Consider the following 144179-nt stretch of genomic DNA (forward strand, 5'->3'; position numbering starts at 1 on the left):
AATTTCTTATTAAGAGACTGCATAAAAAATAAGTCTTTATGCAAAAGTCCAAGTTAAACAAGGACTAGACACAACTCGGTGAATGCATTATTGTAAAAATGAAATATTTACCAAAAATACAGGAGACAAAAAAGAAGAGCTAATGTTTACTGGGTCCTTACTAAGGATCAGGCATCAAGTAAACACACATGATTAATTAATTTACCTTCACAACAATTCTTTAAGTTAAGCAGCACTGTTACCCCATCTTACAGTCTGGCAGTTGGGGCATGTGTGAATTACGCAGTCCATCCAGCAGTACGGTGCTAGTCAGTGGCGGAGCAGGGATTCAGAACCACATTGTCTGAATCCCACTACTGTTATTTTCTTTAAGGAACCTTGGATCCATCAAGGCTCACTCTTCAGCTAATAGGAAAAGAAGCTTCCATTTCCCCTTTCTCTTAGCTTCTTTTCTCAGCAAAGAAATAAACATTCAGGGATTGGAGAAAACACTTTAGATAGCAAAGTAAGCTACCTGCTTCCTTGTAGCTAGAAAAGTGTTAAAACAGGCATTTCAAAGAGTGAGTGAGATATGAGAGTGGGTGGGACCCTGGACATGCTATTTGGAAGGACAAATAAAAGATAATGAAGTGAAATTTTGGCTACAATAGTAATCCATCTGTGCTTCAGTTAAAGTGACAAGGGATAGTAGAAGACAAAGTTTGGTTGAGGGTACAGTTAGTTTGAAAATGTAAAAAGAAAACTATAAGCAGGAAGGTAGATAAGTGAAGACACCTGCGCATATTGGAGAAGGTGGGAGCAGGGGACTGGTGGGTTTGAGAGTTATATTCCTTTAGGAAAATATTAATGAGGGGAGAATGTTGGTGGTGTATAATCTGCTTGTCCTCATTACAGCCTAGATTTCAATGTACTGTGGCTTAACTTCTACTGTTTGACATAAAAATCCCCCCAGGAGTGGATTCTCTCTACCTGCTTCTAGCAACTTTGTCCCTTGGCAGGTGCATTTGTTTCCAAGGGCTGCCATGATGCCACAAACCTAGTGGCTTAAAACAACTGAAACTTATTGTCTCACTGTTCAGGAAGCTGGAAGTCCAAAATCAAGGTGTAGGCAAGATTGGCTCCTTTTGGAGACTCTTAGGAATAATTTGCTCCATGCCTCTCTTCCAGCCTCTTGTGGCTATGGGCAATCCTTGGCATTACTTGGCTAGTAGCTGTATCACTTCAGTGTCTCCCTCCATCCCTTGCATAGTCGTCTTCCATCTGTGTCTCTCTGTCTTCACATGGTGTTCTCCCTGTGTGTCGGTGTCCAAAATTCCCTCTTCATATAAAATCACCAGTCATACTTGATTAGGTTCACCCTATTGACATCGCTAGATTGATTATATCTACAAAACACCTCTTTACAAATAAGGTCCTCTTTATAGGCACTGGGTGTTAAGACTTCAGCACATATTTTTTTGGGGGGGGGGACATAATTCAAATTACAAAATCAGAATTAGTGGGTATGATGCTCACTGCTTCCTCACATGCTGGTTTTCCAGATTCTACAACTGACAAAACCAAGGCTTAGAATTTTCACTATCAGGTTTTATTTGCGTGAGTGGTTCTCAGAGTTTCATAGCATATGTAGTGAGCCAAAGGCATTTCCAGGAATCTCAATTCCAACAGCCAGTCCTTCCCTACTCACCTGTCTGACCACTCTGGAGGGATGGTCAACACGAGGCCAAATCATTTGCACTGAGGATACTACAACATATTCAAAATATCTACTAATCAAGAACATGTGAGCCCACCTTCTCATAAGGAACCAGAGCTTTTGGGTCTGAACAATGACAAGCTGAGCCAATTATTATTGGGGGAACCTACAGTGAAGGAGGAGAAGAATATGAAATGAACGTTAGTCACAGTACTGCACTGACAGACCCAGTTTCTACTATCCAAACTTCAGGAGTCAGAGCTCTGAGTTTTTTAAATCTAGTTCACTGAAGATTTTAATGGAAGAAGTGATTAAGATGGAAATTTCTGCATGCTTGAGCCTATTAATTTGGAAAGAAGTTGAAATAATTTTATTTAAAATAGATGGATAACTAAATCAAGAAAAAAACTTTGGAAGGGGTTTAATTGATCTGCTCTTTAAGATTAAGGAGTTTAGAGAATCAGATGACTCTGAACAAGGCAAATGTTCAAACTCTCAATTGCATTTTTACACTGCTATGGCAGAGGTATGGACTCACCAGACTCATGCTCTAAAAGGAGAATATACACTTTGACTCTGCTGATTTGTTTGAGGAATTAGAGGCCCTCAGAAGCAAACTGGACATGTGTATTGAGCAGATGGAGACTTGAGATGGCACCTAATTCCCATTCCTACACTACTCTGATGTCAGTGGAATCACAACTGTCAAAGAATTGTAGAGCTATGCAGTAGAAATGAAAACCTAATTTCAGAAACAACTCATAAGTTTGATGGACATGCATCATATCTTATGCTTCCATGTCTGTCTTTAGACTCCCAGCTCTCAGGGTGTATCTCAGTCATTTAGCATCTGCCTCATCTTTGAGGTTGAATTTCCAGAAAATCTCACTGAACCCAAGGCACGATATGGTTGCCAAGAAGATGGCAGAGCACAACAATTTGAGAGACAGGCATAAAAACCCCAGAGATGGCTAATAAATTGTAATTCTGTGAACAGATTTTGGAATGTTGGGTCTATTGGGCTATGTGAGGTTGTATTCTGTTTCATAAAATGACTGAAACTGGAACATTGAATCACCTTCAGTAGGATATAGGCTTGGAGCTGGTGCCTCACAAAACATTCCACTTTTAACAGCTGCGTCCTGATTGACTTGATCAAAATTGGTCATTGACTATCAATAGACTACAGCAGCACACTCTTTTAAGAATAAAATTGATTGGGTTTATTTAGGCTGTTTTTGTATTACCTTACAAATCCATTCATTTACATAGCTAATAGTCTAATACTTTCCATTGCAATTGTTCAACATTCCATGAGGATTTTTGATCAAGAGAGTTACCACTGAGAAAAGAATGTAGATTTGTGGTAAATCCCCATGATTTTCTTGAATTGTCAGGACTTCTGACCATCACTAGTGAGGAACTTACAATGCTGACAGCTCTTTATCTAAGCTTTTTCATTTGTCAACTACTGAGAGCTTTCGGGGTACCTGGATGTTGCAACAGAGCTGTGTTCTAGGATTAATCACTTCCTTCTGAGCTCTGAGCACTGAATCTGTTTTATTCTTTCTGTTGTTGTTTGCTTTTAATATGAGGAAGAGTTCTCTTCCCTACCTATTTCAGTTTCTGTTTCCTTAATCATAGACCTGAGAAAATTTACTTGGTTTCCTAATAACCTGGGAAAGTTCAAAACAGAAACCATTCAGTGGCTGTCATCAGCATCTTAAGTAGTCCCTGTGAAATATGGCCAAGTGTTGCCATGGAAATGTGGTGTCCTGGATGGAAGAACATTCTGGATTTCACAGATTGCTTCATTCTTTTATCAGAAATGTCATTTTAATGATGGCGCCTACAGGGTGAGCTGTGACATCTTATCTAATCTAAACATCTTTCTTCCTCTCCTTCCAAGTTGTGGAAGCCAATGATCTCATTCCATCTCTGGCCCCCAGTGAGGTTTAAATTACACAAGCAAGATATATTTATTATCCAAATGCTGAAGATTGTTGGGGGTAAGGAGTGATTGTTTAGCATCAACATTAATGACAGTTAGAAATCAGATACAGGGATATGAAATTCTAAGCCTCTGATGTGTTCTGAAAAGTTAAATAACTGCTTTGCATTAGTTGGTGCCTTTTTAAGAGGGTCTAGGGTGGATGACTGAGGAATAAATAAATGGATTCTCTTTTTAAATTAACACAAGACAAGACTGGAAAAGAAAGAAAAGAGAAACAAGAGCTGTATTATGATGAATATTGAAAACACGTTAAAAGGTGAATTCAGTATTTATTTTAGGGTTTTCTGCTCATTGTGTCAAAATTGTCACAGATTTTAGTACAGATAAATTTTTTTTTAATGAGGGAGGTGCATAAGACAGGTATATATGTAGAAAATCTCACGTGAAACTCAAGAGCTTCAAACAAACAACTATGTTCTACTTCTCCATGACTGCAGTGTCTTATTTAAAACTCAGTGTCTTATTGGCAGAATGCAGACATGCTTCACAGAGTTATTCAACTGTCAAGCCATAGACATAGTATTGGGCACAGCTAGAATGAGGAAGGACTCTTGTCTCTCAGTAACTCTTCCCTCTCTGCTGCTAATCCAGCACCATGGCTTTTGACAACTCTTGAGTTTCATCTACTTCAAGAGATTACCTGGATTCCCTGTATCAAAAGGCTAAAGTATTGAGTCAGGACTCTGGCTGACCTGGTCTGGGTTAGATACCTACCACTGGATGAATCACTGAAGCCAAAAGTTAGGTATCCTGATAAAGAGAATGCTGGTTTCAATGGCAACCTTGTGGTAAACAATAGTATCACCCAGAAACCTAGGGTGAGAAGCAATCCTTTAGTTAGCCAACACTCCTGTTTGTCACATAATTGAAAATGACTTCCCATCTTCTGTGACTGTTATCAAGACCAGTGCACACATTGCCCCCATCTCTAGAGAAAAATGTAAGACCGTGTGATACGAAGTTTACATGCCCTGTAAAGTTGATGAAGCAGGAACCCTGCCTTTCCATCCATACATCCCTATCTAGATCAAAGCCTGGCACTGTGGCTTCTCAGCAAACATATGCTGAATGAATAAATAGGAAAAAAGATCTGGCTTTATTTTATTTCTTCTTACTATTTTATTCTCTTCTGTTTCCCTGCTTACTAGTGTTTAATCTTGTTGCTTTGTATATAATTTTGAAATCCATCTCAAATCCAAAGGACAAGGAAGGAAATTGTTAGGATTTCAGGTGACCAGAAATAACACTCCCTTTCTCATTCTGAGTTTAGAATTACTGAGAATAAGATGTAGAGAAAGTCTGGGGTAGAATATGACTTTAGGGTTACAGTCAAATAGATTTGCTTGTCTTTCACTTCAGAGTTATACAGACTTGTCAACCTAGCTGTTGCCACAGACAGGCAATTACAGACATGCCCTGGAAAGGGCTGAGCAGAGCCTTCTCCATTTCTTCTCACATATTCGTCACTCAGATAAATCTCTCTGTCTATTGGGAACAGAGGGAGTCAGAAGAGAGATCAACACTCTTTGTCTAGTGCAAGTCCCTTATATGGAAACCCAGGCTTACAAGGGGATAGAAATTATTCCTTAACACATATAAAGAAAGACATGGAGGAAAGAGAAAGGAAGTAGAAAATCTGCCAGGAAAAAAAAAATCAGACAAAACCAAGTTCTTATCTGGATACTCCTTTGACATAGTTAGCATCCATACCAAGCCTCTGTCCCTTCCACACTCCACCCACCTCTGTTTGAGCAACTGCTTTCTTTCTTACCTTGCCTTTGAGTTTTTGTCCCAGGGTTTCAATATCCTTGTTCTCTTCCTGAGACAAGTTTAATAATTATAACAAAACTGGCAAAGATATCAAATCTCTCTATCATTTTCAGCTCAAACATCCATTATCTTAATTAGCTGTAATTATTAAATAGTTTCAAGACCTGTGGGATGAGAGGAAATCTTTGGTCATCACTTAGAATCCATCCCATGGAGTCTAAGACATGGATATGAGAATAACAAACCCTTTTCTCTTTTCTCATGTTTACAAAGTGGAAAGTGGTGAGGAAACTAGAATTATGTCAACTCAGCCAGATATTTATTGGCTTTCTAACATATGTAAGACATTTTACCTCAAAAAGACTAAAATTAAGTTTGATTCATGTACATATTTTTAAAATGATATTTAAGAGAACAAGATAACACCATCAAAAGGTGGCCCAGGACAACAGCCAGATGAGTTATATATAAGGGTAGAAGAAGGAAATTAAAACAAAACAAAAACAAACAATGACGATAATAAAAAATGTTTAAACAAAAACAAACACAAACAAACAAAAAAACTTCCCCCTTGTGCAGACATTTTGCCAGTTGCAAAGTAAGCGTGAACTGGATCACTAGAATGTACAGCATAGTAAAAAGACCCATAAAAGGTCCTGTTATTTTTTAAACTCTAAATAGTTAATTTAAGGCTTTTCATGAAAGGTGAAAGAAAATTTATGTATGAGTCAATCAAGAACATGAACAAACATCTAACAGATAGTCTTCTCTCATAGACTTCAAAATCCATGAAAATAAATCTTTCCTAAGTGGTAGAGAGATAAAGGAATAAAGCAAGGAATGAAAACAGCTGCACATTAGTGATAAAAGTACCAGAGGATACGAGTTGTACTTTAAATTCCGCTTCAATTGTTTTTCTGAAAATATAAATGCAATCTCTTACATTAATTTTTTAAATCACAATTTAAATATATATATATATATATATATATATATATATATATATATATATATATATATAATTTTTTTAAACTGACATTGAATGCTACATTTTCGGAGATTCAGCAGTCCACATCTGGAAATTAGATATTAGCTAAAGCAAGACCTGAGGACCCCTACAAGAAAATGCAGGCAACAATGTTGACTGACCTCTAGAGGGCTCCCTGTAAATCAGATCTGTTTCATGAAATGATACCAGTCATCACAGAGGGAAGCACTTTCCTTTAAAGGTGGTTTACACAGATTTAAAAGATTTTTACTTAGAGATACTCATGCCTAACTTGCTTTTACAGATGACAAATGAATCTTCACTAACCTCCAGGCATAGCTTGGTACATTACAAATCTTAATCTGGGTTATTTGCCTTCTCTGTAGTGCTGAACAAACTGTACACTCCAGGTGTGCCCAGTTACCTTTGTACCCAGCACCTAACACAGTACCCTGCATAGAACTGGGTGACCAAGAATTACGTGTTGATTTGAATCGATCTGCTCTTGTGGTTCAAATGGTGTCTGGAAAATATTATCAACACAAGAGGAAGCGGGAAATACTGAAAACACATTTGACATTTTTGTAGCCTGTAATACTTAACACACACTTTCATGTGTATTACCTTCCTGAAGGCTTAAAATATTAGTGAATCAGGCTTTATTATTGTTTACATAGATGAGATGATTGCATCTAAGGGACCTGATGTAATAAAGCGGAGATTCAAATTTAGTTCTTTTGATTTCAATTTCAGTGACCTTTTCATTGACTCATTGCTGCTTCTGATTATCCAAATAATGAAGTGACAAATTGGTAACCTTTCTTAAAAGTGTCCCTTGGTAAATAGACTCATAAAACCCGAGCAAGGGAGAATGCGTTAGATGTGTTCTCACCTAATTAAAGCTGGTTGACTCATGAAGGAAACCAGGTAGTGGGGCCTTTATGTATCAACTCCTGGGGAGACTGAAGGCCTCAAGCCTAATTGTTCAACTTAACAGGTGCCAGGAGTAGAGATCAGAGCCAGAGAGGAGAGCCATTTTCTTAGTTGAAAAACCAAGAGAGGTAAACAGATCTCCGGGATGGTCCCCAAGTCACAGGATGAACAAGGCCAGAGCTGAGTATCAGGTATGAATGAGAAGTCACGTAGAGGAGCACAAGAGAAAGTCATCAGCGTGGGGTCCGGTGGACCTGAACCTGGCTCCAGGTGACTGGGTCTGACTGCGGAGTCCTAGTTTATTTTGCCCATGCTGTTTCTATCTTACTGATGCAGGGCTCGGGACAGGAGGAGGAAGAAGGGATAGAAATTGTTAATCTAAAAACAAACAAATGATTCATTTTCTTCCTACTCATCAAATGATACCTGGCAGTTAACCTGGGGAATCATAACCAAGAGAAATGCATGCTTTGATAAATAGAACATCTCTATATTTGGAAATAAGAGTAGGTTGATGGGGCTGTTTCTAGACAAAGCACCGAGTGTGATAAAATATATTAAGGGCTGAAATGGACAAAAAGTGACAGAGAAGAGAGGATGAGTTCCCAAAGGTCAGTGGCACCAACCTTGCAGTCTTGCTATGGACTTGTCTTCCATCACATAGAAAGAGCAATAAAGCCCAGAGGCTAAGAGTACAGGCTGCCTGGGTTTGAATTTTTTGCGCCTGTCATTCACTTAGCTGTATGCTTTGAAAATATTTTGTAAAATTAAATTTCTCTTCTGTAGAGTCAGGATACTATAGTATCTATTTCTTGGGTTGTTGTAAGAAAAAGTCTTCATTTAATCTAGGGCTTTTTCAACTTTACAGAAGTCCTAGTTTAAACATTAAAATAATTATATATGTGTCTTATTCAGATCAGTAAACCCCCAATAAGTTTCAGTTATTTTGATGGGAGTGGGACTTTGGTGGATGAGGCATGACTATGCTGCGAAAGTGCAGCAATTTGCACGAGCAGAAAATCAGATCGGATGTCACATCCTTAGGATACAGATACCTCTTCAGGGTCTACAGGAAAAGTCTGGACGTTTTAGCATGAAAGACTTTATCGTATGTTAATGAAGTTCTTACCCATATCCCTCGTTTACCTCTCCAACTTTCCGTCCCAAAGGAAGGCATGCATCTGTTCTAATTTATCCATTAATTCAGCAGATAGTTATTGAACATCTATCCTCCAATGGCATGATCTGTTCCAAGCACTGAGATACAGTGGACAGAATTCCCTGCCCTCTGGGGACTTCTGTTCCATTGGGACTCCCTTAGGTTCTTGCTCATGTTCATCTCTGTGCTTCCTGGCGGTTGTGGAGAATGGTTTCATTTTTGCTCTAAGTGTTGAGGACCCTAAGCCTTTTTACACTGTTATGTCCTTTGGATATTTTTCAGGAAAACTGAGCTTCATTTTGGTGCCTGCTACCCATCCAGCTACCAGAAGGGATAGTTAAGAGGGACTCCAGAGTCCTACGTCCACTGGTGAGCAGAGCACAGGACCCTGCCTTCTCTCAGCTGGGGTCTACTGACACTGGCATGGAATCCTGCTCTTGATTTTTGGTGCCTTGTCATGAAAGCCCCCACCCAGTCATGAAACTGACCGGGATGGCATTTCCTCAGTCTCCGTCAAGCCTGTCTGCGCGTGACCCAGCTGTGCTCTCCCAGAGTGACTGTCCCATGGGACTTCCTGTGGGATGTTGGCAGAATCTTCTGTTCTTTGATAGTCACCTCTTTCTCCAAAGGTTATTCCCTTCCTGAGTTGCCACGCCTGGCCCACCACCAAGACCTAGTAAATGTTTGTCAAATGAATCCAGGTGGTCTGCAAGATGATCTTACAGAGAATGTGGATCAAGAATAACTCACAGAGAAAAAAATGTGACAATGAGTGTGTATATGTCCATGAATGACTGAAAAATTGTGCTGAACACTGGAATTTGACACATTGTAAAATGATTATAAATCAATAAAAAATGTTAAAAAAAAAAGAATTTGTGTTTTAAGAAGTTAATGTTTACTTTAATGCTTTAGGAAAGATCTCACTTGAATGAATAGATGAATAGATTTTTTTTGAAGACCACCAGCTTTAATTGTGGCACAAAACTGATCGAAGTCTGAGTACCCCTGGCCCAGTGGCTGATAATACAAGCTTTATAGTTTTACTAGCTGGGTTTCAATCCTGGTTCAGGCACAAACCAAAAAAGATCAGCTGAGTGACCTTGGGAAAGGGTTCTCTGGACCTCAGTTTCCTTATTAAAAATGAGGCTAAAAAGAGTACTTATTTTGTAGCATTGTGGCCAGTAAAAGAAACATAAAATGTGTAATCTATGTGAAGTGCTAAACTCTGTAGCAGACATGTGAATATTCAGTAAATGACTATTATTAATCATTGCTATGATAACATAACTACCACCTTGTCAACTCCTACTTTGCATCCAAGTACCATTGAATGGAAAGCTCAGGATGCTGCCTGATTCCCAAGAACTTGCACAGGACTTGGAGTAGGGCCAGGGGTGTGCAGCAGACACCAGTAGACATGCTGAGAGGAACACAGGACATAAAGTGAGAACTGTGCAGGGCCAAGGAGAAGCTGAGGCCCAGGCAGACGTTTTGTGACTTAGCTCACAAGCACGTCTCCCAAGCAGTGGAATGGGAAGGCTGCAACCCCTTCTGACAACCCGGAGACTGCTTTGTCTTGCCAAATTTTTTAAATTGATGCACTTTATCCCTTGAAAAAGTGACCTGGCTTTTCTACATTTTAGATATATGGGTGCTGAGTCCATATTCAAAGCTATGAAGCAGAAATTCTGCAGAGCAGTAAGGAGAACACACACATAAATAAGTTTTGTTTAATCATAAAACCTGAAGTTGGTTAGTCATTACATTGTAATCTAACCTGATCAAAACAAGGCAGTGCACATATGCCATATAAGCTTTTTCTCTTCTAAAAATATCTCATTATCATCCACAGGAACAGGTAAATATAGGTATTTTGTTTTTATGGCCTTTATTTCTGAAACATAAAAGGTTTTATGTTTCTAATCCCCAGACAATTTTTCATGGTATTTCTGTTTATCTTGCATTCTACTTTCAAACCATGTTTTTGGGGAAAAGTGCAATGATTTCAGGAAAGTCTAAAGTGTTTTTCAATTATTGTGAGTGAATCTGGGACTAGAGGAGTCATTCAACTCCTCTGATGTTAGACAATTGCTCTGAGTGACAAGAGTTACTCAGGTTGGGTTTTCACCCTCTTGGTTTCTTTTGAATTCTCTGTGGTCCATCTCACTTTCTTTTGCGTTTCTTTGTTGTTTATTGCAGTGAGTTTCAGTGGGGTTTACCAAGACTGGTTTTGTTACAATAAAGAATGGTTTGGTTGAATGTTTTCCAAAATGAGAGTTTCATCATACAGAAAAGTAACAACCTGGAGTCAGTTTCAAAGAACTTGGGGTAGATTTGGACAAAGAAGTCTGAGGACGTGAATTGAGCAGTGGTAAATTTTATGTACATTCCTCCCTAGGCAAGGCAATTTCTGTGGTGTGCAGCCTGTGCAATCACAAAGGTCTCCACACTTAGAAGAGCCTTGACCTTGGTTTAATGCTCTGCTGGCACTATTTGACATTCTCAATTTTTGAACAATTTCTTATAAAGTCATGGACTGCCCCAACTCCAAGCTTGATGCCACAAAATGCTCCAACTGCTTGGAATGCCACCACTTACTTCTTCCCTTCCTGATGAACTCATAGTTTAAGGGTCATTCTCTCTGCATAATTTTCTCTCCCTTCTCCAGGCAGAGTTAGTCCCTCAGTGTCTCCATGTTTCCATGGCAACTCACGCACACCTTTAGATTGTACTTTTCATTCTGTAGCATATGTGAAGGTGTAACTTTCTGTCTTTCTCAGTCATGAACTCCAGGGCAAGGATAAGGTCTGAGTTTTCCCTTTTGTTCCTCTGGAATAGTTCTTGATACTTGGCAGTGCTCCTTCAATGTGCAATAATGAGAAAAGTTGCAGTAAGCATTTGCATTTTGCTGCAGCAGCATGAAGATTTTAATTCATTTCCTTTGTGTATTGCTCTCTCTGCACAAGATACTATTCTCCATTCTTTGAATATGCAGAACTATTATCTTGAAATGTCCAACTGAAGGTCACTTCTTCTGGGTAGACTTCCTTGAATATAAAAGAAAGAGGAAATCACTTTTTCCTCTGTGCTCTTGTAGCACTTACCTCATGGAATTGTGTTTGAAATGTATATTTCCCCCTGACTGAGAGCTCCTAGAACCTTGTGTGTTATTCAACTTCGTATCCCAAGCCCTGGCTTGGTACCAAGAAAAGAAAAATGAAAGAAAGGAAGGAAGGAAGAAAAGAAGAAAGGAAGGAAGGAAGGGAGGGAAGAAAGAAAGAGAAAAGAAAGAAAGAAAGAGAGAAAGAAAGAAAGAAAGAAAGAAAGAAAGAAAGAAAGAAAGAAAGAAAGAAAGAAAGAAAGAAAGAAAGAAGAAAAGGAGGGAGGGAAAAAAGGAAGAAAAAATGAAGTAAATAAGCAAAAAGGAAGAAAGTAAGAAAGGGAAAAGGCAAGGGAACAAATCAAATAGTTGCATGATACCAAAAAGATGATGTGATAGATGAAAATTCCAATTAAGCAATTCAGTTGTATTATCTGACATGCTAAGAGTTGATTCAGTGTAGTTTTCTTTATACCCTAGTGTTTGGAAGAAAAATAGAGGATCCTCTAGGCTAACTGATTTTTTAACACAGACTTGAATTATCTAGTTATCAGTTTTATGGATCCAGCTAAACTAGAACCCATATTATTCTCTAGGAAGGAAAGAAAAGTTTTAAACTTTAAGATTAAAAAAACCAAAAAGGTAGCTCCCTTAAAGTCTTACATATGTACTGATCAATATATTTTATAAAGTAAATTGTGCTTGTGTATTGTGCATTGTATATTCTTGGCGCCCTCACTGAAGATCTGTTGACCATATATGTGTGGGTTTGTTTCTGGGCTCTCTCTATTCTGGTCCATTGGTGAATGTGTCTGTTTTATGCCAGTACCATGCTGTTTAGATTACTGTAGCTTTGTTATACATTTTGAAATCATATTTCCTCTCACTTTGTTCTTGTTGTTCAAAATTCTATTGGCTCTCTTGGGTCTTTTATAGTTCCATATGAAGTTTTTTTGTTTTTTTCCTATTTCTGTAAAAAATACCACTAAAGTCATTTGAAAAAAATTGCTTCACTTACTTCACCCAATACCTCTGCTTAGTAAGCACAACTCTGACCATTTTCCTGGTTAAAAAAAAATGAACTTAGAAAATCTGAAAATCTTATTCATTGTTATTTGGCTGATAAACAGCATTAGAGCCAAACAAATTCAATTTTATCCCAAACACTATTTTGGGGTTTTTGCCAGTGGTGGTGGTGGTGGGGGGTGTTTCTTATCCTAATAGGCTAAACTTGTTTCATTTTAAAGATTCAGAAGGCAAAAACTCATTCTAGTTAATAGGTGCCAACTAATTCCAATAATAATCCTTTGCAAGTCTCTACTTGCTAGAGAGTGTTAACTGTTTAGAAGTAGTCATTTTTAACAAGCCCATAACATTGCCATTACATGAATTATACATGGCTTATAAAATGATTATTTAGTCAGTGGAAAATTAAATCTGTCAGTGTTTTCCAAATTGGAGCTAGGACATTCATCAGAAAAAACTGTTAAATTTTTAATCAACTGTACTGTGGTTGATGTAGCTATCAGCCTAAATTGCTCTTTCTCTGTCATCTCCCTTGTTGAAGAATATAGTGTAGAATTACCAGCTCTACGAAGCTAATTGATTTTTTTCTCTTGCAGAGATTTAAGACACAGTGACATGCCATACAGAATTGAAATAAAAAAGTTGCATGAGAGTCAAAGACACATGTCACATACACTGAACAGTAATTTAACATTTTAGATTTGTTTTTGTTTCTGCTTTTGTTTTTTACTTTTCTCCCACTGACCCAGCTCCTCAAATTGGAGTCCACCTTGAACCAAGATCACATTCTAAATATTCAGACCCCAAAGGTAAATTTAAAAGATAATATAGTGCATTAAAAGATAATAATTGTTATGAAAAAAAGCATAAGAAAAAGGAACTCCCATTTGTATATCAATAACATAACATAATAAAACAGCAGATTCCTCAAATGCACAAAAGTATGACTAAAACTCCATACAGATAGATAACTCATGGGACATTTATCACAGCCATAAAGTGAGTTAGACAGTTTCTCACTTTTTTTTTTTTTTAAAATAAATCTCTCCTTTGTTTTCCAGTGCACTTTAAGTTCTTCTGATGACAATCAAGGGGAATTTTTATATTTTTCTTCAGAGAAATTCATTTATTTATTAGCTGAATCTTCCAAAATTGTCTTTGTATCTATTTAAAGAAATACCTTCATAGGTAAACACAAATAAAGAAGGGCCCTGAGAACACTTCTTTGCCTACAATTCTGTGTCAGAAGCACAGCTTGAACCAGTAATCAGAAGAATTCAGTGCCTACCTGTGCCCTGACACAGCACTGTGCATCCCAGGCCCCGGCTGTGTGTTTCTGTAGTTTCAAGTCCTCTCTGGCTTTCTTAGGCATGACTTATTGTGGGCAATAACATGTTTATCTAGACTAGTATCTCTCAGAATCAAATATTCATGCAACTCACCTGGGAGTCTTGCTGAAATGCAGATTCTGATTTTGCTCATTCATATAGTGAGGGACACCATAAGAGATAAGAATACACTTGCTCAAGGCCCCTATTGTCTGTTCCAAACATTTTCAGTCCCACCGTAGTCTGGATATAAACATTCACTGTTTCCCTAACATAGTCTGTGCTTAGAAACCTCTGTAAATTTGCAATCTCTGTTCCCCCTAACTAGAATATCCTTCCTCCTTTCCTGCTTGATGAGATTTTGTTTATCTTTCAACATAGAACTCAAATGAGAAGCATGCTCTGTCCCCTGCCTGGGCACTCCCCACCCAGGCAGAAGTAACACTCCTTCCGCTGGCCTGATGTTGCTGTTTTAACAGAGAATAACAAACCTGACTCCGTATTGAATCTATTCCTTTAGTTCTAACCTTTGTGATCTGTTGCCTGTGCTTAGTCATGCTAGCTCTGTACCTTTTGTAAAAGGATTTTGCCTATAGCCTGAAATATACACAACAGCCCATTCTCAAGGCTCTGACCTTTAAAGGCATAACACGTTTCCATTCATACAGAAATAAACAGAGAATAATATTTGTCTTGTTGGAGGTTTATAGGAACATTGTGACCAGATCTACAAGGACAAAGGATTCCAGCACCAAGAAATTTGCAGCAACCAACCATACCCTCTTTCCTTTTAGTATGAATGAAGCCTGAATTCTAACTCAGGTAAGGCAGTTTTTTAGGACACTTGTCCACCATCTTCTTGGTTCACTGGCCTTCCAAATAAAGTCACTATTCCTTGTCCCAACAACTCATGTCTCTATTTATTGGCCTGCCATGTAGCCAGCAGTGTGGTCTTGGACTCAATAACACTGTGATAGCATCTTAATGGTTCTTCCTGCTTCTGTTCTCACAAACTCCACCCCACCTTATAATCAATTCCAAATTCTGAAAATGTAAATCAGAGTGTAAAAATCCCCATGAATGGCCACTTAAACACCTTAGTAAAATTCAATCTCCCTACCCTGGTCTACAAGCATGCAAATGACACATCCTTGTTTACCTCTGGGACTCCTTTCCATGCAGAATCTCCTCCTATATAGAGGCTCTGGTTCCATCATGCTTCCATCTGAACCTGTAAGAGGGTGAGTTTGTTCCCACTCAACCATGAGCTGTTCCCTCTTCCTGGAATGTTCTTCCCCAGGAGCTTCACTTGCCTGCCCTCTTCTCATTCTGGTCTCAGCTCACTTCATCAAACCTAAAGTTGAAGTGGCCACAGGGCTCTCTCTGGGTATTGTTCTGTGTTGCTTCCATCACAACCTTTATGATTACCTGATGTTTTCTTCTTCGTTTATTGTCTGTCCTCTTCTACCAGACTTACTAGTCCTCTAAGAGAGGGTACTCGGCCTTTTCTATGGAATGCTGTCTTCCCAGAGTCTAAAGCAATGTTTGATGTTTCAAAGACTTTTAAATAAATATTGCTTGAAAATATTCAACAAAATGAAATCCCCTTTAGAAAAACAGACCTGGGCTTGAATGCCAGCCCTGTTTTTTGTGAGCTACTTACCTCTCCTAAGCCTCACTTTTCTCATCTGTAAGATGGGAATATTAAGAGTCACACCCCTGGAAGCTGTTGTGATAAGTAAAATCAGATAATGCACATAACACGTGTAGCACAGCATGGCATAAGGAGCAAGCTCAGTCAACGCAATTATGATTTTCATTACCATCAACAGTTTCTTAATTTACACAAAAGGAGCAGGAGGTGGGGGGCGGACCAAGGAGAGAGTGAAGGCACATGCCTTAGAAACACATGGGAACCATGGCCTTCTCTCCTAGCTCCAGGAGATATCTCAAGATGGGAAATATTTATTTAGAGAGTCAGCTTGAAAGTTAGTAATTATCTGATTAATGATCATCTCACCAAGGGCTTCTGTTCCAGGATGATGGGTTTAAGTGTATCTGGACTCAAGGGGAAGATTCTAAACTGCTGCTATATGAATAGTGAAATGTTTAGAACTGGATGTATGGAGCAGGAAGGTAATTATGTGTGCAGAAAACATATGGCAGAGGCTATATTTCTCCTGCTGAAAGAAACAAGTCCAAATATGTAACGTACACACATTCTCCTTCCTATAAATACACAGATTGGATGATGCTGTGGCAACATTTTGTTAAGTACCAGAATCCCAGAGAAATCACTCGAAGCACGTTATCCAAAGAACAGATGGTTGGTGTCCCTCCTGATTTGAAGGTATTTCTGGCTGTCATGTGGTTATTCTATAAATAAACCCCACTGTGAGGCAGTGGAAGGTAAACAGTCAGATGCACTCTCCAACTTTACAAAAGAAAGCCCTGGGGAAAAATAATAAAGGCTGGCTATTTTAGAGATGATTCTATCACAGAGACCGAGGGCCATGGGGCCTTGAGAAAACATCAAGACCATCTGCTCTTCCTGGGTGAAACATCACGGAATTAGACTCAGCTGGACTTTGAAGACCTGCAGAGGATGACTCCAAATTTCAATCATGACGTGTGGTATTTTTCCAAAATGCGGGCCGTGTGGACTTTGTCCACCCAGATCCTATTCTCTCAGCTTCTTCTCTCCATAGCCCACACCCCCGGGAACTTGTTCCAGGTCAGGTAGCCCAGAGCCAACTCAGTGTTTCTGCTGGTCTTGCTGTGACCTCGGGTCAGGACCTGTGAAGGGAGGGACTGGTAACCAAATGCTAACTGTCCCTCAGACCATTTGCATTCGACCTGTTTTTTTTTTTTTTCCTCTCTCTCTTTCTCTCTGTCTCACAACTGTATTACAAGACCTGTTTCATTATTTTTATTTTACAGACAAGGCTTTGAAGTCCAAGATATTAACTCTTCAATCAGGTCACAGAGGTTGTAATTATAAATAAGATAGAGACTGTGCCCAGGTTGTCTGCCTCCTCGCCACTTCATCAAACCTGTACAACAAGCTTATCTTTTCTTTCCAAATTCCTTATGCTTAATATCCCTATGGAAAGTCTCTTTCCAGAACTAAGGGACAAGCATTTATCCTCTAAAGTAGAACACAAAACTCACATATGGGTGGGCAATGCATAGCTGTAGAATAAGAATCTCTTAAGTCCATTCATTCATTTATTCATTTTTTTCCCTTGAACATGATCATGAAATGGAAGGACCTATTGCTCAAGCCAGAAACCTTCTGTCATTCTTTAAGTGTCTATTGCTACCTCCATTTAATCTTGATTAGTTACTTGAGCTTTGGAACCATAGTTTCCAGACCTGTAAAACAGAGACATTATGTGCCATAGTGAGTGGTTGTGACTATGACAAAGTGCTCTCTGTGAAGTGCCTGTGCCTTTAGCTGGTATTAGAACCCTTTCTCTCTGTGAGCAGAATTAAGTAGGTTGGAGACTACTGTCACATTTACCATAAACCTTCCTTCAGTATGGAAGAAACATGTGTCTACTTTCCAAATTCCTGGGACTGGATCTGTAAGAATTACTTAGAGTTTAAGCTCTGTTGGTCTAATTCATTGATGTGCGCTCAGAACCAGAGTAAGAGTAGGGCCAGTCCAAAGCCGGTATTTAAAGGGATTTTGTTGAATACACATATTGATAAATGGAATCTGGGAGCAAAATAACTTTTTCTGAAAATTTTCTACTCATTTTAGTTTTTGTAAAATAGACTTGTTCTTCACACATTAATAATCACTATTTTTAAAATGACACCTTTATATTGGATTTTTATCTTGAAGTGGTAATAGTCTCAGCCATTTTTAAAGAAAATGAGTTTTCAAGCTGCTAGGAAAATTTACATTATTCTTCAAATTCTTTGTTTCTGCATTCTAAGAATAACCAAGATTTCCAACTTGAAGACCTCAGTGAAAGAATAGCCTTTTATTTTTCTATTTAATTTTAGAAATTGATATTTAAGATCTTTTTAGAACTTACATTTTAGGGAAAAAAAAAGTCCTATGTTGTAAATAAAGGTATATTGGAGGCTTTTAAAAGACTTTTGCATTCCTGTGTCATTTACAATTACTACTTACTTTATGTAGAAAAAACATCCATCAGTTAGGGAAATGGCATTTTGAACAATACAGCTGTAATTTCATTGGCAGAGGTAGCCTGTTTGCCAACTTTTTTTTTTCTTCAGCAATCGAATTTCTTTCTGAAATATTAACTATATCTCTATTTTTCATTTTGTGAATATTTCTTTGGCTCTGACATTCACATTTCCTCCAGAAATACAGACATACGGAATTTGTGGGGAGACAAGTATTAGAATGACAGACAATCCCAAGAGATGAACAGATGGCAGGGGTCCTGGCTTTGTGCCTACCCTGGGGTCACTGGGGGAACTTGGACCAAGACACTTGATCCCTCTGGGACTCAGGTTCCCCAGCTGTGAATTGTTTAAGTTGGACATTTTTTAAAACATTTTTTTATTGAGTTACAGTCATTTTACAATGTTGTGTCAAATTCCAGTGCAGAGAAATAATTCCTAAATTCTTCTCTAGCATTCTTAAAAATTCTTCTCTTTTTTCTTATTAAAAATAACATATGTTCATGGTAGAAAAATAAGCTACAGGAAAAAATCTCTTTTGAAATTATCATCTTTCTATTTATATCTACTTATGCATATTTGCAAGTGTGTATACACACCCTCAACACACACAGAAGCAAGCATGACTTGTTATAAATAATTTGGAACCCCTTGGACTAATCAGAATGAACATTACAACCTGTCCTTAGAGCACCTTGCTGCCTTTGTCATTTTTATTTTTACTTTTTGGAAATAATTACAGATTCATAGAAAATTACAAAAATAATACAAAGAAGTACCATGTACCCGACCCTTCATTCTATGACTGAAAGAAATCTGGTTCTTATTGTATACAAGATATAATTCTTATAGTCCTATTACACATATAAAGCAGTTTCAAAACTGCTAACCTGTATCCCTGTGAGAAACAAATTTACTAACTAAATTGCAGTATTTGTGTAGAGTTCTTATTGTCTTTCACTTTACTAAGTATATCATCCAAATTTCAGTTTTTCAAAGTTTTTTAGGCTAGTTCTTTGCTTTCTCAAACTCTTCATTTTTTTTTTATTTGTTGTAATGCAATTAAGTTCATTTGATATTGTTTCTATTCCACTTTGGATTCTTTGCATTCTGGTTGATTTTAATTATTTATTTTGGGTGTTTGTTACATATTCCTGTGATTCTAAGAGTTGGAGCTATACCAAGAGCTGTCCCCTTCTCCTTATCCCTACTACCTATTTCTGTTCCATGCTGTTCAGCCTTTTCCTATCTATCCTCTGCATGGAACCAGTCTCTTTAGTTTTTGATTTATCCTTCCTGTATATCTTTTGCAAAATTGTGTTTGTGTGTGTGTATGTGTGCATTTTCTTATGTCCTCTTTTTTCTTACATAAAGGGTAGCTTACTGTAGACAAACTTTTGTACTTTTCACTTGACAGTATATTCTGAAAATCAAATTTGTTGAAAAGATCTTCCTTTATTTTTGTTATAACTACATATTATTCCAGTGTGTAGATGTATATTTTTTGTCAATAATTCTTCTTTGTAAGTATTTAGGTCATTTCTAATATTTTGTAATAACAAACAGTGCTGCAGTGAATACCCTTGCACATCTATGTGCTTCATTCTGTCAATTCCTGGGAGTGGAATTGTGGGGTCAAAAGATGAGTGAATGGTAGTTTTGTTGGGTCTTAATAAACTCCCCTCCAGATGGGTTGTGTTGGTTTCTGTGTCGGCCAGTAATGTTTGAAGAGAATGTGTTACCTCACAGGTATGCTAACAGGATATGCTATCCTACTTTATTTGGTAAATAGAACTTACGTTTTAGGGTAGGTTCACAGAAAAACTGAGTGGCAAGTAGAGAGTTTCCATATATTCCCTGCCCCATATATACACAGCCTCCCTCGCTATCAGCATCCTCCACCAGAGTGGTACACTTGCTACAACTAATGAACCTTCCTTGACACATCGTAATCAACCAAAGTCCGTGGTTTTCACTGGAGTTTACCCTTGGTGTTGTGCTTGTATGGGTTTTGACAAATGCTTAATGACATGTATCTACCATTATACTATCACATAGGATAGATTCACAGCCCTATAAATTCTCCACACTCTGCCTATTCATCCCTCCCTCTTCCCTAAACCCTGGCAACCACTGGTCCTTTTACTGTCTCCATAGTTTGGCCTTTTTCAGAAAGTCATTTAGTTTGAATCACACAGTATGCAGTTTTGTTTTGTTTTTTTCAGATTGGCTTCTTTTACTTAGTAATATGTGTTTAATGTTCCTCCACGTGTTTTCATGGCTTAGTAGCTCATTTCTTTTGAGCCCTGAGTAATAGTGCATTGTCTGGATGTGTTACAGTTTTATTATCCATTCACTTGCTAAAGGACATCTTGGTTGCTTCCAAGTTTTGGCAATTATGAATGAAGCTACTATAAACATCTGTGTCCAGGTTGTTGCGTGGATGTTAGTTTTCAATTCCTTTGGCTAAATACCAAGAGATGTGATTGCTGAATTGTATGTTAAGACTATGTTTAGTTTTGTTAAAAACTGTCTTTCAAAGTGGTCATGTTTTTTTGCATTGCCTCCAGCAATGAATGAGAGTTCCTATTGCCCCACATCCTCATCTGCAAGCATTTGATGTTGTCAGTGTTTCGGATTTTAGCCGTTTTAGTAGGCGTATAGTGGCATCTCATTGTTGCAATTTGAAATCCCCTAATAACATATGATGCTGAACATCTTTCATATACTTATTTACCATCTCTGTGTCTTCTCTGGTATAGTGTCTGTTCAAATCTCTCACCCATTTTTAAATTGAGCTTTTTTGTTTTCCTATTTAAGAGTTCCTTGTATACTCTTTTTATATTTCTTATTTAAGAATTCTCTCTTATTTAAGAATCTAAATATAAAAAGTGAAAGCATACAAGTAGTATATGGGCGATCGCCTCTTTAACTTCAGAGTAGGAAAGACTTTCTAATTTCTATGTGTAAAGGAAAGACAATCCTTTATCAGATGTCTTTTACAAATACTTCCTCCCAGTCTGTGGCTTGTCTTCTCATTCTCTTTATAGTGTCTTTCACAGAGCAGACATTTTTAATTTAATAAAGTTCAGCTTATCAATTATTTCTTTCATGGGTCATGCCTTTGATGTTGTATCCAAAAAGTCATCAGCATATCCAAGGTCATGTAGACTTTCTCCTATATTACCTTCTAAGAGCCTCACAGTTTTGCATTTTACACTTATGTTTATGATCTGTTTGGAGTTAATTTTTTTGAAGGGCATAATGTTTGTGTCTAGATTCATCTTTAGCATGTGGATGTCCAGTTGTCCCAGCACCTTTTGTTTTCCTACTTTTAAATCTTTGTCAATCTGAGAGGTGAGAAATGATACCCCAGTGTTGTTATAACTTGTATTTCTTTAATTATGAGTTAATTTGAATATTTTTATATGTTTGAGGGCTATTATATGTATATGTTTTTGTGAGTTATCTGTTTATATTTTTTTTTCTGTTTTTCCACCATTTTTTGTCTCAGAAGTTTTAAGAATTCCTTATTTATTAGGAATCTTAAGCCTTTGTATATGGCACACATTACAAATATTGTCTCACTATTTTTTAGTTCTCTTGATTTTTATGGTGTTTTGTGTCATGAGTTTTTACAAATTTTTCTGTAGTCAGCTTTATCAGACTTTATTGCCTCTACATTTTAAGTCATAATTACCAAGTCTTTCCTACTCTGAAATTAAAGAGGAATTCACTCATATAGTACATGTATGGTTTTATATTTTATACTTAAATTTTAAGCCATTTAGTGTTGATTCTTGTGTATAGTGTGAGATATGAATCTAATTTTCACTTTTTTTTTCAAATGGCTACCCAACTCTCCTAGCACCATTTATTTAAAAATCCATCTTTGTCCAGAATTTATCTTGATCACTGTGTTTTGGGGCATCTGCTGTTTGCTACAGTCTTTATTATTAATAAAAGTGAGATACTAGACTTTCCTTTCACTAACACTTGAAGAACAGTTTCAGTATATATATATTTATATATTTATAATTTGATTGCCAGTGAACTGTAGCTTCTCCTTAACATGCCGCATAAAGCAGCAGCTTACCTACTGGGCTAGTTGAAGGTGAATGCTGTCAGACACTGTAGCTCTCTCTGTAGCTCAGCCTGGTACTCTGCAACTGCCAGCTGGAGTGTTGGAGATGGCTTAAACATCCTTCCACAGAACAACCTTTGCTGTTCAAAGTGGATGTTAAAATCATCACTCTCGTTTTAGGAAGCCAAGGCCCTTTTTGTATACCATTTACCACTCCTACCCTCACCCCCATATGGTAGCCTATAGGTTGTAGACTATGGGGGACTGATTTATTGTCTGCATTGCTGATTAGTATATATTCAGGGTCTAGTAAAGTACCTCATACACAGTGAGTAATAAATTAAATCTTTATTTAATGCCTATGAGAGTAAAAGAATAAATGAGTGATTGCTGTATTCCTGTTAAATTCTTTCAAGTACAGTGTTGAACCAGTTATGATATCATGTTAGCAGACATTAAATACCTATTTCTTAATCATATTTAAATAAGAAAAATGCTATTTATGAATGTGTGTTTTCACTAGGGATCAGTTATCTGTGGGTGTTTCTACTCTGGATTAGGTATTGCACTTGGACATTCACTTCTGTAAGCTCACTTCATTCTCATTGCCACACTATGAAGTAGACATTACCTGCTTAGCAATGAAGGAAGGGAGCTCAGAAAGTTTCAGTGATTTGCTAAGATGATGCCAGATCTTTGGGCTTTGACTCTACGTATCTTTTTTCAACAGTATATTGAGAAGTGTTAAGATTTTTTTCCTCCAAATGCAGAACCTAGGGAAGTATAATAAAGGTCACAACTCACTCCTTGCCATGGCTGATGTGTGATAATTTACTGATATTTACAATTTCTTGAGAAAGTATCAGAATTTTGCTGCTTCTTACAATATTATTAGCATACCCTAATCTGTAGCAGGTAATAAATAATTCAGACTGAATTTGGCAAGAACAAATGTTTATCTTTTTCTACTTTCTGTTGGCTTGGGAGGAAATTATTTTCCTTTCTTAATTGTTTACTGAACAAAAATGTATTTACATTGTTTTCTAAGCCATGTGTGTGGTCTTGCCTATTTCCCCCCATTGCTTTGATAAATAAATTGTGTAAAATCCACTTGCTTTAGTAGCAGGAGATCCTGCTAAGAAAACGTTCAGTTAGACTCACACAATAAAGCACACCAATCTGACGCCTGGGTCAGATTTAAGAAATCAATTCTCCCCTGCTTCCAAAGAAGTCATTTTATTCTGGAAGACAAACTGTCATGGTACAACTTGGAAAATGAAAATCTTTATTTAGAACCACTCTGGGTTTTAGTGGGTCAATAGTCGTATTTAATATATGTAAAGATAGGTCAAAGGCAGTTTCAAATAATGATGACATTTTCTTAGTCAGGGCCCCTCCTGATAACGACATGATGGGAATATCATGCATTTGTCTAGGGCGTTTTATTGTCAGCACAGTGTGGTTCTGCATCTGGAGTCCAGTCCTGCATCTGGATGGGCAGGAGGATGGAAGCAGAACTGGATTTGGAGTCAGACACTTCAGGTTCAATTTCCAGTTGAATGACTTGTTAGTGACTTGACTGAAACAAGTGAATTACCCTTTCTGAATCAAGTAAAATGTGTAAATTTAAATGAGATTTGCATATGAAACGCTTTGATATAATTTAAAACACTATGCAAATGTAACATTTTTTATTCCTACTATTTTTCTTGTATTTTTTCTTCTCACTGATTTAGTAAGGAAGATAAAGATGGCAACACCCACCGAAATTTGCTTGAGACATGTGCAGAATAAGGTTTCTGGTTATGCCCGTTTTGTAAGGAGGAGAGCTGCCTTTGGAGAGGGAGAAAGCACAGGTCCTCCTGTCCAGGCTTTTACCAGCTTTTTTATCTTTTTTACACATATACCACTCTGTGCTGATTCCTTTTCAGACGCTGGGAAGAGACTGAAGAAGACCACGTTTACCCTGCTTACTCAATTGTTCTGCTGCGTAAGGCTCAGGGACTATTAGAAAACGGTAAACCCTAATTCCTCCCCTCAAGGTGCTCATGAGGTATTAGGAGGGAAAGGCTGACACACCACTAAATAATTGTGACTGATCAGACCCACTTCACAGGTTTCCAGACAAAATATATTATATTTCTCTTGTTCTTCAGGCTCTTGGCTGAAGTCTCCTTTGCTTTAGTTTGCCACAAGTTCAAATTCTCTCCTGAATTCTTCTTCTTCCTCCTACACCAACTGGCCAAGAAGCATGGGATTAACTGTATCTCCATACAACAGAGAGAGAGAATAAAGCAAAATGATCAGTCCTTCTGTGGCCCAGCACATGGTGTTGTGATTCTTTTGCTGCTCCCTGGTGCCTCACTACTCTTTGTGTCCCTGAGGAAGAACCAGCAGCATTTCATGGTTGTGGCTCTCTAGCTTGCACTCACATGCTCGTGGTTCTAAAGCATGGCAGTAGCTGCTTAGACGGCATTTCTTTTCTTTCATGACCTATCCAATGTGGTGGCCACCTGTGAACTAGAGCACTTGAAATGTAGCTAGTCCAAACAGAGGTGCACTTACAGAAAATACATCCCTCCCACACTGTTGGTGAGAATGTAAATTGGTGCAGCCACTATGGAAAACAGTATGGAGTTTCCTTAAAAAACTAAAAATAGAGCTACCATATGATCCAGCAATCCTATTCCTGGGCATATATCTTAAAAGATGAAAATTCTAATTCAAAAAAATGTTCAAATATAGCAGCACTATTTACAAAAGAAAAGACATTGAAACAACCCAAGTGCCCATCAGATGATTGATTTAAGATGTGGTATATACACAATGGAATATTACTCATCCCCCCAAAAAAGAAATATTGCCATTTGCACCACATGGATGGTTCCAGAGAATATCGTACTAAGTGAAATAAATCAGACAGAGAGAAACAAGTATCATATTATATTACTCATTTGTGGACTCTAAAAAATAAAACAAATAAATCTGTATACAAAACAGAAACAGACTCAAAGACATGGAAAACAAACTCATGGTTACTAAAGGGGAAAGGAAGTTGGGGAGGGGTAAATTAGGAGTATGGGATTAACAGATGCAATATACTATACATAAAATAGATAAGCAACAAATATTTATAGTATAGCACAGGAAACTATAGTCAATATGATGTAATAATCCTTAATGGAAAACAATCTGAAAAAATATATATATAACTGAATCACTTTCCTGTACACCTAAAAGTAACACCATATTGTAAATCAACTATACATCAATAAAAAAAGAAAATACAGACTTGATTTCAAGATTTAACAAATAAAAATGAATATAAAAATATCCGATCAATAATTTTTATATTATTTATTTATTGAGATGATAATATTTGTAGTATATTATGTTGAATAAGATATAGTATTAAAATTAAGCACATGTTTCTTCCTACTTTTTTAAAATGTGGCAGCTAGAAAATTAGAATTACATATGTGATTTGCAGTATATTCCTGTCAGGTATTACCAGTTTAGTTGGTGGTGTTTTCAGATTACTTGTTTAACTGCTTCTCTCCATGATAATTTCCCCTTGGTGTTCTTTGGTGTTTTTTATTACTAGCAACTTTGAATTCTGACCATCATCATTCATCAGAGATGCTCTTAGATAGTGGCCCTTAAAAGAGAAAGAGGTCGGAATCTAGACCCTTTTCTTTTCAGGAGGCTCCTTCTCTCGTTCGCAAATGTACTGAGCCCTGTCTCAGTGCCAGCCGCACGTATCAATGAGCATCCACTTGTATTCCACTTAAGAGATTCGAATTGCTCTAGTGATTTCTCTCAGAACAGAAGACAAGTTGGTGCCTCCACCCAGACTGGTGTAAAGCTGGTAATGCTTTAAGCAGCATAATTTATTACGCAACGTGACAAGCCACTTAATCAGTTTCATTCTTACCATCTATAAAATAGGTACAGCACGCTCTACCAACTTGATGAACAAAGTCCATAATGCGGTTGGCAAATTTTATAACACTAGGACCGAAAACAAAAACCCAGGAGGAATTTAAACTGTCAAGTGTGTTTAAATGGTGTTATCTGCACACCAGCTCATCTCGAGAGAAAAACAAAAAGAAGCAGCTGATGGGATTGAATCAGCTAGAGATGTGGCTCCCCTAGAAGCAAGAGAAATGTGTGAGAGCTTCAGGCATAACTCTGTGTGCCAGCATCAAAGCTCTAATAACATGCCTACTACCCCCCGGGGCCAAAACTAATTCTCCAGTGATCCCACAGCCAGACCATCTTCCTCAAATAAAGCATCCCTCACTGTAACAAAGTCCTTAAGTCTTAAGAAAGGACTTAGTGTGGATTATAGCAAACATCTCAGTACATCTTTCACAGCAAGGATCTTCAGGCTCCACTGGGGTGAATTTTAAATATGATCTCATTAACATATCCCTTTCTATAGCTCAGAAAATACAGGGAGGCACTCAGAATGTGAAACCTGGATTCCTTTCACTAAAGGAGTGCAAAATATTTGCAAAGTGGTAATTAATGGGATTCAAAGCCACTAGCCAAGGGAGCATCTGGGATAGCCAAGTGAGCTTCTGAAGCAATTAGCCTCAGGGATACTGTGGGTTTGGTCCCAGACCACCAAAATTAAGCAAATGTCAAAATAAAGTGAGTCATACAAAATTTTTTTTTGGTTTCCAGTGCATACAAAAGTTATTCTTACACTACACTGTAGTCTATTAAGTATATAATAGCATTATGTCTAAAATACGATAATAAAAATACTTTATTGCTAAAATATGCTAACCATCATCTGAGCCTTTGGCACGTTGTAATCTTTTTGCTGGTGGAGGGTCTTGCCTTGAAGTTGATGGTGCTGACTGATCAGGATGGTGGTTTCTGAAAGGCTGGTGTGACTGTGGTGATTTCTTACAATAAGACAACCATGAAGTTTGCCCTATTGATTGACTTTTCCTTTCACAAATGATTTCTCAATGCTGTTTGACAGCATTTTACCCACAGTAGAACTTCTTTTAAAATTGGTGTCAATCCTCTCAAATTCTGGTGCTGCTTTATCAACTAAGTTTATGTGATATTCTAAATCTTTTGTTGTCATTTCAACAATCTTCACAGCATCTTCACCAGAAATAAATTCCACTTAAGAAAGCACTTTCTTTGCATACCCATAAGAAGCAACTCCTCATTCATTCAAATTTTATCGTGATATGGCAGCAATCCAGTCATATCGCTAAGCTCCACTTCTAATTCTAGTTCTCTTGCTGTTTCCATCACACCTACAGTTACTTCCACCACTGAGGTCTTGAAACACTCCAAGTCATTCACGATGGCTGGAATCAATTTTTTTCCAAAATCCTGCCAAAGTTGGTAGTCTGAATTCTTCCTATGAACTATGAATGTTCTTTATGGCAAATAGAATGGTGAATCCTTTCCAGAGGTTTTCAATTTACTTTGCCCAGAGCCATTGGAGGAATCGCTATCTATGGGCACTACAGTCTGACAAAATGTAGTTCTTAAATAATAAGACATGATCCATGGCTGCAGAATGGTGGTTGTGTGAGGAAGCATGAAAACAATATCGATATCTTTGTACGTCTCCATCAGAGCTCTTGTGTGACCAGGTACATTACCTGTGAGCAGTCATATTTTGAAAGGAATCTTTTCTTTCTTTTCTTTTTTTTTTTTTTTGTCTGAGCAGTAGGAATCAACGGCAGGCTTCAAATATTTAGTAAACCATGTTGTAAACAAATGTGTTGTTGTCTGGGCTTTGCTGTTCCATTTATAGAGCACAGGCAGAGAAGATTTAGCATACTTCTTAAGGAGCCTAGGATTTTTGGAATGGAAAATGATTACTGACTTCAACTTAAAATCATCAACTGCATTAGCCCCAGACCGTCCTTTGAAGCACTGAAGCCTGGCACTGGCTTCTCCTCTCTAGCTATGACATTTTAGATGTTATCCTCCTTCAGCATAAGGCTGTTTTGTCTACACTGAACAAAACTGTCTGTTCTTTAGTGTAGCCACCTTCATTGTCTTAACTAGATCTTCTGGATGACCTGCTGCAACTTCTCCATCACCACTTGCTACTTCACCTTGCGCTTTTATGTTATGAAGATGGCTCATTTCCTTAAACCATATGACCCAGCTTCTGCTAGCTTCAGGCTGTTTCTCTGCAGCTTCCTCACCTCTCTCAGCCTTCACAGAATTGAAGAGACTTAGGGCCTTGCTCTGAATTAGGCTTTAGCTTAAGAGAGTGCTGTGGGTGGTTTGATCATCTACCCAGATCACTAAAACTTTCTCCAGATCAGCAATAAGGCAGTTTCATTTTTTTCTTCTTTTTTTTTTTTTTTTTTTTTTTTTTTCAAGAACTCTTCCTGTGCAATCACAGTTTGGCTGTTTGGTGCAGCTTTTGGCCTAGCTCAGCTTTCCACGTGCCTTCTTCACTACACTCAATCCTTTCTAGTTTTTAATTTAAAGTGAGAGATTTGGGACTATTCCATATGGTGAACACTTAAAGGCCATGGTAGGGTTATTAATTGGCATAATTTCAGAATTGTTGTGTCCCAGAGAATAGGGGGGCCCCAGGAGAGGGAGAAAGATGAGGGAATGGTGGGTACATGGAGCAGTAAGAACACACACAACATTTGTAGATTTGGTTAGCTGTCTTTCATGGACTGGTTACAATAATAACATCAAAGATCACTGATCACAGTTCACCATAGCAAAGATAGTAATAATGAAAAAGCTTGAAATATTTTGAGCATTACCAAAATGTGACACAGAAACATGAAATGAGAAAATGTTGTTGGACACTGGACCACTCCAATTTGAAGCAGGGTTGCCACAAACTTTCAGTTAGTTAAAACTGCAACATGTGCAAAACACAATAAAGCAAAGCACAATAAATTGAGTCATGGCTATGCTCAGAAAACCCTAGGCTTCTTTTCAGTCTAGAAAGAGACATTCAGTTTAAAAAGGAGCTATTGTGTACCTCCTCAGTAGCTACAGAGTGTTGAAGTGTTAAAACGAGGTCCTAATTATTTAAACAAGAGTGGGAATGAGGAAGGGGCATTGACTATTACTCTGTCTGGCTGTGGTATCCCAGGAGATATGGATTATGAGGTATACCTTCTGCAGGTATTGAAGGCTGGGGATGGGTGGTGGGAGCTTGGGGGTTTGATTCAAAACGCTGGGCTGAGATGACCTAAGGAACAGAGGTACATAAAAGGCCTTTCTGCTCAGGAAAATCTGCTCTCCCACTCTAACGTCTTCTAAAGAGAGTCATCAAGTCAAATCTGTGACTGGCAATCCTAGAATTAAAGTTAAAATACATGCTCACAAACAGATATGTAAGCACACATTCATAATAACTTTATTCATAGCAGTGAAACACAAAGTAAACATTCACCAACAGGTTAATGGATACAGAAGTGTAGCATCTTCATGCAGTGGAATACTTCTCAGTCACGAAAAACTAACAAACTACTGATAAATAAAAATAGCATGGATGAATCTCAAAAACCTTATACTTGGTACAAAAAGACCATAAAATAAAATGATGTGTTATATTATTTCATCTATATAAAGTTCTAGAAGAGAACTAAATTATTATTTAGAGAAACTAAATTATGGTGACAGGTGTCAGAGCCGTAATTGTCTTTAGGGATGAGAACTGACAGGGATGTGATACTAAGAGGGAACTTTCTGGAATGATAAAAATGCTTGGCATCATTGTTTGGGATAGTGTTTGTACAAATGTATATATTTGTCAGAACCCATCAAAATGTACATAAAATCTGTGCTTCATTCTATATAAATTATATAGAATTATACTCCCATTTTTAAAATGGCAGAAGGATAAAAGCCATTTTTCAAGTTTAAATACAATTTCCTTAAATCACAGCTGTCACAGGTCTATGGGTTCAATCTGACTTCAAGATTCATCCATACATGCAGTCTTCTCTTTTCCATGACTTTTAATAAAACTTTTGTCCTGCACTATTTTCCCGAGAAATTAGGAGAAAAGGAAAAGGAGCCTGAACATGAATGGGCTTTTTTTCCACCAGATAAAGGGTTAGCCCAAGCATTTGCCTTTAAAAGGTGAAAGAATAATTTCCCTTTCATCAAATGTCTTGTTTCAGAGATGGTTTTAATGAAAATTGGCCTATAATGGTTCCCTTAGCAACTAGCAACTAACATCTGAAGTAGAACTTGGAGTTTGAGGAAAAAATCTTGAATTATTCTGGTCACTTTTCCAAAGGGACCAGTATCTAGAAAAAAGCATCTTCCTTTTGAACAGAACGACTGTAAAGATAACATAGACTTTAAAACAGAGAGATGATAAACTAGGTTTTACTGTACCCTTTTCTACTTCCTTGATAGTCGGTCAGCAAAGTTTATTCTGGCCTCAGTCTGTGTCTGTTGATCTGTCAAGTTCAAATGAGTATATGATGATTAAGTGAGCCTGGATGTGGACCACTGAAACTAAATTCTCTACACGTATTTTATAATTTTTCAACTACTCTTGATAAAGTAAGCAATCTTATCTCAGTTGGTGTAAAAATGATCTCATATAAACACCAAAAGAGCATGGGGGGGCCTAATGATAATAATTAATAATCTATCTATGCTCCAGTTTCCTGACTTTGATGGGTTCTCTTTGACTTTCAAGCATAAGATGATAAGAATGATGATGATGGTGGTGGTGGTGGTGGTGGTGGTGATGAAACTGCTTGTGAGAACGCTGGCTGCCAAGGAGAATGTGGGGAGCAAATTTACTGACTGCAATAATTTCACACAAGGAGTTTCATCTTGCGGCTGGACCGCTCTCCATTCCCTTGCTCATACTATCGTGTAACATCAAGACTATGCTCTCTGCCTAATTTACGAGCCCATCCAATCTTCTACAGCTCCTGGACATGCCAGTGACACCTTTTTCCTCACCATCACATGATCAATATATGCTTATTCTTATAATAGGGGGGTTCTATCTGGCATGAAAATAAGCTCCTAATTATAAAGGGACCATTCATTAACTTTATGTATTTTTAAAATTCTTCTTCCACAATGTTAATTGAGTGTGTATGAAGCACAAGCCACTGTATTTGTCAGATATAGGAGCACAAAGCCATTAAATAATTCTGATGCATTTATATATAAGATACAGATAGACATAGGTAAAGATAATCAAGTTATAGAAAAACTATGGAATCATGAGTAACCAGATTTGCTAAAGTGGCTGTATGTTGGGCATTGGTTTTCAAAAGTTCAAACGACTACAGTGAAAGTTTTTATTTTAAGAGCAATCATTGAAAGAATCAACTGACCTTGCTCTTCTCTGTCTCTAGTCAGAAAATAAACAGTGAAAGTGTATATTAGTGGTTTGCAAGTGATTCAGAGCAGGATGCTCAGCTATTAGAAAGACATCGATTGGGCTAGAGGAAATGAGTTGGCTGCAGCATGAGATATAAGCCAATGCCCAGGATTGTGAGGTCAGGGAAGGATGCCAAGGTGCACTGCATTACTTGGCAGGAATTCAAGCTCATTGCTAAAGGCCTTGCTCTTACTCTAAATCCAGGGTTTTCAATCCCTTGCAAAACTCTTACCTTGATATTCAATATTTTTCATTCAATCTTCCCATTTTTCAAGATTCTTGATATTGATTTGAAACATTCCTCTTTGATTATGGTCCTCAAAGCCACCTTTTTAGGTTAAAATTCATTGACTGTTTTTCAACTACTGTTCTTTTAGATTGATAATCAAATTTGTTCACAGACTCTGTTTTCAGAAATATCTCTCACTCTGGAAAATAAACAAGTCTGCCAAGAACATTAGTTGGAAAAAATATTAATGGTTCAAGAATATCAAATCCATTAGCCACCCTCACCAGACTGCTTCAAACAAGGTGTACTGGGAAGGGTCATGGCTGAACGGGAAACCAGCAGACATCAGTTCTATTCTGGGCTTGACTTCTGTGTGACCTTGAGCAATTCACTCAATTTTTCTGCAGTTCAGTTTGCTCAGGTTTCAAAAAATTGAAATGATAATACCAGGATGTTATGGAGAGTCATCAGATTAGCGAGATGCTTTGGACTCTTGAGACACAAGCTAATGTAGAAATAGAAGATATCCAAGACGTGCCTCCCAGCAATGCATCTTGTATCCTATGTACCGTATTCTCCTATTTCCTTTCCTCACTGCTTTAAAGCCCCATGAATTATTCCTTTCAAACACTGTATTGTTCTATTTGAATTGTTGCTTGGTTACAAATGATGGGATAAAGGTACAACCTACCAAAATCAGTTCAGTTCAATTCAACACAGGAAGGACTGATGGAGTACTTATAGAAAGGTTATTAATTTGATGACAGTCCATAATCTCCTAATATTAGAAGAGCCTCCTGGTTTCTGTCTCTTTTTCTGAATCATAAAGCATCTGAAGTTGTTTTACTAACATCACCTCATATTTGATAAGTGATTATTAGCTGCTAAACACTTTGCTTGCCTTATTTCATTTAGTTTTCACAACCCCATGAGGTGTGTTTTATTAATATCCCTATTTTACAGACCAGAAAACTGAGTGAGAATTAGCAAAGACTCAAGTTGTCAGGAGCATAACTGCCATTCAACCTAGGGTCTCTTAGCTTCTAGCCACTAACTTACAGTTTCCCAAAACTAATGATTGTCAAACATGGGCATGACATGCTTTTGAATATGTGACATGCTTGTTAAAGATACAGATTCCCACTCACGCACAGATAGTCTTGATGCTATGGCTGTTAATTGTGCTTTAGAGACATATCCAAGAACTGAAAGTGAGGGGCCCTGTTGTGGACTCGGTGAGGACAGAGGGTCAGAACAAAGACCTTAGAGAAAGCCAGTATGGGACCCGCCTGTTGCTAGGTTGAGATGAGTAGATGGGGACAGCAAACCTTATGACTTTCAGTCATTAAGTGGTTAAGCAAGTGTGACTAGAGATTGACAAAATGCAACTGTTTAAGTACCACTTAGCCACAACTCAACTCTTATTCCCATTAACTTTGGAACTGCTGTGGGAGGTTGCAATAAGATAGTCACTGTAAGTCAGAGTTTCTCAACCTCAGCGCTGTTCATTTTGGGCCATATAATTCTTTTTTGGTGGGGATTGCTCTCTATGCTGTAGGGTAGTTAGCAATATCCATGGCCTCTAACCCCTAGTAGCCTGAAGCATGCCCTCCCTAGCGATAAAATTTTTTTAAAAGCTCCAGATTTGTCAAATGTTCCCTGAAGGGCAATCACCCTTGCTTGAGAACCACTCTTCTCTTTAATATTGGAAACCTTAGGGTATTGAGAAGATCTGGCTGTGGAAGTCTGTGTTCTTTGTACAACTTATTACTTGAAATGGATCTGAAAAGAATCCAGAGTTCAATAAGGCCTGCTTTTTGCAATTAAGACATCTATATTCTACTAGAGGAAATACCATATTTGAATATATAACAGTAATATAAAGTATCAATGAATGTAAGAAATGTTCCAAAACCTGCATGGACCTAATGGCAGGTGCCCACCCCAGACTCCTGAGAAGCTCTAAATCTGGGGACCATGATAAGAAAACCATCCAAGCAAGAAAAGATAGAAGACTAATCAGAAATAAAGGCTGAGAACCACAATTTGGAATAGCTGTGGAAGCCAAGAGGGGAGATTTAGGGACATGGCCCTACTGATGGGGCACATTCTCCACAGAGAGTGGAGGGAGGATGCAGAACAGCCAGGAGCCTGAGGGAGAGACAGCCCTTCTTGACTGAAACTAAAGCACTTTGGCTGAGGAGACAGCAGGCGGATGGCAGCAAGGGAGTGAGAAGTGATGGAAGATGAGGAAGTGGAGGCAGAAGAGGAAACCAGTTTGGGAAAGCTTATTTTGGAAAAGAGTGAAAGCTATGGCCTGAGGGTAAAGCAGAAGAGGGAAATTTAAGCTGGTGTATTCACAGAATGATTCCAGAACCAGACAGGCTGGGTTTATAACAATAAAGGTGTAAAAAGCAATGTTGTTTAGGTAACTAAAGGGCTCTTTTTGTTTTGTTTTGTTTTTGGGTTTTTTTTTTTCATTTTATTTATTTTTGAACGACTTTGAAGATTATGCACCACACAAAGGTGAACAGGAGGTAACTGGCCAGAACTCTTCACAGAAAGGAAGACAGTCGCAGGGATGGATCTCTCTTTCTTGCTGGCACTTCCCTGAGAAATCACAGAAGGAAGATGCTTTTCTCTTCAAGCCTCTAAGAGCCAGGTACCCCTTTAAAGCAGTGACTTTCTCAGGACCGCAGCTGATGCTGTGCCAGAAGCTGCCTCTCTGAAACAAAACAATATGAAACAAAACAAAACACTCCAATTTGTAGCATTTGCTGATTTCTGTGGTGTCAGTATCCAGCCCCTGTGCCATGGCTAAAGTTAAGCTAGCATCGAGAATCTGTTCTCCTAGGGTATGGTTCTTGCTAGCTGGTGTGAGCTGGCTTCCCGCATGGTGAGCCAGTATGAACTGGTTGCAGCTCACCAGCGTGGCCTCAGTCTCCATCCGCTAAGTCATGCTCTCTGGAAGGCTGTCTTCCCAGCATGTATGTCTTGACTAAATGTTTGGGCAGAAGCAAAACTTTCAAGTTAAGGGCTTTTTAAGTGCCCCCTTGTCTCAAGGTAATAGTTTTTATTTTTGTGACTTTCCATCTGTAACTCCACTTAGAATGTACAGGATTGGCTTACACATAGAGCCAAAGGCTAACTTGAAATTTGCAGGGCAAGTGTGGTCCACCAAAGATGTTTAGAACAACTACAAAAAGTAAATTTAAAAAGGGGAAAAAAATGACCAAAGTAAATGGTTCATGGGGGTAGAATTTAAATTGGTAGCTTCTTCTGTTTGGTTATTTTGAGAAGACTTTCACTTTATGCATTTGGACAGACAGAGAAGCAGTTATGTTTTTTTCTGGGTTGGGCTCAAGGAGTAGCTGTGTAATAGAGGACTTCCAGTCCTGAGAGCCATCTGCAATCCTGACAAGGAGAAGTAGTTTGTATATTCTGAGGTAGAAGAAGGGAGTAGGGAAAGACAGGGCATGTGGCTGGATGCACTGTATCTAGAAATTCTCACCTTTAATTCCACTGAATTTACATCATGAGGCTAGGACATTACATAAACTCCCAACTTAAAGGTAAAGATCATTGGTGCCCTTGTCTTTTGTTTCTTGTTCATTATAGGGAGGCCAAGAATAATTCTTCACACATCAGTGTCATCAATTTAGGATCCAAATGGCCAGGTGTGCATGGTTTGGTTGCCTACTGAAAACATTTTTTGGAGATTTTTAAAAAATAATGTATTTTCATGTTACCAAAATATGTAGGAAAAAAACAATGAATGATGGAGAAAAAAAAAACAAACCTATAATCTGAGAGGCACCAATGTACTTTTGTCTTTTCCTCTCTGGTCTTTTTTTCTTATTATTTTTTACTATGTCTTTTATCCCTCAGGTCTTTTGAACAATGAGGTATGTTTCTAGTTCGTATCCTCCTTTAGAAAAGAAGTATCAGTTGGTTGATGCTGATGAGAGAAATAAATTTGTTAACCTACCCCTGTCTTGCCTCTTCTGTCCCTGAGTATGTAAATTAAAGATATGACCAAAGGCTGGTGCAAAAAGTCAGAATATTGAATTCCTTAATTTGAACTCAAGGAAGGTATGTGGGTTGGAGAGCTCTCTGGGGAACAAGAGCAGAGCTTTTGTTTGCTTAATAACTGGAGATGTTGAGTTACCTCATTAGGCCCATGCAGGTTTAATGATGCTTTACTGAGGGTGCACTGGAAGGTCCCTGCAGAGGGCAGAAATTGTTTTCCTTGAAGATTTCTAAGGCATTGTAACTTCTTCTCTATAATTGCCCCATTTGGTTTTGACTTTCTTTTAATAGCACAGGCCTTTTCCTAAACATTTTTATTTTCCATCTATCATCGTTCCTCTCACACAGTTCTCAGCTGATTTTTCTTGCTGCGGAGCCTATAATCACTCAGCTCTCACTGGGCCCTGCACTCGTGGAGAGCTGGGGATCGTGAGATTTTCTCCTGTTGACCCCTTATAGCACCCAATGGCTAATCATGATGACAATCCCTGCCAGTTCCAGGACGTGACAATCTAACTGGCTCTTTTATAAGCATTTTCTCAGTCTATCATCACACACCTGGGATGAATGCAGGAGAGGGTTTTTTTGGGGTAAGTGGTACAAGGGGAAACCCAAGCATTTGGGACAATATTACGTTTGGAGGTAAAGGTACTTCAGCACTTGTCTTAAAACTTTCTTAACTTTGTGCTTTGCCTTTATCTCCTCTTTCATTTATCAGAAAGGATCCATTGCCTAGTTAGACAATACTCTTCTCTCACAGATGGTTTTAAGGTTGGCTTTTGTAGCTGTGTGTTTAGCATGGAAAAGCTGGAATTATTTCTTATGTGTCATCTGTGTAATCTTGGTGCTCCCTTACCTACTGATGCTGGATTTATGCTCCACATAGCATCCCCATTGCCATGGTGATCTAAAGTGGCCTAATCCAGAAAGAGGGAGGCTTTCCAGGACTGAACCATCCAAAAGTTCAGACAAAAAGGTGAGATCATCAGATCAGTCCTTTGGGAACAAATGCCTCTGAATTTAAAGCACAAGTCACATTTCTAGACTTACTCTTGTAATCTCCTGGGATTGCAGCAAGCAAATGTGCTGTTGGGATATCAGAACTGCTGAAATAGAATTGGATTGGCAAAGGTAATTTAATGGGCAATGAGACTGGTAAATTTTTATAAATAAAGCAAACATCTTTTTCCTTTGAATTGAGCTGGACATATTGCAACTTCTGCTTCTATGACCCATCCATGCACCAAGATGTCAACCTTTTCCCTTAATATTCTACAAGGCACTCACTGTCTTATCCTTGACAAGTCCAGGGAGCCTTACTGAAAGCTGTGTATGTCAGAAAGGTGGGGAAGAGGTGTTGAGGGCTTCTGGTAATTGCTATGATGTTATTATCCCACTTCAAATGAGCCTGAGAGCAATTTTCCTGCAGTTCATAATTGGTCAAGAGTAAAAGATGGAATTCAAATCCAATTCTGCTGTGAGGCCTTCTAACTCTGAATCCAATTTTCTGTCCTTTCTATCCTTGTTGCCACTTACATGTAGAGTGTTCACTAAAGGTTTGTTGAACTGGGTTAAATAGAACTGCAGGGCAAAGGGAGTTTTAGATCTGCCTTTCCAATAAAGGACAATTTCCTCTGGACCAGATTCTCAGCTTTCTGTTCTGCCTCTGAGTTCATTTGATAAGAGACTTGATTTGGGCTTGTTTTAGCAGATAAGTTCAGTTAATATTTACTTCAGGAAAGTGGGATTAGTGAAGATAGGTGGAGAATGAATTATACATTCTCTGAGCAACTGAAGGTCATTAGGAAAGCATGCAGCGGTCAGAGATTTCTAAGTGAGACCTGCACAGAGAGGATTGGGGGCAGTTTCCAAATGTTCTGGCTTTTATTTTTCAGAGTCATTTTGGAAGTGGTGAACTGGGACAATTAGGCTGTTAATTCAAATAAAAGGGAACTTTTTAATACAGAAAGTGACACATGCTCATGTAAATACGGAGAAGGCAGCCACAGAAGGCTGGTGGACAGGGCAGGCAGTCGGAGTGGGAGAATCACAGGAGCTGAGTATTTTGCTGAGTCAGTATATTAATAACCCAGGAAAAGGGACATGAGTTAGGGAGAATCAACTCAACTAGCAAAACAGACCCTAGCAAGGGCAGTAATTCTAATGCAGAGTCCAAACAGTGTGTGCAATTCAGGTAGCTTTTTGATAATATTAGCACTGGACATTTGTCTCCAGAGGAAAAGAACATCTCCTGTAGGATGAAACTGGAGGTCAAAACAGGGCGATACCAATAGCTACTAGGTCATCCTTCATCCTCCTGTCCCATAGTCCAGGCACTGAGCTAAGTACTTCGCATAGATTAGCACATTAAATCCCCCAAATAGCCTTAAATGTCAGGGACAGTCATACAAAATTTGCAGATCAGGATAAACTGAAATTTTAATTTTTTGCCCCAATTCATATGCCCAAAGTGGAGGATTATAATGCAAACTCAGATTCAGTTGATGTTGAATTGTTATTGTGTATCATGTATCAGAGTACCTAAAAGTGCATGGCATGCTTCTTTCGAAGGGAAAACATGAGGGCTAGGACGAATGTTGTTTCAAGAGTCCTACAGAGAGATGGACTAGAAGCATTACAATTTGAGGCGGGGAGGTTATGGGTTTCCAGAGTTCATTTCTATCACAGGACAAACTCAACCATTTGGAGAGGAACTATCCAGACCTCATCAGCTGATGGGGTGGAGGTTAAGGATCATCTTCTTTCTCTATTTAGAACTGACTGGCTCAGGAAAAGGGTAAACATGTTCAGGTGGGTAGAGTGGATGCTGCTCCAGTAACAGAAAGCTGGTGAAAACAAAGGCTGAAGAAAAAAGATGATCTGGGTGTCACTCACTATTCATTCAACAAATATTTGTTGAGTGTCTGCCATTTACCAGGTAGTGTCCAGGTGTCAGGACACAGTACATGATGCAGGGAACAAAACCATAATTAAAAGGAGCAGAAGCTTTGGTGGTAGGCAAATCCCAGCATTGTCACTGACCAGCTGAGTGACCTTGGGCATGATACTCGACCTTCTGAGTCTCTGCCTCTTCTTCAACATGGACATAAAGGAGTCCATCTCTGAGAGTTACTGTGAGAAGTAACTAAGATGATTCATGTGAAATGCATGGGTCATGGTGGACACACACTAAATAGTAATGATACTTCCACTCATTACTGAGAACTTAACTCTACTGAGAAAATACATGTCTAGTTTTTTTTTTTTCATAATGTAATAAGATGTCATCTTCCTTGTGCCGCTTTCTAAGTATTCTATAGAATCTAAATGTTTCATCTTGTTTCCTGGAGGACACTAACATATCAATGGATTTCTTGGGTCTTAAATTCTACGTTTCTGGGCTCTACTCATCCTCTACCTCCCTTTTTCCTTCTACATAGCTTGGCTAATATATGGTTAAATTTATGTGTCAACTTGACAGAGCCACACAGTGCCTGGACATTTGGTCAAACCTTATTCCGGTTGTGTCTGTGAGAATGCTTCTGGATGACATTAATATTTGAATAAGTAGTCTGAGTAAAGCAGGTTGTTCTCCCTAATGTGGATGAAGCTCATTCAATCAGTTGAAAGCCTGAGTAGAATAAACAGGCTGACTTCTCCCAGAGTAAGAGGCCACACCTTCTGCCTGACTGCCTTGAGTTGGGACGTCAGCTTTTTCCTTCCTTTGGACTTGAACTAAAACATGGGTTCTTCTTGTTTCCTGAACCTGCTGGCTTTTGTACTGGAACTACACCACTGGCTCTCCTGGTTCTTAGGTCTTCAGACTGGGACTGAAAAAGTGCCTCTCATGGGCCACCAGTGTTCAGCTTGCTGGCTACAGATCTTGGGACTTCTCAGCGTCCTTAATGGCATGAGACAATTCTTTATTTTAGATAGATAGATAGATAGGTAGATAGATAGATAGATAGATAGATAGATAGATAGATAGATAGATAGATATAGTAGATAGATAGAAATAGTAGAATATATCTCTATCTATCTCTATCTATCTATCTATCTATCTATCTATCTATCTATCTATCTATCTATCTATGTATATATCTCTACTGGTTTCTCTGGAGAACCCTAACACAGTTGAGGATGCTGAAGTGTAGAAATGGGATCTTCCTAAGGTCATGCTAGTTCCCAGGGGAGAAAACAGTAATTTCCAGCTGTCTTGGCTTCCAGGCCAGGGAACCTCCTGTATATGTCTTCACTTCATGCTTTCATTCTGCCTCCCAGTAATAAATGCTACTTCAAAATTAAAGAAGAAGGGAATGTAGATCAAAGATCTTCACAAGTTAGATGGGATCTAAATTAGGCAGCAATGATGCTACCTAGACTGAGAGAGAAGACGGGCCCTGCCAATGTCCGAGGGGAGGGGACTGGCTTATTTATTCAGCACACGCTCTGTACAAAGCACACTCACAGCTCTCATCTTTTAATTTTCACGGAAATCTACCTTTGCCTCCATTTTTAGATGAGGTCATTTCTGAATCCAATGCTTACATTCTCACCACGATGACAAACTCACTCCCCGAAGCCCAGCAGAGGAATGGATGGAATGCCCTGGAGATCCCTTTCCAAAACTCTGAGTAGGAGAGATGCTGAGGGGGCCTGAGGATGTGTGAGATGGCCAGGTTCAGCTTTTCACTCTGATTCTAGTCTTGCCTCTTTCCCTCTTTATCACCAGCCCCATATGCCTGTGTGGTGCACATGAGTCTGGGGAGATGCCAGGGCCTGGCAGGCAATGCCTGTTTTACAGCCAAGCACACCTGCTTTCTGCAGCCTGCCAAACCCTTTAGCTGCTGGCTCCTGGGCTGGATGATTATTTCTCTTCAGATCCCATGCCTACTTCCCTTTCCGTGGAAGAAAGAATCCTCTCTCTCTGCCTCTCTCTCCCCTTCCAACCCCTCTCTTCCTCTCTCCCTCTCTCCTCTCCTTTCCTCTTTCTTTTTGGTTCGATTTTGTTATTCTACAAAGATTAAAAAAAAATCCTCTCTCAAACTTTTGTGCTGTAGTTGAAACTTGTAGACAGGACTCATTCTATGTAAAACCTTATGCCTCTGGACTCCCCCTTTTGATCCTTAGTTTGGTAACCATTTCCCTTTGCTGCTTTCTCTTCCTGCGGAGTGTTTACCAAGCCCTAAACACTGATGTTTGTTCTGACTGGTGCTCTGCTGTTGTTCATGCAAATAGGATTTCCGCTTCAAACGTGGTTTTAATTTAATGGATGTTCTGGTTGTTTGTCATGGAAGCAAGATCCTGCCAGTAGAACATTTTCTTAGCCAGCTCTGGTAACTCCCCAAGTTCTCACAGTTACTCCAGTCATTTAGTCTTGTTATATAAGGCCCAGATATTAGTGAATTAAAACCACTTTGATTATATGCATTAAGTTCATAATCTGTAACATTTTTACATACACATATAAATGCATTTTTATCATAGATTTTTAAAAGGTTAAAAATAGAAATAATTTTTCAATGTTTAGTATATAAATACATATATGCACATATGTTCATACACAGATGTATATATGTGCATACTTAATATGTATATATACTTCAAAGCTGTGAGTCTGCAATTACTTTATACTTGTATTCATGAAACTAATGAAGTCTTTTATTTACCAAAAAAAGCCAGAGAGCTAGATCCTGGTGCCCAGTTTCATATGCAGAGAGAAGGATCAACAGTAGAAGTCTGGAATTGTTAGGATACTGTGTGCTTGGATGAAAAGGGGTGTGTGCACAAAGTCCATAAACAATGTAATATACAGTTGGCCCTCCATATCTGCAGGCTCTGAATCCACTGTTTCAACCAACAGTAGATGTAAACTATTCAGAAAAAAAATCCAGAGATGATTTAAAGTACATGGGAGGAAGTGTGTAGGTTATATGCAAATATATACCACTATACATGAGGGACTTGAGCATTCACGGATTTTGTATGAGGGTGAGGGGAATAATTCTCTGCAGATACCAAGGGATGACTGTAGGGGTCAGGAGTGTAGTAGAACTAGAGACATGCAGAGGGTGTCAGGGGTCAGCCCCAGGGGAGCAGAAGAAGAGAGTCTCTCATTAGCTCAGTATAATTTATACTGAGATAAGACCACTTAAAGTTAATCCATAAAAATGGGATCACAGATATTGGAAAACATAAAAGCACGTTTGGCTGGGATAATGTATGATAAATAAAACTAGCAACCATGAAAATAAATTCATTTATCATATTTAGAAGTGCAAGTTACATGCGCAATTATGATTTAATTCTTAGAATGAACAAAGAAAGCATCAAGTGGATTTCATTGTTTTTGAGGTGGATGAATGATTTTTATCAAAAGTATATGAGATCAGAATAAAATATTCTTCACTCCCAACTGCCCTTAATACCATGACCTCAAAGAGAGTACTGTTTATAGAAAGAATATTTAGTACTTTACTCAAGTACCAAGAGCCTTTCTTAATCTTTTGGTAATCAAATTATTTTCTCCTGAAAAACTTTAGGGTTATCTTTGTAGTTTGTCCTTTCTTCAATTGTTAATTGATTTAGCCTGGCACTTTCTTATCTATCAATGATTTTAAAGGAGAAATGGGACCTTCTCCAAAATCACCCATCACTTTCATCAATTTAATGAAATTGTTTGCAAATTTTGCAATTCTTTTGCAATTACTTGGTATTGTATTCCTCAAGTTGGGACTATCATATCAAAAGAACAGAGTAATTTATAACACCTGACAATCCTTAAGAGTCTAACCAAAAAGACATTGATACAATAGATCAGAATGAATGTCAACGTTAAAAGGGAGATACATGTGATTAGTGACTCATGTTATGCATGGTTATTTCATTCATGAGCATTCTTAAAATTATTTTGACTTTTGCTTTCCTAGAAACTGTATAACTGTGGGAACAAGGACAGGGAGAATTGAATAAAATATAACACCTTTGGTCAAGAATTCTGTCTTAAGGGCTGCGTTATAGTTTGGAAGCAAGAGGGAAGGAAGTGTTCAACATCCAGAGATACAGGAAATAGACCAGAAATAGAGAAAGTCAGAAATGGCTTATTCCACAGGCCCTGGGTGAGGCCTTTCCAGAACCTGGTTTCTGCTGGGGACTTATGTACAGGTGATGGACACCTTGGAATTATAATAATGCCATAGATTGTGTTCTCTGGGAAAAAGGCTGAAGTGGAGATTAGCAGGCAGGAGGTTTTATCAGGGAGTGCTCTTAGTATCCACATCTGTGGCAGGGAAAGGAAAGAAGGATTTGGCAGTGGAGAAGTTGCAACACAGTCTTATCAGAAGACTCAGTGAAACTTCTGAGGCTGAGATGACTTCAGAATTATTCTGTGTTGAGAATGAGGGATCCAAGACCAGTTTAAACCTTCACATTAAGCAGTCATATGTGCAGACAGTCCCAGGGAGGTCATGTGAGTTCAGGGCAGGAGCCTTTGTTAGCAGAGGCAATTCCTATAAGATACTGATGGGTGAGGCTGTCTGCCAGGACAGTCCCTGAAGCTTGGGATGATAACAATAATAATAATAACTCATATTTATTGAAAGCTTACTACATGAATGTGTAGTCACTATTCAAAGTCCCTCACTTAAATTCTTTTTTAAAGAAGAATTATTCTAACAAACTTGTAAGAAAGATGCCATTATCATCCCCACTTGAAAGACGGGCAATTGAAAGATGATGCAATTGAAGTTTAATGTGTAGGTGGAAGAACAGTAAGCCTACTGTTTACAGTGCAACACTCTGCCCAAACCATCAGCATTTATCAAACAACTCTGTGTAACGCCTCCCTAACCACCAAAGCAAACTGCATAAGCTATCTTTCTACAAGTCACGTAATCCTCATCTGGCACATTGCTTTTCTATTCTTTCTTTTCATTTGTTAAGGGTGCCTTACAGAGTATACTTCTCCTCTCTTATTTCCTATAAGGGACGGATGCATATGAATCCATATTACAGAGGGGAAAATTGAGGTTCACTTATTCATTTATCTCTGACATTGAAAAGTAGCTAATCAGCATCATTATGTAACAAGAAAGGTGTGAGTTTAGGAGGAATCAGTAATAAATAATTTAGACAAAGTCACTTCCCTTAGCAAGGTTATAGCCCAGGTACTCACAGAGATAGACTTTTCCAGTCATAGATGTGACAATGGGCAAAACCAGGACTGATACTGGGACATGTTGACTCCAGAATCTCTGTGCTTGCCTCTGAATCTTGCGTCTTTACTACAACTTCCTCTCACCTGGACACAAATGGAGGGGCTGCTCCTGGGAAATTTGCTTTGGGCTCTCCAGTCCCCATGTTGAAATCCTACATGGCAAAGTCACCCACTCAGCTGTCCTGACCTAATGCTTGAGTTGTCTTACCTTAACGCTTAATGCTTTTCACTGTCAGCCAACAAAATCAACAAACACAGAAATAAAGCTAACTGGAGAATAAATAGCCTCATTTACAATCAGCCTAGACAGTTTGAATTTTGGATAGATGATTTCAGTGCAACATCCACCCACAGGCAGAAGCATGACCCGAAAAATCTTTAGCACTTCTTTCCCACTCCGTGAGGCTGCCATCTCTCCTTCAGAAGAGAGAGGACTCACTGAAGTGGGGAAGCTGAAGGACAAATGTAGGTGATACAGATTTTTAGAAAGATCTGAACCAGGTTAGTGTAGAATGGATTTCCACAGGAATTGATCCATTTCTGTGCACAGTCATTACCGTACAAAGTGGATGCCCCAGAATGAGGACTTTTCTCCTTTCCTGCTTGAGGTTTTCTTGGCTGATGGAAGTCAAGTGGATTTACAAGTAGTTTCCTTAATCTCTATGAATACATTTCAGTTATGACAATTGTATAAATCTTTCCTCCTCAGCCATCTGAGCTAAAAATATAAAAACTATCAATACTTACCCAGCAAATGCAAGAATATAGACATCCTGGGTCAGGAAGATGGGAAATAGCCACTAATTCTAATACATCGTGTAACTGCAGCTCTGTCATCATTTATGAAAGTTTTGTTTTAATGCATTATTTTTATCCCTTTCACATATATTAAGCAATTAAAAATAATGGTATAAGTTCTACCATTATTGAGGTCCTACTATGCACCAGGAACTTGCAAAACATTTTATATGCACCACTGTATTTATCCTTCTACATCTGAAATCAGATTCTTTACTCAGAACACTTAGATTTTAGAGGTAGAACTAGAATTTGAGCACAGGTGTGTATGTGACTAGAGATTGTGATTTTCCCTGATCACATTGGCTGTCCAGAATTGTTGTCCATGTGCACATAGTTGTATGTGTCTTCATCTCATAGGTTTTCTTGAGCATAAGGAAGGGCTTTCAGAGGCTGAATGGTAACAACTATTTCTTGAGCTCCTACCATTGCCAAGCACAGGAGTTGACATTATAAAGGAAGACATAAAACAGACATTGTTCTCACCTGCAAGCAGCTTACAATTTGTAAGGAAATAGTACATTACCATTTACAAGCACTATGGCAAAATATAACTTATATTTTTGAATTTCGTCATTCCACTCACCTTGTGAAATAGAGAAGAGCAGGTATTATTCACCTACTCTGGAATATCAGTTGCCTCACTTGTGAAGTGGATTCCCACTTCATAGAGTATCTGATACAGGATTGCAAGTGCTTTCATACATGGTACACATTACTTCTGGTTCAACGGAATTTCATGTTTACATGTGCAAAAGTTAATAAAATTAAATTAAAATTAAATTTTAAAATATAGATTCAGTATTGTGGGAGTGGGAGAAAAGATAAGGAAGGAAGAGATGAAGGAACAATATACAATTCTAGTGCAGGTCTTCTTTGTATGAAGTGTTCTGTATATTCCAGTTTTGCAGAGAGAAAGAATAGGTAGAGAGATGTAAAACATTTCGCTCAAGATTTCATAGGTAGTAAGTAATACAGACAGGAATGAAATTCACTCAAACCTCGTACAGCATCACATAACCAGCCACAGGGAAGGGCATTCAGAGGAAGAGGAGGTTTTTCTGGGGCTCAGGGAGTATCGCAGTGTCAGCTCTCAGGACAAAGACTAAATTCCTCTTTTCTCTCTAAGTGCATGTCATCGTTCAGATTGGTAGCAGGCAGCAGTGACAATCAAGGGATTAGCTTTACATAATTATGAAAGCTTTTTTTTTTTTGGTTCTGCTAATATCACTGATAATTGGATCAGACTCTGGATAGAATAGACAATAAAGACAAGTATCCTAGCACAGATGTCTTATATTCTGTTGCTAAATATAAATATTAACAAAGAAAATGCACTTCCTTCCATTTGGGGAAATCAGTGCTTGCCACACAAAAGCTTATTACAAATCAGAGAGTTTATTTATAGGTAAAAAGTGAAGTGTTCACAAAAGTGAAGCCTAGAAGTGGTGATGGTCTCTAGTTCTGATTTCTGGGTATTTTTGGCTCTCTTCTTTCTGGTCACATGGGAACTTCTGGTGCCTTTGAAGTTAGGAAGAGCTATATGAATAGTTTTAGGTCGAGCTATATGAATATTTCTGGCCAATGAATTGTGAGCAAAGGTGCTAAGGAACAAGTATTCAATTACTAGTGTGAGACCCTTCAGTCTCTCATTCTTTCTGATATGTTGACTGGTAATGTGTGAGATGGTGACTGCTTCATCAGGTCGGATTTCTGAGTGATTTTAATGAGAAGAGCCCCCACCCACACCCTTCCCCTAATGACCTGCAGTGGATATGTAGCATGAGTAAGAAATGCATGTTTCTTATTTTCAATATTGAGATTTTGGAATCAATTGTGCTTATTATCTACCTTAGTCTAGCCCGACTGAAATAGGAATAGTCATGGGACACACTCAGTACAAACGTTGATATTTTTTCCCACAGTCTTCTTTATTATAAGCCTTTCTTGTGCATCCTTTTAAGAGTGTTTCTTGAAGTCTTAAATAGCAATCCTTGCAGCTGAAGAGTACCTTCTTTTCTTTTCCTGAGATCATCTCTATGCCTGTTCCTAACATAATAGATTCAGAAATAGAGAGACAAATCTGAAAGTGTTATTTGTAGACACATTTTGGATTGTGGATGATGATAAAATCTGTGTTCCTACTGTGTGTGGAATGCATACTAGTGATAGGTGTCACTTAACACATGGTAAATTTAAGATTTTTTACTTCTGAGAGAATCACGTGGGCCACCCACATCAGTCAGTGGAATTACTACATAATCCTGAATTTCAAATATTATTGAGGAACTTTGTTTATTCTGGATTTTGCCATCCTAGGAAGTATAATAAAGCATAACTTACTGACCTTATATTCACATTTTTATATGAAAGTAGGCTACAAAATCATAGTTTTATATGATTTAAAACCCAATGGCTCAAAATTGAGAATAAAATCCATAGAAAAGAAAAAATCATCTTCAAGCAGTTCAACTATAAAAAAAAAACAATCAACAAACACACAAGAAAACCTTTCATTCTTACACACCTCAGAAACAAAAGGAAAAAAGCTTTTTTTTCCAACAACTTATAAATCTATGCAAAAAAACCTCAAAAATATATATCTGTGTATTAAACACTTAGCTGTTGACAAGCAGAGGTAATAGCCACCAGGAATTGAAAAGCTAAGCAGAGAGCCCTTTTGAGAAATGAAATCCTAAAATAATGACACACAGGAGAAGCAATTTTTAAAAAAGAAACCTTGGCAAACTTCAGAATTTGAAAATAACTTTTCTTAGATCTTGGAGAGAATTATTCAAGACTGACAGAAAACTAAAGTATACATATAGGTAACTGGCTAAGGTTATCTGTTCAGCATCATTTATTTGCAGACAGTTTCAGACAGATAATTCCTTGGTATGCACACTCACATATATAAATGGCTGTTTATACACACACACACTCTCTCTCTCTCTCTCTCTCTCTCTTTCTCCTTCTCTCTCTCTAATCCTTTCTGATTTGACTTTATTTTTATATGTATCATCCTTTGTTCTAAATTTTTTGTGTATTATTTAAAGACATTTATTATATCCATCATTGTAAATTTCTTCATTCTATTTATTTAATACTTTTTGCTTTCCTATTCAATTATATCTTACAGTACCTGAACTCAGTGCCTTTTTGTACATAAAATACCCACAGACACATTTAAAAAAAGATATGTACATGTATATTCAGCCCTAAATAATGTATAATAATTTTCTTTATATCTTGAATGATTCTTGATATTTTTGCATTTCTTTCTTAATCTTTATCCTTTATGCAAAAATCACCTATAAATGACTGGTTATAAAGAAAGATTTGGTTACCAGTGATAAATATTATAAGACCTAGAACATTAACTCCCTTTCCTGACCATCAGCCTCCTGATACCAAAGCAGCTTTTTAAGTAGCCCTGTTGTCCTTTTTGACTCATGCTGAGTTTTCAGTCTTTGAAAATTCACCTTCTCTCTTAATTGCAGTTCTAATACCTAGTTCATAGAATTTTTAAATTTTGAACAAATGGCTAGAAGACATAAGGTGTTGGTTATTATAATTGTTATCTTGCTCCTTCTCCTTTTCCTGGTTCTTCTCCTTATTATCTGCAATCTTTGCATCACCAACTTCTTCACATTATTCATGTCTCAGGAAGAGAGAGGGAGAGAGTTCCTTCTCAGAGAAGCCCTCCCTAATCACCTTAGCAAAGAATTCCTTATGTCTGGGGACTCCTCTCTAGACTAGAACTATGGTTTACTAACATCATAATATTTTTCACGGTCTGAAAGTTTTTTTGTTTTTCATGTACATGACTATTTTACTGACAAGAAATTTGGTTCTATGAAAGCATTTTTTTTTCTATTCTGCTTACTGTCCCAATGCTTAGAAAAGTGCCTAGTCCTAATAAGACTTCAGTAAGTATTTGGTTAATAAATAAAAATAAACTTTAAAGTTAAATCCTTTTAATTCCATAATCCACACTTTCTCTTAGTCAGTAACATTTCATAATTGCATGCTATAATTCTCCAGGCTATCCAAAAACTATAGTAGTGCAGTAGCATTACCAAAGAAAAAAAGAGTGATTCTGACTGGTACATTTTAAGATAATATTTTGACTGGATCTTGGAGAATGAACAGACTTTTAACTTGAGGAAACCAGGCAGATAATAATAAGAGACAATTTATTGCTAACAACTCTCACACAAACATCAGGCAGGAGGTGGAGAAAAAAAAAGGCAGGATTTCTAACATTCCCCTACCCAATCATAGGCTAATGATAGATTTGAAAATATAATAATCAAGAATATAATAAAACCATCAAACTAGTGCAAAATCAGTGACATATATTACAAAATATATCATGATTCAATTCATTCTGCAATAAAATAGAAAAATGAATCTTTTTTTTTTGTTGTTGTTGTTTTTTTTTTTTTTTTTTTTACCAAGATAGGAAATAAAGACAGAATAAAACTATTACCATTGATGATATAGCTTCAGACTTGGCATCCTAGTAAGTTGATTATATCAACACTAGCACAGATTTTATATCCCTGGCTCATGTATTTCTAATTCTATAGTTGCTTTGACAATCCAATAATGATATATTGTTCCTTCCTCAGTAATTTTGGATTTCTTAATAATGATGATCAAATAAAGATCTTTCTTTTTATTTTATTTAACTTTTTCTAATTGATAGAATAAAATAATCAATATTTTGCATTACCAATAACTTCTATCCATTTTATTTGTGATTTGTCTCTCTTCTGCATTCTATTTTTGGTCTCTCATCTTATCTGGTTAAGAAATTTTAGGAAAAACTGAACAGGAGTTACTCATTTCCCAAAGTTTAAAAAGTCAGTACCATGGATAGCACCACAGGCTGCATCACTGCCTTCACATTTAGTTACGTTAGACCAATTTTCCTCACTTGTGTCATTCTTCCTTTCTCTTTGCTCAATCCTATTTTCCTCTAACACAAATTCTAATTGTGTACTGCTACAAGCTTGCCTCATGAATACCACACAAAGTATAGTTTGATACCATGTCTTATCAACCTAGTTGCACTTATTTAGCTTTATTGTTTACATTCTTTAATTTTGGACACTTATTTTGCAGTACCAGGATTTGTCAGGTAAAAAGAAGTACGTACAATTCTTAGCAGGAAAATACCAAGTAAGTGGGCCTTTGTCAAAGTTAATTCAATCAAGAGGTATTATTAATCATTTAAACTGTGGTACGTTCTGGGGAAAGATGCTGAGAGAGAGGGAGAGGGAGAGGGGGATGGGGGTGGAGAGAGAGAGAGAGATGAAGAAGAAGGAGAAGAAGGAGGAGGAGGAGGGAGGGAAGGAGAGAAAAGGGAAGATAAATAAAAGATACAATCTCACTGACAACGGGTACTCTTATTATAAAGAGAAGATTGACATATGCAAAATTATCTATCACATTGGATCATCTGTGATTAGTACCATGTTAAAACAAGCAATGAATTTACTAAATATGAATCCTTTACAATTTTATATAATTTTAAAACTTATAGCTAATGTTCTCATATACTTAAAACTTAATTAAAAAAACAGCTCTGTAAGATCAATATCCTACATAACATACCTTATTTTATAAATAAGAGGAAACAGTGAGATCAAATGACTTGTCTGAGTTCTTAGAACTAACAAATAAGATGTTTGGTCCTAAAATCTAAGTCTTACTATCAATATTTCCCAGTATTTGCCTATTTTTAAGATGTATTCCTTCTATGATGTTTTATTCATATTTTAGCTTCAGTTTTTTTGCTTATCAGCTTATCATTCCAAGTTATCCTTTCAAGAAAAGGAAAATAGTACTGGTCTTGGTTTGTGAACATTTGTGTAATATAACCTGTATAAAGACATAACATTAAAAAGTTATATTTCAAAACCACATAAATTCATTAAAATACTTTTAATTATTGTCTACATGTGCAAGATACTATGATAAGCACTACAAATTCTAAGTTGAACAAAATAGAGCTGCTCATATTTAAGAGCTCAAATGTGAAGAGACAAAGAATATTATTCATCTACTCTTACAGAAAAAAGCACAGGGTATGAGTCAGGAAAGGCACAGCAGGAACCATAATTCAGCACAGATGGTACCCTGTACTTGCAGAACTCTGAGAGTTTGTTAACTTCTTTGTTTTGTGTTCAGGACTCTCATTTGTCTCACCCTAGTCCTAGCTTTGGTGGCAGTGATGCTAATTCTGTGATATTGCCACCTGGAATATACATGTATATAAACCATCGGCCTTAGTTTTCAAGAAAGGTAGTATGAGAGTGGAGTAGAAGAAATAATACAACAACTTAAGTTATGTATTGATAAGCTTCTTGATGATCATGATTTTACTTTCCCACCACTGACTCCAGGTTACTCCTATTCACTGTCAAGCCCTTAGATGCAGCTTATTCCTTGTAGGGTGGCCCAAATATTTATTTCTAAATAGTTTATCTTTGATAGATTGTCATAATTTTTTATTGAGCAAGACTATTGGCAACGGAAATGACTCATTGGGTTCTAATCCGATTTCTCCTTTTTCCCATTGGGTAGAAGCATCTTAATTTCTCTTTAATTAATATAATCAATCCCCTTGTAATAATCACCTTCTCTTTCAGTTCAGTACTATGGGGAACAGAAATAACCAGTGCATTTTCTTGGCTTTTAAGTTAATAGGAACTTGGCTGTTCTCCCTGTGGGAAACATTTTTTGCTTAAAGAATACAATAATTGGGATTCAAAAACTCTCTAAGTGAGTTATGGGGTTCTAAGAATGATTTCTTCTAATTCCAGTACTAGTTCCCTATCTGGCTTTGGGGAAAATGACACCATGGGATGGTTATTGGTTTAAATCACATATTAGATCATGTAAGACAACATTCATACATGTGAGTGTCCTCTTCCAGCTAGTGCTATAAGTAAGCTTTAGATAGCAGTCTTGGCAGCAGGGAAGGAGGCTATGTATGAGCCCTACAATTCTATTGGGCCAGATGTTTATGAACAAAGAATTACATGATAAGATAAGCAAAATTGCATAAGCAAAAGCATTGTTTCATTTAATTTGCCATGTAATGAGATTCTTAGTTGGAAAAGATGTTATATGGGGCACCAAAGTGATGAGATTGGAATTCTGTAAGTCCATAAATCATGGTGCTGTCAGAGCATGGTAGGCAGTAAATCCCTGTCCAGAATAAGATTCTCAAATATCTATTCCCCCAAAACACAAATTATTATCTCCATGGTGGAAGAGGTCCAGTGTAATCAAGTAGCCATTAGACCACTAGTTACAACCTAAAAGCATACCACCTCACAAACACATTTTAAATGTTTCATCTTCTCTTCTGAGGTTTCCCTGTTCCTGCTGAGATGTGACGGATGACTCAGGGTCCACCCAACCATGAAGTGCAATTAAATTAAAACTATGTGAGTGTAACTTTGACCAGTGGAAGTCAATGGAAAATGACAAAGTCAAACATCAACTAAGGAAATGAAAAATTATAGCTTTTCATCCAGTTTCCACCTGATGTTGGTTCACAGACCCAGTCAAATGATTAAAAGCAGAGTCAGAATCCTTTAAGCAAAGACCCTGTAATGCCATCACAGATATATAATAAATATCTCTTTCATAATTTCATAAAAGTTCTTTTAACTTCCAAGGAAACTGTGCTCTGGGAATATTTGAATTTTTAAGACTTTTGGATACAAGGTTTTCATGACTTTGGTGCTGACACAATCTAGAATTGTCCTTATGGTTCTCTGGTTAGACTGGGAGCTTACAGAAGCCAACCAAAAATGGAGTTTGCCCCAAGTCCATTTCCAATTGTGTTTAATACATTTGCAGACCTAGCCTGTGATTATATCCCTGGTCTTTTAGTCTGTAAGTATGAACTATATATATATGTGTGTGTGTATATATATGTGTGTGTATATATATATACACACACATACACACAGACGTATATATGTATATATATGTATGTATATATATGTATGTGTATATATATACATACATATATATATAAAACAGCTAATAAAAACTTTATATTGGTTCTTTGTCCTGTAGAGTAAATGTTATTATGGCATATATGCATATTGATTACTAATATTAAATATGACTTAGCTGGTGAAACAGGAGACTAGAGAAGGTATACAAATGTAATACTGGAAACAAGGAGTTTTAGTAAAGTGATACATATATGAACAAATGGGATTTTAGCATATGGTGTAAGTCAAGATTTTTTTTTTATGGATACACTTTTTTTTCCCCAACACCACTATTCAACAGTCCTTTTATTTTATTTAGCTCCAATGTGGCACATCACTCCTGTTATATACTAAATTTAACATGAATAAGGATCTGTTTCTGGAGTTCAGTCTATTCCATTCTGTCCCCCACCTGCATCAATACAATATATTCTCCTAATTGAAACTTTATAGTAAGCATTTGTATTTTAAGCCCTCATCTCAGTTCCCTCTTCCCATTGTTCCTTTTTTCAAAAAAAATTTGATTATGTGGATCAGTTTGGATTTAATTCACTTTACAGTAAAATTCTTCATTTACGTTAGTATGCTCATGTATCAGTTTGGGTCCAATCAGGAGAGAGAAACCACTTAGTGAGGTGAACACTGTTACAAGTAAGAAAATTAAAGTTTTTATCAAAAGACTCTTGGAAGAAAGTGAATATCCAAGTTATACACTTAGAGAAGACAGGGATATCTTTTACAATAATAAAGGATTGATGTCAATATTATACAGTAAGAACATTGATAACCCAACAGAAAAATGTATAAGAGACACAAAAATGCATTTCATAGAAGAGCAAACACATATTTGGTAAAAATATGAAAAAATAGAAGGGGGATAGCCTCCCTTATTAGCAAATCAATATTACAATGACATCATTTTATAGCTATTGGATTAATGCAACTTAAATGAAATCACAATACAATATGTTGAAAAATATTTTTTGTATAATTTTTATGGACATGTAAGATGATAGAATCACCTTGGAAAATCGCTTGATATTATTTCCTAAAATTGTCATACTTTGACTCAGAAAACCCAGTCCTAGACTAATGCTGAAAATAAAACCCTTACTTATTCATGAGCAGAAGCCATATATAAAAATGTTTATGGCAGTGCTATAATAAATACTATAATGAATACTATAATGAAAACCTAGAACCAGCTTTAAGTCTATCCTCAGTGGAGTAAGTGAATAAACTGATAGAGTCACACAGGAATATTATGCAGGCTCAAACTACAGAAACAGTATAGATGAATGGTTAGTACCATAATATTAAAGAAAAAAGTAACTCTCAAAAATTACTTACTACTTAAATTTTTAAAAATGTGTGTGTTTTGCTTATAACATTTAGCAACTCAAATAGAAGGCAGCATGCTAAAAGGAAATCAAGGGAATGATAAACACAGGATTCTGACTGATATTTACATCATGTTAATGGAAACAGTGATCTGGGTTGATGAGAGAGCCTTGCAGAGGTGTAAGCTATTATCAAGGTCCTAGTTTGTGTTTTCATCTTGGGTAGCCATATGTTCATTATATTATTAAAAATAGCTAAAAAATCTAAATAAAATTGGAGTAAATAAAAAAGAGTAATCACCTAATATAGTGTGGACCCAGGGAAATTCTTAAATCTTAAACATATTCTTAGATCAATTTCAGAGGATTATGATAAAATGTCATATAGTATGGTATTTCGGAACATAGGCTCTGATATATTCAAAGCCTGAAATTAACACTTACTTAGGTAAAATTTCTAATCTCTCTTGGATTCAGTTATCCTACAGCTAGTAGTACTTTCTTTTTAACAACATGAATGATAATTAGTGCCAAACTCAAAGGGTTGTTATAAGGATTATATAAATGAATACTTATCAAGTACTTAGTATGCATCCACAGTAAGAACACAGTAAGTCAACACACATAAGTGCTCAAAAATGATTTTCCATTTGTTATCCCATTTAAACCTCACAATAAACATGCAAGGTTACCCCTGTTTTACTTATGACATTCATATTGGTTACTTTCCAAAGCCTCTTGGTTTAGGATTTGAACTCAGATCTAATGGGCACCAATGTATCTCTTGCGCTTTCTTATACATCTTCCTAACGTATTAATTTGTTATGATCATCAGATCTGATTGGGGACAGGAAAGGCTAAGTTTGAATTAAAATGGTTTTAATTTAAATGTAAGTAATATCTACTTTTTCAGTTTGAACTTTATTATTGAAAACGGTGGGGTCACACTGAACAGATTTTATATAGTTTTGCCATTTAAAGTAGGATGAGTGATCCAGAGGGAACCTTAATTCAAAAAGATACATGTTCCCCAATGTTCATAGCAGGACTTTTTACAATCACTAAGACATGGAAACAACCTAACATTCATTGACAGATGACTGGATAAAGAAGTTGTAGTATATTTATACAATGGAATATTACTCATCCATAAAAAATAATAAAATAATGCCATTTGTGGCAACATGGATAGCCTTGGAGAATGTCATTCTGAATGAAGTAAGTCAGAAAGAGAAAGAAAAACACCCTATGGTATCACTTATATGCAGAATCTGAAAAAAAAAAAGACTAACCAACTTATTTACAAAACAGAAACAGATTCAGACATAGAAAACAAACTTATGTTTACTAGGTGGGAAGGGAGTGTGAAGGGATAAATTGGGAGTCCGAGATTTGCAGATACTAACTAATATATATAAAATAGATAAACAAGAAGCTTATACTGTATAGCACAGGGAACTATATTCAATATTTGGTAGTAACTTATGGTGAAAAAGAATATGAAAACAAGTATTTGTATGTTTCTATATGACTGAACTATTGTGCTGTACACCGGAAATTAACATAGCATTGTAAACTGACTATACTTCAATTAATAAAAAAAGTAGGGAGAGTGAGTATACTTGTCCCCGAGCTTGGAGAAGTGAGTTATTTCATTGATAGAAGGTAGGGCAGAACCATTAAGATTTACTTAGATTCCCGATACTTTTGGTTGCAAGCCATGTTGTCTGAGGACACTTTCCAGGAATTTGCAATTGGTTGAGACTGTTCTCCATGGCCTGCTGAGTTCTGAGAAACATGCATCAATAGGCAATTGTTCACAGTGATCACATTTCACCTGAAAATGTTGTAAAATACAACTCAGTGTGAAAGGCTGTATCTCATAGAACCATTTTCAGATTTAATCTTTTTATTACTTACAAACTGGGAGCACATTCACACATACATACACCTTTACTCAGAGCAACGGAAGTCAACATTTTCACAGTCAACAGACTTCACGTTCAACAACCAACAGAAAAAAATACCAGCTTCACTCAGTCCCTTGAACACCAAGATGAGTTTCTCCAAACTCTGTGGTGGGCTTTTTTTTTTTTTCAGTTAAGAATAAAAAGATCACTACCATGGAATGAACAAAAAGCAATTTTTTTTTAATAGACTGAGGAGTTTGGGATCAAGAATTTCTTTCTGATCCAACCTAAGCCGATGAGTGGCATGACTGATGGGAAGATACTGGATTAGGCGTGCAACTCGAATCAAAACACGTCTGTATTTTGGAGCCTCATAGGTTCTCAAAAATCAGTTGTTTATGCATGTGAGCCCCTAAAGGTGAACCATGGAATTCTTCCTTTCAATTCTCTCATTTTGCAAAAGAAGATAGAGAAACAGAGAGAAATCTCAAATTCCTGGACTCAGTGTGACTCTGAATACGATGTCTTTTCTGTTCCACCAAAGCAGTAGCAGAGATTAAGAACGTTTGCTGTCCTCTAGCCCTCAGAACGGCAGTCCACGCTGTCACTTCACGTCTCACTTCCTGACAAGTATTCTGCGAACAGTATATTGTCTAACAATCCAGTTGGCAGATTTGGGGTTGTCATTCCAGACCCCATCCTCTGTGGCACTCTCAGCATCTCTCTGTGTGTTGACTTCTTATCTTTGTCTCCCATATACGTTAAGTTTTATTTTAACTTAAGTAAAACCTGCCACAGGCTCTGTTTGTGAAGTCAGTATAGCTTCCTTTATTTTCACGTTCAGCTCTTAGAAGGACCTCTTCCTTGCTCATTACCTGACACCTCGCCACAGTTTTGTTTTGTTTTTGTTACTTGGTTTCACTTCATTTTGTTCCTTTGCTTGTCTGTTTTCCCCCCAGATGTAAGAGTTACGTGTGAGGTGATTCCATTTTTCAGCAGTGCTTTTGCCTCAAGACTTTTAGCCTCCATCTCTTTGGAAATATTCCGACCACGTTTCCACACCCTATGCTGGAGGAGGGATGAATTGTTCTGTGAGGGAAATAATGGGGTGGCATGCTAGTTTAGACTGGGGGTGCACGAAGAGCCTCCTTGTGGAAATTACACTAAAGTCTAGTGTGGAGAATGAGGATGCAACCAGGTGAAGATAGGGATAGAAACATTCTGGGTGCAGGGACCAGCATGTGTACAGCCAAGGCTGCAGGGATAGAGAAAGTAGGCTGTAGGAAATAAGAGTGGAGGGTAGAAAGTAAAGCGGGAAGTGGAGTGAAGAGATTTATTTCCACATGATCTTCTTTTTTGTTGTGCTGACCTGTCCCCCATCCACCATCACCTGCTTCCATACTTATCCACATCCTTCCCCCAAAATAGAAACACAGATCATGGATCACCCTAGAATGAATAGCCCAATTTCCTTCCTCCCTAGGTGAATTTAGAAGATTCTTCTGCATGGTTTCTATTTCCTGGCTCCTGAGCATATCTCATCATAAAATTTTTCAATTTTATTTGTAATCTTGCTGTATGGAGGTCATGTTCTGCTCACCTCCATGAACCCAGAAAGGCTGAAAGCAAGCACAAAACCGAGCCTTCTGATTTGCCTTTAGAAGGTGCCCCTGGGCACTCAATCAGGTGTGCCTCCCACGTGGATGTAGAAATGGAGAAAAGAAAGCCTCTGTTCTGCGGGCTCACTAGGCAAAAAATAGAGCCCTGAAGGGGCTACGGCTGGCATTCTTGACCCTCCATCCCAATCTGGGCAGTAAGACAAATCACTCCTCCTCTTACAGAGAGGTCTGAGTGAGAGGTGGATAGAAGGGGGAATCCTTCTAACTGATACTTGCAGGAGGCCCCATGCCTCTACCTGTGGCATGGAAGGAACACAGAGAGAGGGAAATGAACTTTCTAGACAGACAGCACATGCTCTGAAGATCTTTAGAAATCGTTATTCACTTGAGATAAGGGTCACTCATTGCACTGTCTTCATTCGTTTTCATTCATTATTTTTCAATCACGAAATCAACTCCTAAAATACATAAGCCCTGATGTAGGCACAGGAGATGCAAAGATGCATGAGAAGTCGTCCATGCATTAAGGTTTCCACATAACATGGGGAGGGAATAAACACTGATTTTGTTTATTACAGAGAAAGATCTCTGTGGGAGAGTAAAAATGACCTTTTGCTAAAGAATAATCCAGAAGAGATAGAGAATGGACCCTCTGCCCTCATCACAAAAGTAGCTTAATTGAATGAGGGACATCATAGGTTATTCGTGGGGTTTTGAACCAGATTACCTGGGTTCAAATTCTAGCTACATGGATCACTTTGGGTAAGGAACTAACTACTCTGTTTCCTTATCTGTGAATAAAGAAAGTAAAATGAACTCTTCCATAAGGTTGTTTAAACACCAAATAAGATAGAGCATGTAAGGCTCTTGGCAAAGATCTTGTATATAACATGTACTCAATGCATGTGTGACTTTAAAAAGTAAGTGAATAAAATGGAAGGGAGAAGCTCAAAGTAAATTCTATTTACTGTCTTAGAATAAGAACTGACCACTGCAAGCAGGAACTTAGTCTGACCTTTTGTAGCTCCCCCACATTTGCTGTTCTTATAGTATTCTGCCCTTTTCCCTGTAGTGATTACTCTGAAAAGGAAGGTTTTGATGGACTTGCGTTAGAGACAGTTAGGCAGTGAAAAGCTAAAGGTGCAGCACCCTGTTTCACAGTGTGTTTTGCGAAAGGCTGACTCCCAGGACTCAGAGCAAGGGTAAAAATGGCGGCCTATGCCTTTTCTCTTTCTGATCAGTAATTATGTCTTAATTCAGTGAACACCCCAATGTTGCATTGATTTCATCTGACTTGCTCAGTGGTGGATTTGATGAGAGTAATATCCGTGTTCATTTTCATTGTTTTGATTAATAATTAAATCTTCTTTACATCAAGAATTTCTAATGCAATAGTCATTAATTTTATGTGATTTCTACCAAATGAAGTTTATTCACATCTATTATTTCTAGTTCTAAGCAGACTCCCTTTTTGAAAAGTTGCCTTTTCATTTTTCACCTGTTTTCTTCTTTGAGATATGTTTTTATTCTTTTGGACTATATCACAATCTCAGTTTGTACTCATTCAAAATGATCTGAAGGGTTGAAAAGTAAAACACAGTTGAATTCAAAGTCTACAAAATGTTAATAAATTTTCATCAAAAATATAATTAAAATTAATGTATAGAAATCAAAAGATGAAAATTATGTTTGTTTATTTTTCAGTTTTCTTCTAAAACACTCAAAATTTTAAGTTGTTAAAATTTAAACAAAATATCGACTTATAATTCTTTATGTCAAAATATCAAAAATTAAATTTAAATTATTTAAATAAAACTGAATTTTTCAATTGAGGTATAGTCAGTTTACAATGTTCTGTCAATTTCTGGTGTACAGCACAATGTCATACATGGATATACATATATTCATTTTCATGTTCTTTTTCACCATAAGCTACTACATGATATTGAATATATTTCCCTGTGCTATAGAGTATAAACTTGTTTATTTATTTTATGTATACCAGTCAATACCTGCAAATCTCAAACTCCCAGTTTATCCCTTCACACCCTCTTCCCCCCTGGCAACCACAAGTCTGTATTCTATATCTGTGAGTCTGTTTCTGTTTTATATATAAGTTTATTTGTCTTTTTCCTTTTTAGATTCTGCATATGAGCAATCTCATATGGTATTTTTCTTTCTCTTTCTGGCTTATTTCACTTAGAATGACATTCTCCAGGGCCATGCATGTTGCTGCAAATGGCATTATTTTATCATTTTTTATTGCTGAATAGTATTCCATTGTATAAATATACCACAACTGCTTTATCTAGTCATCTGTTGATGGACATTTAGGCTGTTTCCATGTCTTGGCTATTGTAAATAGTATTGCTATGAACATTGGGGTGCAGGTGTCTTTTTGAATTAAGGTTCCCTCTAGATATATGCCTAGGAGTGGGATTGCTGGATCATATGGTAAGTCTATTTTTAGTCTTTAAGTCTATTTTTAGCCTTTTGAGGAATCTTCATAATGTTAAAACTGAAATATTTTGATTGTCAAGTTAATTAAATGTTAACTTTTTTTTCTTTTTGGTGATATGCTATTTAGTGTTCTAGTATGTTATGTTTATCCAGTTACCAATGTAAATAATTGGTGTCATGCTTCATGCCTGTTACATCTACAATGCAAACATATAAAGCTTTCAGAGCAAAATGAATTGCTTAATACAGAGAAATGCTTCCTAGCTGTCCTGAAGAACTGATGTGACCACCTCAGTGGCTCACATTTACCTCTGGAGCCAAGAGATCCAATATGAGCACAAAGCAAGAAAATGAATGCTTTGTGTCACTTTGTCATGCTCAAATCTCCTGCATTTGTACTCTCTGCAAGAAAAGACTTCACAAGTTAATCAATTTGTCTGTTCCATGCTTTAGTTGCTCCTGCTGCTCACATCCTGCAGCATCCATCTGTGATGTTGGCAGTAACACAGCTGCAAACCTTCATTATGTTCAGATGCACTTACCTTTTTTGAGGACCCAGGGTAAGAGATGTGGAGAAGCATTTTCCTGGGACTGAATGCTCACAGGAGTGGAGGTTCAGGGTGAGGGATCATGATGTGTCAGAACTGAGAGCTGGATGGCAAGAAGCAGAGGTGATGGTGATGTTTTATTTTTTTAATAAATGCATCTTTTACTGTGTGTGCAATATATAGCACCTTCTAAAGCATGGGGCCCAGAAGAGAAGTCCTTGTTGTCTCCACCCAAAGGCTACACAGGGAGGTGGGACAGTGACCATACTCAGGGTGAAACAAGGGTTCATCTTCAATTTCATCCTGCAGACAGCCAGGAAGGAAGGAAGTAAATAAGTAAGCAAGAAAACTGTGGAAAGCTAACCTGTTTTAAGAAGTGGCCTCAGTGATATTTGACATGAACATCAAAATAGTTTCAAGACTCCACTTAACTATGGTTTCTGGTTAAAATAATGCCAGAGATGCTACCTCCTCCAAACACACACACACAAACACACACACACACACACACACACACACACACACACACACACCCTGAAGGATTTACAGCCTTACCTTGCTTGTGAATTTATTGGACTCTGTGGCATAAAAGGCAGAAGTATGACGTATTCTCTTGTACCTTAATCTACACAAAACGTCAAAGTGCCTGCAAAAAATCCATCCCAGACATCACTAACAACATTCCCTTGGAGACTGCTGGAGTCAGCAGTTTCTCAGATCACTGTATTTTAGAGACCTTCAGATTATCAGGATGATTTACTAGGTCGTTAAGGTAATGCTTGGATTTGCTAAGCAATGCAGATTCCCTTCCTTCTGCCACTGAGAACTGTCTGGTCAGATTTTCCATGTTGCTCCTAGAAAAGGCACTAGCCTGGAAGTCAGGGATCTGGGTTCATGAATCTTTCATTCAAGATTACAGTCTGTGTGCCTTCCATCCAAAGGGACCATTCCTGTCCCATGTGGTCAATGGTCAATCAGGGAGGACATCCTGACCATGGCTCTCTTATTTATTTATCACTGAAAAATATTGATTAAACTTTTTCTGTGTGTCTAGCACATTTCTTGTTGCAGGTGAACAAACCAAATCCCTGCCCTCATGGAGCTTACATTCTACTGAGACAACAGACAATGGGCAATTATCAGTATACATTTATACTAAGTCAGACAATAAAGAAAATATCAAAGGGTCAGGGTAATGGGATGTACTTGGGAGCATTTTCTATTTAGGTCAGTTTTTCAGGAAAGGTCTTTCTGCTAATGTGATACTTAAACAGAGACCTGAGTGGATTGAATGTCTAGATGTTAATATACCTGGGACACACACTTTCTGGGCAGAGAAACTGCAAGTAAAAAGACATGATATGCAAGAGTGCCTAACATGTTGAAGGAAAAGCACAGAGGCCGGGTGGCAGAAGCAGGGTGAGTAAGGTGGGTGCGGTGGGAAATAAAAGATTTGAGAGTAAGAGGTCCAAGCCAATGAGAAGAATTTTCTTTTCATCTGAGTAAGATGGTACTTCATGGAGGCTGACATGACTTGTTTATCAAATGAGTCACTCTTGTTGCTGTGCAAAGAACCCCACAGAGCAGGGGTAGAAGCAGAGAGAGCAGGGAAGGGGCTGCTATCACAACAACCCAGATGAAAGACGACAGTAATTGGGACTGCTTACTGAGCACTTATCAAGGATTAGGGTCCAGGCATCCTTTAAAGTGCTTTCCATGTGTGTCAATTTACAAGTACTCACAATAGTTTTATGAGGTAAGCACTAATGCTGCGTCTATTTTAGAGATGAGAAAACTGAGGCATAGAGAGTTTAAATAATTGGTGCAAGCCACACAGGTCATTGGTGAGTTGGACTAGTATTGTGACCTTGGAACTGATTGGATGCCAACAGGATGTGCTGATGGATTTTTTTTTTTTTTTTTACTATTTCAATAATCATAGCTCCCACTTATTAAATACAATATGCTGACTTCAGGTCTAGGCTCTTAACATAAATTACCTCATGTAACTTTCCCAACCATTTTATAAATTGGCTACTGTTATTCTCCACAATTTACAGTTGTGGAAATAGAGTTAGAAAATTTGAATGATTTTGTTAACAGTCATAGCTGGCAAGTGCGTGAGGTTTGTCTGACTTCATAGCCTAAGTGACCAGGCACTGGACTTCCCCACCCTTCCCCTTGCCTGCTTCTCCATTCCTATATTTACTCAGGACCTTTGCATCAGTCTCTAGTCTTTGAACTTGAGAATTTGATTTGCTTTAGATGTTACTCCCTACAAGGACCTTTTTCTTTTTCTTTCTTTTTCAGTTTTTACTCTGTATTTTCTATATCATATCATATCATATCATATATCATACCGTATCCAGTTATATGTACTGTGGACTGAATTGTGTTACCCCATATTTATATGTTGCTGCCCTAACACCCAACATGATGGCATTTGGAGATGGGAGTCTTTGGGAGATAATTAGAGTTAGATAGGTAATGAAATGGTCCCATGATGGGACTAGTGGTCTTGTAAGAAGGGACATCAGAGAGATCGCTCTCTCTCTTCATCATGTGATGATGCAGTGAGAATGCAGCCATCTGCAAGCCAGGGAGAGAGTCCTTACCAGAACCCAACCGCGCTGGCTTCCCAATCTTAGACTTTCAGACTCCAGAACTGTGAGAAAATAAGTTTCTGTTGTTTAAGCTGTCTATGCTATTTTGATGTGGCAGATTGAGCAGACTAAGAAAATATGTATCATATAATATCATGTACAATATAATTATATATGATGTGTTATATAATAATTTATCATATCTATTTTCTGTTAGTGTATTCTTTTTTTGTCTGCCTGCTTCATCATTTATCTCTTGCATATTACCTAGCACATAGTAGGCATACAATAATATTTGGTGGGTGCATAAATGAATGAATGAATGAACCTAATTCCAGCCACCCTAAATAACCACCATTCTTAATGAATGGATTTGCCAACTTGGCTCCAGTGCCATTTGCTCAGTGTCTCTAGGGAGCCTTCCTTTGGATCCAGAGCAAGATCCAACCCATTAGCTCCTCAGTCCAACCAATGCATTTAGTCCATCAACATTCCCTGAGCTAATCCCAGGTCTGTAACTACCTCCCTCAAGGATCTTGGGCAAGTCATTTCCCTCCTTGAGCTTCAGCTGCTGCTTCATGACCGAGTGAAACTCTGAGCCAGATAAAAAATCATCATCTGAGACAAGATTAAAATTGCAAAGAGCAGGATACATCAGGAAATCTTCCAAGTCAGTAATTCACCCTGGGAATAAAGTGGTAATTCTCTGTCCAGAGCTGTGGACCTGGGGACAGAGAAGGCTGCCTGATTGCCTCCAGCTGCCAAGCTCCAAGTCTGGGAAACTTGTCAAACCCTAAGCTGTGCTTTGTAATCTCTTTCAACAGGCTGCTCATATAGAGACGGTGTGGATCGATTTGTGGTGCTAGAGTGCTTGCACCCTTTCCGGAGGGGCAGTGCACTTGAATATTTAACAAGGCAGGTAATAGTCCTAAATGGGGGGTGGAATTGAGTTGGGTGGTTTGGGTCAGCCACGACCTGGATTATAAAACTGAAAAGAGAAGATGGACATTTTTTATTGATTCGAGGCCAGTTTTTTTCTTACTTTATTTGCTGCTTTAAATCTATGTACTTTGCTCCTAGTGGCTTCCTGTCTGGATAATAGAAAAACACTTTCTGTAAGTGTTTAACTTGACAGGCCTCCATTTGTACCTGGGCTGCCAAGAGCCACTTGTGGCTCTCATCCTGTATGTTTACAAGTCTCTATATGTCCAGAATTCATTTGTTTATCCAGCAGCTGTTCATCCATCCATTCGTCTATTCAGTCAGCTTTGACTGAGTTCTTAGTATGTGCATGAAAAAAAATCTTGCTCTTTGCAAAAAATATGAATAAAAATGTTTCTGCTCCAAAGAAGGTCTGATAGAGTGGGCACACTAAACAGGAGACACTAGCAATGTATTGTGTGATGTGTGCACATCCCTCCAGAAAGAATGGACACAATTCAGCCTGACTCGGATTGGCTGCCAAGTAAGCCATTTCAGCATATATGTCTCTGAGTTGTTCTCCACTCCTTTTATCTCAACACTCAGTTGTCAAGTAGGCAAGTAGCTGAATATCTTGGGGAGTCTGCTTCCCAAACTTAGTTGATTAGACTAGATTTTAGTAGGTTCCCTGGCATCCAATCAAAACGACCTTCTAGAAATCTAGTCTTTTCTTTGCCAGGGAGGTGGTGTTTCAGAGTGGCTAAGAGACTGTCTTTGAAGTCAGACAGTTTGAATTCAAATTCTGAATCAACTCTGGAAAAATACTGGGAACTCTTTTTATACTAAAAAGGGGAGGGGGTGTGGTTGGTTGTTGCAAACTTCTTGGTGTCAGAATACTTCGTTCTTGTAGCTGATAAGTCAGCTTAGCCAGGCTATACCACCTGCCCCGGAATTTCTCTTCTGTTTTATGTTTCCAGCTGGGCTGGGCCACAAGGAATATTCTCTCAGGAGAATTAGGGAGTGGGAAGGGAGGCTGTAGCCATCTTATAGCAATACAGAATTTTTCCATTATTTAAGCAAATACTAGTCTTAGTGTTTCTGTATAGGGATTTTATCAATGTGATATAAAGTTCCAAAGTCATTGATTATTTTTAGTTAATCAAAAGAGAGACCATTGTGGGTGGGTGTGACTTAATCAGGTGGAAGCCCTTTAAAAGGAGACTAGGGTCTTCTTGACAATCAGATACTCCAAGCATTGTGCGGGCTGACATTCCTCTCCTGAATCTTCCCTTCCTAACTGCCTGCCCAGGCTTGCTTAGCCAGTCCCTAGAATGGTGGAAGCCTATTTCCTATTCCCTGTGCGTGTGTATATGTACTTACACACACAACCCCTGTATATATGAATATTCACATATATGACAAGTACAATGCACATATGTATATATTCACACATGTGTATATGTATATATACATGCATGTGTGTGTATACATACTACATATGTACTGTATATATACTATGTATATCTGATTCTGTTACCAAGTCCAAAATTCTGCTCACTGCATGACAGGCCAATGAATTGGGCAGGAGACAAGGTGTTGGGGCAGGAATAATGACTTTATTTGGAAAGCCATCAGACTGAGAAGATGGGAAAATAATGACCTACAGAACCATCTTCCCTAAGTCAGAATTCAGGCTCTTTTTATACTAAAAAGGAGTGGTTAGTTGTTGCAAACTTCTTGGTGTCAGAATCCTTTGTTCTAGCAGCTGTCTACGTAGGTCAGGTCATAATGCCCCTGTAAATCTCCAACAAGACAAATGTTATTCTCTGTTTGTCTCTATATGAATGGGAAAGTGTTATACCCTTAAAGGTCAGAATCTTGAGAATAGGCTCTCCTGTATATTTCCGTCTCTAGGCAACATTCTTGTACAAAAAGTGGAAAACCAGCATGACTATGCACAGGACCAGAGCACAGGGTTGGAGCTGAAGAAACAACTCTAATATGGAGTCAGATTTATTCTTCAATATTTTAATTCTGCTCCTCTAGTTGAAGCCTACCTAGTACTTGTAAGCATACATTGTAGTTCAGGCCAGAAGGCCTCCTGGAGGAAGTGAGTTGAAATATGAAGGATGAACAGAAATAGGAATGTGCTAGAAGGAAGCACTGTGTGTGGTCTGGGGCAGAGTGGGTGTGTCTAGAGATGGAAGGGGAGGAAGTGAGGTTGGAGATTTTGGCAGAGGCAAATGTTGAGCAACCATCAAATTATGGTGTTTCTTATTTTGTTTGTTTTAGTAAGACTGCACAGGGAATTAAGAAAGACAGGAATTTAGTTCCAGCAACTGCACAACAGGTGCCACAGAGAACTGAGCACCACTATTCAGGATACAACTGAAGTTCTGATAGTCTAATAAACACGTAATTTAGTTCCTCCATTTCCGCCACTTGTTACCTGCTCTTCCTTCTTAGTAATTCATTAACATCTCCACAACTCAAGACTTACATCTACTGCCTTTCTTTAGGTATTTCTCTACAACTTCCTCTTTGTACCATAGAGACTAACAGACGATATAATTTCTGGTCATGGGTTTGTCTGCCTCTATCAGGCTGTGATGAGAAAACAGCAATTCTGAGTTACTGCCTAGGCATTTTACCTTATGACAACCCTGCTCACACCCAGAGTGTGGACATTTACACAAGGACCTGAGCTTAGGACTCCTGCCCTAAGTGTCTGTTTCCTGGGGGCACCTTTTATTGTACTTTATTTTATTTTTTCATTTTTAATTTTTTTATTTGAAATGTAGCCAATTTACAATGCTGTTTATCTAAGAAAATGACACAAATGAACTTATTGTGAAACAGAAAAAGACTCACAGACATAGAAAGCAAACATATGGTTACCAGAGGGAAAGAGGGGATAAATGGGAGTTTGGGTTTTGCAGATACTAACTACTATGTATAAACTAGACAAACAACAAGGTCCTATTGTATAGTACAGGGAATTATATTCAGTATCCTGGGGCACGTTTTAAAATAACCATTTGGAGTCCAGCCCATGAAAAATTAGTGACCTCCTGTCCCAACCACCTTGGAAGTAATAGGTACTTTTTACTCTGCTTTCTGTCTCCTGCTCACTTGCTCATGACCTGAGACAGAGGACTGCTTTTCCCCTGGCTCATTGCAACCCCATTTCCCATTTCTAGTACTGGGAAGTAATAAACCTGTGACTTTACTTCCTTTATGTGAATATTGAAACTGCACCTTTTATCAGAACAACCCGGGTTTTTATTTCCTCAAAGAGGGGCTTGGATGCTAAGGGAGCTACTTACCAACCCCTTGTGGTGCGCTTGTGCCTCCTCGTTCAGCAGGTCATAATCTGCATCTCCTTAACTTAATACATCAGCGATGGGTCCTCCAAACACATAGCATTAACCAATGGAAATGTCTAGTTTCCGGTTCATTACAAACTGCTAAAACCCTTTTACCAAGATGTTTTCTTTGTATTGTCATGTTTTACTGTTATCTTCTTGGGAGGAGGGGAAAACAGTCTAATTTTTTTCCATGTATTTTTGTGTTAGAACACTTAATCCTTACAATTTTTGTGCAGAATACTCCAGTTGTTCTATTATAGAAATGTTCTCCCCATCCACTTCTTTTCCAATTGCCCCCAGTAAACATGAAGTTGCTATTTTACTTACTCTTCTAAATACGGTGCTTCCCTCATTTGTTCACTGCTCTGGCTCTGTGGTCTCTCCTTTATCGTGTGAAGGGATGGAATTTTTAAGTCCATTTTGGGAAAGAGTCATTTCCTCACTGGAGTCCATGTTGAAACAGGGGTTTCATTTTCCTTCCTTTGTAACATCATTAAATATTTTCTTAGGCTATCAAAAACCTGGAGTTTGATTATCGTATAGTTTGATTAGGGAGCAGAGTGTAGGCTTTGCCTCTAAGAACTTGTCTACATAGTGCAAGTTTCAACATTCAAAAGAGTAAGGACCAACAGTGAAGGCATTTCTCCTTAGTCAGAAATTCTTAGAGCCAATAAAGGACTCCTTTCCCCTCAAAACATGTGTCTCAGCCACAATTCTGCAGATGCAAAGGGCTACCGTGTAAATGAGCAAAATTTTTTTTTTCTGGAAGTGGCAATAATAGTAGTGTTACCATATATGGCCCGCATACTGCAAAAGCATGTTAAAATCATAATATTATCTTAATTAATAGAAGAGTATTTCTGTAAATAAAGTGCACAGTCGATGGCTGTGACACTATTCAGAGTTTTGTTATTTTTAAGTACCTGCAACTTTCTGTTTTAAGGTATTGTTCTGAGGAATGATCAGCTTTCAGAGTGTGTGCTCTGTTGAAGAATTTGTCTCTACCAAACCAGTATTTACATCATTGTCTTAGCTGTACTTTCTCTATGGTGACTAAGTGACCTTTGGATCATGCACCCTAGTTTGTGTTTGTGCAGTTTTGAAGAGAGTGAACCAAAAGGTAGTGAAGTTTCTTCCAGCTCTAAAATTCATGATAATCCTGAACACTGAAGCTCTTTAAGAACAAAAGTAGTATTAAAAAAATGGAGAAACAAAAGTCACTCTTCTTGGCCCTCAATAGAAAGCCCTATATACATCATTACCAACAACTACCTTTTATTGAGTGTTTGACATATCCAGGAACAGAACAAAACTTTGCACTTCCACACATTCATTAAATTCTCAGACCAGCCCTGGAAAGTATGATCCTTATTTGACAACTGAGTCAATAGAGGCTCACTGATAAAGCTTGCCTGGGGTCGCATGGCTAGAAAGTGCAAGAGTTTGAACTGGAACCTAGGACTCTCTGACGCTAAAGACTTTGTCCTTTACCAGTATTTTCTGCAGTCTCCCTGCCTTTGATCTCTCCTTCAACTAAGTGCCCTGTATGTAACACCTGAGCAAAAGGTGTTGAGACATGGTGGTCTTCCCCTAAAGGGGTTAAACCTTTGTAACTGTGAAATGTGGTATGCAGAGGCACCTGGAAGTCCTTCCATTTGTCACCCCAACTTGCTTTTTCCCTGTGTTTATGACACTTTTTAGTCAGACCTTAAAAATGGCAATATAGATTGGTTTTAGAAAGGCAATGCTTCTAAGCACAGAAATTCATCCTAACATGTTTTTACAGTTTGTTTGAAAGCTTCCATGTCCCCCTGGAAATAGTGGGTAAAGAAAAAAATATATACACTCAGGTTTCTGTGATTCCATCATGGGCTATCCAAGGGCCATTCAGAGACGTTCATTGTTTCCTTTGCCTCACCTTGTCAATATTTGATAATTGTAGGAGGTGACAGTAGGGAGAAAGCCAACCTCATTTGCAAGATTGCTGGAACCCACCTTCGTAATTACTAATGATGGAAGTAAAATCAAATGTTAGTGAAGTGATGGAAGCTGCATATCTGAACATAACAGCTGATTCAGGGACCAGGAGGTGTCAGAAAAGAAAGGGGTATCAGTTGCGTTCAAGACAATTAAAAGGTCCCTGTTTAAAGTCTTGGGGTTCTTAGAGCCTGTTTCAGTGGCTCCAAGTCTGATTTTTGTGTTTGGTGTGGTGTGGTTTGGTTTTTCATTCCAGCCTCCAGTCCCTTCAGCACTGCTAAGACTAGCATGGAGATCTCAAGGTATCCATCAAACATCATGTCACACCTCCCCAAACTTTGTTCCACACATTTCACACAGCTTTGATATTAAAAGTCACTGGGGAGTGTAAGCAAACAGAATGATTATAATAGTATAAAGTGGAAAGCAAAATCATTCTTAGATTTGAAGAAATGAAGTAACTTGCCTACTGCTTTTGCTGTACGGACTTGGGAAAATCACTTGGCCCCTGTAAGGCTTGCACTTCTCATTTGCAGAATGAGAATGTGAAAAAACTTGTCTTGGAAGCTTACTCTGTGCAAAAAGGGAAACGAAGCAGGTTAATAAAAATCCTATTGTAGATGCTGTATTTGGAAGGAGTGGAGGCAGCTTGGCACCTGGCTGCTTGTGTTAACTGGTTCTTTTATTTTTTATGTTCTGGGGCTTTGCTGACTCTGGAAAGACTGCGTCTTCCAGGGTTAGCCAATTCACCCACCAAGCACAGTTTTCAAATGCAAACTAACCAATCTAGACTCCATTCCCCAACCACCTCCTTTATTGGGTTCTCATACTTTGAGCCACTATTTACCTGCTTTAATCACTCCAGGTACCAGACATCTGGCCAGGCACCAAAAAACAGCTCCTCTGCTACTGAGCCTGCTGAAATTATTCAAACTCATCAGTTCCAAAGCTGTTTGGCTTGCCAGAATCCCTACGGCTACTGGGATCTATTTCTCTTTACCTTTTCTCTATTCACACAGACTCTTGTTCTCAATGGGCTTCTCATAGACAGGCCAAGATATCTTGCTATAGAATCGTGTTTCTCTGGTCATTTTATTCTGTCCTTCTATATGTGCCAGTGTGAAACTTACAAGAACCTGTTGCAGAGAGAGGCACACTTCTCACTTCCTGCACCGTCCTGCCAGCCAAAGTGATCCCTATGGGTACCTCTTCTGAAAGGAGCTCATTTAATCCAAGACTGGCAGTCCAACTCTACAGTCCAGGGGGTCTGGCAATGAGATGCTGGCAGGACTTACACAGTGAGATTTTAGGTCTGTTGACTTTTCTTCCCACCTCTTTCCCTCCCTTCCCTGGCATATACCATTTTAGAAAAAAATCATTCATTCACTTTAATGTCACAGCTCTGTGTCAGGCACTGTGCCCAGTACTAAAGATACAGACACAAATGAGTTGCTACCATTGCAGTCAGGACCGGTTGCTCCAATTGTTGGTCAAAATGAATAGCTGTGCATACGGATGTTCCCCTATTTCAAGTCTTAAATACTAAAACCTTCATTGTATACTATATGAGATCAGGGTTAGACTGTCTAGAAGGTGACCCACTGTTAAGGGGAGAAAGAAAAGCACATACAACATATGATATGAAGTAGGAGGTAAGGACCATGAGAAAAATAAAAGCTAAGTATAGCTGATATTTGCAAGAAGAGAGTATATATTTTGGGGAGGCAGGTGATATCAAAAATATCAAGAGAAAAAAGACTGTGAAGAAGTTTGCATTGAACAACTGATGTGATTTCAAAGTCATGAAATAAAAATGGAGAAGTTTTTAGAATAGTGAAGAAGCAAATCAACACATAGCATTATGAGTTGACCTATGTCCCTCCTTCCCCTAATACATATGTCTAATCGTAACCCCCAGGACCTCAGAATGTTACCTTATTTGGAGATAGGCTCTTTACAAAGGTAATCAAGTTAAAGTAAAGTCATTGGTGTGGCCTTTAATAAAAAATGACCTGTGTCCTTATCAAAAGGGGAAATTTGGACAAAGAGACAATGCACAGAGGGATGGCAATGTGAAGAAAGGTAACGAGAAGAGGCCACCTACAGTCCATGTAGAGAGGCATGATTCCCTCCCAGCTCTTAGAAGGAGCCAGCCCTGTTGACATCTTGATTATGAACTTCTAGCCTTCAGCACTAAGACAATACTTTTTCATTGCTTCAGTCCACTCAGGCTGTGCAAGCTTTTTATGGTAGCCCTAGCAAAGTGATGTGCATGGAGGTTGGGAAGTATACTTTGGGAGGGGGCAAGTAGAGCCTGGGGCATGTAACGTGGACTATATGAATAAGGCTGAAGAGACAGGATGGGCCACACTGATAATACCAGAGAGAAACAGTGTGCATTTAATTCAGTGGTCAGATGACATTTAAAGAACACTTCTGGGTAGGAAAGAGAAGTGTTAGAAGGAGGATCTAGTGTTAGTATATATCTAGAGTATATATATATACTGTATATATATTATATATATATAGTGTGTGTGTGTGTGTATGTGTGTATATATATAAAGCTTGAAATTACTACTCAAAGTTCTTGCTGCAAGTGTAAGGGATTTATTGAGAATTCTACTTAGCTATTGTCTTAGTCAGCTTGGGCCACCATAACAAAACGCCATGGACTCAGTTCTGGAGGCTAGAAGTCTAAGACTGAGATGCCAGCATAGCTGCTTTCTATGAGAGCTTTCTTTCTGGCTTGGAGATAGCCGCCTTCTTGCTAAGTCCTCACATGGCAAGAGACAGAGAACTCAGAGTCTCTGGTGTGTCATCTTATAAGGGCACTAATCCCATTCCGAGGGCCCCACCCACATGACCTAATCTAAACCTCATTATCTCCAAAGGCCACATCTCCAAATCTATGTTGGGAGTTAGGGCTGTGACTCTTTAATGTTGGTAGGACTCAAGTCAATCCACAGCATTGTAAAATGTCATTATACATTTCTCACCACAGATTTAACTGTGCTGTATTAAGTTATCCTTCCTACTATGATTTCAAAGATATATGATTTAAGAAAAAACATGAGCTGGAAAAAGAGGCAAATGGATGTTACCTTTCATTTTTAAAATGGGTATTTGAAAGTCAGTGTATAATAGTTTATTTAAAACAAGGAAGAAATAGAAGGATAAACTATTAATATAAAAAAAAGTTTATCCAAATTTTTGGTAAAGTATCTTGTCATTACAAGAAGCAAGGAATACTAGAATGTCCAGAATTACATTAAGGAGGATCAGGAGTCAAATCAGCAGCCCTGGGCAAAGAAAGGACAACTGAAGCGTCATTAAAGATAACAATTGTGATGTGTTCATATTCATTACATTTATTTAAATGCATTAGTAGGTAATAGACACAAAAAAGCAAAAAAAAATTGATCATTTTTCTGTATATTTTCCCATTATTATATATTTTGGAAGATACCAGTGAATCATCTTGTTATGTTGAAAGTTAGTAAATAAAGGGAAAGAATAAACTATTTATTTTGCCCTGTTTAACAACCTGTATCTCAGATTAACTAAATACCTGATGAAAGTAAATTTCTTCTTGTAGGAATATTTCAGCTAGTAAAGAAATTAGGAATGACAGAATATGACAACTTTTGTAACTGCTAATGGATTTTTGATTCATGGCAAGGATCATTCATGACTACTAAATCCCAAAGAGACAAAATGACACTGCATACCTCGTGAGAGTTACACAGTACCACCTGTGAAGTAATCTTGACCAAATATAAAACCTGAATCTTATGAAGTCTCTAGATATAAGCACCAACTAATAGGAACTATAAACAACCATGAAGACCCAATCACTAAGACCAGATTGTGGGGAACTCTACATACAGCACAGGGAGCTGTATTTCACATCTTGTAGTACCTATAACGAAAAAGAATATTTAAAAACCCATAGAAGTATTCTCTGTTATTTCTCTGAGGAGTCAACTTCCCTTATTTATTTTATATTCCTGTTCACACTAGATATGTGATTCCCACTCAGATCTAAACCACCTCCTCTTTTGCAAATTAGTGTGTATAAGACTTGAACATTCAAAACACTTCAAGAAACACAAAAGAAGGACTTTTTATCTACTTTGTTCATTACTCTGCCCTCACTGCCAAGAATATTTTCTGGAAATTAGTAACTGCTCAATTACTGTCTGTTGAATGAATGAATGAATGAATGACTCACTCATATTTAGTTAAGCATAAAGTTGAGATTTGACCCCATGTTTCTGATTTCCAACGTAGCTTAATTGCCACCTCACCAACATAGTAAACACTGTTGATTATCTGCCTCATACACACTGGTCCAACTGAGTGTACACCCCTAAGACAATTTCTAGCATGCCCTCAGCTTCCCACCTGAAGCATTCATTTTTTTTTCTCTTCTTCGCCTGGTGGTTTTCTTCTGTGGGTATGAGGGCACAGCCAGAGTGCATAGCCCCAGGAAAGCCCCAGGCGCAACCCTCAAGTAACGGGGCAAAGTGGGCCAGTGAACAAGTGCTCTAGCCTTTCCACCTTCTGATGGAGCAGTTCTAAAGTGTGATTCGTGTGGTGGTTCAGAGAACCCCAGGGGGAGAACTGAACCCAGTTTTCCACAATAGGTGTCTAGAGAAGTTTTAGGGAAACTTACTTAAGCTAACACGTTTGTGCCTTATCCTTGCGACTTCTGTGATCGCAACTTTCCACAGCGGAAAGGCATAGCTGTTCCAAAATCTTTATATACATTTATGCCTCACAAGCCCTTGTGAAGTAAGTGCTATTATTCTTAATTTAGAGGTGAGGAAGCTGAAGCTCAGAGAAGTTAACTACTTTATCCAGAATATACCTGAAGGTAGTATTGGGGGCCAAGATTTCCATCTAGCTCTGTCAAAACACAGTTGTCATATGCTTTCAGCAAATATAAAGTGGTACATTATTGCATTTCTGGGCTAAGGTGGTCAGAAGAGCTAAATTAAATTCTTGATTCAATAGTTGGTTTAAGAGTCTCAATTTCATCCAGTTCATTAGCAAGTATCTTATTTTTCATCATTCTGGTGCTTGTACTAAAGAAAAGATGTATATCCTATAAATCACTGCTTCTTGTCTTTTCACCATTCCTCTTAAGTTTTTAAGGAGCAAGATGATGGAAAATGAAAAAAAAAAAAGGGGGGAAAAAGAAATAGAGAAAGATAAAATCAAGTCTTTAAACAGTTTCAAACCTCAAAGCTATTTTGAAGATAAATGACATTCTGAAGGGATAAAGTTAATCTTGAACTTAAGACAAGCCCCTGGTTGGGTTTTCTGCTTGTCTTACTAATTTGATTTTGGCCTGGCAGTATTTTGTGCCATCAGACACATTTTCAAATCTGTGATCATATACTGGCATTAAGCACGTGTGCCCTATGTTTTGTTCAGGAGTAATAGTAAAACAATTGAAGAAAATATTAGCACAATGACTAGGGGCCTCCCTATAGAAGAATCAGAAGTGATCAAAGAGGGAGAAGATAAGTGGGAAACTGGAGGAGAATTTTCTCCAGGGGAAGATGTGAGACCCCTGGAGTCTGTGTAAATGGTACAGGGATTGTTACGAAGGCTGGATTTCAGCCCTGTTAATGCTTGGATCCATTATGTTAGTCATATCGACAGTCCTTTGGATTAGGAAGTAGGTGAGACCTGGGGAAAAGCAGTTTCCGTTAATCACTTCCATTCCACAAATACTAAGCATGCAATTCAACGACTTTCAACAAATACATCCATGCAGCCAACATCCAGATCAAGATTAAGAACATACCAGTACTCCAGAATGTTCTCTTGTGACCCTTCTCCACTCAATTCTTGAAAGTCTTAGACTTCTAGAAAAGGGGGAAGGGAGTAAATTTGCCTTGGGAAACCTGTTAGTATCATATATTGTTGGATTAACTTTAAGCTTTCATTGGGTTTTCTTTTCTTCCACTTTATTTCTCTAAAGATCTTTCTGTAGAATAAATATTATAACATCCACTTTGTACTTCTGGTAAGCAGAATTAGAAGATATCCCATAAGATTTCCTGATCCTGGTGTAACATGCCCTGTATAATCCCCAGGACTGTGAATATGATGAATTTTATTCCTGGTGTTATGTTAAATTATATGGCACAGTTGACCTTAATATATGAAGATTATCTGGGTGGGCCTGACCTAATCCCATTGGCCTTTTGAAAATAGATTTCCTCTGGCTGCTCACAGAAGAGGAAGTCAGAGAGATTCAAAACTTGAGAGGGGTTTAATGTGAGTGACATTCCCCACTGCAGAATGGAAGGGGCTGCATGGTCAGGACCGGAGAGCAGCCTAGAAGCAAAGGTGGCCCCCAGCTGACAGGCAACCTGGATGTTCGCACTTCAGGTCACCTGGGAGGGACTGAATTCTGCTAAGAACAAAAGTAAGCTTGGAAGTAGATTTACCCCAAGAGCCTTCAGATAAGAACTCAGACTGACACTTTGATTTCATCCTGTAATACCTTGAACAGGGAACCCAGCCATGTTATGAGGAAGTCCTAACCTACAGAATTGTGTGCTAATAAGTAGGTATTGTCCGAAGTCACCAAACTGTGGTAATTTGTTGTGCAGTTACAGAAAACAAATACCACATTATACTTAATATATGAGTACACTATAGATGTGTTATCTACAAGAACTCTTAATTGCATATTATCTCTTATTCCTGGACTTGGTGGAGTCAGAGTGAGAGGGTACTGCAAATTTGCATAGCCAAGAGCGTGAGTATAGATGGCAGTGGGTGAAGAATTTGGGATGATTTGCAACCCACCAAACATAGAAAGCACAGTTTTAAGAACTTAGTATGTATTTGTCTTATCTCAGAACTTAGGATGCTGCTTGGCCCAAAATAGGAAATATTTATTGAGTCATTTTGATTTTATTAACATAATAACATATGTTTTAGGGTCTCCTCAACTTTTATTTTCTTAAAAAAATCACTAAAGTCTTAAATAATCAAGAGTTGATTGTACTTTTTATGTACTTTTATTGTACTTTTAATATGATTTTTATGAACACTCATTTTTATCATATATTTGCTCTCTAGATTGCTGGAACAACAAACATTCTGTTGTTCTTGTGGCTAAAAGAACTTCACTCCTTATATGATGAATGAAAAGTAATCTCAGAGATATCAGAAAAAAAGAGAAAAAAAAAGCATTTATGTCATTAACTGATCTGGAAATCTATGACTTTCTTGATTTAAAAAGTGAGGTTCAAAATGAGGTGTTTTCTAGGACTAAAATTTTCTCAAGAACCTCTCAAATAATAGTACATTTTGATATGCATGATCTCATTTAATAAAATGTGAAGAGTTGAAATTATGACCTACATTTTAAAGAGGAAGAAACTAGTACACTAAGAAGTAAGGCTGTTTGTCCAAGTGAGAGATGAGGGTAGAACTCAAAGGGGGCTCTGAGCTTTTCCTAGGGCATAAGGTTACCATAGTTATCGAAACTATTTCTCACTTCCCCTTGAGGCTAGATGATCTCTCCATTAAAGCTCAACACAAGACAAGGGCACAACATTTCAAATGTTCAGAGTGAACTCCAGGATATGCTTGTTGCCTGCAGGAGACAGAGATATTCATTTGTGAAAGATAAAATGTGCGACAAGGGTCAGTATTAGCCTCTAAGTTTGAGTTTAACATTCCTTAAAAATGTGATTTTAAGTTGAGGGTCTAGGCAAGGAAAAAGCATGTGAAGCTACTCTGTAAAACCCTTTTATTATTTTTATTCTGATTTTGAACTGTATTCTCTTTAGCCAGCTTTAAAAATGTATTGACCTAAAGTGAAGTAATTGAATTTTTAGAATGCCCCCTAGTTCACTTATTCGACAAAAATTTATCATGCACCAAGTAAAGGCTGAATATAGTTTTGGGTGATAAAAACAGAAAAATTAATAAGATGAGACCCTTGTGTTAATAAAATATGTGACAGTACTATTAATAATGGCTGACATTTATTTAATATTTATTATATGCCCACTTCAGTTTAAATTGTTTACTTGTATCTATTCATTTAAACTTTACAGTCTTTACAGTCCAATGAGATAGGTATTATAATTATCCACATTTTATACATAAAAAAGCGGGGCACAGAGAGGTTAAGTGACTTTCCAAATTTCACTAAGTCAGTGAGTTGGAGAGCTGCAGCCCAAACCAAGACATTCTGGTTCCTGAGCCTGTGCCTAACTGCTATAAAATATTGCTCAGCACACTGCAAAGGCTTGAGCATATTACCCCATGAGAGTGACAATTGACTACAATTATTAGGAAGTCCTCAGTTGCTAATGTAACAAGAGACATTCTCAACCTTCATTTTTTTCTTCTATTTAATGACACAAAACAGACGGTTGCCAGTTACCAAATCGTGTGTTCTCTCTTATTCTCCCCTTGTATGTCTCATTTCCTTTTTTAAGAGCTTCTCTTAATTACTTCAATAAAAGAACCACTCTCCTATTAATTTCATGGAATGGTTGCATGTTTGGGATCGAGATTTCCAATCAGTTTTTCAAAGTCCATCTTGAGTTCTGACTATTCACCAAAGGGAACTGATGTATTTATGGTATACATTTAAGCCAAGGTACCAGGATGGCAAATGGTGCCTTTCAAGAGCTACTGTGGCCTGTGATTCTTAGGATTTTCCACAGTTCACAGAAAGCTGGTGATGGAATTGCTCAGTGGAAGCAGCTCTTTTAATTATTGGAGGATTTGCATTAATGGCATGACTGTCCAGCTGTCAAGAAAAAGTACACTCTTCCGTGTTCCTTCTCAGTGCCCTTGGACCAGCTCTAGAACTAAGCTCCTCACTCCCAGAGTGGCACATTACACATGCACCATCACTCCCACCATTGCACCGTTGCTTAGCAACAGCAGTACTTGTTCCACTTGCAAGATGGGAAGGAGACAAGTGGATAACCAGGAAAACCCCCAGCCTTGTAACTTCTCATACCACTGCGGAAAAGCATAAAGTGAGTGCTCAGCCTTAATGCTATCTCAAAATTGCAGCCTGAAGATACTTTTGTTACAAGAAAGGAACTATTAGTATCCACCACACTTAAAATAAGGGTCCCTTTATCTCTTACAGCCTCAATGGTTCAAGCAGTGCTCTTTATTTATAATCCTGACTGTGTTGTTAACTACTAGGGAGATATTAGTGGTAAATAATCTGATAGTTAAGTTGCAGGTAAATTGATGAAGAGAAATCAATCAGTCACGCAAACTTTATTGAGGGCTTATTAGGAACACTAATTGCTATCATTTGATGAGTACTTTCTACGTGTGCAACTTCATGCTAAGTACTCTATACATCACCATGTTTAAGGCTTACAACACTCTTGTGAGATAGAATCTATTATTCTTGCCTTAGGGATGAGGAAATTACTGGCCCAACAGGTCAAATAAATTGTTCAGTGCCATGCAGAGTGTCAGACTTGAACCTAGGGCTGTTTGACTTTAAATTCTTTTAACCTCTAAGATCATTTGTCTACTCCACTTGCTACCCAATCCGTGTGCCAGTCTCTGCGATATTTTACAATGGCAGTCATTCCAAAAGTTCTTACATGGCACCATACAACTGACTGACTGAAGCTGTCTGTTTTACTAATTCCATTCCTCTCCTTTAATTCTTTTATATTTTCTCTGATTGTTTGGAAGTCAGGAAGATCTGGGATCAAACATGGACTCTATAACTTACAAGTTTATAAACATTGGTGAATGAGGTTGTATTGTCCATAATTATCAGCTCATAATTATTTTATCAGGCAAGTACTGTGACGAGTCTGAGATTTTTTTTTTTCATTTGCAGGATAACAAGCGAATCTACTGCACATAGGTGCCAGTGGGAGACACAAGACTCCTGAGTCAGAGGTAAAGGCCTTAATTATTCAAGGCTCAGTAAACATCATGAGCTTCATGCTCATATTGGCTTTTCTCGTCCCCAAGGACCATGGGGTGATACAGAGTGGGCCAGATGGATGCTATGTACTCAACTGGCCTGCATCACAGCTGAGAAATGTTAAGCTTAGAAAATTGCAGTCTTTTAAAGGGGTCTGCTAGAAAGTGTACCCAACATTTGCCCCATAGGGAGACATTGTCTTTATACTGGCCAGGAAACAAATTTTCCCTCTGCCCTGGGAAAGACACTATCCTTATCTTTTAAGTATGTTGCTATACAAACATCCTTAAAAAGCTAATCCAGAATGATGGCTGACATAAGATGTGCAGAAATGTGAGAGATCCGTAGAGAATTCTCTCCCAACAGGAGTATCAAATAATCAAAAAGATGCTATGAGAAAATTGCCTGCAATAGTATCTTCCACGGAGAAGAAATCTAGTATGTGTTTCTTGAATGAATGAATGAATGAATGAAGAGTTGACTGATGTTAAGATCCAAATGAGTGAGAGGCTGGAAACAGAAAAATAGGAAAAACTTGAACCTGATTATCAAAAAAAAAATCTTGATTTTATAATTGGTTCCACAGTTTTTATAGGTGGGGTTTTGAATATATTACAAAGTTTCTGTGAGTCTCATATTTTTCATCTGTAAAATGAAAATTGTAACAAACACTTCAGAGTTACAATAATTACATGAGACTATATACACACATGTATGCATATATGATGCACATATTGTGTATGCATATGCACATACATGCATAATATATATTACCTGTTACATAGCTGGCAAACAATATATTATTATGGACTCTTGCTTTCATATAATGGAAACTAATCTGAGCAGACTTAAGCAGGGGAGGAAACTCAGGGATGTCTCATAGAACTCAAAGGAAAACTTGCTTCCAGCTCCCAGGAAAGATGGGAAAGAGAGACTAGAAGAATATAGGAATCCTTTCTGCTTCTTATTTCTATTGTTTTTATTTGTTTATTTTTTTTAGTATGTCTAATTCCTTCTTTTTTCCCTATTTATCAAGATTGTCTTTCTCTGTGTCTGGTATACATGGCAGAATGTAGCCATCCCACCCCATGAGATAAGATATGTTTGGGCTCAGCCAGATAGAAAGACATTTTGGTTCTAATTCCAATTTAGGCAGTGTGGAGAGAGCTTTTCATTCATTGGGTTAGATGTTCACCTTGGATCAGTCTGCTATGGCCCAGGGCAGGCAGAAGATGTCATACATAGAAAACCTACCTCCATGAGCCCACCCCTGTGGCAGACGGATGGGCAGTATGCAGCTCCTTGAGAAGAGGGGTAGGTGATAACTCCAGTGTAAAGCTATTACCTTTATTATTATACATACTTTGAGAAGGATTTCTGTCACTTACAAACCAAAGAGTCTTGACCAACATGCTACACAATTAACAGGGAAAGTAGGGTTGGTATGTGTGTGATGGCTGGGGAATCATGTTTTGCAAAGAGAGAATGATCTGTGTAGAGGTATATCTGGGGGGGGGGAGCAGAAACAAACACATCAACAACAACAACAACAAAAAAAAAAAAACCCAAAGTGTAAATACAAAACAGAAATAGACTCATAGACATAGAATACAAACTTGTGGTTGCCAAGGGTGTGGAGGGTGGGAAGGGATAGATGGGATTTCAAAATTGTAGAATAGATAAACAAGATTATATTGTAGAGCACAGGGAAATGTATACAAGATCTTATGGTAGCTCACAGAGAAAAAAATGTGACAATGAATATATATATGTTCATGTATAACTGAAAAATTGTGCTGAACACTGGAATTTGACACAACATTGTAAAATGATTATAAATCAACAAAAAATGTTAAAAAAAAAGAAACAAACACATCATCAAAGAGTCATTACTTTTCATATATTGAAACAAAGACAGTAATCAAAATTCGCACATTTTTATAAGTTCTCTCTCATTGATGGTGGGACCTGGTTATGTTTCTAAGTCTGTGCAAAGGGCAGGCAGTGAGGGGGGTGGTGGGATTGGGAGGAAAGAATTAAGGCAGGAGAAATGAGCAGGGGGACCAGAGGATGCAGACAGCTGTAAAATATATTTCAACTTGATCTAAGAGCAATTAGAAACCATTCAATGGCTTTAAGCAGCCATGATCACATGCAAACTTCAGAAATGACGTCTGGGCAACAGTGTAGAGAAGAGTTGAAAGGGGGAAAGACAGGAGACATGAAAGCCTGTTAGGAATTATTGTGGGTAGAGGTAATGGTACCAACATGGCAGCAACTAGGAGAGGAGGGGTGGAAGGTAGTTTCCACATGGCTGGGTCATTGATTGGATATGAAGGTAAAGGGGCAAAGAAGGAGATAAGGATGATGCCTGGTGTCAATCTCTAGTAATTTACAAATACAAAAGCACATTCCCTATGATGAGAGTCCAGCAGGAGGAGGTTTGAGGGGATTACAACATTCAAGTAAAGAGGACCAGACAGCAAGTTTAAATCCCAGAGATGCTTCTTAACATGCATAAAGTGAAGATCAGGACACTAAAGCACGTAAGTGTAAGAAAGCTGAGGAGGAAAAGTCAAAAAAGCAAGAATGGGACTGGAACTTCATATAGAACTATGAAGACAGCACCAAAATGTGAGACTGATTTGAATCTCATTTCTGTTGCTTTGTAACTGCAAGAACTCCTCTGAAAATTCAAACTCAGCACTGCAGCTAAGGTGCAGGACTTCAGCATAGGTAAACACTTGACCGGCACTAACTCTAGGGACTCTGCTTGGCAAGCCTTGATGTTTGCCTCTGGGGGACGCTGACGTCTGAGACCTGGATATATTACCATAGGCCTTTCTATATATCTACTTATTATTTTCAACACCCCAGTGAGCTATTTTATCTTGTTTTATTGAGTTTCTTATTTTTTTTATATCTTCAGTGGGCAGGACAGAACATTCTAAGTTCCCTGCCCCATCTTGCTTTTTTGGATGGTGCTTCCACCTTCCTCATGCTGGTCTGGGTCTGCTATTGTGCCAAAAGAATGCAATAAATTCAATAATGCTATATGCTAGTCTTGTTCAGAGATTACATGGTCTTCATCTTTTTAAATGTATCCTAGAGTAGACTGCACTGTGCCCAAAGCTGCAAGAAAAAGTACAACAGGAGTTCACAGAGAGGGCTGAGAGTGATCCAGTGGAGACATCTGCCTTATGGGTGTAAAAGGTTCCACAGCTACAGTCCCACAACCCAGAAGAATGCTGCAGAATCCAAGACCTAGTCAAAGTTTTCTGGAACATCTACATATCTGGGTAAATTCACATGAAGCTCAATTAATCTGTAATAGTTTAAAAAGCAAATAAGGTAAAATAATAGAACAAAAGAATTCCTCTTGAGGCAGCAAGATTTTTATAAAAATTCACTGGGGTTAAGAATGAAGCTGAAGCTGGATGCCTTGCAAGGTCATGAAATAGCCTTGCAGTTTTATCTCTGGAATCCAGTGTTTACTCATTTTTCAAAAAAAAAAAAAAAAAAAAAAAAAAGGAAAGAAAGAACACACACAATAGCTGCACTAAAATTTCATAGGTTTTATGCAAGTAAAAGAATGAAGCTTTAGAATATGATTACTTTGTTATTTTGCAGGTGTGTGATCCTGGGCAAATTATTCAAAGAATTTATTTTTCTGTACCTTTATAATCAAGATATAATACATACCTTATATTGATTCCTATTAACTACATAGAGAAGTGTCAGGAATATAATAGTAAAGGCTTAATAAATGTTAGCTATAAACACTATCATCTTTCCATTGTAAATGAGGAAACAGAAATTTAAAGCATTTATGAAATGTTCTAAGGTCTCACATGTAGGAAATAGAAATGTTAGAATTTAATCTCAGATCCATCAGGCGCCTTTTTCTCCAACACTATGCAAACAATCTCTTTCTAGAATTCAATCAGGGCAGCCCAGGTGATGCCCAGGCAACAGCTTACTTGCCTCCGGTAGATCATGGGTATTTAGAGGTTCCCCCATTAACCCCTGTCCAAATTGTTCTCCTAGGGACTTTTATTTATCTAGGGTTCATCAGGTATAGAAAAAAATGCATGATATTAATTAACAGCAATTATAAATTCAGTTCAGAGGCATCAAGGTGGAAACTGTATTTGTCAGCTAAAGGAAAAGTGGTCTGAACACTGGCATAGGCTTCCACGCATGGGCAATAGAATGGAAATTAATAATCACCTACCACATAGGTCATTTACCCAAAAAATCCCTAGGCAATCGTTTGGACCAAGTATATAGAAAATATTAAGCTGGCCCCTAATCTGATGGTGATGATTATTCATGATGCAAAAGAAAAGGGTAATTCTTGAAGTAAATTTCCATCTATGCTGGAAAAAGGGGAAAATGTCATACATTCAAGTGAGTTCAGAATTTAAGGAAGATCTTTGGTCAAAGGGAGAAAACCAGATTCGATCCTTTAATTAAGCTTAACTTCTTTATGCATTACATCTAAGCAGCGTGGTTTGGTGGAAAGAGTTATCAATCAAGATGGTATGTAGACATGCAGATCTTAAACTTGGTTCTCTGAATTGTGTGACCTTGAATAAATCATGTTTGTTCTAGGTGTTTCAGTTTCATCTGGCATAAAATGAAGTAGTTGGACTTGTTTGGGGTATTTCAAATTTCTCCCTCACAGACAATATACTTTTTCAAGATTTTTGTTTACTCAGTAAATTATACTGCCCAATACACAGTTAATTGAGTTTACATTTTTTAGATTAATCAGGCATAAATAAAACTGTCCATTTGGACTTCTGGTCATAATGAAGTAACCTATGTTATTGAACGGATTCTTTTTAAATCATTTTGGGCAATTGCAAAGCAACTGCATGTTTAGAAAGCTTAAGAATCCAAGAATACTAAGGATGTGTACACCGAAGAATCCTTTTGCAGATTTACCACCTCAGAGCCTACAGAGCTCTACAGGACATGGCTTCGTGGTTTTAAGTGCCTGACATGGAGCTTTTGATTGTCAAGGCATCCATTTCAAAAGACATCCACCTTGAACAAGCAAATCGCCAGCTGTGTGACACAGCTACTAAAAAAACAGCTAGATAAGGAATTCGGTTGCCACTACCCATGAAGTTCTGTCTTTCAGAAAGCCCTGGGTAACCTAGGTAACTGACCACTTAGTGACCCCCCATTTCTCCCTTCCCATGCCTTAATTCTCACTCTTTTATTTAAATAGCCAGTAAAGTGTGATCCTTGAAATGCTTAGATGCCCCAGCACTGGACCCTAGTAAGGCAGAGCACCTGTTCTCTCTCCGTCTCCGTCTCCGTCTCTCTCTCTCTCTCATCTCTGTCTCAATCACCATCTCTATCTCTATCTCTCTGTCTCTCTCCTCACCACCTTTGCTGTGTGGCTCTTGGATGTACCATTGTCCTCCAGAACCTATGGGTAATATATCTTGTTTCTCAAAGTTCCATGATGGTTTTTGCGAAGGGCATCCTGCAATCATAATAAGGACCAAGAGAGCAGGTTCAACATTGGCCTTGGTGGCGGAAACGTCTGTGGGGACTCTTACCAGCAATACGGCCCAGGTGAGCGCCTTAAGCATTCCTAGCCATAGTGTCACTATCAGGGGGGCCAACATAACCGTCTTCTTCATACTTCCTACCTTATCTGCTGCTACTCTCCCTTCACCCACTGGTCCATAATAATACTGGTTCCCTTTCAATTCTCCAGCTTTTCCTTTCCTAAGACTTTATTCAACATAGGTTTCTCTGCTTGTAACGCTCTCCCTCCAGCTTTGGTATAAATGCCTCCTTCTCAGAGAAGCCTCTGTGACTACGTTCACCAAGTTGATTTTCTCTTGCTAATTTCTACCACTTAACCCAGGTTTCCCCTCAACCCTTTATTTTCTTTATAACAGCCACGCCTATGATTTAGTTTCTTGTCTTCCCCATTTGTGTGAAAAATCTTGAAAGACAGCATCCCGTTTGTTTTTTAACCTCCTTACCCTATCATGGCACCTGGTGTAGAGTTGGCAAAGATTGTTTATTGGATGGAGAAAGACTTAAACATAAACAGTCTTCATAAAAAATGGACAGTAGTTCAGGCATCATCTCTATGAGTTTTAAGAGCCTCTTAGAATCTGAGAAGCCAAGTAATTAGTTGGCCCCAAAGTCCATTTCACCTAAAATAATCTAAGGAAAGATTCCTCAGTCTCCACTTTAGTGACATTTTGGTCCAGATAATTCACTGTCATGGAGACTGTCCTGTGTATTGTAGGATGTTTAGCAGCAGCCTTGGTGTCTACCCACTAGATGACAACAGCAAACTTAGTTCAATGTCCTCTGGGGACAACATTGGCCCTGGCTGAGAACCACTGATTTAAGTAAGATAATAGATTAAACCAAACACATTACAAGTTACATTGATTTTGAATGTTGAGACCATTTCACTTCACCTATTTTACAAACAGACCTCAATAACAGCAATTTTCATAATAATTGTTTTAGAAATGTCCCTAATCGTGCCACGTGGGTGAGGGAGTTTATCAGCCAAGAATGTTAACAGCAACAACAGAAACTTTCTTTGACTAATGTAAGAAAGAGAGGACTTTATTAAATGTCTGTTAGGGAATTACACAATTGCCAGGAAGTTTGAAGGACCAGGGGCAGATAATGGCCCAGAACAAGGAAGGCTAGGCCACCAGCACCCCAGCCAGAACTGTTCAGTGCCCAGAATGAGTTTGACTAGGCACTGTCGCAATTGCCCAAGACTGCAGGACGTCCCAGTTTACGTCCCTCTGGTGGTCATCTTGGGTACTGCTTCCTTCGTGTATGAAAATTGATACCACATGGCTTCTTCCCCCAGAATGCATTCTCTTGAGGCCTCTGCTTCTTTGCGTTCCTTCTCCCCAATTCAGAGTTAGTGTTGTGTGCATTTGATTAGCTAACACATGCCAAGTCCCAAGGTGCAAGAGAGGCTAGAAAAGTGTAATCTGGCCTTTTGGCTTCTAAGTTGGGAAGTCGGTTCTGCATTTCACCAGGACCATATGGTTGGGAATTCACTAAGCATAGGAAAAGGGGTTTATATTCCAGAAAGCCCCAAAGCAACTAATACATACTAATCAAATATGGCAATTGATCAAAAATATTCACAATGGAATGGAGCCAGTTACATATCCACCTCATCTATTGAAGAACTAAACACGTGATGTGATAGCATGTAGTTGTCCCTTTCCTCAAGAGGCTTTTGCCAGTCTTTTCATTTGGAAGTAGCACACCACAAGCCAAGCTTCACCACCTCACTGCCTTTCCCTCCCTTGGCTATATCTGGGGCAGGTGCAGTGAGAGACAGTCAGACCATTCTGTGAATATCCAGTAAGCCTTGAATGTGCACTCCAAGGCCCATTTCCTTGATTCTGCTCCCCAAGGGGCATTGAAATGGCTCCTGAACATGGACAGTCACATGATGTTCCAGCCACCAAAGTGCAGCAGTGTTTGCTGATCTCTAATTTGACCTCATTGCATTTCAATGTGTAAACTTGTCCTCTGTGGGCCAGGCTGCATGATAAACAGGCAGCGCCTTCATGGATAATTCAAGCTTCAGTAGTTTCTCAGCTCAGATGGAACAGCGCCGGCTTTGCTAGAGTGGAAACAGATTATAAACCACAAACTCATTTACTCTACAAATGTTTGCTGTACTTAGAGAAAGCAGTTTTCCATAATTTTCTTCATTTCCTTCTTTAGTCAAATTGGCTCTCTTTGAACATTTCCTAATAAAATAGCTCCAGTGAATGTCAGAGCTGGAGATGATAAGAGAACCATTTGTCTGTGTGATCACAGTGGGGACCTATCTTTTCTGTGTCTCATTCTTCATTTATAACATGCCAAACACAGTTTATTCAGAATTGGTTAGATTATGCTGGGGTCAAAAATTAACCACCAGATATCAATGATTTAATTAAAAAAGAGAATTATTTCTCATTCAGATGGCATGTCCAGCATGTTTTACCAAGGCATTCTACTCCATGCAGTTCAAAGTCACAGACTTAGGGCATCATCTGAGCATAGAGGAGGGTGCCTACTCCAGAGTAGACAGGGACTGAGACTTTCTGCATGTGGTGAAGCCTTAGATAAAACTCCAAGGATGGGAAGGGGTTAGCTAAATTTGCTTAACTTTCCTTAAACAAAGTATCAAAGCAACAAAGAGCAGGATGTGTGCAGAACATGAAGTTAGAGACACAGAGTCAAGAGATTAGACTAGGAAGGGGTCGTATTATGGAAACTCAGAGTCATCTTAAAATATTTAGACCTGACTTTCCATACATTAATTATACTAACTCCCTTTGAAGGAACTTAAAACAAAGTGTGACGTGGTCAAGTTGTTGCTTCTGAAAAGTCAGCTTGGCTGCAGTGTGCAGAATGCGTGTGGATGGAAGGGATCTGATGGCAAGGAGATTGGCAGGAGGCTGTTCATCATCCAGTGTGAAGAAATAAGCAGGAAAACCGGTAAGGATGGAAAGGAGAAGAAGCAGACGAGAAACATTTGGAAGTGTAAGAGTAGGTCATGCGGTGGGACTGATGGATAAAGAGTCTGGAAAAGGGGGGTGGATGGGATAGGGGTCCTTGGCTTTTATTTTGATAACTGTATGGATAATGGCCCCGAGATACAGAGTGAGAATGGATTAGCAACCTCAGGGAGCAATGCATTCGGATACGGGCCAGGCCACTTTGAGACATCAATAAGACATTTTGATAACATCGAACAGGCTGTTTATCCCCACAGTTTGTGACTCAAGGAAGAAGTCTAGGATTAATATATATTTTGGAAGGCATCAGAGTATAAGTAGCAGTAGAAATCTTAAAAGTAGGTAAATCACCCTTTTAGCAATAGTATATTGAGGGGATAAGGAGCCCAAGGATCAAACTTGAGGGGTGCATAGTGGAATATGTGGTAGAAAATTAAGCCGATTGAGAAGGACCCATCACAGAGGTAGGAAAGCAGCTAAGAGTTTGATGGGTCAAGGACACCAAGGGATTAGCTTGTTCATAGAACTTGGGTCACCCAATGGTGTTAAATGCAGCAGAATAATCCTAGAAAGTAAAGACAGAAATGTATTCACTAGGTTTAATAGTGATGATGTGACTGATTAGTTTGTATAAGTTACAGTAGTTTTAATCACCAAATATTTATAAAGTAGCTACCATATATCAAGCTCTGGGCTTAACATTGAGAATCAGTGTGAATAAAAATGATATAGTCAGGGGGAGAGTGTAGCTCAGTGGTAGAGTACATACATGCTTAGCATGCACAAGGTCCTGGGCTCAATCCCTAGTACCTCCATTAAAAAAAAATGACCTAATTACCTCCCTCCCAAGACAAATTTAAAAAGATATGGTCAGGTCCTTCTCAAGCTTGAAGTCTAGTGGGGGATATGGGCAATAAACACAACATTTAGTGATATATAATAAAATATTTGATAAGTATTATAAAGATAAACATTTAGAAATAAATTGGAGGTGAGTGTACATTATTCTTCCAAGACTGTGTAATGAAGGGTAAACATGGAGAATATACTGTGTTTACAGGGGGACTGCAATCTGAGTATCAAGGAAGAGTTATTAAGATGAAAAAGATTTCAACAAGTTTATAAACTAAAGAAACAAAAAATACACAGAAGTAAAGATACAGGAAAGAGAGGCAATAATTAATAGATCAAAGTCTAGAAAAAGAAATGAAGCCCAATGTTTTATACAGAGGATTTGGCTTTATACAAGAGGAGGAGACCTGCTCCTCTGAAGAGAAGCGTGACCAGCTAGAAAGGAGAGTGGAAAGTTTATCTGGTGGGGTTGATATTCTTAATGAAGTAGGAGTTGATAAGGGTGGGGAAGATGACATTTAAGTAGAACAAGACTTTGGGAAAAAATATAAAAGTAAGTAGCTATTTAAAAGCAAAGGACTACTTTTTTTTTTTTTTTAAATAAGCAGAGAGCTTGCAGATGCATATAAGCTGAACATGTTTTATGACCTCTGATTCATGGGCAAAGCCATGTGGTCATCATTCCTGAGCCTACATTAAAGTGACACATGCCAGTACCTCTTACAATTGAGTTGTAGGCCATGTGATCGCATTCTGGTGAATAGAAGGTACAGAAGTAACGTACAATACTTCCAGGCTTGGCCCTTAAATATCCTACATGACTCTCTAGCCCTTAGGAAACACAACTTCCAGATATTGGATCTTAGAACCTGTCACCTAGAAAAGAGCTACCGGGAAAGCTACAATTATTCAATTTAGCTGTGTTGTGAATGAGAAATCAGTTCTTTTTTGGCTGAAATCACTGAGATTTCTTGTTGTATTTTCCAATGTCATATAATTTAGTTTATTCTGACTAATATAATCACTGTTAAGATGTTGTATTAATTGATTCATAACATAGTAATTCAACAATTATTATTATTCTTCATTATTATTATTTGCTGTGTAGTTGTTAATTCTGCTGTTTTATTTTATCAGGAATGTGTTTAACACGGCACTGCTGTGTTTATTACTTGAATGTCTTGACATTTCTTTTAGAAAACAATGGACAAAGGTCTGAAGCATAGGATTTAGGCAGATAAAAGTAACACTGCTTAAAAGCACAATTTGTCCTGTTTATAAGATCTGACACTCAACTACTGGGACCCATTTCCCAACCTATTTCTTTGCTTTCAAGATCAAATTGCCCCTCTCTACCTGTTCCTCAGAACATAGGTCTCCTCAAAGAGGCAGGTATTGACTGGCAAAGACAAAAAGATAAAATACTTCGATTTCTTCCAATAATAACTAAACCTTCCAATTATATCTGACAGAATGGAACATGTAATGTGAAGTCTTTCAGAATCCTGGAGTCCAAGATTATAGAACTTAAGGGCCATCTACTTTAGCCCTTATTCCTTTACATCTAAGAATTTTCCCGACCCTGTTTTTCTCTCTCCTGAATGAAGACCTCAAGATCCTCTGCTCCCCCTTCTACCACAGCTGGAGGATTCCCAGTATTCTCAGTGTATTTAAATGCACTGCCAGGATTGTAACAGCACAGGTTTGTGGTCAGGCAAATGAGTTCTTGAAACCCATTTCTGATCAATTTTTCCTTTATGATTTGAAGATATTCCTAAAAATAAGAGCTTGTAATCTTTGTAACCTTGGAAAATTATTTAACCTGTTTAAACTTCATTTCCTCATCTATAGAACAATAGTATTCCCATTCTCATCCCTGGTGGGAGTGAAAAGTATGTTAACTAATATATGTAACATACTTTGCACAGACTTTGATATAGTCTTAAAGATTAGTTGAAATTAAAGAAAAGGTAGTTATCATAATTGAGTACCTAATATGTGCTGAACATATTTCTTTTTACAGATTATCTCTAATCCTTAAAAGAATGTTGTCAAATAGAAATTTTTGTAACGATAGAAATGTCCTCTATCTGTTTGGTCCAAAAGGACAGCCACCAGCATATGTGGCTACTGAGTACTTCAAATGTGGCCGGCCCACCTGAGGGATTGATTTTTAATGCCATTTAGTTTCAAATAATTTAAATTTCAATGGCAATATGTGGTTAGTAGCTACTAAGCTGGCCAACACAGCCTTAGAACAACCATTAAAAACAGACATCAGCTTCCTTTTATAAAATAGAAAATGGTGTCATAAACATTGGGTAAATTCTTTAGGGTTATTCAGCCAGCAAAGAAATGAGCTGAGATATGATTTTGACTATTCCTTGGCCATCTTTCCTTCCCTTCACCTTATTGTTTCTGAGGATTTTATCATTTGTGTATATTCAGTTCCCTCACATGCAACACTTTTGCATTTATTTCAAACAGACTTCCCCAAGTCTATAACCATGGAATCCAGGAGAAGTCTGGGAAGTAGCTTAGTTAAATTTCTTTCTCTCTAAGCCAGGAATATTTTCTTTATTTTCTGCTAGGTGACCTTCAACCTCTTCCCAAATACTACCAGTGTCTGGTGGCTTGTGACCTCACTGTGTCACCTGTGCTGTTATTATAAAGTGCTTCCTTATCCTGTATTAAACTGCAACTTGATCCCAAGTGTCATGAGATAAATGGAGAAGATCAGATGGAGCAACTTAAACAGTGTCTTCTCAGCCCGTCAAAGTCACAGTCCAAGTGATCAAAGGCTTGTATAAGCCAGTCTTATATTGTGGGTTCTGAGAAGGATACAATGGGAAAGAGGTGATGAGTGGGGCAGCTGTCAGGCCCACTGACAGGCCAACCCTGGAAATTTATGCTGATGGTATGTGCTGATGCAAGGACATTTTGTCAGAGCAGAAATCACTCACTCATGTGAATGTGTTCCTGTTATGACTAACACATTTGGCAGAAAACAGATTCACAGGCTTATGTGAGTAGAGAGTTGAGGGAGTGAGCAGAGGAGGTTGAAGCTGGAAAAATAATTGTATAGTTGATCCAATACAAGAACTAGCACATTCCTTTTAACTTGGAGGGTACTGCTTCCATTAGGGTTCTGCCAGAGGGCATTTGGGACGTTCAGTGGAAAGAGTTCAGGCACCACTGGCAGAAAGTTCAGCTCTGCCCGACACTTCCAGATTTCCAAGCCCAGTTTTTTCTTTTTATCATAGCTGTTTCAAACCTTGCTGTTTCTTCCCATACTTGGGTGCATTGTCATCTTACTCCATCATATTTAACGCACGCTGTTTTCTCTGCATTAAAGAGAGATTAGAAGCCCTTCAAGTATCTGTCACTAAACTTATAAACTCACCCTCCTAGGTGTTTCTTCTTCCTTCTTGTTAAAATGCTGATGTTTACCCATTTCTCCGTAAGAGCAATCCCTCCGCCTCTCAGGGGCCCCGCTGTGTTGATTTGACATCCTTTACTTGTGTCTTCAACGTTTCCCCCTTTGTGTACACATTCCACCAGGCTTTGAACCTGCTCAAGCCTTTCTCATTTGACTCACACACATACCTCAAAACTTTCTCAATCACCTGTCTCCCTCCAGTTATTACCCCATTTCTTTTCATTTTCACATTAATCTTCTCAGGTGTGTCACCCAAACTGGCTGTCTCTATGACCTCCTTTCACACTCATTCTTCAACTGAATGCAGCTTAGATTTAATGCCATCATTCTACTGAACTATTCTCACTAAAGCCACCAAACACCAGTGCGAAACAGCATTTTTGGTCCTATTTCTGAAAGAACTCCCAGAGGAAGTATATCATATTTACTACATTTTCCTCTAGGAAATGTTCACCTCTGTGACCCCACACACTCTTTTTTCACTTTTGTCTTCCTGGCTGTTCCTCTTGAATCTTCTCTGTGAGATACTTATCTAACTATACCTAATCTCAGGACAGGAAGAGATCTTGTTTCAGTCTGCCTTATAAGTGCTGTTTCTGCATGGGACTCTATTCTTCACACTTTCCCCCCACCCTTTCCTCTATTCATCCTATTCTTAAGGCTTCAATTACTATTTCAAGCTTTCTGTGTTAACATCTTTTACATCTAGATCCAATCTAATCCTTATTGAGTTCCAAGTCCATAAATCAAATTGTTAGTGGACATCTAATATTTAAATGTCTAAAAGGAAACTCATTACCTTTGAACCATCAGAAAATAATCTCACTTTCTGCCCAATTTCCCAAGCTTAAAATGTAGGAAAGATCTTCCTCTTTATTTTCTTTCTCATATCTAGTTAATTAGTCACTGAATTCTCTTGATTTTATTTCTCAAGTATTCCATACAGCTCCTTTTTGTTTCCAATTTCAACATTAGTCTAGACTAGTGTCATCATTCCTCATCTGGTCTACCTTAACCATCTACCAAGTTTTTTTGTTCTCTTTATTCTCTCTTGCTCTCATCCAGTCCAATCTCCACATTGTTTTTAGAGTGATATAATTTTTTAAAATAAAGTTCAGCATACCATTCCATCCATAAACTACTCGAATGACTTCCCATTGCCCTAATGTACAATTCAAACTTGTTGACTAGTCTTAAATGGAGGTCTAAAATCTATCTCCTATTTCATGATAGCCAACTCCTATCTTTATCTTACATGTACTCTAACTTCTAAGGTTCCAAATATCTTTACATCCCTCTATCACAGGTTAGCTCTAATTCTCTAAGCTCTGGTCACTTTGAAGAGAAGATCACTCTTAACACAAAAGATATTTGTTTCAATAAGAAAATCATAGAACTCAATAATTCTAGGTTCCTAGGTCCCTAGGCAACACCTCAATTTATTATTCTCTTTATTCCATTGGTGTACAGTTCATGAGGTCACGTATTTCTTCCTTGAAATCAAACATAACAGGCAACTTTGAATCTGGTGCTCTAGCAATGAGGTAACACATAGATATCCTTGACTCTGGAAACACTAATGTGTTTCTCAGAGGAAATTTTTTTTAAACTTTTTTTTTTTTTTATTGAGTTATAGTCATTTTACAATGTTGTGTCAAATTCCAGTAGAGCATGATTTTTCAGTTATACATGAACATACATACATTCATTGTCACATTTTCTTTCACTGTGTGCCACCACAGATACTGTATATATTTCCCTGTGCTACACTAGTACAATCTTGTTTATCTATTCTACATTTTGAAATCCCAGTCTGTCCTGTCCCATCCCCCGTCCCCCTGGCAACCACAAGTTTGTATTCTATGTCTATGAGTATGTTTCTGTTTTGTATTTTTTTTTTTTTTTTTTTTTTTAGATTCCACTATATGAGTGATCTCATATGGTATTCCTCTCTCTCCCTCTGGCTTACTTTACCCAGAATGACACTCTCCAGGAACATCCATGTTGCTGCAAATGGTGTTATGTTGTCAGTTTTTATGGCTGCATAGTATTCCATTGTATGAATACACCACATCTTCTTTATCCAGTACTCTCAGAGGAAATTTTATAGCATTGGCAGAACAGAAAGCTGCTCACTCAAAATGGCACCTCACCACTTACTCACTGGACAAACTGAACATGGAAACTCCAAATGCTAGGCAGGAAAGAGAAAGTGATGGTGCTAGCCACTGGCTGGGTTCCAGGCAGGGGATTAAAAATCTGACTTTGGCTATTGATGTTACCATTGCTAATATCAGTTGCCATAGAGAAGAGGAAGTTCAGATGACCAAAGAAGAGAAGAGACCAGGAGACCAGTACACCCTTGGCTGTTATCGCTTGCCGACCTATTTGCTAATCTCTTGCATCATTTCCTTGACAATCAAGGCCACACAAATGTGAAACAGAGTTGAGGTTTTTTACCGCATCATACTGTTCCCCATCAGATAAGGGTTTTAATGAGTTGTTTCTTCCCTTTGTGAGTATATCCTATAATTGATATTGGCAGGGAATTTGCAAGGAAGAGCTCAAAACAAACAAACAAATAAACAACAACAAGAAAAAAACAGACTAGGTACAATAAATTTAAAGACAGTTTAGGTGAACTAGTGTTATAAAGAAGAAATTCCTTTTATTTTGTAATCTGTGCATTCTGAAAGTCTGCAACCACTTGAAACAGACATAAATAGCAAGCATAGTGCAGCTGAAGAACAGTACCTAAGAAATTCCTCTGAACCTAGATATTGCTGATTTAAGAATGTTTGGATATGTCATTGTAACTAAGGGATGGACTCTCAGGAGGAATCTGTATTTCAAGGAAGAGACTTTAGTAAGTACCTGAAGGAAAAGAGAACAACAGGCATGGTAGGTGAATTCACCTTACCCCAACCCCATGAACTCACCCCAGATGTCTTTGGAAAGGCAGTACAGTACAGTGGTTATAAATGGGGGCCCTGCAGTCAACGTGCCTGGGTACCAAACTGAGTTCAGTCACTTGCAGTTGTAAGACCCTGGGCAAGTAGCTTCCTCTCTCTGAATTTTGTTCCTTATCCATTAAATACAGAAAATGTATCATAGGGGCAATGCAGGGCTGAAACGAAATCTTCCATGTTTTGAGTGTAGCACAGAGCTTGCAACAGAATATGCGCATAATGCAAATTAGCAATTAGTATTAGGGATTATGGAGAGAGATACTTCAAGCACAGACCAAAGAAGTGGTTCCTGAGAAAGTCCCTATGAGGTTGAGGCATGGGTAGCTCTGGCTTTGGTACTAGGGTATCATGTTTGTGCAATGAGGATCTTCAAACTCTGCTCCAGGAAATGTAGCTTGAGTCTAGTAACACAGAGGGAGGCATTGCTAGAAATTCCAAGAGAAGCCCCTGTCCTAAGGTAGACTATGGTGTTCTCTCAGAGACCCCTGTGCACACTGGCAGGGATGAGCACTCTGAACACTGACAAGCGGGAAAGAGAGAAGGAAGCAGATTAGTGGGCACCTCTCTTGACTCCCTGGGGGGTTTGGGGGCCATTAAAGATCCTGCATAAGCCACTGTGGTGAGAATCAAAGGATCTCAGTTATTAGTAAAGTGACGCCACTTATCCCCCCAAGGTGACAAGTTTCCCAGAAAACCGGGGGTAGACGTCTTAGCATGTTGTGTTGTCCTCTCTACCAGATGATTCCGTGTTTTCAGATGAGATTTCTGAATCAGAAGTCTGTTTATTCCCTTATATCAAAACCTCGTTAATGTAGCAGACACATTCTTCTCAATCTAACCCCAAGTCTGCCTTTATAGCTTTATATTCTGACACTTCATCCACACAATCTATGTTCCAGCCGCATATACACAAAGTGCAATTCTCAGGAGCTGTTTTGCTTTCCTGCATCCCTCTCTAAGGTCTCTGCAGATGGTATGTTTCTTTTTGGAATGCTTAATCTCTCCCCATGCTTTGGACTTCAATTCAGGAAGGACTCAGCACAGAAAAGAATTCTTTCTACCAACTACTTTGACCTTTACATCAAAGCAGCTGGATCAAGAGCTTTCTCCTCTGTTGCCATCTATTACATGTACAAACTATGTTGTACTTAGAACTTACTTCCTCGCGAACAAGTTTTTTTCATGCTCATGCACTCTGTCTCAGAAATTTTGTACTTGCAATTTCTTCTGGTTGAATGGCATTACTCCAGATGCTCCATATGGCTGCCTCCTTTTCACCACTCAGGTTTCAGGTGAATTGTTACTTTTGTAGAAAGGTCTTTCATCATTTAAAATAAAGCAGACCTGACTCACACTCAGTTACTCTTAACTACTGTCTCTCCCCTTACCTTATTGTACCTGTACCTGGTATCATCTTATTTATTTGGTGACCAATTTATTGTCTCCCCCTCACCAAAAGTAAGGTGCTTTAAGGGCAATGACGGTCACTTCTATTTGTTGCTGTACCTCTGGCACCTTGATAGGGCCTAATGCATAGTAACTGCTCAATAAACATTTGTTGACTAACTGACTGTTCTCTCCAATAGACAGTGAACCTTTAGGAGGGAAGCTGTGCATTTCCACACTCAGAACCTAGTACAAGGCCTGGCAATGTTATGAGCTACACTATATATTGATCAAATGCATGACACTTTTAATTAGCCAATCAAGAACTGATTATACATTGAGAGGTCAAGAAGCCAAGTAATTCTAGGGAGTTTAATTACTGGGGAGGGTATTCAGTAGAGACAGGCTAGAAGACAGCAAAGAATTGATTAAGATACAAAGAAAGGAAACCCACTGCTTTGTGCAAATAGTGCAGGCTCAACATATGTTCATAACACTGACTTACCAAAATGGGTTTTATACTTCAACACTAATTCTCTTTTCAAAAAATATCACTTGAAACCTGCCATAGAATCACCTGCTGCTTCATTCAAGTGGGGGGGTGAGTTGCTCTGTGACAGGTGTCAGACAACATGCTAATAGCCAAGTCTATTCAAGGCACAATGTCGACTTCCGGGATCGCTTTCTTTTTCTCCCCTGCCCCACCCCCCACTTCAGGAAAAGCATGCTACTCTCCTGAGAGCATCACAATGGCAGTCCACAAATGTACCCTCTTCCTCTGAGAGAGACTAACTGTAGGGGAAAAGATAATTACGTAGTTCCTTTATCTCCAAATTATTTGTAATAAAATCTGAAATCACACCACAAGGTCTTTCATGAGGATGTCATAAATTAAGATGCATCGGTGTATCTAGTGCATCTGTTCCGTTCTCTGGTCCTTTGTCTTCTGCAAAGAGCACACCAACCTCAATACCCAGCAGACAGCATTTACGCAAATGATGTCGTGGTCTATAGCATTAATATTCAGTGATTGTCTGTCATAGACACCTTACTGTACATCTGTTATGCAAATGTATGTTAATTCCGACTCACTGACAGCTGCCTAGCTTCCCTCCCTAAAATGATCTTTTCCATTTTGAAGTTTGCAATCTGTTCCCCAAAATGTTAATCCAACAATTAGCTGAAATTGCTAAACAGAAATTGTACATGTTCAGTCTAAAATAGAAGGTGGCATTTTAAAATAGATGGTGAACCTTCTTCCCACGTCGTGTAGTTTAGATGTGCTTCCACACAGTGTAAACACTGATCTCTGCACAGCTTGGCTTGGGGCAAGTGGTGGGTTTGCCTACCCTAGTCCCAGGAGTTTGACAAGAAGGAATGGGATCACCATCCTTGTCATTCAAGGGACTTTGTCTTCAAAGATGCTTTTAGTGATGCACAGAGTTTCTTTCCATGTCTGAAATGTCTCTGTTTTCTCCACCAAAATGATTATTATCAAGCACTTGGATATTAATAAATGAATAAAGTGATGAATGATTGAGGAAAGAGATCTAAGAGCACATCCCATGTGACACAGAACCCAGTAGACACTCTCTCTGCACATGTTTGATGGATGTTAAATAGAGGATGCTTCCATATTTACTACCTCTATGCATTTTGAGGGATAGCTGAAGGGTTTTGGAGCAATAACAGAATAATCTGCTAATACTTTGAAAGGGATTATGGTGCTTAAGAGTATAAAAAAGACAAATTACATGAACATTTATTGAAAACCTACCAAGGCTAAGTAAGTACTTATATTGTACCACTATTGCTAGTCAACATGTTGGCCACATGAGTTAACTTTTAACAACATTCTTGGGAGGTAGATATCATTATACAGCTCATTTTAATAGTGATCAAAGTGAGGAATGATGTCTACAAATCCATATCACTACCATGACCTTCACCCAGTTTTTTTTTTTTTTCTGATTTTCTGTATGAGGAAGAACACAGACTAATGGAGAACTACAGAATGTGTGCAGTGAAGCAGAAGTCACAAGCGTCTTCTTTAATGAAGAGGCTATTTCTGACTCTCCTCAATGGATATCTGATGGTTAGCCTTCTGGAACACCGACAGCCCAACTAAGGGAAATGGACTTGAATCCACTCTGCTCCAGTAATCCTGAGAACTCAGTTTCTTCAAGGATATTTGCAGATGGGATTCCTCTCTCACCATTGAGAGTCAATTTCTAAATTGATGGTGCTAAACCAGATGATTCCAATGTTCAACCCTAGTCTAACATTTTTTCTTTGTAATTTATTTCTACGTTAGTAATGAGACAATGGTTGGATAAAATATATTAAAGATATCTAGGATATATGATATCTAGGATATAGGATATATGATAACTATGAGGCACTATCTAATCAATTTCTAGTATCATATATATGAAAACAGACATAAAGAGGTTAACTATTCTGTCCAAATTTATATAGGTAGGAAGTGGAATAACTGAGATTTGATCCTAGACTGAATCTCTTACTTCCTTTTCATAGTGCCACCCTATATACTATCTTCACCAACTACACTTCAATTAAGAAAAAGAAGAGGAGAAGATTATAATAAATTGTTAATGTATCTGCTTAATGTTAGGTGGCGTGATACATTTTTGCACGTGTGCTGTCTTGACCCAATTTGGAGGTCCAGACTAGGGGCTGGACAGTTCTTCTTATTGAGCATCCAATTAAGCACCATATCCTCTTTCTTTATCAGGATCTCATACTTCAGACCATGATACACCTTCCTTAATTGTCTTGGTCCAAGTACAGGGTAACAGAGGACCTGCTGAACCCCCCCAGGGCCTTCTGAAATGACTCACATTAGCTAACCCTAAGCCTACTTGCCCTGCCTTGCTCTTTGCTTCCTGAAGGAACCACAGTAAAGATGCTTGCTCCCGGTTTATCTCTCTGCCTGCCTTGTGAATGACCCTGGTGATCCCCCATGTGGTCCTACATACTGTGTCCTGTTTTCTCCAGGGAAGGGTAAATAAATAAAACTGTAAACTACTTTTTAATTTCTCTCTTTCGATCTACATCTATCCTCACCAAACCTCACTCAAGGTAACGTGGTTAAAATAGGTAGTAGGAGATTTAGGGATTAACAATTCACCCAACATGATTCACTGCAACTCAGTCAGGAGCTCTGAAAGACTGCCACATCTGACCTCATGGTCAGTGAGGAGAATCTCTCCTAGCCTTATTTTGCTGACCTGTGAAGAGATGGGAATAATTTCCATCTCAAAAGAGTTGATGTGCATTTCCAATGAAAGAACACATGATACAAAAGCTTAGCACTATGCTTGCCTCATATTAGGTGCTCAAAAAGTATGCTAAAGGAAGAAAAAGGGGCACATATCCTGTCTCAAAAATTATAATTAAATATATATATATATTTGCATGTATGTATATATCTCTTTTTTGCATTTTACAAAGAACTTTCCTAGACATTATCTCATTTGATCCCCTAAACTCCCTGCTGAAACAAAAGAGCAGTTTCAATGAAGTCCATTTTACAGATAGAGAAACGGAGGCATGAGATAATTTATTGTGTTGTCTGAGATTTCTTGCTTGAACCAAAAATCCAAACCAAACCAAAATTAAAACCAAAATAAAGCAAGAAACACCTCATATTACTCAAAAGAAATTTTAGTGGTCATTCATCTAAGCCATGTTGCATTTTTGGTGGAAGTGAGCAGTACTGGTTACTAGACACAACTCTGCAGAGGTCCAGAAAACAAGGTTAAGGTCACAGTTCTGCATTTCTATGGGAAACTGTTGTCTCCTTCTTTACACTTTGCAACAATTTATGACAATGAAGTGATTGTATTCATCACTTGTATCTTTTTATTTTGTTTTGTAACGAATACATTATTTTATAAAACATATTCTGTGACCTTCACAGTTAAGGATTTGGAGGTGTTTTTGTTTGTTTGTTTGTTTGTTTTGGTCTTACTATTTATTTTGCTCCTCTCCTCCTCTGAGTTTCTGACCAAAGCTTTTATACAAACCATTAATAAGCTAGATGATAAAGTGCATAGAACTGATAGCTGGGATTCGATTTCATGATTCAAGGCTCCATACGTAATGAAATGCAAGAATAGTATCTGGAAGTAGAATCTATTCCTTTATACCTACTCCTCAGTAGATAGAAATGTCTGGGCCCTGAATTAGGCTGTAGAGAAAATTTACCTTCACTAGGAGCAAAATCCTACCCAGTTCAGTTTACCACAGGTAAGAATGAAGACCACATGTAGGTATTGATGGTTAAGGCTCATGAATAAAACACGCTTCAGTAAATGTCCCACATTTATAAATTAGCACCTTTACCTCACTTAGAAGAATCTGCTAAAGGGAAGAGTGCAGAGAGGCAAAAACATGGGGAGAAGGGCAGAAGTTTCCCTCCAGAAGAGACGTGGGAAAGGTCTCTATTCCATGCATTCATGAGAATCTGCTGAGGCAGGCTAAGTAGAAATTATTATCCCCACTTTATAGTTGAACGAAATTTAGACCCAGGGAAATTTTACTACTTGCCTAGAATATTCTTATTGGAAAGAGTCACAGCCAAGCCTCAAAGCCGCTTTTCCTGACTCCTGCTTCACAGGTTTTTCCACCGGCCCAGATGGTGTCTACAGATTTGGCTCTCACTTTCAAGCTTCACTGACCCTGGATGATAAATGAAGATTTGCTCTGGGTAGCTGAGCCCAGGCTGAGGTGCAGGTGCCAGACTCACTGTGGGCATTCCACTCACTCTTGCTGCTGTTCAGTGGACCTTCCCAATACACTGCCTACACTGGAATTGTGATTTATCCCAGAGACAAAGGACAAGCAGTATCCGTTCTCTGAAGAAGCTCTCAGAAGGTAAGATCCCGCTGCACCCAACTGATGTGATTGCTCGACTGACTTGGGTAGCACGCTGGAGTCCTTGGGATGAGGGAGTTGCTAGGAGGAGAATACCAGATGGAAGGACCCAGCAAAAGCATCCACGACACAGACTTAACAGTGTAATATCTGTCCCCGTTGTGGAATTGACCTCCCCTTCCTTTTCTTTGGCATCAATTTGGGAAATTAATTTTTTTTTATAATTTTACATTTCACTACTAATCTTTTTATTTGATGCCTTTGAGGATAATCGTTAGTTGGCTAATCAGAAAGGTCAGTTAAATTGAAGAATTGATGAAGACATTACACATACCTACCTTAAATACTTTATTTTAGCTTAGCATGCACTCATTCAGCAAAGTTTCGATGTAAAGGCAAGGTCTTTGACTTAAATACAGCTCTTCTGATTGGATTTCTACATTGTATTTCCTACATAAACCTTATTCTTGAAGCATGCTTTAAGAATTCTGGTTTCATTTTCCTTAAAATGGGATAAGATTTAAACACATTTGTGAGATAATATGAATTCAGATTCTTACTATATTAATACTATTTCTTTTCCATTTTTAATGTAGTATTGCCACAAATTAATCTGGTAACTTTTTAGTGACTTTCCATTATCCATTCTATGCAAAACATTAAATTAACTTGATTTTAATAGAATTAGGCAGAACAAACTTGTTGTAGGTAAAATAATGTCGGGTGGAATTTATAAGTCTTTGAAAGAATTAGCTTCACCACTTTATAGCAGAGCATGCTTCAGCAAGGTGTTTTATCTCACTAAACCTAAGTTTTTAGTGACAATGACAATGATGAGTAACTACCTTGCCAAGCTATTATGCAGCTTCAATGAGTTGATGCTTGTGAAAGAATCTGGATGGTTGAAAGGCAAAAATTATAAGAAAATGTGGGAGAAAAAGGGGACAATACAGGAAGCTGCAAATGGGGCATGAGGATGACTGTCCCTCTCTGCAGATTTCATTCTTGCCACCAGTTAGGAAGCCAGAGCTATAGACATGGATATCACTAAATAGCCATATAATTAATGCATGCTGAATATCAATGAGTGCTGCAGATGGTCCACGTCTAAAACTTCAATAACATGAAGTCTTGGGCCACAGGGCAGAGTGAAGTCAGTGTGTCCTATCAGGAACCAATTTCTTCATGTAAGTTTACCAGAAAGAGTAATCAGTATTATAGATCGAAAACAAATCAGTGGAGGCTTCCTAAAAGAGAGAATCCCTAACTCTGGCCATGAAGCTTAGGTAAATATGGCTGAGTTTGGAGGATTGACTGATGATACTTCAGGCAATAATAAGAAAGCCAAACAAGGAAACTGCACCATGTGTCTCGTGGAAAATCACTAAACACAATCATGGTAGTGCTCCTGTGAAGCTTTTCCTTTCCCTCATCCTTTCTGTGCAAAGTCAGACCTTGATTTAATCTATTTATCCCCCAGCTCTCCATGGGGTGTAAACAAACACAAGTCTGATTCACAGAGCTGTTTGTTTTTCCGGCATAAGAGACTGCTGTGGAGAATAAAATGAATTCAGAAACATTTATAGAACTGTTTAGAGGTGTCATTGGCATTTCCGAGTTTTCATGCAAATTACCAAGGGCCTAATTCATCCCATGTTCCTTTGCTCAAAAGCACAGCTTGGTATCAAAGATGCAAAATAAATGAGCCTGAAAAAAGCCAGCATCTTCTCTTGCTGTCTAGTTGGAGGGATCTAGAAACAAGAAAAGGAATATTCCCAGATCCTCCTGCTAATCTTGTGTTTCAGCCTTTTGACCCAGGGAAGGCAGGTATTTGATAAATAAGATTCTACTATTCAAAGAAGCAGAAAATTTTCTTCAGTGATTGTTCCCACAGGTCCCAGGTCTGAGAAACTCTAATTTTTCCTGTCCCCAAATCTTTGATAGTTTTAAGTAAGTCACAGGAGAAACCCATGAGCCCACAGAAAATTGTGAAATTCATAGAACTCATCTTTGGAGACTTCATCCTCCACATTTCACGCTTTCTACCATCATGCCACCTAGAAGCCGTTTTTAACTGATTTCTTTCTACAAAATCAGGCTGTTATGAAAAGATGTATATCAGTGAGCTTGCTGTTTTTTTTTGTTTTTTGTTTTTTTTCCTTTCTTAAAGATATTTTCATTTGACTTTGGCACCAAAGGTATTTTGGGAAAGGTATTTTGTCAGGGAAGTCAGAAGGTCATCCCAGATCTTCTGATGTCATAGTGTTTACCACACTAGCTCTTCCTGGAAAGATGTTGAGTTTTGTTTTTGCCCAAAGCATATATTTTGAATTATACAGTTAGGGGACAATGGATACAACTAGGTGTGTGCTCAAAGGTTATTAACCAAGGAATTGAAAAAAAGAGAGATCATGCCAATAATCACAAGAGTAGCTACCAGGACTTGAGGAATTTCTCTGTGCCAGATGAATTACATACATCATTTCCACCAAGTCCTTCCTGAAATATGCTCTGAGGACTATTGCTAATAATTACTAAATATTACTATGGTCTTGACCTTGGAGAGTAGGTCATTGTTATGGAGAACACTCTACACATATTTCCCAATGATGACTCTCTCTCCTCTTGCCAGAGCCACATGGCAGGCTGCAGTTTTCACTGTTAGGACCTGTTGGGATTCCTAGAGGTAAAACCCTCAATGGAAATTGTGGCTTTCCTCCTAAATCTGTGGTACCCCAAGAGTTTCTCTTTCATGTTAATCCATAATCAGACCCCAGCAATTAGACAAAATCACTACTGAAGTTTCCTCACCAGCTTATAGCTCCAGTGGCTTTTGCTCCAGGTAAGCAGATCTCACCTGTGAATCTCTGCATTAGTATGTCTCTCCAGATTTTAAGGTGGTAGCATGCTCTGTGACTTCAATTCAATGATGGGTTCAAGAAACTTCATTGATATTCACTCTTTAGCTTTTCCTTGTTTTAAGAATGGAAGTGAGAATTTCCAAAGCTCTTTACTTGTTGGAGCTGAAACCACATGTTCTTCCCTGAATTTTTCAAGGATATTTTCACTGAATATAGAATTCAGTTTTTTTTTCTTTGTCTTTCAAATACATCACTCCATTACCTTCCTGCTTACATGATTTCTAATGAGAAGTCTGCCGTAATTCTAAATGTTTCTCTTTCCGTAATTTGTCTTATTTATTTTTTTCTGGCTGCCTTCAAGATTTTCTTTTTGTCTTTGGATGTAAACAAAATGATTAATGTAGAACTATGTGTAGTTTTATTGCTGTTTATTCCACTTCATGTTGTCTGATACTGAATTTATGGTTTGGTATGTTTTTGCTCCTTTTGGAAAATTCTCAGTCATTATTTCTTCAAGTACCTCTTCTCTTTCTTCTCCATATTTTATTCTAGTTCCATATATGTTAGATCATTTAATTTTGCCTCTCATATCTCTGATGCTCTGTTCTATTTTTTTCTCAATTTTTTTTCCTCTTTGCATTTAAGTTTGGATAATTTCTATTAATCTATTTTAAGATGACTGATTCTTTCCTTGATTGTGTTAATCTACTGGTAAGCCCATTGCAGGTATTCTCCATATTTGACACAGAGTTTTTGCTTATATTTTTAGATCACAATTTTATTGTTTTGTCTTATGGCTTCTGTCTCTAATGACATTACTTATCTCATCTTGTGTTTTGTCATTTATTTTTTTTTCCAATAGAAGATTTCACATGTTAATCATAATTATTTTAAATTGTTTTATTTGCTAATCCTAATATCTATGAATATGTCAGTCTGGTTTTTGCTTGTGGACTATGTGCATTCAACTTCTGTGTAATTCTTTCTTTTTAAAGTCTGGCGTATTGTGTAGGGTAATAGGTACTGACATCAATAATATTTATGCTTGTAGATAATCATGCCTTTCCCCACCCCAGCTCTTTAATACAATGATTTGGTCTAATCTACTCAGAAATTGGACTGGATTTGAAGTTTTCTAACCATTCGGTTTTGGATCTCCCCACATGCCCCCAGGTCTTTCATTGACTCTGCTCCCCTGAGAAAATCTGTCTCTTGTAGCAATCCTTGTAGCAATATTCCAATGTTATTTTTATTCAGTGCTAGTTAGTATGTAGGAGGGGCTCCTGGGGGCATTATTTGATGTTTTAATTAAGCTTTAGTCTTGGGCACTGTGAACTTGGGCCTTGGAGTATGGAATTTACAATTATCCCTTTCTTCCTCTAGAAGTAAAGTGGATCTTCCATTTGTTCTTCCTTATTTCCCTCCTCCAGCTGCACTGGGTTTCAACCAATGCCCTCGGGCTTAAGTTTGGTTGCTTTTCCTTATGCAGGTCAAGTGTTTTGTTTCAAGGGGAGATAGTGGATTTGGGACTGGGCGGAGTATCAGCAGTAACTCCTGTTTCTCTCCTTTAGCCAGTACTATGGAGATGGTTTTCTTGAGATTCTCTCATATATTCCCTGTGAGCACCTGATGGGAAAGCCTGGGAGAGTGTACAAACATCGCTGTCTGTGTCCCATAGTAGCTTCATACTGTCACTAATCTATACTTAGCCTGTAGCTATTAATTAAAATTTACTAGTTGACTCTTCTTGCCAACTTAAATGGCAATCAGTGGCTATGTAAATGGTAAGTAAATGCTTAAATCTTGCTTTTAATTATTGATGTATCCTCTATACATATTTTAGGTTAATTATTTGCCCTTGTGACCTCAGTTCTCAGATAAATGTAAAACAGACAAACAAACAAACAAAAAAAGTTTTGCCCAGCTGGTTTTCTTGTAAGGGTAGGAAAGACACTCATTCTAACTGTATCTCTTAAGAGCTGAAACTGCTGGCCACTCACACTGGTTTTGACTTTAACCCTAAAATTTGATTTTTCTTTTCTGTATTCAATCTACTAGGTTTTATTCCCTTGCCCTTATAATAGCTAGTAGGTCCCTTAACCCAGACCCTTGGTTGCTTATATGCCTCAGCTACTCCCAAAGCAGAGTGAAGACCCTCAGACTTTTTGTGAATCTATTTTCTTTTTGGCATCTATACTTTGTATGATATTTCCATGGCTCACCTTGCCTTCTGGGCTAAACTTTCATAATTCCATAAAATTTGTTCCATAAATACTGTCTTCCAAGAGTTAGTGCAAAGCAGAGCACAGAAATTAAGTCGACATAGTTCTCAATTCTAAGGAAGGCACATTCTAATCAATGATATAATGTATACATACACCTGACATAGATAACTTAGCATACAAGGCACAGATGAGAGAAACAAAGAATGTTATAGGAACCAAGTTTTATAAGTATATAACAAAATATGTGCTTTAAAATATTTACATGTACACCTGTATTTTAAATAAATATATGAAATACACCATGACAATATAATATTGACGTCAAATATATTAATATAAAATATACTGTATTTATGTTAAAATTTTATATCGTTACCTTTTTTTAAATTTGATCATGCAAGTGTGATTTTTCCCATTTGTTCCATGCAGAGTGCTGGCGAGGACATCCGAGACTCCTTACAGAGGCAAATCTGCGCCAGAAACTAATTGAACACTGTATGCTTAGAGCAAAGTTATTCTGAAACTTAGCTGTGATTATGTAAGAGAACTCTGGGACAGAAAAGAAGCTCAAAGGGCAGTGCACTTTGAAAAAAAAACTAGTTTAAAAGTGTTCCCCAGAATACTTTTAATTCCTGTGAGATTGCAAGTGAGATAGGAGGGAGGAGAGAGCGCAGTGCATTTGTTATTTTTAATGCCTAAGCACAGACTTTTGATTTTTCTAAAGAAATCTTCCCAAAGAGGGGAGGAGATTTCCAGCAGCCTTGGACATAATGGAAAGGCTATTCTTGGAAATGCATTCTAGAGCCAGGCTGGTAGTATTGTTGGCAGTAAGAATGATGCAACAATAGCTGCTGAAGGTTTAGAGATGCAGGAAAGCACATATTTCCATCAGAATGTAGTAGCACCAAGCCCTTCATGTCTCGCACGTGACTATTAGGCATTCTCAGAATAAATCTTCCTGGGAGTACTCATTACCTTCATAGTAGTGGTTGTACCTGGGTCTGGGAAGGGCTCAAAAATAGCTACAACTACACATAAGCGTGCTGATAAAAAAGACCCCAAATCAACATCTCAGAACTGTTATCACATGTTATATCTCCTTGTTGGACACATTTTCATATTATCTTGTACACTCCTCTTTATGTCTGGATTTTTTAATAATAAAAGTATAGACAATTCAGATTTATTTCCAGTTTCTGATTCGGCTCATATATGGAGGACATGTTTTCTGGTGAGTTGTGAATTGGTGTGAAGGAAACACATGCTCGCACAAACACATGTGCAAAAAAGAGAATGTTTAGATTAAATATCCATTCTAGTTCATCAAAAATACAAAATCTTACCAGCAATGGTGTAGCTACACAGGGCAGGAACAGATGTAGTACTAATTCAGCCTGGCTTTTCTTGGTCCCCAGAACCCTCGTTGGGGTCTTATAGTTGTCTGTCTCTTGCAAGGATGGGTATTACAGGAAGTGCAGAGTTCAATTTTCACATTATTGTTGCCCTTTTTATACATGACCTTACATCATGCTTCTAGACATACTTCCACTTACACTACACATGCTTCTTTTTAAGAGATGCTCTCTAATGTTGAGCATTCCTTTCTAGAACCAGGTTCTGAGTCTGCAAGTTTACATACTTATTCAGGGGAGAAAACTGGGTCAGTGCCTGACATCCCAGAATAATTTTGCCCTTCGATTTTTAGCAGTTTGAAAAGAGCCCCTTCCACAACCTTTTAAACTGAAGGCTAACAGAAAAAATGGTAGATTATTTCCCCCAAGAATTTTAAATGAGAAATTGAGTAAATGATGGTTCCATTTAAGAAGAAAAAGAAAATTAGTGGAAGAGGAGGTTTAGGAAAGGGAGAACTTAAGAATTATTTTTTGATCATATGTTTGAAAAGACTACTTGACATCCAAGGAAAGATTCCAAGTACACAGTTATATATAACCATGGGTTGTGTAGAACCAAATTCTACTGGTTAAAGAGAGCCATTTCACAGTAGTGGCTTAAAGCTGGTCACGCATTGAGAGCATTTGCACCATGAAAATCATTAACTGTTACAGGCCAGTATTTTTTTCTCTACAAAGCAGGTAGGAGGAATATATGGTACAGAGAGCTTCAATGAAGTACAACAGAAATGTCAGACTGAAGACTGAGATTTAATAGTCATCTGTTTATAGATAGTATTTAAAAATTGGATGAAGCTACCTTGGGAGTAAACACAGAGAAGAGATAAAGTCCAGAAACTGACATCTGGTTTCCTCCAGAGTTCAGAAGTGGGGAAGATGAGAAGTGGCAGCCATTTAAGTAAGAAGAAAACCAGGAGAACATGCCAAGGGGAGAGACTATTTCAAGAAAGAGAGACCAAGCAGTTGTGTCCAATCCTGGTGAGGAGCTGAATAAAATAGTGGTTGAACATCAACTCTTCATTTTGGCAATGTGGAGCCACTGGTGACACTGATTACCTTTGTCCCATTGGTGGATGGCGTGGAGGTCTCATTGGAAGATGTTTAGATGAGGATGATGGCTTTCTTCTTCCTCAATTCACTTAATTACTTCCAAATTTTCTCCTGAAGCACAGGTTTTTCTAAGCTCTTTAAATAATTAATTAGTTAATTAATTACCTGTTTTTTTCTTACTTTATTCATTGTCTTTTGCACTTTCTTTAAATCATTTTCACTTAATAATGCAGGGAAGATGGTACTGACAAAGCATGGCATGTTTAAGTGATACAAGCATTTGATGTGGTCCCATGGGAAGAATAGCTGGGATAAGGCTTTTGCACACTCTGCTTCCTCCAGCCTAGATTTGCAAACAATGTTTAAATATGGCAGGCATGACAAATTTGTTAGATTGGATATTCAATTTGAATGATTTTAATAAAATATTTTTGCAAATTGCTATAGCAAATATTTGGATAGGGAAGTCTCAGACAGTGAGGGAGATATGTAAAGCAAATGAGAATAATAATAGATAATGTCTCATGTTTGAAAAATAGTTTTAGGTGGAGTAAAGGCAAGACAATGTACTGGCAATATAATCTGGATTTTATAAATTTGACTTTGAAGCTTAGTTTGGCAACCAAATACCTGGGACAACCCGTGTGACCTCAGCTAGCCATCAAGCCACTCTAAGCCTTTATTTTCTCTACTGTAAAACTGAGTGACAATTATAGTATCTTAGCATTGTTATGTGGATTAAAAGGGATGGTATACAGAAAGGGCTTAGTATCTGACTATAACTCAATAAAATTAAAAAAAAAAAAGAAAGGGCTTAGTAAAATATGTAGCAGCTAATAGTTACCTATAAATAGTAGCTAGAATAAAAAGGGAAGTGTGTTTGGAGAGATGATGTTTTGACACACTAGTGACTACTCAGAAGACGCATTTGCGTTAACTCTGAGAGGTTGTTGGCTAGTGAAAGGAGATCACATTGGGGATATTTTAACCCCTATTACTGCTCATGTTCAGATGCATGCTGAGAAATGCTGAGGTCCTCAACTCTCTTTTTCTCTAATATTCCATTCTCTTACCTTGTAGACACTGAAATGGTCAAGACTGGCTGAACTGGAAGGGAGAAAGAAGCAGAAAAAAAGTGCTTTAAATATTTGGACCAAGTATGTTGGGTCGAGACTGCTTATTTAATATATGAACAGGTTATAAACTGGCAAGGCCAATGAGCTCATCAACACCAAGGTATTCAACATCATTCTCTTGAGTTCATGAACCATCATCTCATTTAAAATATACTGAGGTTGTCTAGCCCAATTGCCTTATTCCACAGGAGAGTCCCTGAGACCTAGAGGGAAAGTGACTCAGCTAGACTCCTGAACCAGCCGCTTCTGTGTAAACCAGATAATGTATAAGAACTTCTCTGTGCAGTTCAACATAACGAATGGAGTTCCTCGAGCCTTTCACTCTTATGGACATTTATTTCTTTTAATATATAGAACCCTGAAGGCATTATAGAGATTATCTAGATCCAAGACCTTATTTTTCAGAGGAAGAAATGAATGCATGAAGAGGAGAAATGGATTGCCCCAAGGTCAACTAATGGTACAGCTGAGATAGGAATCTATGTTTCCTGACTTTCAAACCATTTCTCTGTCCACTAAAACAGAATACTTGGAGGATGCTAAGACTCCAAAGGACATGTAATTGGATTCTTAGACACTGTCAAATATTAAGAATGAATAGTTGCAAGTTCTTCATTTAACAACGGCCAAGACACTCATCTTGCTTTTCCCCTGAGAAATATCAGGCTAGAGACTGGTTTTGCAAGCTTTTCTTCTAAGATACAGACTCCCTGGGCGTGCAATGTTTTATTTTTCCTCAGTGAGTTGGCCTAATGCCTAGAGCTCCCATTAGGTTTCCAGCAAGTCTTTTCTGTAAATTTGATGAAGAATAGTATTTATTTATCTTAAAATATGTATCTTCTAGAATATTTTGCTTCTATTTACAAATGCTGATGAATACAATCTGATTATGTGGGTGGGATTCACTGAGACTTTGGTTATTAAATGTTTATTTCCTGGGGTAAGAAAAGATTTTACCCTGTCTTCAATGAGCATGGTTGGCATTATCTAAGAAGTTTTGGAAGTTAAATTTGCTGAGGCATCTGAGAGAAGCCAAATATCGTTGTGTACATTTAATCCACGATTCTTTGACTCAGCTCATTCTCCACATTTTCCCCCAATTTTGGTCAGCCTTGGGCAAAAAATACTGTACAATTTTGGAGTAAGTATAACTTTTTCTTGTGTTAAATGTTATGTGTGACATTACTTAGTCTTTCTCTTAAAAGTGTTATGGATTTTACTATTTTATTACTTTTTAGACATGTCTATTGTTTGTGAATGGGCTATAAATTCACAGAGTATATCTATATCTATTTATAAAAGTATACAGTACAAAGTTGCTTCACATTCTATCCTCCAACTACTCAGTTTCTACTCTCCCTTCTTCAATAGGTGCTCATTATTATTGGTCTCTTGTGTATTTCCAATTATTTTTTACAAGATTAAACACAAATATATATTTCCTGGAATTTCCAACTTTTTTCAAATATTAACATCTCTACACTCTTGATCTACATATTCATATTTTCACTTGACAATATATCATCGCTATCTTTCCATGCTGTTTGACAAAGAACTCCACAATTGGCTAAGCAAGCTTCACATTCCATTTTAGACTATCATCTTGTTCATGGACATCTGGATTATTTCTAATCTTTTGCAATTAGATATGATGTTGCAACAAATACTATTATAATATGTCATTTAAAGGTAAATAGAGTGTAAGTTCCTAGAAGTATATGTAATTGATAAATCAGGGGGAAAAAAAAGCATTTGTAACACTGATAGCTATAGACAAATTACTTTCTGTCTGTCTTGTACTAGCAATTTAATAACATATTTCTTCACAGCTTTGCCAACATAATGAGTTATAAAAATTTAGATTTTCTTAACAGTCTGATAAATCAAAATATGTTTCAGGCTTGTGCTTCTAGAAAATACGAAATAGTTTATAGGTCAATGAAAAAACAGAAAAAAAGTATAGATTACAACAATCATGTTTTCAAGATAGTGGAAAGTTGTAGAAATAATGAAGTCAAGATAAAATACAATTCCATAAAATAAAGAGCACTTAGGTCCACATAAAATCTGCATAGGATTGTTTATGGAAGCTTTTCTCATAATTTCCAAAACTTGGGAGGAAACAAGATGTCCTTCACTAGGTGCATGAATCAAGAAGCTGTGGTTCGTCCAGATAATGGAACATTATTCAGTACTAAAAAGTAATGAGCTATTAAGCTGTGAAAAGACATGGAGGAATTGTAAAGGCTACATACTGTATAATCCTAACAGTATGACATTCCGGAAAAGGGAAAACTATGGAGAAAGTAAAATGATCAGTGGTTGCCAGTTCTTGGGTATGGGGGAAGGGTGGACAGGCAAAGCACAGAGGATTTTTAGGGCAATGAAAATATTCTGAGTGATATCATAATGATAGATACATGTCATTTTACATTTTTCAAACCTACAATGTACAACACAAGGGTGAACTGTAACGGACTTTGGATGATTATGATGTGTCAATGTAGGCTCATCAATTATAACAAATGTGCCAATTTGGCAGGAGATGTTGATAACATCTCCTGGAGTTTATGCATGTGTAGGCCAGGACATATATGGGAAAACTCTCTACTTTCCATTCACTTTTGCTGTGAACCTAAAACTTATCTAAAAATAAAGTCTCAATTAAAAATTTGATAGAAAGAACTAGTAAATATTTAAAAACTAAAATTATGTTAAAGAATATAGAAGCAAAAGTAGATGAATAGAAAAAAGACAGTTAATTTCAACAGATGAATTGAATTGATAAAAAGTCAAATAGATACCCTAGAACTGACCAAATACATACTCATCTAGCATTAAGAACTCATTGAATGATTTAGCAGCAGCCTGGACACCAAAGAAGTTAGAACTGAGAACCTCAAAAATAAACCAGTAGAGGATGTACCCATACTGAAGCACAAAGAGAAAAGGGATGAAAAACCAGACACAATGCAAGGGACACAGCCAAAATATTTCACATGTGTATAACAGGAGTCCTAGATGGAAAGAAAAGAACGGGTTAGAACCAATGTTCAAAAGGACAATGGCCTAGAATTTACGTGTAAACTTATTCATATATCAACCCACAGTTTCCAGGAGTTCAGCAGATGCCAACAAGATAAAGAAAATGAATCCTGGGTACATTATGGTCAAACTTCTGAAAACCAAAGATAAAGAAAAATTTAAAAGAATGAGTGTGTGAGTGTGTGTGTGTGTGTGAGAGAGAGAGAGAGAGAGAAAGCCTACATTTTGTCATCAAAGAAGCGAACATAAGACACAGAAGAGTGAAAATGCTAGGTCATAATTTTGGTAAGTGTTTAACTCTCTTAAAAATTGAGAAAAAGCTTTTTACAAAAGTAGTTGTACTATTTTCTAGCCTTACCAGCAACGCAGAGGAGTAAAAGTATCTCTACACTGATGAGGGGATATCTGAGCTGCAGCTTGAATGAGTGTAGCTGGCCATTTGAAGATCTGAGAATAAAGGAATTCCAGACAGAGCAACGCCAAGCTCAAAGAATCTGAGGCATTTCTATGTAGTTATTTCCATGAAACATCAAATGTAATGCAGTTAAAATCTTCTCACCATTGGCCCCCTTGATAGACCTTAAGTTTGATTCAAACTTTATCAAGAGATATTTCTGATGGCATATAAGAGACTAGACTTTCCCCGGTTTTATGAAATGGTTGAGAAGGATCTACTGATTGTTATTCCATGCACTATTAAATAAAACTGCCTTAGTTTCCTATTATGTAAGTGTAGCATAATCAGCACCATTTTGATAGACATTTAGATTATTTCTATTTTACTTTAAAATGTAATACAAAACTTACCTTGTAATATCATTTTGAAACTGTGTACATTTATAAATTGTATGAATTCCGTAAGCATAACTACTGAATAAAAAAAGAAAACACTTGTAATTCAAGAGACATTTAAAAAATGAACTTACCAATGTGTCCTCAAAACTGTATTACCAAGATCCACTTAACAAATTAGAATACGGTGAAACTCAACACACTGGTTTTAGAATAGGTCACTTTTTTTTTTTTGCCATTAATTAACATTCAATTTCTTAGCCTTTTCTAATACCTCAAAATGTATTTGGAAATCTCACTGCAGTCTTTAAATCAACAGAAATTTTCTCTAATTCTTACTTCAGCTTTAAATTTCTAAAAACAGGAATAATTCTGAGAAAATTAATGTAAAAAGTCCCAGAATTTCTGGTCTTTACCAAAAATAAGGAATCTAAAGACAGAAACTAAAGGTGTATTTTAGGGTCAATTTATACAGTATTTACCTTAAACGCAATTTTGTCCTTGGCTTACAAGTTCTTTAAAAAGATCCCATTCTTTGGAATTTCCATAATATGATACATCTATATTTTATTATGTAATTCTCAAAATATCTTAAGATTAGGAATAGTTGACTCTATAATAATAGGTAACATTACTGAGATAACTATGTGTCAGATAAATGCGATATTATATTTTTACATATAGTTCTACATACATAGAGTACATACATTTTAAAATACACAATTCTAGCCACAGTCCTATAAATAGTTCTTATTTTTATATAGTACATCTGGGGAAAATGAGATTCATTCAGAAAAAAAAAAATAACGTGTAAACACCATAAAATTTTTGAATAGTTGAAGTCGAATTCAAGCTCAGATATTTCAAAAAAAAGGTGGTAAGCTGAATATACCATTGCTGATTCAAAAATCAAGGTAATGGAGTTTGAGAAATGCAGTAGTTTCCAAAAAGTTATATAAATAATTCACTATAATATTTTTGTGAGGTAGATAACCATCAAAAGATCTACTAATTACTCTCTGCATATTTCACCGAAGGTTGAAGGACAAAGTCAGTGCAAAGGTATAGCAAGTGGGCTTAAAGGCCCTTTGGTTGAACTTGCACCCACCCTTCTTCTATGGCAGTGATGTCATTAACTCAAACTTGATACATGTGGATGGTTCTGAGAAAAATGCACATGCTTTCTGTTTTCTTACTAAGGTGACTGGAAGCATGTTCTCTTGATGGATAGATGTAATAAGGCAGAGTCTCTAAACTTGGGTCCTCTATTGACCTGAGTGGTTCAGAGACCCCTCCCTATCTTCGTTAACACGCAGCATGAATGAGAAGTAACGCTTTGATGTGTTAATCCTCTGAGATTTTAGTTTGTTACCACAGTTTAATTTATCCTACCCTGATCAATGTTCTACAACATAAGATTTTTGTGAGGATTAAATGTTTATACAACGTCTGTCACATAGTCCACACTCAACAATTCCTAGATATTATTATCAGACATTTACAATTCCTTAAGTTACTCTACATGCTTTACAAAGACCTTTGGAGGAAAATACTAAAAATTTAATCTAGGACCAGAAATACAGTTATAAATGTGCAAGATCACCTTTTAGCATAGTTTCCTGACAAAAATGCAGCTAAAATAAATAATGATTTTCTACCACTGACACATTCTTTCAAAAATAATCCTTAATTCCTGAAATTCAACCAAAATTGATGAAAGTAATGAAAAATTTCTTTAGATAAAGGATTTATTATCTGCAAAGATGCATTAATCTGTTTATTCATTCATTTATTTACTAATTGTTCTTGATTCAATAGTTTAGGAAACATATATTGAGCTATGATTGGCTATTTCTGTCTTGGTTTTGATAGGGAATCCTAGTGATGTGGGACATCTGAAGTTGATGGGAGACACGGAGAGGTTCCCACACAAGTCGAAATGGGCCAGAAAGAGAGGACTGAGTGTCTTGGTGGCCCCATCCGAGAAGGTGAGAAAGGCACGGCAGAAAGTGTGGGTGACTATGCCCTAGAAGGCCAGCACTAAAACATACTCAAGAGACACTGAGGAAGAGGGCACCCACTCAGGGGTTGTCTGTGGGCATGGGAGACTATGACGGCTGTAGCAGGGACGGGGAAGCTGAGAAGTAAGAGAAAGCACTGGAGGCTGCGGGACCAATGTGATGAGTAGAAGGGGCCTCTCTGAAGATGGTGAAGGCCAGCACTGCTTGTGCCCATGGGGTCTTTAACACCTCTGACAGTGCTGGCATGCTAGGGGGTGTGCCAGACCCATCAAAAGCACTTCTAGCAGAGGCTGAATATGAGGCAGAACTGGGAATCAGCAACTTGTACCACAAGGCTGTTGGAGGGATAAAATGAAATTTGCTATTTATATAAGAAACTACTTTATTACACACACATGGTGTTTTACAGTCATTTAGTTATTTATCTGTTTAAAAATATTATTGACAACCTATTCTGTTAGGAACAGTTTTAGGTTTTGGAGACTCAATGATGAATAAAACCAACTAGTCCTATGCCCTCTGGGAGCTAGTATTTAATGGAAAATAAACTTCTGATAGAAGAGTAAAAAAATAAGCATATGATGCAATATCAGGTGGTAATAGGTTCTGTGAAAAGGAATAAAGCATGGTCAATAAATAAGGGATAATGAGGTTTTATAAGTGGAGATTATCTAAGATTTAATGAATGTTATACAAATAAACTTTGATAAAAATGGAATGTATTCAAGGTCAGATCTCTCAAGGTGAAGGAAACATTTTGTCATGGAGAGAATCCTGAGGCAGAGAGAACAATGATTGTGAAAAGGAGGGGAATGTTCTAAAGTGGCAGAAATGGGAAAAGAGAGGAATGTCTCTGACCCAAGAGAGACCACATACAGAGTCAACAAGTCTTCTGTTCTTCAAACGCTCCAAACACAGTCTACTGGAGATATCGCTTTATAGTATCTTTCATTATTGTCTCTAAAAGTTATTTAAAAATGTGACTGCTTTTAGATTAGCTTGTTAACTTGTGGAGAGAAAGAATTATATCTGCTGAGAATTATATCTTTATACTTAAACATCTATGTACAAGGCTACTCATGACCTTAAAAGGACAGAAAATAGAAAAATACAAGAGAATTTGATTAACTATGTAATGACACACTCACATGAAGAACTAGTATTCAATATTTAACATTGTGCTTTAAAATATTTACTAATGGAAGAAATGCTCAAAAATTAATGTTAAGTGAAAAACTGAGATGAAATTTTAAGAACATCTGGTTTCTGGTTCCATATATAAGAAGCGTGAACGTTTCCTACTCTTTTTTAACAACAAATTAAAAAATGAACAGACTGAAAAACAACTCTTTTTGGATTTATTAAAGAGGTGAGGATGTAGGGCAAACACTGCCTCCGAGATCAGATGGACAGACTGGTGAATGCAGGCGGTCTTACCAGACTTACTGTTAGGCTTCCTGGAGCAGAGACTCCCAAGTAGAAGCCATCCTGAGAACCAGTTCCAGGGGAGGAAAACTTGAACCGTGATTGAACAATGACTGGGGACTTAGCGTGCACAAGTCTGACAGAAAAACAAAGCAAAAAAAAAACAAAAAAACAAAAAAACAAAAATAAAAACTCCGGGGGCACCCAGTCAGTCATGGGGAAGTCTCAAGAGTTTTGCGAGTTTTACCTCCAAGAACGCAACCAGGTTCTCATAGTAACTATTGGAGAAAAATTCCTTCATGCTTCTGGAAAAAGGTACCATTTTGAAATGCACCAGAGCACTCTGTTCTTAAAAGGACTGCCCTCAGGAGAAACTAGCTAACCAGGGCCTAATCTGCTGGGGTGTTATCAGGGCCAAACCGACCTGAGGGAAAGGAAATACTCAACTCTAGTCAGCTCTAGCCATCCTCTCTCACCTAAGTGAAGAGAAATAAAACTGAGAAACACTTGTGAAGTTTATAATCCAGATGCATAGGGTCATTAAAAGACTAGGACCTAATCATAGGACTATAGAATGCTTCTCCTACCCTCCCACTCCAACACCTTATCACCACACTAGAAAAGGTCTACTTACAGCAGTTCCTTTTACCTAGTACATCATGTTTGGCTATCAAGAAAAAAATTATAAGGCATACCAAAATAAAAAAAAAAAAATACAACCCCTGCTAAAAAAACCCAAAAACAAATGAACAAATTCCTCACTATTTTAAGAGACAGAGCAAACATCAGAATCAGACATGGCAGGGGTGTTGGAATGATCAGATTGGAAATTTAAAACAATTATGATTAATATGCTAAGGATTCTAATAGGTAAAGTAGACAGCATGCAAGATCAGATGGGCAATGTAAGCAGAGAGATGGAAATTCCAAGAGAGAATCAGACAGAAATGCTAGAAATTGAAATCATTAACAGAAATGAAGAATGCCATTAATGAGCTTATTAGTTGATTGGAGATGGCAGAGTAAAGAATGTCTGAGCTTGAGGACGTATCAGTAGAAACCTCAAAAGCTGAAAAGCAAAGAGAATAAGGATTGGAAAAAAACAGAGCATCACCTGCAAGAACTGAGAAACAACTATGAAAGATGTAACAGACATGCAATGGAAACATCAGAAGAATAAGAGAGAAAGGAACAGAAGAAATATTTGAAACAGTAACAACTGAGAAGTTCCTCCAGATTAATGCCAAACACCAACCCACAGATCCAGGAGGCTCAGACAATACCAAGCAGGATACATGCTAAAAAAATTCAGTAGGCATATCATCTTCAAATTACAGAAAATCAAAGATAAAAGAAAGATCCTGAAAGAGACCAGAGGGGAAAAAAAACCTTATCTATTGAGGAGAAAAGATAGGAATTAAATCTGACATCTCAGAAACCATGCAAGCAAGAACAGAGAATGGAGTGAAATATTAAAGGGTTGAAAGAAAACAAAAACAAAAAATTTCTATCTAGAATTCTTTGCCCTGTGAAATTATCCTTCAAGAGTGAAGGAGAAAAATGACTTTCTTAGAGAAACTAAACTTGAGGGAATTTGTTGCCAGTAGACCTGCCATACAAGAAATGTTAAAAGCAGTTCTTTAGAGAGAAGGAAAATGGCTTAAGTCAGAAACTAGGATCTATGTAAGAAAAGGAAGAACATTAAAGAAAGAGTAAGTGAAGGTAAAATAAAACTGCTGTTTTTCTTATTTTCATTGACATGACAGATAACAGTTTGTTAAAATAATAATAGCAACACTGTAGTTGATTATGTTTGTTTATACATATATATATGTATGCATATGTCCATGTATATATATGTATATGTATGTGTGTATATTTATATATGTGTGTACATATTAGTGCTTATAAATATATGTACATGTGTGTATGCTCATCTAGTACATAAGTGAAGTGAATGACAACAATGATACAAGGCTCAGGAGGGAGGAAGAATTAGGGTAATTTTGTTATTATAAGGAACTCTTATTAAGCATGAAGTAGCAAAGTGTTATTTCAAAGTGGACTTGGATTAAACATGCTCATTTAAAACCAAAAAGTCAGAAAAAGAATGAGAGACAAAAATAAGAACAAAGAACAAGGCCAATAAATGGAAAATAGTAACAAGTATGACAGATATTAATCCAACCATATCAATAATCACTTCAAACATCAGTGGTCTAAATATACCAATAAGAAGACAGATTGTCAGAGTGGATGAAACAAGACCCACCATATGTTGTCTATAAGAAACCCACTATAAAGACACATACAGATTAAAAGTAAATGAATGGAGAAAACATTTTTATGCACGGCATGATTGCAGCTTCGTCAAGAATTGTGTGTGAGTGAAGGTGTGTATGAGTAAATGTGTTTATAGCATATGACTGAAAAAATATAAACCAACATATTTACAGCTGTCATCATATTGTGAGTTTATAGATAAAATTTTTATTGCCTATTTATTTTTATATTTTCTAAAAGTATTCAATAATTATTGAACTCATTATTCATAGTACCTTTATAATCATAGTATCTTTATAAAATTGTACTAAAAATTCTAACACCCAGGTTAATAAATGGACAGCGTATATAAACAAAAATTTTGCAGCAGAAGAAATACAAATGTCCAATAGACATATGAAAAAAAACTTCAAAATAACTAGCAATCAAATAAGTGTGACAAATAATCAAAGTGTTGTATTTAAGGACCCTTGGATTCCATCTTGGATTAATTTGGAGTTCAGCTGAAGATGCATTTAAGTTATATTCACCAGAAAATTTTTCAATCATAATGAATGATGGTAACAAACCTATGATTTCACACTAGAGGAATGATTCAACAAATGATATTGTATGTATAGGTATGACAAATACTATGCATATTTTTTCAAAAGAGAATAAAGATCAAATATCTCTAAGAAAAAGGAAATAAGACAGTATTTATATTCTTCCAGTTTTGTGTATTTGGTTGTACATAAACACATCAACACCTAGAATGTGGTTCTCCATGCACTGTAGAATTATTAGAAGCATTACTACTCATTTATAATGTTTTTTATTTGTTTGTTTTCAGACTTCTGAAAAATGTAAACTAAGGTTATGAAATTCAGATCCAGGATGTTAAGCGACCTGTGCCTAAAGCCCAGGGATTTTTATGTCAAAGCTCAGGCTTTCTCCCACACCGTGTGGCATCCACTGCTGCATCCCAAGGCTGGATATGTTGCCTACGTGGAACCATGTTATTTGCAGGGACATGCTGACTCAACACAAAACACCTACCTATGAACTTTCAGTTTTCATAAAGACAGCAAGTGTCCTTGTCCTCTCTCAGAGTCTCATCTAATTTCTGAGTGTAACCCATTTCTAGCTACTGAGAATGAGAAATATTGGGGTGAAGGGCCGTTGGTATGAAGTTTAGGGATTGTTAAGGGTTAAGGAAAATAATATAGCTGGGATTAGGTTAAGCATAATCCAGGAAACAACTCCTAGACCACCAGGGTTCATATGAATCTTTCAAAGGGAAGAGTATGTCATTCTCTAAGAATTTACTTTAACTCTTAAGGTCTGTATCACATTGACTCAAAATTTTTATTTAAAGTTACATTACTATACTGATTTGTACTTAATTAATACACAGATATGGCTGTTTAAAAAAATTAAAACAAACAAAACCTCCTCTGGTTATATTTGAAAATCCCTAAAAGTGCATCATTGCTATTTATAAATTGGTTGATTAGTCCTAATTAAACCCAAAAGGTACTATGAGGTCAAAAAAATAATCCTTTAATTTAGTTCCAAGCCAAATTAAATAATAACTTATTATTAAATAATTAAATAATGTAGGTAATTCTCAATAAACTTTTGGGACATTTGAAGACTCACAGAAAGATACAAATATCATATTGAATATTCTAACAGTCTTTTATAACAACTTTGAAATAAATGATGTCTTAGGATACTAATCTAACTGTAACAAAGTTTAATTTTTTCTATTTTTAGATAAAAACAATGTATTATGTTAAAAAAACCTACATTGTTTTATTGAAACATATAAACAATATATATCTTTAAACATAATTTACATTTGGCATGATTCCAGTTTTATCAAGAATTTTGTGTGTAAATGAGTATGTTTATGGTATAAGACTGGAAAAAATTTGAACATATTAACAGCTCTTATTTCTTTGAACTGAGTTTATAGATATTTACTGCTCATTTTTTTCCTAAAAGTAGTAAATACATATTTTACAATTAAAAGCTGTACTTTTATAGAATCATATAAATAATGTGGGTGTTTAACAGAATATATGATTTTTATAAAAAACAGAAAAAAGTTCTGTATCACTTATATGTTCTACAAACATAGAATTTAACACAATAAAAATTAATTATGTCATAAATTGATTTAGAGATTTAAAAAAAGGATAAGCATTAGAAATACCTTGTGTGTATTTCTTCATTATAAACAGAAGCTTGCATTTCAGCCTTGAGTTTTTAGTTTCTCTGCATTCTATTTTCAAAATGGCAATATTAAAAAAGCCTCAGCATCCACTATCTCCTTTGTCTCCAAGACGATATTCTGTAAAACTGATTTGCTGGTGGAGTCTTAGAAGGGTGCATTGACATGGATGTTACTGAGAAGCGGAAGAGTGATTGTGATCATCACCACATAAGCACAAGCACCATCTGGATGGGACCAGGGCTTCTCTGTGGACCAAAGTTGGTTCAGTCACCCCTTCATCACAGATCCAGACCTGACAGATTTCTAATATGCACAGCCACCTGGAAGCATAACTCTGCCCAAACCCAGCTGAGCTTTCATTCTGTGGTTTTCATTCTCTTGTGTTTGATGTCCAGTGTTCCTCTCTCTGATGTCCACTTCTGAATTCCCCAACTGATGATCAGCATCAGAGAGAACCGCAGTGACGGCTCTGATGATTTCCAAAAACTTGCGGCATCGGTTGCATTCAGGTCTCTCCTGGGTCCCACACTGCTCATCACTTTTCCATTTCTTTTTCCCAAACAACACTTATATCCAAGCACTTTCCCCCTTTCATTCTTAAATCTTCGAATTCAAACTCTCAAATGTATTTACATTTAAATGGAGTGCTGAGGACTTTCGGTATTTGAAAAAGCTTTTGAGATGTTTAATGAACTTCTAAAAGGTTCTTGGATTGAAGCTTTGCCAAGAGTAGTTCTATGCTGAACAATGGGGAGTCTGGGTTCAATTTAGAACTACACAATCATCAATCCAGGACAAACTTGAGCCCTGAAAACTCTGCAATTCTTCCACTGCTCCGTAGCCTTGCACCCAAGGCCTTTGCTGATGGACCTGGTCCTACTGTGCCAAGCTCATCTCTTACCCCTCAGGAACCACACTAGCCTGCTTGCTCCTCCCCAGATACCCCTGTTTTCTGTTATCTTTGTCTTGCCACTTACTTTCCCCGATGGCCTGGAACATCCTCCCTCACTCCTTATCAACTGCCTTTTCAAAATTCGTGGGCTAAGTTCAACATCAGTTCCATTATGAAAATCTCTCTTTTTGCATGTGAGTGTTTAGGGAAAAGAGCGTACGTTAGTCCCCAGAAGTTTCTGACTTGATGGTTTACGTGAGCCCTCAGAAGCCATATAACTAAGGCACATGCAGTACTGCTCCATTTTAGGTACGATGAAACTTACGATTTCTTTTGCATGACTTCTGTGTAAACAAAGTAATGTTTATGAAGCTCTTGGGATGTAATCAGTATTTCCATAGCTCTGAAAATTGGGGAAAATTACTTACCTTTTCTCTGCCCCAGAATTCTCACTCCTGAAAAGCAATCCTGAAAAGATTGTAATGAGGATTAAATGAGGCTAAATTAGGAATTTGGGATTAACATATGCATACCACTATATATAAAGCAGATAAACAACAAGGTCCTACTGTAGAGCACCAGGAACTGTATTCAGTATCTCTTAATAACCCATCATGGAAAAGAATCTGAAAAATAATATACGTATATGTATAACTGAATCACTTTGCTATACACCTGAAACATTGTAAATCAATTATATTTCTTTTTTTAAACATTTCTTATTGATTTATAATCATTTTACAATGTTGTGTCAAATTCCAGTGTAGAGCACAATTTTTCACTTATACATGAACAAATATATATTCATTGTCACATTGGTTTCTCTGTGAGCTACCATAAGATCTTGTATATATTTCCCTGTGCTATACAGTATAATCTTGTTTATCTATTCTACAATCAATTATATGTCAATGAAAAAAATAGCATTATGAAACAAGAGTACATTTTGCAAATATTCCCATCCAAAAATGAGGAAATCTGTATAAAGACCTCAGAAAAATATCTGGCAAATATCAACAGCTCAGAAAAAAGTGAATTATTCTTATTAACTAATGTTCTCTTTCTGGCTCTATGCTTATTTGAACAACCTTTGTATGACATAGGATTGCTTGCACCTGTGTGCAGGTTCCTTGCCTTTCCCAAACACTGTATGCTACTTGATAACACAGACCATATTCTCATAAGGTCAATGACTATGGGTGGTACATTACAAGCCTTTAATGCACTATCTATGCAATACAGTCAAATTAAACTTAGAAAAAGATATAAATTCTGCCCTATATTAATGGCTCCATACTTGATGCTATCTGACAATGTGGACAAATAAACCCACTACAAAATGTGAACAACAGAGTAAGTTTTGACTTTCAAATAAAAATCACTATCACTTACCTTCCACTCTTCTGCTTCTTTTGGAAGATAGAAAAAGAGTAACAACATTCTCCCAAAATAACGTGCTGGTCCCTTTAACTTTTGGCTGCTTTCTTTTGCTTTGGAAGGCAGACCACAATAGGGTGCGTGTTATAGACAGATGACATTTTTTTTTCCAATTTAGATGAAAGAACTTTGAAATATTGGTATTTGGTTGAGCATACTGGGCTGTTCCAAACAAAGACTTTTGATCCTGAGTGTAGACCTGCCAGGACTCCATCTTTCAGATTGATGGATGATCTTGCCATAATCATATTTTCATTATTTTTTGCTCTTCTGTTCTATGTGCCAAACCACCATTAAATCACAGATACTAAATGTTGAATAAAGTGAAACATCTATGAATTAGAAATGGGCCCTTTCATTTTTTAAATTCACTTTTCTCATCCTATGCTACACTTTCCATCATTCATCTGGTTTTCCCAGTCTCCCAGTATATCCTTTTTGACCTTTCTTTAGATTCCTTACATTTCAAAGGAGTCAGTGTGGGGAACCAAAATGACTTTGAGCTGAGAGTAAGAAAACCTGGCCTTTGTCTCAAATTTGCTTTCAACTTGCTTTGTCACCTTGAGAACCTTTTTTCACCTTTCAATAACCAAGACGTACAACATGGTCTCTAAATTCTTTGCAACTTTATGATTTCTGATTTTTATTTAGAGCTTTGCCCCCTTGATATTCTATTCTGAAAAATGGATCTTTCACTCAACTTAAAAAAGAAAAATCATGTTGGCTAGTATTTTAATTGTGTCCCCTTTTCCCTATTTTCTACCCAGAGCTGTTTTAAAGATTAATAAAATAATCTGAGTAAAATATTCTAGCATAATTGCCCTTCTTTTTTAATCCTTTTAAAATTCTGCCATTTCTGCTTTCTCTATACCATTCTTCATTTATTCCATAACTATTTTGATTCTCCCATTATTTTATAACCTCAAATCTGATTCACTAGAAACTTCATTGTAAATTTATTAAATAAGTGTATAGCTCAATGGGCCAGGCACTGTGTTATTTAGCTGTTTTGGAGGGCCCAATAAATAAAATTCCAGTGTCTCAAGTAAGACAGGCATGAACATCACTCTTGTGGAGTTTACAATTTGGTGAAGAAAAGAGAGCTTGAGACATAGTAATCAGTAAATGTGTAATGCAGAAATAGGGCAGGATAAGAGCTAGAAGGCAGGGGAGCTTACTCTCTCTGGGGAGTCAAAGAAAGGTTCTCCTAGGAAGCAATGCATAAATAGAAGCCCACAGATGAGAAGGAACAAGACACTGAGCTGGCTGATGAGATGAGAAGAGTATTCCAGGCAGTGAGAAATGCAAAAAACGCTTGTGGTACCTTTGGAAACCTGGAGTTGGCCAGGGCCTGGACAGTGAGTATGAACAGTGCTAGATGAGAAGGAAGGTCAGGGCAGAGCCCAGGCCATGCGAGCTAGAACTTAGACTATATCCTGATGACAACGAGGAGACTTTGAAGTGTTTTAAGCCTCTGTAGAAATCCAAGTGAAGATGTCCAGTAGACAATTGAGTCTAGGCATCCAAAGAGAAAGCCATGTAGGGTATTATAAACTTAAAACTCATTGGCAAACAGATTACTACTGAATCTCAGAAAATAAATACAATTGCCTACTGAGTAAGTGTTGCGAGATCAGAGGAGAGTATATGAGTGGTTCTGAGAATCGCCCATACTCAGTGACTGGGTAGAGGAAGCTAGAGAGCTAGGACCAAAGGGAGGAGCCAGAGAACAGTGTTTGGAGATGGAAGACACCACCACTGTCCACGCTGCCAAGAGGTCGAGTAGGATGAGGACAGAAACAGGACACACACATTCGCCTTACTCTGCACCATTTTTCTTCCTGCCTGTGATAAGAAAAAGAGAGAGACAGTTTTTCTTCTTATTTTTCATGTCTTTGTTGTTCATCTATTGATTCATCCTGAAATATTTTGAGTGAAAATATTCTAGAAACACCCTTAAATCCAGTTAAACTTTGGCACGCTACTGAAATTGCTTCTGCTAATATTGCTGACAAAAATTATTAATTAATAATGGAAATTTCAAAACTTTTATGTTTGGTGTTTTCGAATTTGTTTGTAAAGTAGAAGAAAGTGGTATCTACTAAGAGTGAGAGAAGGGGAGGGGACAGACTTTGCAAAGATTTAAAGAGCAGGATGATTAGAAATACATGTCCAGATATTTGGGGCAGGTTATAAATTATAATTGAAATTAGGCTCAGTGAATTTACAGTGGTGCAACTCTTCTGGTTGGGTACTTCATAGATCACACAAAAGGGAAGAGCTTTGTTGATTGAAATAAAATCACACAATGTGAGGGTTGTGAATTCAGTTTTACTGGGGGCAAAATAAGGACTATAGCCCGGGAACCAGCATCTCAGATAGCTCTGAGTAACTGCTCTGAAGAGATAGGTGGGAAGGTCAGTATTATATACGATTTTAGTGAAGAGGGGCACATGCAGCCAAGCACACATGTGGCAGAGGCTTGCTGCTAGTTACCAGGAGCAGATGTCAGCATTAATGATTTTGGTGCTTTTCTAGATAAGAGGAGACAAGAATCTGGGCTCATAAAACCTTCTTCGGAAAATATCTAACTATCTGAAGACCTTTTCTGCCAGTTTTTCCCAGAGCACAGAAAAACCTCATTCCTGATATCCAGGTTGTGTTAAACATCAGCGGCTGCAGTAGCTCACGATCTAATCCTTGCAGAGGCAGATGGCAAGTGCCAATTTTTAGCTGGCAGCTGGAATCCATCCATAGAATTTTTCAAAAAGATTTAATGAATGGACAAAGCGGCAGAAACATACATGTAAAATTTTGTGTGGACATGGGTATAAAGAGATAGGCTTTAAAGTGTAATCTGGAGAGAGATTGTGGTAGATTTGATAGTTTCTTGCATGTTTCAAGGCACTAGATATTCTGATGAGGTAAAAATTAAATGTAGATTAGCAGGCATGCTGTAAAATTAGTAGATTATGAAGAGAAATTGTGGGGTCTGCATTAGCAAGTTCAGAAGCAGAGAAATTTCTGGGTTTGATGTGCTGCTCCTGGAGGATATCTGAAATAAGACAGAAGGGAAGTCAAGACAGAGACATATGAAAGGACATGCATGTGGATCTTCTTCTATGTCCTTTGGTTTTATGGCATCGGATGAGTTGAAATAAATTATTGTGAACCATTTTCTAAAGTTTTCAATGAACAGGTAGTTTCATCCTCACCCATGGTCTTCTCCCTCCGTCATGTGTTAGTAAGTCCTCTGTCTCTCTCCATAGAGACAGAACTGATAGAGTGAGATAAGAGCCCCTTATCGCATTAAATATATGTCTGGAAGTGGGAAATCTCTATGGTTATTGTCATTAGAATGGTGGTAAGTTTCTCTTCACCATTGCAGCAGACAAATCTGATATCCCCTTTCCTGAATTCTAGCCCCTTACCTTAGCAATGGAAGCTTCAGAGAGGTTATCAAGGGAGTGAGTTAGGGTGAATGCAGCTAGTGTCGGTAAGTATGAGGGTGAGTGGGAAGACATCCAGAGCAAGGCAGAGGTGCTGCAAATGCTGTCATATAGTTCTGCAGAGCACAGATGGGATGCAGGAAGCAAGATTTACCTTGTATTCTTCCTTAGACTAGAGAATTATAGCTCCTGAAAACATGACAAAGGAAGCCCAGTGAAGTTCCAAGTGTATCTGTTTACTTATACAGGCATACCTCATCTTGTTGTACTTTACTGTGCTTTACAGACACTGTTTTGGTTTTTTTTAATAACAAATTGAAGGTTTGTGGCAACCCTGATGGAGAGTCCAACAGCATTTTCTCACTTTGAGTCTCTGTGTCACATTTTGATAATTCCTGAAATAGTCCAAATATCCCTTTATTATTACATCTGTTATAGTAATCTGTGATCATTGCTCTTTGATGTTACTATTGTAACTGTCTGGGAGTGCCGAGAACCGTGCCCATACAAGATAGCAAACTTAATGGATAAATGTGTGTGTGCGAGGTTAAAATATCAATACTAAGAGGAATTTGGAAGAAGTTGATTCTGATTCTGATGCCCATGGATAACTTTGAGGGGTTCAGGACTTCAGTGGGGGAAGTAACTGGAGATGTGGTGGAAACAGCAAGAGAACTAGAATCAGAAATGGAGCCTGAAGATGTGACTGCATTGCTGCATTCTCATCAAACCTTAACAGGTGAGGAGTTGCTTTTTATGGACAAGTGTGTAAAGTACCTTCTTGAGATGGGACCTACTCCTGGTGAAGATGTTGTGAAGATTGTTGAATGGCAACAAAGGATTTAAAACATTACATGAACTTAGTTGAGACAGCAGCAACAGGTTTTGAGAGAATTGATTCCAATTTTGAAAGAAGTTCTACTGTGGCTAACATGCTATCAAAAAGCATTGCTTGCTACAGAGAAATTGTTTGTGAAAGTCGATCGATGTGGCAAATTTCATTGCTGTCTTATTTTAAGGAATCACCACAGCCGCCCCAACCTTCATAATCACCATCCTGATCAGTCAGCAGCCATCAACTTGACGCAAGACCCTCCATCAGCAAAAATATTATGGCTTTCTAAAGGCTCAGATGATGGTTAGCATTTTTTAGTACAAATTATTTTTAAATTAAGTTATGTACATTGCTGTTTAGACACAATTCTATTGCACACTTAAATTTCAGTATAGTGTAAACATAACTTTTGTATGCACTGGAAACTAAGAATTTTGTTTGACTCAGTTTATTGTGATGGTCACTTTATTTCAGTGGTCTGGAACCAAATTTGAAATATCTCCAAGGTATGCCTGTACTTATATCCAGCTAATGTTTTAATTTGGGGGTTGTGCAATGAGGGTCATGTATGTCTTACACTAATTAATTAATTAAATGGTGAAACAAGTGAAATATTCTCAAGGAAAGCCATACATGGCCCAATGACGTTAGGGCATTGTAAATCAAAAATTATACCTCAGTTATGTGAACCTGATGTCTAAAAATCTAAACAATTAAACAGAGATACTGTTCTTCACCTGCAAGACTGGCAAAGAGCTCAGAGTTTGGTAGCATATTATTTTTATGTGATAGAAATCACGGAAATGGAAAATGGTGGTTCCTCATCTGTGGTGATGATTTGGCATATTCACCAAAATCACGAAGTCCATGTATATTTGATGAAACAATTCCATTATTCAGCAAATATACCACCAGATGTTTAAAACTGTGTGTGTGCATATTTATACACACAAACACACTGCTAGGTTTCAAAAGATTGAAATCGCCTAGCTTTCCATCAGTGAGATACTAGCTAAATAACTTGATACAAAAGCATTCAATGGAATTCAAGGTAGCCGTTTAAATTATGAGGCTGTTTATGCAGTGATAATACAATTGAAGATGTATCTAAGTGAAAAGAGAACAATGTAGAAGAGTATGCATAATGTGTATGTATTTTTATATTACCATTTATATAAAAATAATAAAAATAAACATGTTTGTATATTTATAAAATGTCTCAGAAAGAATAAAGGCACGTAAGAAATTTGCTATCATTGATTGCCTCTATATGGCCATCTCTTTTGAATATCGAAATATGTAGGTATTATCAATTAAATAAAAATAAAACCTGTTGAAGCAGAAAAATCATCAAAGTCAGCTTTATGTATCCATGAGGTTTTGTTCTCTTCATCTTTTATTTTCTTTCTTCATTTTCTTGCTCTCTTCTTGTTATTTCTTTTGCCTTCTTTTGCCCTGCCTTCCCTTCCCAAACTCCTTCTTCCTCCATTTCTCTTCATTTTCTTCCCACCTTGTAGCTGGTGGATTATGAGGCATTATCAGGAAATTAGGCTGCAGACCAATAGCTGTGATATTAAGGAGTTGTTTATTAGCTGTTCTGCTGGGGCTCAGAACACTTGCCCTTCAAGAGTGCACCTACTGGAACTTTTGCAGCCGCCATTTTCTCCAGGTCATTGCCATCTCCCTGGCACGTCCTCTTCCTATTATCTTCTTTTACACAGTTCATTTGGGAGGCTGGGCTCAGTCCCATTGTTACATCATTTTTCTTTTGATCTTCTTTCCTCTTTTAAATTTTCTTTCTAAATACCTCTTTTGGTGCATCACAATGCTATCTTTCTCCCCCTACAATCTCCTCCATCTTAATACCCAGAATCATTATACTTTAGTATTGTTCACTCCTTACTCTTTACAAATTTCTAATCTTCAATCAGGATAGTTTATATAGATAGATAGATAGATAGGTAGATAGATAGATAGATAGATAGATAGATAGATAGATAGATAGATAGATAATATTTTCACCCTACTCTGCTCCAGACAATGTATTATACAACGGAATGACATAGATGGATAGGACACAAACCTTGACCTCTGTGAAAGTATAAGAGTGTGTGAGGGTGGGGGGAAAGGCAGATATGAGTGTGCAGAATCCTATAAATGCAGTAATGGGGAAACCCACTGAAAAATGGGAAAGAATAAAGGAAGCATCTATTAAAACTGCTTTTAAACATCAAAGAAGGCTTCATAGAGGGGAAAATCCTTTACTTAGATATTAAAGGTGAATAAATGTAGACATGGAAGGAAAAAAATCCAAGAGTGCCTAGCATGTGCAAAGGCACCGAGACACATAATATAATGGTATGTTTGAGGGGAAATTTAAGTTTGTAAGTAGAGATGAAGCAGAGGGCTGGTAACTGGGAGAAGCTGGTAATATTGAGGAGGGTAATATAAAGTTACTAAAGTTGGACCCTATGAGGGTTATATGTGATGTTAAGATATTTGGATGGTTTGGGGAAATTCCTCAATTTCACATTTTTAGGGGGTGATGTATTTGGAACAATGTAATAGAAAATAAATAAGTAAAAATGCTAGTTATTCACAGTCTTATAACATCACTGAATGATCCTAGATGAGCAGATAATTATGGTACAGAAAATGGAATAGAAAACTTGTTCTAAAGCAATATGGACACCTTTAAATGATCTTCCTTTCCATATTAAAGACTCCTGACATAAATATCTACACGTGTAACCTGGGGAGATGCACGGACTGCATACTTTCCAACTGGAGGGGAAACGGGGGGCTTGCAAACAATAAACACATTTTAAGTTGCAAGTCACAGTTGCAGTTAAATGTTTATATTTACACTTATAACTAAGAGATAAGAATTATATTTCCTGGATTCTTCACAGGAGTTCAGTTAACATTGAATTTAATAAATCATTCACGCCGAGGATGGATCATTAGCAACTTTTTTTTTCCTTCCTCAGCAACTGAAAATACCAGCTCTGAGTAGAATGAGGAATTGAGCAGAGGAAAGTCCCAAGTCTGTCCCTCTCCAGCTTTTGTGTGCCATCTTAAGAAACTCTGTATCTTTCTTTCAGCTTGCCTCGGGAGAAATCATAAGGCTTCCAAACAGAGACAAATTCCATTTCTCTGTACATATCTGATAAAAGACAGTTGAAAATTTCTTAGGCCTTGAACTGCTTTAAATCTGAGATTGAGTCACACACTTAGAATTTATGCCTTACCTCCTCTGACCATTCTGTTCTTGTTTTCCTTGTTTGATTTTAGATCTAAGACTTGAGGAAAAAATATGCTGTCAGGTTTATAGAAGATCATACATCATCTACTTTTATAAAGTACAACTTTTAATTGACTTTTGATTCATAAAAAATAGCTTTGGCTTGGCAGACCCTCTAAGGAATATTAGAGGCCTTAGTTCAACTCCCTGAATTTGCGAAACAAGAAAGAAATCGTCATACGTACTGAGTCAGGAGAACTGGATCCTCCGACTAGCCCTGCGGTTTATTGTCTCTGTGACGTTTGATAAGTTGCTTTCCCTTTCTGGACCCAGTTACCTTACATGTAAAATCAGTGGATTGTTTGAGATATGCGTTGTGGTCCTTTACCATGCTGCCACTCTGTAACTCTAAGGATGTAAACTGTGTGCTTCTTTATGCCAAGGCTTTGGCTAGTTTCCTGCGGTTTAAGCCTGACAGTTGACTTTTCTTTTCGTGAAACAAGTGCCTGACTTAAGCTTTGATTGCCAAGGCATCTTCTTCGAAAAGGGCCATCTTGAAAAAACACACTTTCAGCAACACCATGTTGTCTGCAGGCCCCTTTGTCTCAGACATTGTGGTTGATTTCAAGAACTGACTGTTTGGGCTTCAATTTTTTTTTTTCTCTCCCTCAGCTTTAAATTTTGGCTCTTACATTTTAAATCACCGATAAAGGAAAAGCCTGCAAAACCCGACGTCCCCACCATTGACCCCAATAAAAGCAGAATCCCAGGCCCCTGCATGCTCTCACTCTCTCTGTCTCTCTCTACCTGTGATCTCACTGTGTGGACATAGTGTGCTATGTAATTTCCAGGTTATGTGCATAATAAACATTTATTTCTCCAAAGTTTCCTGATGATTATTGCTGAAGGGTGTCGTGCAGTCATAATGAGAACCACAAGGGCTGGTTCAGCCACAACATTAGTTATTGATAGGCTGAGACTGACATGACACACAATAGCTCCACAGGTAGCGTTACAGATACTCCCTGATTTTCACAAGTTTACACCACTTAGCTTTTATTGAAAGGCCTACATTAGTAATGTACTTGTTTCAATAACCGAAAGAAATCCGAAGAGGATTTTCACTTTTATTTTTTAAAAAAAGCAGAAAGTGAAAATAGCATTAAGCATGTGTTTTGCAGAAGTCCTGATAGAGGCAACACGCACCCTGATAGTGAGGGGCACCTCTACCCTCCTTGCTGGGAGCTTCCTGGGAATTACACTCAGCATCTCAGCATCAAGCGCCATAGCTTTGAACTGTGTCTGTGAGCATCTGTGCTTTATCTCGATTTATTTTGTACATCCATCTGTTAGCAAGATGGGTCCTAAGGTAATTGCTTTTTTGATTTATGCCATTTTGACTTAGGAAATTTTCATATGAACACTCTACTTTCAGATATGGTGGAACCCTGTACACTCTCTAATCTTTGCCTTCAAAAGTTCATCATCTAGTCATGAAATCTTCATCTAGGATCCAAGAATCCCCCAAAATTTCATGCAAGATTGCATGAGTGTATGCAGTTATCTATAGCAAGTGGATATTGCTTACCACAGATACTAAAGAAGACCGTGGCTCCCAAAAGTTGAAAACTAATAGTTTAATTAGATATGGAAAAATCATATATTAATTACTTCTTTGAACCAAATAGTTAAGGCTCTTTCTCTCATCTATGTTATGTTTCAGGAGGGAAACAGATGAAAAAAAATAGCAAACACATTCATGGACAAGTCACTGTCAACTGGGGATAAGTAATCTAAAAGAAATAAAATCGGTGTGTTATGGAGTGATGGGAAGAGGGACTTTCTAGATTGAATGACCAAGAATGGCCCTATGAAGAGGATATTTGAGTTCAGACACAGAGTTCAGAGTGTCACAAACAAGCCAACTACGGGAAGGTATGGAAAGAGGGAGCAGAAGGTGCAAAGCCTCCAAAGCACTGGCTCCCGGGGGAAGAAAACAAAGAAGGAGAAGGCAGGAGGGAAGGGAAAGAGGCAGCAGCGGGGGAGATGGGGAGGAGACAACAGAGGCCAGGTGGCTGGAGCAGAGTGAGAAAGGGAGGTGGGGAGGGGAGGTGAGCCACCACGTTCAGCAGAGCCTGAGAGGTCACAGCAAGGAGTGTGAATTTTATTCTAATAATGCTGGAAAGCCATTGGCAGGTCTTAGACGGGAGAGTGACATAGCCCGATTGCATGGCTGCCTTGTGGAGGAGGGAGTGTAGCAGAAAGGAGAAGATGTCACAGTCCAGGGGAGAGACCACCATGACTTCAGACTAGGGTGGCCAGAGTAGAGGAAGAGTGAAGAAGTAAACCGCATTTGGATGAAGTTTTCAGCTATGCTTTCCTGGACTCACTGATGAATTGAATGTGACAGCAGGTGGGTGAGGGAAGAGAGAGGAATTCAAGGATGCTTCTGAGAACTCGTGATGTGCTTAACATATCTTCTGGGGACATGGATGCAGAGTAGTAAGATCACAGATAACCCAGAGATCAATGAGAGCAGAGTAATAATAATTACCATCTGTTTGCATAAGTATTACTATGTATTATTATGTCTATTGTACAAATTAGGAAAAAAATGAGGCTTAGTAGGTTAAGCAGTTGTCCAAGGTCACATTGTCAGTAAGTGGTTATAGTCAGTCTGCTTACAGGAGTTTTTCATGGAACAGGTGGCTGTTTTTGCCATAATAACCACCCCTGACTTACCACAGCCAGTGGGGAAGATACCACAGAAATAGGGGTAACACCAAAGCATGTGTCAAGCAGATATCAGCTGTGCCCCCAATGTCCTGTGAAAGGAGACAGGCTTGGCTCAAATGCCATTCTTTTCTTCTCTGGAAATCTGAAGCAGTGCCTGAGATTTTGGCAAGTCCCAGGGTTGTTTGTTCATTATTAGTTGTCATCTCTCAACTGATTCCCTATTATTCTTAACTTTTTTAGAAAATATTTTTGATGTACAAAAAGCCGTGCATATTTAATATACAGAACTTGATGAGTTTGGGAAGAAATGCTCTTGAGCTTATTTCCAAAGTGGATCTTCATGACACACCTATAGAATAGTCAGAGAATGTGCCCATTTTACAGGGATGGACACTAAACTCAGCCACGCAAGTGACTTGCCCAAGGTCACATGGACCTTGGATGAAAGAGCCAAGATACGATGTCAAGTCTTCAGGCTCCATGGTCAGTGGGTGAGTTATGGAAAAGTCTTGAATTCAAAAGTGGGAAAATCATAGTTGCGCCCAAGGACTTATTTGGTGTCAGAGGGTAGGAAGGAGCAGAAGTTAAGAAGGCCAAAGACATAGGTAGGTAAATCAGGTGAAGGCTGAAATTTCCCCATAATATACACACAACTTTATAAACTTAATGTTACTTCCATCCTTACCTGGGACAGCATGAAACAGAAGGACAGACCTGTCCAATACTGGTATATTAAATCTGACAGGTGAGTCCCATTTGCTTGACAGCACCACAGTTCGCAAGGCAGTTGGGAGACTTTAATAAGCTTATTTTTATACTGACTTGATGCATGGTGAGGTCTTAGGTTCAGCCACAGACATCAAAGCTTAGCTTTGTGGATAGAACAATAGGAAGAAAAGAGACACAATCTCAAGGCAGTTATTAAAGGACAGTTTGCAGTTTTCCCCAAAGAAATATATTTATTCATACATTTATGGATAATAAAAAAGCATGGTAAATGAGGTAGAAAGAAGGCGAAGACAGTGAGGAGAGAGGTGAGAAGGAACAAACCCACAGTAGTCAAGGCTGATTGCAGGATTCTTCTCAGGTGGAAAAAAAACTCTCTTATATAAGAGCTCACCTTAACTGGAATGTTTGGGGACATATCAAAATGTGCCAGAGTGACACAAAGAGATCATTAAACCACCTTGCATCAGAGCTGCAGAGGAATTCTGGAGTTTAAGAGAAGGAAGATGCACTGGCAGAGTGAGAAACGAAGATAAAACTTTGAAGCCAGAGGAAAGAAAGAAGGAAGGAAGGAAGAGAAGGAAGGAAGGAAGGAAGGAAGGAAAGGAGGGAGGAAGGAAGGAAGGAAGGAAGGGAAAATTAAGAACTACCTCTGGCAAGTGTGAATTGAGAAATAGCAGTACTGTTTAATATTTGATATTCAGTTATGGGTTCTGCTCTCCTCCTGCTCTGTTCTTCATGTCTGCTGTTGCACCCAAATCTCTTGTAAAATTCTCCTCCATGTGAATGTCCTCTGTAAATGGTGCTTTCGGAATATCTAAGAAAAGAAGCCATGTTCCATGACTGAGGTCAACTGGGACATAGAAAGAAAATAGCCACAAGAGAAGATACACATATAGAAACAGGGAATCAGATTCATAGAAGCAGAAAGCAGAATGGTAGTTTCCAGGGGCTGAAAGCAGGAGGAAAGGGGGCAATGTTGGTCCAAGGGTACAAAGATTCAGTTAAGCAAGCTGAATAAGACCTAGAGATTTACTCTACAGCAGAGTGCCTGTAGTTAATAATACTGTACTGTATACTTAGGAATTTGCTGAGAGTGTAAATCTAATGTGTTCTTATCATGAAAAAATTAAATGAAGAGGGTGGGAGAAATTATTTGGAGGTGTCAGATAGGTTTATGGCATAGGTTGTGGTGATGACTCTGCAAGTGGTAATTCTTCTCATAGGATGAAACTCAACCTCTCAGTCTGTTGTTTGAAGCCTCAACTGAGTTCCTACTCCATATCTTCAACTTTCTTCTTACATTCAAAGGAAAAAGCTTTGAGCAGAGGGTAAGGAGCTGGCAACAGCTTTATAATGTCATTTACAATGATCTATTACCATGGATCCTGTCATTTTTAAGCTACATGACCTTGGAAGAGATGACCAACCTTACTGAGTATCAATCTCATCACCAATAAAGTGCTTATTCTTATAAACATACCTACCTTCCAGTGTTATTTCTTAAATTATACTAAACAGTGATAAATAATAAAATTCTATCAAATCACAAAAATAAACTTTATATTCCTTTAGATGATTCCACTGTGCTTATCAAAGACTTGGATATGTAGTAACTTCTCAAGCTCAATACATTCAAGGCAAGAATTCAATCTTTTCTTGCCATGCCACTATTATACTCTCAGTTTCTCCTAACACTAGAAACACTTATGACATTTTCCACTCTTCCCTCTCCTTCCCCATATACTGTCAGTCACCAAACCCGCTTGATTCTACTGACTAAATAGCTTTGAAATCCTCCTGCTCTTTGCTGCTACTCCTCTTCAATTAGATCTTCAAAACTTCTTTTCTGGACGACTGCATCCGACTCCCTTCTGGTCTTTCCACTTAAATTTCTTTTCATTGTGTTGTTCTACCTATCACCTAGTTATTGGAGTGACTGTTCTCAAATTGAAATCTGATATGACTTGTTCCTACTTTAACTGTACTATGCTTTAAGCATGAGGTTGGAGCAAAACTGGCTGAGATAGACTCTGGCACGTTTGACCTCTTTGACCTCAGTGGAATCATGTCAGTTCTTCAGTTTCTTCATGTGGTGGCTCTGAGTATGTGCCCACGAGATCTCCAACAGCAAGGAGAATCAAATGGACTGATGGCCCCAGATGTCACCCTCTGAAATACATGAGCACACGCATGCTGACGCCAGGCTCCACACAGGCTCTACCAAGCAGTGACTGGAAACAGAAGGGCTACTAAAGCAGATTCCTTCCTGAGATGCACAGGACCCCGCTGATAGGGGTCTTTGGCCTGAAGACTTCCCATTGGCCTTGTGGAACTTCCTCAGACTCACTGCAGCTTTGAACTCTTTCACTCAATATTTCTTCCTTCCTTTTGCCCTTCACAAAGGTTACACCTGCTTGCTGGTCTGCACAGCTACCCTGACCTCCACTGATCCCTTCCCATTTTCCCTCACGTGTTATTTCCCATAATGAACTTGTATACTTAATTTTTTTCTTGATATCTGCTTCTTAGAGGATCTAGGCTAATCCACTTCATCTATGAAACAGATGTAATAATAGTACCTCCTTCATAGGACTACTCTGAGTATCAAACCTCACATGGGGATAAAGCTCCTATAATAGTGTGTAGAACATATTTGACACTATAAAATAGCTTGCTGATGTAATGATCATATCAATTTTCTATTCATTCAACATAGCCTACTCTTTCATGGATCAATTATATATTCATATATACCCCTCTGCCAAAAAAGAAAATCCCTTTTATTCCAACCATGTAAAGTAACACTTATCCATCAGGGTTCGGCTTTGAAATCTTCATCTATGCAATGCCTTCTTTAACTCATTCTTTTTCTGTCTTCCTATGGCCCCGAGTACACCACCTTCACACCACTCACGTTAGCATTAATCCCATTGTCGAGTCACAGATTATTTGTTGCTACTATTGAAGCCTGAGGTCTTCAGTGGTTTGTATTTTGTCACATCTATTTGTGGAGTCTGCATACATTGCAAAATATCTGGCACATTTTAGGGGTTAACATAGTAGGTTCTAAAAAACTTATTGAGTAAATGGATGCCCGTACATATGCATCATGTTGATTTAGTAGCAATACAAGGAATAAAAGAAGCCACAGTATCACTCATGCTAGGAGATCTGACTTTCTTTGCTTGACGGAAATCTGTAACACTTGGAACTTCTTAAATTTTTCAGTATCAACCAAGTTAAATAGCTGTCCTTGGTTTTGGTGGAAAGGCACCTTAATAAAAAATAGATGCTACTCTTTCATAAATCACTGTGTCCTTCTACAAGTTTCTTCAGGCTCTAACAAGCTATAATTCTAAACCAAAGTCAGGCAAAAGCTACTGAAAACTCAACATTAGTCTTAGTTTCATATTTTTACCTTGATCCTTCGACAAAAACTCAATACAGAAAGTCTTGAGAAGATAAGGCTGAAGCAGTGTAGTTCCTTTACATCTGTCCAAATTTTGTTCCCCACATTCCTGTCCAGTTGATTCTTTTTTTTTTTCAGTCTGTGTATTTACACTCCTAATTGTACCTTTTTATACCGGAACTAGTGAATGAATAATGATAATGACACTTTTTATGTTTGTTTACTAATTAAACAAATATTTCTCATGCACCTACTCTGTGTCACATCCTGTTCTAAGCATTGAGGAAATAGTAAAAACCAAAATAGCCAAAACAGGCTAAAACAAAACAAAATTAACATCCAAACAAAAACCCCCCTACCTTCATGGAGTTTACATATTGGTGGGGGAGACAGACAATACAGAAGTAAATGCAGAGAGATTAGCTGGTGATTAGTTCTGTGGAGAAGAGTGTAAACGTAAATTGGGAAGGCATTACGAAGTCATGAGATTCCAGGGAATGTAAAGACTTTTAAACAGAGTGAAAAAGGAAAACCTCACTGGGAAGAGGACATCTGAGCAAACACCTGAAATATTTGAAGAAATGAACTAGAAGGTAGCAGGGGGATGGTGTGCCAGACAGGACAAGTAGCAAGCACTAAGTCTCTGAGATGGGAACAAGTCTGGAATATTCCAGTAACACCAGAAAGCCAGGGTATTTGGAACAAGAATGTCTAAAAGGAGAAAGTATTAGGAGGTGAGGTCAGAAAGATAAAAGGAGCTAAACTGAGGACATTGTAAGGATTCTGGATTGTACCTTGAGTGAGATAAAGAGAAACTGAAGATTTTTAAAATAAGTTTCAAAGGTTTCCCCTGAGAAATGTATAGTCTTCAGTAAAATTAACACGTAGATCTAGGAACCAAGGGGTGGAAGCAGGCACAGCCCTTTAACTATCGCTCTCAATAATCCACTTGGAGAATTTGAGCTTCCTTTTCCTGCAACTCTAGACCCTGAAGTGTTATGGATCTTAATTCCCAAAGGGACAATATTTCCACGAGGGGACAAAACAAGAGCTGTATATTGAGCTGTGGCTGTGCCTGGGCACTTGAGGTTTCTTGTATACAGGGACAGCAGGCAAGAGGACAAGGCACTGTCTCCACAAAGGTAACTGACCCTGGTCATGAGGAGGAGGTAGGGCTTCTTTTACATGGCGGAGTTAAGCAGAAATATCTTTGGCGTCCAGGTGATCCATCATCCAATGGTGATTGTAACTGGACAGGAGCAGAAACTGTGGCCTGGGAAGAGCACGGTAACCAGGGCACATACCCCACAGGGAAGGAGGGTCTGGGTCTTACGATAAGACAAGCCTCCAGTACCCGCAGAGGTGGTAGCTAAAGTCAAAGGGGATGTAAACTGGATAATGGAGAATGGAACTGAGTATCAGCTGTGGCCCCAAGACTAACTGCCTAGGCAAGAGTTGTTGGTCTTCTAACTAACATCCCTTTTTTAAGTTCCCTTCAGGAGGAGTTACTTCTCAAGTGAATATGAATGTACTTTGGGAATCACAGTGATGCACCATCCATACCTCCTTTCAAAGAAGGACTTACTGCCTTAGCTTCTGGACGTGCTGTAAGTAGATAGCTTTCAGTGTCCAAAACTTTAGGTCTTGCCTTACCAGACCCATCTTGCTAAAAGACATGCTCTTGCCAGGGAAGCCTGCTGTACTGGCTGATTGAGGTGGAGATGTAAAAGTTCAGCTATTTCAGTCCAATGTGGGACAGCTCTAACAGGACGTTTTGTACCCAGAGCTGCCTGTGAGCTGAGCTGAGGTTATCAGGACTGTACCTCAGTTCTATTTCTCCCTCTAGGAACTAATCCTGCTTCCTTTCACTCCTACAGGTGCTGGTCGCAAGGGCACTCTATAATACATATTCTGCTTGATAAACTTTCTCTGAGTCTGTTTCTCCAGGAACCCAACCTGTGACAGGTAGGTAGGTGACTTCTGCTCCATGAATGGTTCTTTGAGTCTGATGACCACTCATATCGATTTCAATATTCAAATCTTAGAGGCAAATTGGTGAATTGGGGCTGGAGATAGTCCAGTTGGCCCAGTCTAAAGTAGTTAGAAAAAGCAGGGCTAATTTTAGAAGGGGTAGAGAGAAAGAAAAACAGGAGACCAAAGAAGGAGAGATGGGTCAGAAAATGGCATAAGACTGGAACTACATGGGGTGGAGAAAGCCACTGAAAAAAAAAATTTGGTGGAAATATGGCCAAAAGAGTGTTTTTTAGTAAGAATAATATCTGACATACAATTTTACATTGTTTTATCTTACATAAATTGTACCTTCATCTTCAATGTCAAGGAAAGTCTGTCACAGACAGAAGCTTTATATAGTAATTTTTTGGGGGGAAGAACCATATCTGGATTATTAAAGTATAGAACAGGGAGCAAGCTGACTCATTAATGTACCAAAATCACTGGAATCAGGAACTCACAGTCATAGGGAACCATAATTACATAAGCTCTAGTGAAGGTGTTGGGATTTAATCTTACCTAAATCTTCAGCAGTATTTGTGTTTTATTTTCTAAATTTTATTCTTTAGATTGTGCTTTCTTATGGACAGGAGCAGTGCCCATCATACAACACAATGCCATGTTCATAATGATTACTTCTTAAATGCTTGTAGAATAAATGTATATGGGCATAAATTAATATATTTAGTTTGCAGACATATGTCTCCCACTGAACTATGCACCTCTATGAATTAAGGTCCTTTAAAAATTTTATTTCACTAGAAGTACATAAAACAATGCTTAACTCATGGTAAGTCAGTTACTTGCTGAGTAGAATTCCTGAATTCTAGATGTCATGTCATGTCAAAGCAAGTCACAGATGCCAGTTATAAATTTACTGCCTCCTAGCTCTTAATCTACCCTCCATTGCCTCCTCTATGATAATAGAGATGGGTTCTGTGACTGCTTCTTCTTGCTACCTGGCATGATGCCAAGCTTTGTTAGTAGAGGGCACTGGGAAACACTGCAAGAGGAAGAGATTTTGCTTCCTGGTTCTGGTGTGCTCACTTTGCAGGATCTTGTGCAACTGACTTACCCAGCACCTGGTTCCTGCAGCAGTGCAGTTTTCCCAGTGCTTGTCTCCTACAGCACACACAGCTTCTCCAGTACCCAGTTCCTACAGCACATGATGGTCAACCCCACACCATGGCCAGCGGCTTCCTCCAGCAGGTGCTCTTCCTCTCTTGGGCAGGTTCGTAGTGAAGTGCCTTCAGTGAGATACCTACCCGTGAGCTATTTTGTCCAGGACCCTAGAGGACAAATTTCTAACAAGTTCTAAAAGAGAGATTTTTCAGAAGCTTCCTCTAGTATGGCAGAGGAGATGTCACCTAGTCATCTAGCGAGCCACTGCCATGCTCTCTCTGAGAAGGTCTGGAATCTCAGCTCTGGGGGTCCTCTTCTTTGGATCCTCTGTCTCAGCCTTAGGGGCAATGGTTGCTCTTTGTATCTGCAATTCCTGTATCCTTTAGCGTTCATTCTACTTATTACCAACGCATTATCATTCTACTCCCCTCTTATAGTGAGATTCTTTACGTTAAACTTTACCCTAAGTCACTGTGAGATTTGTCTCCTGATTAAACCCTGACTGTATAGTAGCAAGCACAGGACAATTTTGAGTTGAAAATTCACCACTCCATGTATTTACCCTATAAATTCCAGATATTTTCCACAGAGTCCACAGACCTCAACAAACTTGAAACCTAGAGGAAACTCAGATTAACTCACTGTTCTCCAAAGTAGTAATGGTATTCGTAGATCAATTATCAGCAAATACAGGCATATATGTCAAATATAATAAAAATATGAATGCTAGGTAAAACAAAGTTAAATAGTTTTGGTTTTGCTTTTCACTATGAGATTTTCTCAGATCCTGTATCATGCCAATGTGAAATACAAACTTCTGAGAGGTAGATGCAGTATAAAAGGTTTCTAAAGTTGATTTAACCACAGTCTCTTACTTGGTTAGTATCTCACTAAAATGTGGTTCTCAGCTGTGTGTTGAAGAGCTGCCTTTAGGATTATCTGGCTAAGTGGTTCATGCACCGGCATCAGCAGTACCTGGAAAATAGTTAAAAATGCAAATTCTAGGGCCCAGACCAGCCATCTGAATCAGAAGTTCTGAGTGTGGAGTCTAACGATCTGTGTTTTAACAATGTCTCTAGGTGATTCTGATACACCCAGAGATACGCGCTTGAGTTTGATGCATTAATTTAACTTACTACTACCCTTTTATAGGTGTGGAGACTCAATATAACCTCAAAAAAACGTCAAAAACTTCCATGTTCAAACAGCTTTCAAAAAACAAATTTGAATTTTCTGTGTTCAAATAAGCTTGCATTCCTGGTTCTTTCTTCTATGTCCAGCTTCAGTTGTGATTGCCTCTGAAATCTTTCCATAATCAATACCCTCCATTTCTTGTGTGTGATAGGAAAACAGAAAATGGATTTGAATACATTAACAAGAACAAGCAAGCTTTAGAAATATAAGACAGCATCTCAGATATGGTAAGCACTTTGTCCCTGAGGTATTCAAACAGAGCAATAACCCTTTAGTGGAATATGGTATAGAGAATTCAAACACTGAATGAAGTTCGGACCAGAAGAGATGGTCATTAAAGGCCATTCGTTCATGTGAATTTTCAGTTTTATGATTCCATAATATGACGTTTTGTATTTTATCAAATAATCCAAAATGTTCCTATGGAAGAGAAGTGTTTTGAATTGAGATAAAAAAATCTTACTGAGCTCTGCCTCCTTCCTCTTTATCTCTCTCCACAAAACAACTTGCACTTGGGCAGATGCTTCTCCTCATTTTCCATTTAGGTGGCATTTTCAAATATAGAAACAATTTTGTAAACTCCCTGCCGTTTCTGTGTTGCTTGGGCTCCACAGAGACCCAAATAATTTATGGAAAAACAGCACCTGTGTTTTCCCCAAGGAATAGCTTTCACAACATTGATGAATTTCAAATGAAGGGCATATACCTCATTCAAGTTAAATGGAAAGAAAGTTCTCTCCTCATTTCCAGAAAGTGATTGCAGAATATGCTCCCAAAACTATTTTCTTGTCCCATAAAAAAGCATTAAACTGGATGTAAACATTTCATCCCAGATTCTACCCTTCGAGGAAAAGAAAGATGGTAGATTGAAACAATTTTATCAGAGGAAGAAAGAAATTCTAGGATTGATGTTTTCTGAGGATTTCTCCAATTTG

The 144179-nt window shown here is 37.8% G+C and overlaps 1 long non-coding RNA gene across 1 annotated transcript; it reads right to left on the reverse strand.

The window, feature by feature from the left end:
* Positions 1-32155: 32155 nt before the first annotated feature.
* Positions 32156-107439, reverse strand: LOC116667985. Its single transcript, XR_004324995.1, has 3 exons — positions 107176-107439; positions 60808-60916; positions 32156-34595 (listed from the first exon to the last, which is right to left on the reverse strand). It is a non-coding gene; the product is annotated as an uncharacterized LOC116667985 (long non-coding RNA).
* Between the last annotated feature and the right edge of the window lie 36740 nt (positions 107440-144179).

Source organism: Camelus ferus, chromosome 2, assembly GCF_009834535.1.
Source record: "Camelus ferus isolate YT-003-E chromosome 2, BCGSAC_Cfer_1.0, whole genome shotgun sequence".
Classification (NCBI taxonomy): domain Eukaryota; kingdom Metazoa; phylum Chordata; class Mammalia; order Artiodactyla; family Camelidae; genus Camelus; species Camelus ferus.